Raw genomic sequence first — 144,179 nt, forward strand, 5'->3', positions numbered from 1 at the left:
TTGTAATTTTACACGGTGATGGGACTTATGGACAAAGGAAGAAAATCGAAAATTTGATTCAGGGGGCGTGGTAACCGCCCATTTTTGCATATAGAGCAGTTCTGATAACCGCAAAGTCTTGAAAGATAGAATGGTAGAGCTGATAGCTTATACAAAGGAAAAAAATTTTAATTTGAGATTTTAGACAGGAGGCGTGGTAACTGCCCATTTTCGCTGAATTTTCATCAGATTTTAAACTCTTCAGCAATGCCGTGCAAAAATTAGTGATATCACAACAAAAACATTACTGTTATAAAAAGAGCCAAGTTCTCCTATGTTGCAATTATGGTGACACAAAACCAAGTTCTAAAATTTGGTTTCAAATTTGTATCAATAAAATAAAATTTTGATTGTTTACTTGGCAATTTTTCAAATAACTTTTAAAATCGGTAATTGAAAGAAAAATTGTCAAGGGAACATTAAAAATTGTATTGATACAAATTTGAAACCAAACTTTAGCTCTTGGCTCTTTTTTTTTGTTGTGAGTAAAAAACACGCTATTTACAATTTTTCAGTCAGATTTGATGAAACTGTATGCAAAACGTACCGGCTCAACCGCATAGCGCGAAAGTGGAAAACCGCTGGAAGCTAGATGTGGGCGTGCATTAATATTTCCTATTTTGTATGCTGTATTAATTATTTCTTCTTAATAAAGCACTTTAACTTGTACCAAATGTCTATTGTTAATCACTTTCAAACTTAGTGACCAGCGAATCAGTAAGGCGCTTCTAACAGTACCTCATTTTACAAATTGTGATAAGTAGTTTAGAAGTTTAAGTGGAACATACATGCTCACATGCATTAAAACCGATTTATTACACAACCTTAATTTTGTTGAACCGCTGTAAAATACAAAAAAAAAATTAAAAGATACTGAATAGTGTCATGAATGTAGGTATTCGTGAATTTTAATTTCTTAAATTAATTCTGATAAGGCAACAACAAAAGATGCTAGTGAAATTCACTATATCTCAAACCAGGTAAAAAATTATTTCTATAGTCTTTCAGATAAATTATTTAGAGTGAAGTAACTATGGAAAAGCACCACCGCAACTGACTGGTAGCTCTAGGTGTTCTCCAGTAATAATTCAGCCGCGTTTGCATGCAGATGTCATCTAATTTTATTTAAACTAGAAAAAAAAAGTCAGCCATTTAAAAAAATAGGCAACAAAAAATAACACCTAGCTAGTTAATTAAAAATGTCTACCGAAATGTTAACGGTTGCGGAAAATGGCCTCAGTGAAATGGAAATGCAAAATGTCGAAACCACCGCCGCCGATTTGGGAAATAAAACGTCCAGTGATTCGAAAATCTCGACGCGCAACAGTTCCGAACGTAGTTTACCTTTGCGTAGTTACAGCAAATGGTCCCCTGCCGAACAGGGTGCAACGCTCGTTTGGCGTGACCTGTGCGTTTACACAACCTCGGGTGGTTCGGGTTTAAGCAAAATGAAAAGAATTATCAATAATTCCACTGGAGCTGTTCAACCAGGAAATTTAATGGCTCTCATGGGTTCAAGGTGAGATTCCTCAGAACTGCTGTAATAGATTTTGCAGCTTTGCTGCATTCTAAGCTAACACAAAAAAAGTAAATTTGCGAATATGTGTTTGGTTTTTCTATGTAACCCCTGCTAAGTGAATTTTGTTTGCATAATTCATGTAGGGTTGTATCATATTACTGTACAGTTTACACCCCCGCTCTGTTACAGTAATGAGGACACACATGGTTTAATTTAAGGTGATGTAGATACTTTAATCTTTCGATGCACTCATCGTGTAATAAAAATTCTATTTTTATTTTTTTTTCTTCTACTACCTTGGCCAAGGTAGCAAAGTCAGTAAATAGTGATAAGGAATGTGTTCCATTCAAGTATTTTAGATTAGGATTTTATATCTTCGCTGACAGTGATTTTTTTGTGATTTTAAGATTTTTCTTTTGTTTATTCAACGAGAGAGAGACAATCTCGTGCGTGGCGTGTTTTAGAATTTTGAAGTTGAAATTGAGTTACCAAGATGCTGAAAGTGAATCTTTAGGAAATGATAAAGGCTATTTGTAAGAATATGTTTCATAAATGTATAATATGCTGACATTTGAGATAGTAATGATGATATGACAAAATTTTAATATTTACCCAAGATAAAGTTATTATAAAAAAAAAAAATAATTTATTTTGAACTAAAATCAAAATTTTGTATGTAAAAAGTTTTTTTTTAGCTATTCAGACACCCATACTAAAACATGCTTCAAAGAAGCAACTTCTATGACATTAATAATTTTTGATGAATATGAACTTTTCTTTTACAAAGTTGACATAATTTATTCAAATTTTTTTTTTTCGCTATTGACTATCTGAATGATTTGTATGTTATTGAATTTAAACCCAAAGTCTCGGAACCTTACACATTTAGATAGAAAAATTACAAATTTATTTTTTTTTGGATTTTCGAAAATAATGCAAGGGATACCCCTTGTCTGAAAAAAATCCATTTTCAAAAATTTTCTCCAAATCCACCGAATGAGACATAAAAAGAAAGGGCTCTTCATAGTAGGAGAGCTAGTGGCACATTTGACTAAGGTAGCTCTTGTAAGGCTGAAAATTCGTACAGTGGTAGTTTTTAGCATGCTTAGTTAGAAAATCTTGGTCTGGCAGGCCTCAGCGGTGCACATCATATATATATATGACCTTGAAAATGTAATTTTCAACTTTTTTTGCCCAAAATTTGACTTTGAAATCGATTATTTCAAAAAGTATTCATTAAAATAACTTGATTTATAAACTAATATAAAGTGTAATATTCTGCCTTTTGAAAAATGTATCACTCATAACTGTAGGTGTTGCCGTCGTTTTTAAATAATTTTTTTTTTATTTTGAGTTACTTTTTTAGAAAATTACCCCTCCCTCCTAAACGGGGGGAGATAGACCCCCCCTTCCCATAGTAAAAAATGCTTGTATTTATATCCTCTACAAGAATCCGTTACTAATTTTCTCCGCCTTAGAAAACCATTTTTGGTTAAAAATTTTTTTTTTGTATTTTATATTTTTTGGGGAAATTACGATAACTAAGGCGGAGAAAATTAGTAACGGATTCTTGTAGAGGATATAAATACAAGTTCTCAGTGAAAAAGCCTATGCATATAGGCACAAAAATGCCAATTTTATTTTTTTCGGATTTTCGAAAAAATTGCAAGGGGTACCCCTTGTCTGAACCAAAAGTTTCTTGGTCGTCTTGTTGCAAAATAATTTGCAATCGAAATATTTTTTTCTTACTTTCGAAAGCAGATAACTCGGAGCCAAGATCTTAGAAAAAGTTTTGTATGGCAAGCATAAACTCACAGTGAACAGGACTGTGCATTAGGCACAAAAATTACAAATTTATTTTATTCGGATTTTCGAAAAAAAAAATGGAAGGGGTAGACAAGGGGTACCCCTTGCATTTTTTTCGAAAATAAGAAAAAAAAAATAAAATTGTAATTTTTGTGCCTGAATACATAGGCTTTTTCACTGAGAACTTATACCTGCAATCAAAAATTTTTCTATGACCTTGGCTCCGAGTTTCCGGTCTCCGAAACTAAGAAAAAAATATTTCGAATTTTGAATGCAAATAATTTAACAACCAGACGACCAAGACACTTTTGGGTTTCAGTTATGAATAGAGCTCGAGGAGCCCATTCTTATGATGTCTCTCTCGTTCGGTGGGTTTGGAGAAAACGGACCAAGAAACTTTTGGTTTTCAGTTATGAATAGAGCTCGATGAGCCCTTTCTTTTGATGTATCATTCGGTGGATTTGGAGAAAATTTTTGAAAATGGATTTTTTCTTTTCCTTCCATATTTTTTTGAAATGCCCCACGTGGGGCATGATCCGTATAAGGCATTTCAAGTGCCCCATGTGGGGCATTCCCCATATGGGGCATGACCCACATGGGGCATGACCCGCATGGGGCATGACCCACGTGGGGCATGACCCACATGGGGCATGACCCACATGGGGCATCACCCACATGGGGCATGACCCGCATGGGGCATGACCCACGTGGGGCATGACCCACATGGGGCATGACCCGCATGGGGCATGACCCACGTGGGGCATGACCCACATGGGGCATGACCCACATGGGGCATCACCCACATGGGGCATGACCCACGTGGGGCATGACCCACATGGGGCATGACCCACGTGGGGCATGACCCACATGGGGCATGACCCACATGGGGCATGACCCATATGGGGCATTTAAAATGCCCCATGTGGGTCATGCCAAACGTGGGTCATGCCCCCGTGGGTCATGCCCCATGTGGGTCATGCCTCATGTGGGTCATGCCCCACGTGTGGCATTTGAAATGCCTCTTATGGGTCATGCCCCACGTGGGTCATGCCCCATGTGGGGCATTTAAAATGCCCCATATGGGTCATACCCCATGTGGGGCATTTGAAATGCCCCATGTGGGTCATGCCCCATGTGGGTCATGCCCCACGTGGGTCATGCCCCACGTGGGTCATACCCCATGTGGGTCATGCCCCACGTGGGTCATGCCCCATGTGGGTCATGCCCCACGTGGGTCATGCCCCATGTGGGTCATGCCCCACGTGGGTAATGCCCCATATGGGTCATACCCCATGTGGGGCATTTGAAATGCCCCATGTGGGTCATGCCCCACGTGGGTCATGCCCCATGTGGGTCATGCCCCATGTGGGTCATGCCCCATATAGGTCATGCCCCACGTGGGTCATGCCCCACGTGGGTCATGCCCCATGTGGGTCATGCCCCACGTGGGGCATTTGAAATGCCCCATATGGGTCATGCCCCCGTGGGTCATGCAGCATGTGGGTCATGCCCCCCGTGGGTCATGCCCCATGTGGGTCATGCCCCATATGGGTCATGCCCCATGTGGGTCATGCCCCACGTGGGTCATGCCCCATGTGGGTCATGCCCCACGTGGGTCATGCCCCATGTGGTTCATGCCCCACGTAAGTCATGCCCCATGTGGGTCATGCCCCACGTGGGTCATGCCCCATGTGGGTAATGCCCCATGTGGGTCATGCCCCATGTGGGTCATGCCCCCACGTGGGTCATGCCCCACGTGGGGCATTTGAATTGCCCCATATGTGTCATGCCCCACGTGGGTCATGCCCCATGTGGGTAATGCCCCATGTGGGTCATGCCCCATGTGGGTCATGCCCCCACGTGGGTCATGCCCCACGTGGGTCATGCCCCATGTGGGTCATGCCCCACGTGGGTCATGCCCCATGTGGTTCATGCCCCACGTAAGTCATGCCCCATGTGGGTCATGCCCCACGTGGGTCATGCCCCATGTGGGTCATAACCCATGTGGGTCATGCCCCATGTGGGTCATGCCCCATGTGGGTCATGCCCACGTGGGTCATGCCCCATGTGGGTCATGCCCCATGTGGGTCATGTCCCATGTGGGTCATGCCCACGTGGGTCATGCCACATGTGGGTCATGCCCCATGTGGGTCATGCCCCACGTGGGTCATGCCCCATGTGGGTCATAACCCATGTGGGTCATGCCCCATGTGGGTCATGCCCCATGTGGGTCATGCCCACGTGGGTCATGCCCACGTGGGTCATGCCCACGTGGGTCATGCCCCATGTGGGTCATGACCCACATGGGGCATGATTCACATGGGGCATGACCCACATGGGGCATGACCAACATGGGGCATGACTACGGTGACCATATTTCTGGAAGCGAAACCCGGGACAGATAAAAAATTCGTTGGATCGTTTTGAAAATATTGCCCACATGGGGCATGATTCACATGGGGCATGACCCACATGGGGCATGACCCACATGGGGCATGACCAACATGGGGCATGACCCATATGGGGCATTTCAAATGCCCCACGTGGGGCATGACCCACATGAGGCATGACCCACATGGGGCATGACCCACATGGGGCATGACCCACATGGGGCATGACCCACATGGGGCATGACCAACATGGGGCATGACCCATATGGGGCATTTCAAATGCCCCACGTGGGGCATGACCCACATGAGGCATGACCCACATGGGGCATGACCCACACGGGGCATGACCCATATGGGGCATTTCAAATGCCCCACGTGGGGCATGACCCACATGGGGCATGACCCACATTGGGCATGATTCACATGGGGCATGCCCAACATGGGGCATGACCCATATGGGGCATTTCAAATGCCCCACGTGGAGCATGACCCACATGGGGCATGACCCACATGGGTCATGACCAACATGGGGCATGACCCATATGGGGCATTTCAAATGCCCCACGTGGGGCATGACCCACATGGGGCATGACCCACATTGGGCATGATTCACATGGGGCATGCCCAACATGGGGCATGACCCATATGGGGCATTTCATATGCATTTAAAATGCCCCATATGGGTCATGCCCCATGTGTGTCATGCCCCACGTGGGGCATTTGAAATGCCCCCACGTGGGGCATGACCCATATGGGGCATTTAAAATGCCCCACGTGGGGCATGATCCACATGGGGCATGACCCACGTGGGGCATGACCCATATGGGGCATTTCAAATGACCCACATGGGGCATGACCCACGTGGGGCATGACCCACGTGGGGCATGACCCACGTGGGGCATGACCAACATGGGGCATGACCCACGTGGGGCATGACCCACATGGGGCATGACCCATATGGGGCATTTCAAATGCCCCACGTGCGGCATGACCCACATGGGGCATGACCCACATGGGGCATGACCCACGTGGGGCATGACCCACGTTGGGCATGACCCACATGGGGCATTTCAAATGCCCCACGTTGGGCATGACCCACATGGGGCATGACCCACGTGGGGCATGACCCACATGGAGCATGACCCACATGGGACATGACCCACATGGGGCATGACGCAGGTGGGGCATGAACCACATGGGGCATGAACCACGTGGGGCATGACCCATATGGGGCATTTCAAATGCCCCACGTGGGGCATGACCCACATGGGGCATGACCCCCATGGGGCATGACCCCCATGGGGCATGACCCACGTGGGGCATGACCCACATGGGGCATGATCCACATGGGGCATGACCCACGTGGGGTATGACCCATATGGGGCGTTTCAAATAACCCACATGGGGCATGACCGACATGGGGCATGACAAACGTGGGGCATGACCCACATGGGGCATGACCCACATGGGGCATGACCCACATGGGGCATGACCCACGTGGGGCATGACCCACGTGGGGCATGACCCACATGGGGCATGACCCATATGGGGCATTTCAAATGCCCCACATGGGGCATGACCCACATGGGTCATGCCCCACGTGGGGCATTTGAAATGCCCCATATGGGTCATGCCCCGTGTGGGTCATGCCCCATGTGGGTCATGCCTCATGTGGGTCATGCCCCACGTGGGGCATTTGAAATGCCCCATATGGGTCATGCCCCATGTTGGTCATGCCCCATGTGGGTCATGCCCCATGTGGGTCATGCCCCATGTGGGTCATGCCCCATGTGGGTCATGCCTCATGTGGGTCATGCCCCACGTGGGGCATTTGAAATGCCCCATATGGGTCATGCCCCATGTTGGTCATGCCCCATGTGGGTCATGCCCCATGTGGGTCATGCCCCATGTGGGTCATGCCCCACGTGGGTCATGCCCTATATGGGTCATGCCCCATGTGGGTCATGCCCCACGTGGGTCATGCCCCATGTGGGTCATGCCCCATGTGGGTCATGCCCAATGTGGGTCATGCCCCACGTGGGTCATGCCCCATGTGGGTCATGCCCCATGTGGGTCATTTGAAATGCCCCATGTGGGTCATGCCCCGCGTGCGTCATGCCCCATGTGGGTCATGTCCCATGTGGGTCATGTCCCATGTGGGTCATGCCCCATAAGGGGCATTTGAAATGCCCCAAATGGGTCATGCCCCACGTGGGTCATGCCCCATGTGGGTCATGCCACACGTGGGGCATTTGAAATGCCCCATGTGGGTCATGCCCCATGTGGGTCATGCCCCATGTGGGTCATGCCGCACGTGGGGCATTTGAAATGCCCCATATGGGTCATGCCCCACATGGGTCATGCCTCATGTGGGTCATCCCCACGTGGGTCATGCATGTGAGTCATGCCCCACGTGGGGCATGACCCACATGGGGCATGACCCATATGGGGCATTTCAAATGTCCCACATGGGGCATGACCCACATGGGGCATGACCCACGTGGGGCATGACCAACATGGGGCATGACCCACGTGGGGCATGACTCACATGCATGACCCACGTGGGGATGACCCACATGAGGCATGACCCATGTGGGGCATGACCCATATGGGGCATTTCAAATGCCCCACTTGCGGAATGACCCACATGGGGCATGACCCACATGGGGCATGACCCACATGGGGCATGACCCAAATGGGGCATGACCCACGTGGGGCATGACCCACGTGGGGCATGACCCACATGGGGCATTTCAAATGCCCCACGTGGGGCATGACCCACATGGGGCATGACCCACGTGGGGCATGACCCATTTGGGGCATTTCAAATGCCCCTTATGGGGCATGACCCACATGGGACATGACCCACATGGGACATGACCCACATGGGGCATGACGCACGCGGGGCATGACCCACATGGGGCATTTCAAATGACCCACATGGGGCATGACCCACATGGGGCATGACCCACGTGGGGCATGACCCACATTGGGCATGACCCACATGGGGCATGACCCACGTGGGGCATGACCCACATGGGGCATGACCCATATAGGGCATGACCCACGTGGGGCATGACCCACATGGGGCATGACCCACGTGGGGCATGACCCACATGGGGCATGACCCACATGGGGCATGACCCACATGGGGCATGACCCACATGGGGCATGACCCACATGGGGCATGACCCACATGGGGCATGACCCACATGGGGCATGACCCACATGGGGCATGACCCACATGGGGCATGACCCACATGGGGCATGACCCACATGGGGCATGACCAACATGGGGCATGACCCATATGGGGCATTTCAAATGCCCCACGTGGGGCATGACCCACATGAGGCATGACCCACATGGGGCATGACCCACACGGGGCATGACCCATATGGGGCATTTCAAATGCCCCACGTGGGGCATGACCCACATGGGGCATGACCCACGTGGGGCATGACCAACATGGGGCATGACCCACGTGGGGCATGACCCACATGGGGCATGACCCACATGGGGCATGACCAACATGGGGCATGACCCATATGGGGCATTTCAAATGCCCCACGTGGGGCATGACCCACATGAGGCATGACCCACATGGGGCATGACCCACACGGGGCATGACCCATATGGGGCATTTCAAATGCCCAACATGAGGCATGACCCACATGGGGCATGACCCACGTGGGGCATGACCCACATGGGGCATGACCCACGTGGGGCATGACCCATATGGGGCATTTCAAATGCCCCACGTGGGGCATGACCCACATGGGGCATGACCAACATGGGGCATGACCAGCATGGGGCATGACCCACGTGGGGCATGACCCATATGGGGCATTTCAAATGCCCCACGTGGGGCATGACCCACATGGAGCATGACCCACATGGGGCATGACCCACATGGGGCATGACCCACATGCGGGTTGACCCACATGGGGCATGACCCATATGGGGCATGACCCATGTGGGGCATGACCCACATGGGTCATGCCCAACATGTGGGTCAAGCCCCACGTGGGTCATGCGCCATGTGGGGCATGACCAACATGGGGCATGACCCACGTGGGGCATGACTCACATGCATGACCCACGTGGGGATGACCCACATGAGGCATGACCCATGTGGGGCATGACCCATATGGGGCATTTCAAATGCCCCACGTGCGGCATGACCCATGTTGGTCATGCCCCACGTGGGTCATGCCCCATGTGGGTCATGCCCCACGTGGGTCATGCCCCATGTGGGTCATGCCCCACGTACGGCATTTGAAATGCCCCATGTGGGTCATGCCCCACGTGGGGCATTTGAAATGCCCCATGTGGGTCATGCCCCACGTGGGTCATGCCCCACGTGGGTCATGCCCCATTTGGGTCATTTCAAATGCCCCACGTGGGGCATGACCCACATGGGGCATGACCCCATAAGGGGCATTTCAAATGCCCCTTATGGGGCATGACCTACATGGAGCATGACCCACATGGGACATGACCCACATGGGGCATGACGCACGTGGGGCATGACCCACATGGGGCATTTCAAATGACCCACATGCAGGCGCGGATCCAGAAATTTTGTTTGGGGGGGGTCATAACACTCTTTAATCTCACTGACCGAGATGAAAAAAAAAGACAACCAAATTCAAATTTTTATAAATATGTTTTTAATTTGAACAAAATCATTTACATATAAATCATTTACATATAAATTATTTATGTACATATAAATTATGAAAACTTAACAAAAAAAAAACAAAAAACTTAGTTGAGATTGTGTATTGGGCTGGAATTGTTTACCATTAAAAGGTCACTAGAGTTGGTATTGTTTTTACATTTGAATAAACCTTCACTTTTGGCTTCGAAAGATATTTTCTGGTATTTTAAAAAAAATGTAGGTATTCTATATTTATTTTAAAATATGATAGGTAAAGGTAATTAGAAGACATAACATAGCTTGAAATTTTCTTAAAAAAAAATAAATAAATTAAAGAGAGATAAACTAAACAAATGTGATGTGTTTGTTACGTGATTTTTATGATGATTTTTATCTGCATATGCATATGCATTCAAATAAATCGAAATTAATTTTTTTTTATTTTGTACTCCAAAAAATCGATTGCTAGACACCTCTAGAATATGCACACCAAATATGAACTCTTTATATTAATGGGAAGGTCCTCCGCTTCGCAATTTTCCATTTTTACATCAAGCTTTTACTAAAAAAAATCATTTTTATCATTATCATTAATGACTTTTTAGCAAATTTCTTTCTGAGGCATGACCCAAATGGGGCATGACCCACATGGGGCATGACCCACATGGGGCATGACCCACATGTGGCATGACCCACATGGGGCATGACCCACATGGGGCATGACCCACATGGGGCATGACCAACATGGGGCATGACCCATATGGGGCATTTCAAATGACCCACGTGGGGCATGACCCACATGAGGCATGACCCACATGTGGCATGACCCACATGGGGCATGACCCACATGGGGCATGACCCACGTGGGGCATGACCCACATGGGGCATGACCCACATGGGGCATGACCCACATGGGGCATGACCCACATGTGGCATGACCCACATGGAGCATGACCCACATGGGACATGACCCACATGGGGCATGACCCACATGGAGCATGACCCACATGGGACATGACCCACATGGGGCATGACCCACATGGGGCATGACCCACGTGGGGCATGACCCACATGGGGCATGACCCACGTGGGGCATGACCCACATGGGGCATGACCCACGTGGGGCATGACCCACATGGGGCATGACCCACGTGGGGCATGACCCACATGGGGCATGACCCACGTGGGGCATGACCCACATGGGGCATGACCCACATGGGGCATGACCCACATGGGGCATGACCCACATGGGGCATGACCCACATGGGGCATGACCCACATGTGGCATGACCCACATGGGGCATGACCCACATGGGGCATGACCCACATGGGGCATGACCAACATGGGGCATGACCCATATGGGGCATTTCAAATGACCCACGTGGGGCATGACCCACATGAGGCATGACCCACATGGGGCATGACCCACATGGGGCATGACCCACATGGGGCATGACCCACATGTGGCATGACCCACATGGGGCATGACCCACATGGGGCATGACCAACATGGGGCATGACCCATATGGGGCATTTCAAATGACCCACATGGGGCATGACCCACATGGGGCATGACCCACATGTGGCATGACCCACATGGGGCATGACCAACATGGGGCATGACCCATATGGGGCATTTCAAATGACCCACGTGGGGCATGACCCACATGGGGCATGACCCACATGGGGCATGACCCACATGGGGCATGATCCACATGGGGCATGACCCACATGTGGCATGACCCACATGGGGCATGACCCACATGGGGCATGACCCACATGGGGCATGACCAACATGGGGCATGACCCATATGGGGCATTTCAAATGACCCACGTGGGGCATGACCCACATGAGGCATGACCCACGTGGGGCATGACCCACACATGAGGCATGACCCACATGGGGCATGACCCACGTCTGGCATGACCCATATGGGGCATTTCAAATGCCCCACGTGGGGCATGACCCACATGGGGCATGACCAACATGGGGCATGACCAGCATGGGGCATGACCCACGTGGGGCATGACCCATATGGGGCATTTCAAATGCCCCACGTGGGGCATGACCCACATGGGGCATGACCCACATGGGGCATGACCCACATGGGGCATGACCCACATGGGGCATGACGCACGTGGGGCATGACCCACATGGGGCATTTCAAATGACCCACATGCAGGCGCGGATCCAGAAATTTTGTTTGGGGGGGGTCATAACACTCTTTAATCTCACTGACCGAGATGAAAAAAAAAGACAACCAAATTCAAATTTTTATAAATATGTTTTTAATTTGAACAAAATCATTTACATATAAATCATTTACATATAAATTATTTATGTACATATAAATTATGAAAACTTAACAAAAAAAAAACAAAAAACTTAGTTGAGATTGTGTATTGGGCTGGAATTGTTTACCATTAAAAGGTCACTAGAGTTGGTATTGTTTTTACATTTGAATAAACCTTCACTTTTGGCTTCGAAAGATATTTTCTGGTATTTTAAAAAAAATGTAGGTATTCTATATTTATTTTAAAATATGATAGGTAAAGGTAATTAGAAGACATAACATAGCTTGAAATTTTCTTAAAAAAAAATAAATAAATTAAAGAGAGATAAACTAAACAAATGTGATGTGTTTGTTACGTGATTTTTATGATGATTTTTATCTGCATATGCATATGCATTCAAATAAATCGAAATTAATTTTTTTTTATTTTGTACTCCAAAAAATCGATTGCTAGACACCTCTAGAATATGCACACCAAATATGAACTCTTTATATTAATGGGAAGGTCCTCCGCTTCGCAATTTTCCATTTTTACATCAAGCTTTTACTAAAAAAAATCATTTTTATCATTATCATTAATGACTTTTTAGCAAATTTCTTTCTGAGGCATGACCCAAATGGGGCATGACCCACATGGGGCATGACCCACGTGGGGCATGACCCACATGGGGCATGACCCACATGGGGCATGACCCACGTGGGGCATGACCCACATGGGGCATGACCCACATGGGGCATGACCCACATGTGGCATGACCCACATGGGGCATGACCCACATGGGGCATGACCCACATGGGGCATGACCAACATGGGGCATGACCCATATGGGGCATTTCAAATGACCCACGTGGGGCATGACCCACATGAGGCATGACCCACATGTGGCATGACCCACATGGGGCATGACCCACATGGGGCATGACCCACGTGGGGCATGACCCACATGGGGCATGACCCACATGGGGCATGACCCACATGTGGCATGACCCACATGGAGCATGACCCACATGGGACATGACCCACATGGGGCATGACCCACATGGAGCATGACCCACATGGGACATGACCCACATGGGGCATGACCCACATGGAGCATGACCCACATGGGGCATGACCCACGTGGGGCATGACCCACATGGGGCATGACCCACATGGGGCATGACCCACATGTGGCATGACCCACATGGGGCATGACCCACATGGGGCATGACCCACATGGGGCATGACCAACATGGGGCATGACCCATATGGGGCATTTCAAATGACCCACGTGGGGCATGACCCACATGAGGCATGACCCACATGGGGCATGACCCACATGGGGCATGACCCACATGGGGCATGACCCACATGTGGCATGACCCACATGGGGCATGACCCACATGGGGCATTTCAAATGACCCACATGGGGCATGACCCACATGGGGCATGACCCACATGTGGCATGACCCACATGGGGCATGACCAACATGGGGCATGACCCATATGGGGCATTTCAAATGACCCACGTGGGGCATGACCCACATGGGGCATGACCCACATGGGGCATGACCCACATGGGGCATGATCCACATGGGGCATGACCCACATGTGGCATGACCCACATGGGGCATGACCCACATGGGGCATGACCCACATGGGGCATGACCAACATGGGGCATGACCCATATGGGGCATTTCAAATGACCCACGTGGGGCATGACCCACATGAGGCATGACCCACGTGGGGCATGACCCACACATGAGGCATGACCCACATGGGGCATGACCCACGTCTGGCATGACCCATATGGGGCATTTCAAATGCCCCACGTGGGGCATGACCCACATGGGGCATGACCAACATGGGGCATGACCAGCATGGGGCATGACCCACGTGGGGCATGACCCATATGGGGCATTTCAAATGCCCCACGTGGGGCATGACCCACATGGGGCATGACCCACATGGGGCATGACCCACATGGGGCATGACCCACATGCGGCATGACCCACATGGGGCATGACCCATATGGGGCATGACCCACGTGGGGCATGACCCACATGGGCATGACCCACATGGGGCATGACCCACATGGGGCATGACCCACATGGTGCATGACCCCCATGTGGGTCATGCCCCATATGGGGCATTTCAAATTCCCCACGGGCATGACCCAATCGAAATTTTTTGTTCTTATTTTCGGAAACCGATAACTTGGCGCCAAGATTTTAGAAAAAGTCTTTGATTGCAGACACCAGTTCACAGTGTACAGGTCTATGCCTTTAGGCACAAAAATTACAAACTTATTTTTTTTTTTTTTTTGATTTTCGAAATAAAGGCAAGGGTACCCCTTATCTGAAAAAAATCGATTTTCAAAAATGTTCGTTAAATCTACCGAATGAGACATCAAAAGAAAGGGCTATCAAAGTTCTATTCATCACTAAAAACCAAAAGTTTTTCGGCCGTCTGGTTGCAAAATAATTTGCAATCGAAATATTTTTTTTCTTACTTTCGGAGGCAGATAACTCGGAGCCAAGGTCTTAGAAAAACTTTTTGATGGCAGGCATAAGTTCACAATAAACTGGCTTCTTGTGCATTTAGGCAGAAAAATTACAAACTTATTTTTTTTTTTTTGGATTCTCGAAATATGTAAATGCAAGTCTGAAAAAAATCCATTTTCAAAGATTTTCTCCAAATCCACGGAATGAGTTATCAAAGGGCTCATCAAGCTCTATTCATCACTGAAAATCAAAAGTTTTTTGGTCGTCTGGTTGCAAAATAATTTGCAATCGAAATATTTTTTTTTTTTTTACTTTCGGAGGCAGATAACTCCTGAATTGATATTTAAATTAAAAACATACTTTCAAAAAAATTTAACACACATTCTTATCTTTTTCAGTGGTTCTGGAAAGACAACGCTCATGTCAGCCTTGGCATTTCGACAGACTGGTAAACTAAGTAATTTGTAACTATTATATTCCGTATTCAAAACAATTTTTTCTTAGCCGGAACAATAGTCCAAGGCGATATTCTAATAAACGGTAGAAGAATAGGCCCTTTTATGCATCGACTAAGTGGATATGTCTACCAAGACGACTTATTCATAGGACAGCTCACAGTTTTGGAGCATATAAACTTTATGGTAATGCCCTCTGACATGGCTTCTTATACATTTTTACTCAAAAATTCAAACTCGTCGTCTTTTACAGGCACATCTTCGCCTTGATAGGCGCGTCAGCAAAGCAGAAAGAAGAATTATAATAGCTGAGTTATTAGAAAGAACTGGTTTGATAGGCAAGGCTAACACAAGAATCGGAGGTGGAGATGATGATAAGGTCCTTTCGGGAGGTGAACGCAAGCGACTTGCCTTTGCAGTTGAACTCCTCAACAATCCTCTGATATTATTTTGCGATGAGCCCACAACTGGATTGGATTCGTTTAGTGCACAACAATTGGTCCAAACGCTCTATGATTTAGCCAAAAAAGGAACTACAATCCTATGCACTATTCATCAGCCTTCAAGTCAGCTATTTAACATGTTCAACAATGTTCTTCTCCTGGCTGACGGCCGAGTAGCTTTTACTGGTTCCCCAGAGAATGCTTTGGCATTCTTTGCCGAAAATGGCTATCACTGTCCAGAAGCCTACAATCCAGCTGATTTTCTAATTGGTGTTCTAGCAACTGATCCTGGTTATGAACAAGCTTCCCAAAGATCAGCACAATATCTCTGCGATCTTTTCGCTGTAAGTTCTGCAGCTAAACAAAGAGACATGTTGGTGAACTTGGAGTTCCACATGGCTCAAACTGGTGACTTTCCATTTGATTCCGAATTGGATACATTCTCCCCACCGCTATGGCCGAAGCGATTCTATTGGGTGTGGCGTCGAGCGACAATTGCAGCTTTTAGAGATCCAGCTGTTCAAATGTTGCGATTTGTTCAGAAAATGGCGATTGCTATTATTATTGGAGCATGTTTTGCAGGAACGACCGATAAATCACAGCTTGGAGTTCAAGCTGTTCAAGGAGCATTGTTTGTGATGATTTCTGAAAATACCTACCATCCGATGTATTCGATATTGAATGTTTTCCCTCAAGGATTTCCGCTATTTCTTCGAGAAACTCGTTGTGGAATGTATTCGACAGCGCAGTATTACATTGGGAATATATTGGCTTTGGTAAGTTGTAGTAACTTGATTTTTTCATAACTTAAAGAAATGTTCTAACACTTTTTTCAGCTTCCTGGAATGATTATAGAACCTTTGCTCTTTGTCATAATCTGCTATTGGATAGCAGGATTGAGAGCAACTTTCTATGCCTTTGCCATAACAGCTGTTTGTGTGGTTCTAGTCATGAATGTGGCAACAGCTTGTGGGTGCTTCTTCTCAACAGCTTTCAATTCAGTTCCCTTGGCAATGGCCTATCTTGTTCCGTTGGATTACATCTTCATGATTACATCAGGAATTTTCATAAAAATTAGGTAAGTTTGCTCTTTACATTTATCAACTTTTCTTTCATATGTATATCCTTTTTATAGTACCCTTCCTATGGCATTCTTTTGGACACAATATTTTTCCTGGATGCTGTATGCTAATGAAGCTATGACTATTGTTCAATGGAATGGAGTTCAAAATATTAGTAATATGAGACTTTTTGTTGCTTGAAGCTTATAAAAAATATTTTATTTCAGCTTGTTTTGAGGAGAGTGATGATTTGCCATGTTTCCATTCGGGAAAAGATGTCCTCGACAAATACAGTTTCAATGAGGCGAATTTGTATCGAAATCTCTTTGCAATTCTAGCAATTTATTTTGGATTTCATGCTTTGGGATATTATTGTCTTTGGCGAAGAGCCAAAAAAATATAAATGGAATTTTGTAATATTGACAAAGTGTTACCTAGTTAATTATAAGGCAATGGGGCTCGATTTAGTCAATATAATTTTTTTTATAATAATTGAATTTTGAATTTGTATTATTTTTATGGTGCTTTTTTCCAAAGGAAACTTAAGACAAAATTATGACATCACGTCGTCGTTGTCTCTCTGAATAGAAATTTTTCAAATTACAGGAAATAACTCGAAAACGGATATAACGATTTTGATAAAACTTTCAGACGTAATATTCAATGTAATCGAAATAAAACTGCATTTTTAGTCAAAAAACAAAACAATTTTTTTCATGTAATAAAGAAGTTTATTTACTGCGATTTTGCTTTCAAATAAACTTTACCCCTTAAATAATAATTATTTTAAGGCTAGATTTGAGGCCATTTTTAGGAGTGACTTAGTCCACTTTCATAATTAAGGGCACATTTGCAAGTAAAAATATTGTTGGTTAGAAAAAAAATCTTATTTCAAAAATTAAAAAAAAAATTTAGAGGTATCCAAAATTTTTAAGGTTGATCAACGATGTATAAATTGAAGCCTATCAAACATAGTAATAATAATAATAAAAAGCAATGGGTGGTCAAAAGTGATCTTTTAAATGGTCATCTTTAAAGAAAAGAAAATGGGCGACTGGGTCGCAAAGAGAAAAAAAAAACTATTTTTTTCTAAATAATTTTTTGAAAAAAAAAAACATTTTTAAATAAAATTGGTATGTCACTTTGTAGCAATTCATATAATCAACATCTTGAACCGAAACTTATAAAAAAATCGATATAAGGTTTTGAAAAATTTCTCAAAAAAAAAAACAAACAAAAAAATTTCAAAAATTTATAAAAAAAAAAACAAAATTTTTTTTTCAAAATTTTATTTTGGATTTACTTATATCAAAACTATATGAGTGCTATTAAATAAAAATTAGGGCTCTATGAAAGGTCTACCTTTTTTTTATTAAAGATTTGAAAAAAAAAAAAACTTTTTTTCATTAAAAAATAGAACTTTTCCAAAAATAGCTTGGATTTTTTTATCAAAATCGTAGGAACCGTTTCTGGAAAATTTAAGTTTATCAAAAATTGTTATATATGACAGGTACCGTTATTTTTGGAATAAAATATAATCAATGGGAATTCACTCCTTTTTACTTACATATAAACAAAAATCTTTGCTTTCACTTTTCATCGCTATAAAGAAAAAAAAAAAACAAACTATTTCTATACATTTTTGTTTTGTTAATATAATTTTTATTTTAATCTCTTCATACAAATTTACAATAAATAGCTTAGCATTTACAATTATTAAACAGTTTTTGTTTTTTAGTTTAAATTCTACATTTTTGCAGTAATTCGTTTTCATATTTATTAAAATTTTAAATTTTATTTTATTATTATTTTTTAACAATTTTTAATTCTTTTATTTTTGTTTTTAACTACAATATTTTAACATTATTTGTATAGAATTTTTTAATATGTTTATTTTATTTTTATATGTTTCTTTGGTATAATGTATGACAAATTTAAAACCATTTTGTTATAAAATAAATGGTTTTGTATATATTTTTTGGTTCCATTCTCAAAAAATGTCTCTACATTTTAGCTATAATACTTTTATTTTTAATAACTTTGTTTCATTATCTTACATTTTTTTTTTGCTCTACATTAACATACATAGATCATAAGCTTGACTTTTTTTTCACACACTGAATGAAATAAATAGTATTTTTAAATAGTTTTCTTTTTGTTTTTTTTTCGAAAATTTGTTTTTAAAAAAAAACATGTGAAATTGAATTGATCGCAGCAATCACAGATAAATAACAGATATAATAGCTATTGTGCATTTTTTGAAATTTTATTTGTACACGAAGACGGATGAAAATTAATTTATTTTTATGAATAAATTTTACATGAAGACGGATGAAAATAAGTTATAGCGTATTAATATATAAGCTAGTATCTTAGGTGACTTCTTTTTTTTACTTTTTATTTTGTTGCATTAAAAATAAAAATTTAATTTGAAAAACAAACAAAATTCATAAAATTTAAATAAGTAGGTAAGTAAAATTTAATAAAGTAAATATTACATTCTTTACTAAAATACATGTCACTAAAATAAGCTAAAAATGCAAGATTTTAAATGATATTTTGTTTACTAAATATTTAATTAAATATTGAATAGTTACTATTTGATTTAATAAATCTTTTGTGACACTTCTTTTTTGGACTTTTCTTACTTTTCAGTTGCTGTAGAATATCAATACAAAACTCCAATCACCCGAAGTATTAAACAAAATTTTTTAAATGATTACTATTTTTACACAAATTTTTTTAAAAGATATTTTATTTAAAACCTAATTTTCAAAAACATTTTAAATTAAAAATATAAAATAAAATGTTCATAATTAAATGTCATACTCTACTCATGTGCGTATGTTAACTTTTGATTTAAAAATAAATTGAACACTTAACATCTTTTTCGTTGGGATTGGGATAGAAAGATGGATAAGAGAATGTAGTTTATCTAAATTGATAATGTCACAGTAACTGAATTAGGTAATTAATATAATTGTTTTTTAATTTGAAGTTGGATGGAGCAGCATGAATACAATGCCCTTATTTTGATCTTTCGCATTACTATTTTTTAAATTTTAATACTTTGAACCACCCTTTGTAAGTAAATTTTTATATAGGTAACCGAAGAAAAATATTATTTTGGGGAACATTCTGCGCTCAAAATTGGAAGTAATATTTAAAACTGTAACTACAGATATATCTTCATGCGGAAAGGCTCTCTAAAAAAAAAGGATAATCCCTTATTCAATTTCAATTGATTTTTGGCCAATTTCAAACTAAATAATTTCAAGCAAGATTTTAGTCAATATTCCCATGGGTTAGTAAACCTTAAAAAATAAAAAACAATGTCACATTTAACGGACCTAGCGGACGGAGGGCACTCCAGGGGCCCTATTTTGTAAAACGATAATCGTTGAAACTACTTCGTTTTCGTTGAAATGCGACTACGTATTACGATAATCGTTTTACTTCAACGATACTCGTAAATCTTTACGACTGCCATTTACCTATCGTTTAACTTTTGTTCTCGTTTATCTGTCATAATATTATTTCGTTTGCTGTTAGAATTTATGTGAGCCTAAAAAAAATATTTTTTTCAGTTTAGTTTGGCCAAACGACTTTCTCGTTTTACATAGTCGCTCTTTGTCGTGACTATCGTTTACTTCACTATCGTTGACTTGCCGCTCGTTTCGTATTACTTAATAGACCCCCAGGACTTTTCACAATTTATAAACAACCCCAATACCAAAAATCAACATGTTATTGAGCTTGAGTTAGTACCCATTTAATAACTGTTTTTGAAATTTCCGAGCTAGATTTCGAATAATTTAATTTTTAAACACAAATTTTGAATAAAGAAAAAACGTCAAATAACTCGTTGCAACTGGTTTTTGCCAAAAATTTAAGTATTTCAGTACTACCTTTATTTGCAATTCTTAGACCCGTTTGCTGAATTGAAACCTAAGCATTTAAGTTCTACATAAATCCTTATGTGACATTTTACGCAGAGGAAAAAGTAGGAAATAAGAGTTTATGTTCAACATAAATTATAAAAAAAAAAAACGAAAAAAATGGAATTTTTGAACTTTAACAGCTTATAAATTAACATGTTTTATACATTGTTGAAAAGGTATATTTATCTCCTATCAGAAAAAAAAAATTTGACGAAGCTAGCTAATGCGTGAAGGTCAAACAAACCGTTTTTTGCCTCGAACTCCAGATTTTGGGGTTGTTAGGGACTTTTTAAATACCGTTTCGTAATCAGTGCGACTAGCTCTACTAAACGTGATAGGTCTCCGCCCACGTATATTTTAAAACCTCATTTTTGTAACACCGTGTTATTTAAGTTTCGATTCAGCAAATGGCCTTTATCTAAAAAAATTTGATATCAACCAATTTTCAGTCGATTTTCATAAAAAAAGGTAACTTTTTGAATTAAGAAATAAAAAAAATAACACAACTTAAGGCCTTAACATAGATTTCGGATGTTGGTCAATGGAACAAGAGTTTATTATTAAATTAGATTCGATGTAATTTGATGCAAAAGTGAAAATGATTTGACAATTTTACTGTAAAAATGGCTTAATTTCCAAATAAAAAACTTGACGAAAAATAAAAAGTCGCAAGTGATAAAAAAAGTTCTCTAAAAAATTGTGCTTCAAATATCAAAATTAAGCATTAAAAATTATCAATGCAAAATGTATGCTTTATTTATTTTTTCCTAATGCTCGCCGAATTTCTTACTAATATTAAATATATTTAAAATAGCTAATGAAAGGAAAAAAATTGTACGAAATTCAACGGATATTACGGAAAAAATATTTAATGCACACATTTTGCATTGATTTTTTTAAGCAATTTTTTAAGCAAAAACAAATAAAATATTGTGTCATTTTTTTAGACACTCTTGAGAAATCTACAGAGAAGACAATGCAATTTTAGGAAAGAAAACATAAACTGACATTGTCCTTCATTTATTTTGGCAGAAAATGTCATTTAAAAACTTTTTTAATATACATACATATGAGCTCCATCCAGTGTTTCAAGACAAAGTGTGATTTTCTATTCCATATAATAAAAAATATTTGAACAGTTCTTGGAATTAAAAATTGCTGATGTGCAACCAATTTCGATGAATTGAAAGTATTTTGGTTTAGTTTACTTTTTTACTAAAAAAAAAGGTCATATTAAGAAAATAAATTCAAAACTTACAACAACTTTTCAGATTTTTATTGTTAGAAAAGAAAATAACTAGTCAAGATGGAGGTAGGTACAACTTTACTCTTAAAAATCGGTAATGCAAGTTTAAAAAAGATTTTTTAAAATGTAAAAACTAACTTCAAGTTACCTATAATAAGTTTAGTAAGAAATTTTGTGAGGTGGAACATTTATAAAGTTCACCCTCAGGACCAATACTTATCTAAAGGTTTATTATGTCAAGATCAATTTAATAAAACAAACTATATTTTGTCAGCAAAAAAGGATATAAAAGTCCTTGAAACCAATATGCCCGCATACATACAATATTCTGATAGATCTATCAAATAAATCAAACAAAAATATAACATAAAACATTTACCCCCATTTACCACTCCATCGAGCATCCACTATCCCATTCATTCTCTACCCATCCAATTCTATCCTACTCCATTGTGTTCGTTACATCAAGAAGAACATAATTAGCACTTCCTTTGCTGTTTATCAATGTCAAACTACGACTATTGGGTATGACATATGCCTGCGTCGACAATCCTATCGGGCACATCGACTGTGAATTTTTGATGGGACTCCTTTGTGTATCTAATTTCAATAGTTTCGTCCATTCATGATGGTCATGCGAGTCGTCGTCGTCCTTGTCTTTGTTCACATCGTGGATGTCCTCGTTTTCGAAACTTTTGCTGCTGCTGCTGTTACGATGACGACGTTCCATTGTTGTTGTTGTCACTGTTGATGATGTTATCGATTTGGTTGTGTAACTTGTAAATTGAATTACTCGTTCTGACTTGAAATTCAAAACTGTTTCCTTTTTGACAAGATTCTTAGTGGATTCAGCTTGCCGGAGGCTTATCTGTTGTTTATTGCTCAAATCCGAAAGGCTTATGTTGTTTTTAAGGAGAATCTGGAGATTCTCAATGGAATCCTTGAGAGCTGCCTTCTCGCTCATCATAAGGTCGTATTTCAGTTCGGTGATTTTGGTCTTGGGGACAAATGTTTGTTTATTGGTCAAGGAGTCGGGTGTACAATCACCACCACCACCACTACCAGCCACACATGTCCCACAACTACTAATACCAGTTACATTACCACCACCACCACCCCCACCCGTACAAGGAATTGTCTTCACAATGGACACATGTTGACTGCCGAAGGCTGTCATACTTGAACTGTTCGATTGACTTGGGGTGATTCCGGCACTGTATGTGGTTGTTCCGAAGGACGATGAGATATTATGCTGACGGCACAATGATTTGCGTCTCTGTGATGTGAGATTACTCATGTTGGAATTCATGTCAACTTCATCGGCTGATACGTCCTCCGAGTTACCGCTGTTTTGGTTTGGTAAAATGTTTGCATTTGGTTCGATAGTTGGTTGAGGACTTGCAAGCGTTGGAGGTTGCTTGCCCTTGAGAAAATATGTAACCATTGTTCCTTTTCCTTTGACGTTGACATTGCCACGACAGGTTAAGAGATAGCCTCGATGTTCCAGAATGTTGAATGTTTCTTGGGTAACCTAGTTTGATAAAAGAAAATAATAATAAAATAGTTTGGTTACAATTTTGCAATTTTTCAAATAGAAAAAGTTTCAACGGATATAAAAATAGAACAAATTTGTTAATTTGTGTGGAAAGTAATGGGGCTCCTCTAATCTTTTAGAAATCTTGTAAACAAAGTTAAAAAGGAAACCTACTATTTGTGGTCTTAATCAAAAAGTATTAGGTACCTACGATCTGCGAAGTAAAAACCATGACAGGACGAATCGAATGAGCATCTTCTAGGAATTTTGCTTTGATAGAGTCAGAAGTGGGAATAAAAAGGTCTTCTTACACAAAAGAAATGATATTAAATTTGCCTTGTCAGTTCTAATTACAAACCCACGAAATCACAAAGTAACCATTCAAAGGTACTCAACCTAATAACTTGTATAACCCAAGTGAAGTCGGATTTCATTATTTATCAAAGTGAAATAAGACTAAATGTGTCTGTTTTGTAATTTGAAATCTGAATAGACTGAAGTTTTCTGCAGGGTTGTAAAAATCCATCAGGTAGGTATACCTACACGCAGTGGCGTATTGAGGGGGGGGCTCAGGGGGCTCAAGCCCCCCCCAAGCCTCCAAAATCATGTTACTATTTAGCTGATTTCATCATAATCTACATGATTAACTGAAACTTCTTCGTAAATCGTAGAGAATTAAAAGCAGCTGAAATGATCGAGCCCCCTCCAAATTATAAAATGGTTGTTTGTGTTTGCTTGAGTAAGTGCCTTAGTTCACGTTGAGGTTTAGGATTTTCAGGATTTTAGTCCAATTCAGAATTCTTCAAATAATGCGTTTGTTGTTTTGACGTCGAATAACGTCACCGTTAAATTTAGCAAAGCTTCTTATGCAATCACGTCGTATTTTATTGTCTTGAGTATATTATTTTTTTTCAAAAATAATATTTTTCTCAAAGATATTGGAAATACAAATTTTTTATATCTCAATATCTTAGTGGTCATCATAACTAATGGTTTATTTAAGCAAATTCCAGTTTGTGCTTCTGATTTGTATTAAAAATGGAATATATTATTAAAAAATATATATTTCGGATTAAACATCAAAAGAATATTTCATTGAAAACTAGTTTTTTAGACTTTTTCGTTCTGGATTTCACTTTTTGAGCATTCACTTGCGTTGCCGATAGTGAAATTAGGTGTTCTACATTTTTTCGCTCATTTCGATTTTCTGATCGAATTTGATTCGCTTTGTTTCTGCTCGTGAACTTGGTATCTTTTTCAATGAATCTCCAATTTTTGGACAAAATATTATCAAAACTTATATTTTTTTTCACTTACATATTTCATATGTCTCGCAAAATGTGACTTCTTATTTTTTCTTTTAAATTCTGCTTAATAAAGTTGCCAATAAAATTGCATCCATGTTCAAAGTAGCAGTAATTTAACTTTAGAAACAAAATAAAAATGGATGATCCTTCAGTTTTGACAGTTCGAAGCATTTTGGAAGTTTTCGAAATCGATCGAAGATCAATTTCACGTGAAATTGAAAAGTTCACTTTCGGTCGAATTCCGGAAATATGGGCATTTATACCGAAAAAAGTGATGAGTATAGCTCAAAAACTAGACGTGATAGGAATAAATCTGTAAACAGTTTCGAATTCAGCACCTGAAAAAGTTCGAACAAAAAAGTGTTTTTTTTTTAAAGAAAACACCTTGCTGTTTGTGTTAAATTGCTGTTTGTGTTAAATGTTTGGGATACAAGAACTAGGAAAAATAGCTACTTTGAATGTGAAAGGAAACAGTAGTACGAAGTTGTCGGGAGCAGTAAAATGCTACTATACGACTTTTAGTACCGCAGCACAGCGCTTTTCTCTCGATCAAAGATGAATAAAAAAAGATACAAATTTGTAGTACATTTACCTTATCAAAAATTTTTGTAAAATTTTTCAGCCCCCCCCAAATTTTTTTCTGGATACGCCACTGCCTACACGGTTAAAAATTCTGTCGTATTCTTAAATGCAACCTTTGGAATAAGGACTTTTTCCAAAAAACATTAGTTTTTAATATTGCGATTTTATTACACAGTTTTTTTTAATAATTTGTTTATTAATTTCAAATACAAATTATTAAAATGTAATCAAAAGTGTTGAAATATAAGAAAATTTGAAATTAAAACTAAGTCCTTTGCACCTAAATTATAACTTTATCTGGTAAAGAATTGAAATAAAATACTCGTTATAATAAAAAATCTGAATTTGCACTGTTTTGAAGGCGATTTGTGTTTTTTCGAACTTCGAAGTAAAATGTAGGTATGAATGACTGAAATTTGATCGGCAATAAGATTTCACTTCACATAGTTTGTGAAAAAAAAAAAAAAAAATAAAGGAGATAATAATATCACCATTATTTTTATGATGAGTAATCACTTTAAGAAATTTTTTGTTTTATTTTTTAAGAAGTAAGAATACTTAAAATACTTAAAATATTTAAAAAGAAAAAGAAAAATCTAATCTTATATATAAAAATGAGTTCATTTAGTGTGTGTGGCCGATAAACTCGCGTTTGGCTGGTCCGATTTTGGTAATTTTTTTTTGTTTGAAAGGTATTAATGTGTAGATGGTTTGTATACAAAAAAAATAATACCTTTTCTCACATCTTTACATAGCTGTCAATTTGTACGAGTAAAAAAACACTCTCACTTAAAAAAAAAAAAACTAAGCTTAATTTGTAAACAAATTTATTAGACAGGCTTTCAAAATAATTATTATCGTTTAAGGCCTGATTTTGACAACATTTGCGTATACATGTTAATAGTTCGCAAATATGAATTTAATCAGATTTTGTTGTGTCATGCTGTGGATATGTATTTAGGTATGTATGCAAAAAAAGAACGATTAAATTCTATTTTTTTTGCTCAAAAGAAGTTCAATTCTGAGGAGTACCTACTTTCAACTTCGTGATGCCATTAATGATGGTAATGTTAATGATATTGGTCAGTTCACTATTTTGCTAACTTCATACACTGGTGCACACTGGGGCCTACTGTATGGGTGGCTGATGTGATATTCTTATATATAGTAAATTAAAGTTTGGTTTTGTGTACGTTCGCTAACCGGCCAAACCGGTTGTCTGATTTTCTTTAATTTTTTTTTAATAAAAGAGGAATAAGAGTAGAAAGTTTATTACAAAAAAAATTGATGATTTTTTAGGGTAAATAGGGGTACATTGAAAAAAGAGGCTATTTTCTAAACGGTAAGTTTTAGAGATCTGAGTTTTTTAAATTGATAGATACATTTATTGTTAGTTTGGAAAAGGTAATGAAAAAATTCTAAAAAATTTCAAAATTAAGTTGTTAAGGGTTTTTTGCAGTCAAAACATGTGATATACCTTCGACAAAAGATTAATTACAGATAGGCAAAATTTTGTACAGAAATTCGAATTACACCATTAGAAAGATACTAAAAAAAAAATAGGCGTCTCATACGGATTTTTTTCATAGACCCTGTACTTTTAAATATGAATTTTCGAAAAAAAACAAGGAATTTTTAAAAAACTGCGAAAAATTTTAAATTAATAGGACATATGGGTTTTAGTTATGCGCATGCATGTGCAAATAATTGAATTTTTAAAATGATTTTTGACCGAATAACGGGAAAAACAAGTTTTTTTGTTCCAAAAACAAAAAAATTCTTACTTTTTTTGTAGGCATCGTAGAAATATCATTAAAACGTCATGTGAAAGGTGAAATAATAGGCTTTCACATGATCTAAAATTTATTATAGGTTGTCATCGAAAAAATTGATTTATAGCATGAGAAAATAAAGTATATGTTTTTTTTGTTTTTATTAAGAGACAATTAAATTGATTCTCTCCATTGCATCCATGTTGCTTACAATCAATTTTGAGAAATTCACATAACGCCATGCTTTTCATAGCGTAGGAATAGCTTGCCGAGAGAACCAGTTGAGCGAACCACGCTCTTGCACATTATGGGGTAGCATATTTCCGCTGACTCGCACATGCTTTACGAAAAAATTTAACTATATGTAGGTACCAAAATGAGAGATCAAAATATTTTCTAAAGTAGAGTAAAAATGGGCGTAAGAAAGGGCAGGCTAAATAGCATACACATTATTCAAATTTATAAAGAGCCGTTAAAGTGCGATATTGATAATAGGGTGTATTTGCAAAACGCTGATTTTTTAAAGTGCCGTAACAAGCCGTATTGAAATATTTATGGAAAAAACGTTTGAAAGAGTTAATAACTTTGCATTGTGAAATTTTGTGTGGTGCAGCATTGTAGTGCATGTAGTGAGCATTTTACTTAGGCTACTTTTTGCTAAAAGTTTAAAAGTGAATATTTTTAGACTCATTTTACGAACTTTTAAAGTTTTAATCTCTTTTTTTTTGTTCATTACAAAGTCGAAAATTGGAAATAAATACAAGAAATGGCGGAACGAAGTCCGCCGGGTCAGCTAGTATACATATAAAAATCTCATGTCGCAGTGTTTGTTACCAAACTCCTCCGAAGCGGCTGGACTGATTTTTATGAAATTTTGTACACATATCGGGCAAGTCTAAAAATCGGCCAACATCTATTTTAATACCACTAAATAGTTAGGGTGGTCCAACCAAAAATTTTTTTAATGTATTTTGAGAACGATTTTTATGAAATTTTGTGGGTATATCGGGTAAATATAAGAATCGGCCAACATCTATTTTCATACCATAAATGGTTAGCGTGGTCCACTCCAATTTTTTTTTTACGATTTTTTCAAGTGTTGGATTTATATTGTTTTCAAGGGGTTCAAAAGAGTTAGTTTCCAACTTATATGAATAGCCTGAACTAGTAATATTTTATATTCTAAATACAGAAATTTTAAGCCTACAAACATCAATTTTGATGATGCGATCAAAAGAACTAAAAAAAAACACATTCTTTTATTTATAAAGACCTGGGGTCGAATTACCGCATACGATTACGATCATACGTTAACGTTTTGAATATTGTTGTCTCTTATTTATCAGTACAAAAAGATAGAGACATATAGCGTCAATACGTTAACGTGTGAACGAAATCGTATGCCTTAATTCGGCCTCTGTATTTGATGTTGTGACCCGATTTTTTTTTGTTAGAAAAGATTGACACACTCTAAAATTGGAATTTAATAGCAGAAGAGGCGTAAGAGGCTGTCCGCCAGGTCAGCTAGTATCATTATAATAAACTGAAACTTTAAATTGAGGAATAAGTCCTAGATTTTAAATACAAAAATATTTAAATTTCAGTAAATTTTGTTTTGAATTAAAAAATGTATGCAATTAAAGTATTAAATTTAAATAAAATGTTGGTGTTCCCTCCCATGTCACCCAAATTTTCTTAGAATCTTCACCAATTTTTAACCGTGTATATTTTTTAATATAATAGTCGAATTTCTTAAAATTTATTTTTTGAAATACTTTTTTAATAGGTACAAAATTTGTAGTTGTAATAAATATTTTTTTATGGAAATATTTTTCAGTTGTAATTAAAGCATTTTTTCAATGCTAATTTTTTCATTGTCTATAATTTTTTTTTTAATGCAAGTTTTTTTTATTTGCAATAATTTTTTTTTATTTCAAATGCATTTTTTTTAATTGATATTTTTACATTTTTACAACCCTGCTTGAACCTTGAAGGCATGTTTTGGACTAATAAAGATGGGATTTTATATTCCTAGCACTTGCAATGGGTGATAAGTGATAACCAACAAAAAATAAGTTGCCTTAGTCAATTTTTGTGTAGCCCTGTTGCGAAGCTTGGATCGAAGATGTCTTCTTCCGAATAAAGGCTTAAAAATATTTGGATTGCCAATTACTTTGCAACCAAAAGTGGAAAGAAATTTCGGATTCCATGATCTACCTATTAATAAACTGAAAGAAACCTACGCTTTAACGTTGAATTTGCAGAACATTTTTTAAAATGCAATTTTTTAAACAAGAGGTATAACCCTTGAACGATATTTTTTTTTTAATTTCATTATCTAAACGGATCACTAAAAACTTTTATCTTTAAACAAAAACCTAGATTCAAAGATATTTTCAGTCGAAAAAAGAAAATATTTCGACTGCAAATAACTCTTCAACCATACATCCCATTATTTAAATTTAAATTTCAATTCAATCTTGACAATTTGACAACTTTACCCAAAGTGGGAGATACACCCACATGACAGTATTAATTAAAAAGACAAAACTTGAATCTGTTTATCTGACCCTGACGACCACAATCCCTTACCAATCAAGATGATATCCCACTCGTGTTCCGTTATCAAGCTTATAGATCCCTTACCAATGAGTAAAGATATTCATTAAAACCTTTTGTTTTCTTTCAATTTTGGACACTCTGGGAAATATATATTTTAAACACAACCCCTCAACCTCTATCAAATGGATGCTTTTGTGTAAATAAATACCATCTTTTAGCTAGAAACTATCGGACTGCCCTCCCACTCTGTATTTATCCCTATAACTAAACAACTGATTCAATTTCCTTTAAACCACATCCATTCACTGATTTGCCCAAAACTCATTCAACCAACTAAAACAATAGATATAAATTAACTTATCCATCTGGGCATGTATGCATACACACAGTTTAATCGAATTACCTGAATGTGATCAATTAGACCAGTTGAATCCATGCGGGAGGCGACATTAACAGCATTACCCCAAATATCGTACTGTGGCTTCCTGGCGCCTATTACCCCTGCAACCACTGGACCAATATTGATACCTAAAAACCATTTGATGACAAAAATGATTATTATGCAAAATGTATTAATTAAACTGATTATAATCTTTAAGTAGTGGTTAAAGGTTTTGGTTTTAAGTGTGTGTTGACTGCTGAGTGTTGAAAGTTATTGAATTGAAATAATGTGGGTGTATTGGTGGCGGTTTGATTGTTCAAACTTACCTATCCGCATCCGGAAATTATTAAACGAATGTTTATTTAAATCGTCGATCTTATCAAAGAGCAGCAGGGAGTAATCTGCCATGGCAGTGACATGTACAAAGTTCTCCATGTCGCACGTGTTGGCGGTTAGGCCGGAAGCGGCCATGTATGTGGCTCCTGTGGATTTTATTTTCTCAATGTATCTGAAAGAAAAGAAATAGTGACAGTTTCTGTGGGATTTCCTTCCATTTTAAAAGTCAATTCAAATTCAATTCAAATTCAATTAAAATTCAATTCAAATTCAATTCAAATTCAATTCAAATTCAATTCAAATTCAATTCAAATTCAATTCAAATTCAATTCAAATTCAATTCAAATTCAATTCAAATTCAATTCAAATTCAATTCAAATTCAATTCAAATTCAATTCAAATTCAATTCAAATTCAATTCAAATTCAATTCAAATTCAATTCAAATTCAATTCAAATTCAATTCAAATTCAATTCAAATTCAATTCAAATTCAATTCAAATTCAATTCAAATTCAATTCAAATTCAATTCAAATTCAATTCAAATTCAATTCAAATTCAATTCAAATTCAATTCAAATTCAATTCAAATTCAATTCAAATTCAAAATCCCTTTAAATATCCAATTAAGAACCCTTTATTCTTGTTTTAAGGTACCAAACAATTTTCTTTTACAAATAATTGAACTATTTCTCTTGAATCTTGGAGCATGATTGCAAGGGAACAAGTTACTTTTTTCATAATTGAAACAGGTGTTCTTGAAAATTAAGCTCATTAAAAGCAGTTGACTTCCGTCAAAAGTTTTTCCTTTTCATTTCCAAAGAACTCCCACTTATGGAATCCTCTTAAAAAGTCAAAGCCTTTTTAGTTTCAATTTGATACCTTTGCTTTCAACCGAATAAAACAAAAAAAAAAAAAAAAAAACTTTCAACTTTTCCTTTCATCCTGTCTGCCCTATCAAATTAACAAGAATAACTTACCGAAATCTTTCGTCACTTAGCAACTCATCAAAATCAGCTATAATTTCATTTAACAGTCTTAAGCACTCAACTCCTTCATTATTTGACTCAAGTTCAACATAGAACTCGGAAAAGTTGGGTATTGAAGCAAACAGGATACACACACTATCGCACTGTTCATGATACAGATCCTGTAAGAAAAAAAAGGAAATAATTTAACTTAAAGGAGTCGAGTTTACAAAAAAAATCCTTATATTCATTCAATTGTAATGATCCTTGAATACCACTACAACTGCAGACTGCAAATTATTTTATTATAAACCAAAGCAAAGCAAAGTACTTTTCGTGTTGTATATGTGCCACAACGAGAATACACACAATGGCTCCTTAAGGATATATTCAACTAAAGTACACAACACTCGAATGCACCTTGTTCTGAGTACACATGCAATTTAAATAAATGCATTGCACGTAATGGGATTGCAAGTGTATCATCTCTGGAGAAGGCAAGGAGCATCGCTATACCACGTAGTCAGTGCTATAGCCCCCTTTGTTAAGATACTTACGTCGATATTTTTATCCCTGCTCAAAAAGTGCTCAGCCACATGCACCGGAAGGATATTTTCCAGGAGTTTTCTATTGTACGCCTGTAAGTGCTCCATGTCCTCCTTTTCCTCTGTTAAAAAAAAAAAAAAAAAAAAAAAAAACAGACAAAAGGAGGAGTGAGAAATCATATATAAAAGCTTTTTCTTCTATAAACAGAATCACGTGCCTCAAATATTATTATATTGCATCAACTATAGTATATCGCCAGGTGAACAATATCCTTTTTAACTACAATATAACTTACCAGTGGCTTGCAGCTTCCAGATAAAATCCAACCTGTACGTTGCTTCCGTTTGATGGCTATGGAATATCAAGGCCATAACGAACGTCAATAGAAAAATTAGATCAATTATGTATCGAAATAATGTTTCTTCGTTCCTTGATGATGGGCGTTTCAAGGATGAAAAAGGATACGTTTAGTTATTTTTGCTTCTTGTTTTTTTTTTTAAGAAAAAGTAACTTACTCTAATGAAATGCGAATCCCCCGCTTCGAATAGTAACACATCGAATAGCCGATGTAGAAGAGTCCTGCCGATAGCAGGAGGATGATTTTAAGCAAAAGCCGGAGCACTTGGTAAATGGCACATGTCATCGTTGATAACAGAGTTAGAAGTAGAAAGGTCTGAAAGCCAACCAATTAGTTTGGGGGCAAAAAAGATGATTATAATCAAAGTGAGGCTTCCACTTACATTAATGACTAGGTAGTGATCACAGAGCATGACTTCGTTCTCTCCATCCCCGTTGCCAGCACCAGATGATGTTGCTCCTTCTGATGCTAGTGTTTCTGGTCCAATGAGGGTGGAAGAATTGTGTTCTTCTAAAGAAGACGTGTCACTTAGGTCTTCGAACATCTATAGAAAATGCGTGGGGTGTAATTAAAAAAAAAGAGGAATATGAGTGCTTTCAGAGAAAAAAAAAATAGAGCTCATTTAAGGGTTTTGTTACAAATAATTCTGGAGCCTTGAATACCTACTTATTAAACTTCTTTTGAGATTATTAAGGGAGAACTTTTGAATTTTTAGAAAAAATAAAAATCGAAAAAACCTTGTTTCCTCTTTTTGGATATTTCAATGACATATGGAGGAAATTGTCCAAAATTTCTTTTTTTGCAATTTGTTTTAGGAAAATCCGAAAAAAAAAAATAAATCTGTATAATTTTCAACAAAAGGCATAAAAGTCATATTATCTGTAAACCGAAAGTTGTTTGTACACTTTGGTTCAATCTGCCACCAAACAGTTTTCTGTTATGAATAGAGCTTAAGGACCTTGCTTTTGATGTCTAACTCGATTGATATGGAGGGAATTTTTAAAAATGGATTTTTTGGCAAGGGGTTAACTTTGATTTTTTCAAAAAATCTGAAAAAAATAAATTTGTATTTTTGAAACGAAATACATAAGCCTGTTCACTGTGAACTCATATCTGAAAACCAAAATTGGCTTCGAAACTTTCTTCAAAAGATATCGGCTCTGGTGTACCTATAAGGAAAAGAAAGAGAAAAAAATGTTTGGTTGGAAATATCTCAGTAACCTACCAGACCTCTAAGAAACTTTCAGTTTTCAGTTATGAATAGAACTTAAAAAGACCTATCTTTTGATGTCTCATTCGATGGATTCGGAGGAAATTTTTAAAAATGGATTTTTTTGGCAAGGGGTTAACCTTGATTTTTTCTCAAAAATCTAAAAAAAATAAATTTGTAATTTTTTCACCGGAATGCATAAATCTGTTTACTGTGAGCTCATATCTGTAAACCAAAACTGTTTTATAGAATTTGGTGAAAGATATCGGCTTTGGAGTATAAGGAAAAATAGAAAAAAAATGTTTGGTTGGAAATATCTCAGCAACCAGACCTCCAAGAAACGTTTAGTTTTCAGTTATGAATAGAACTTAAAAAGACCTATCTTTTGATGTCTCACTCGATAGATTCGGAGGAAATTTTAAAAAATGGAGTAGGTATAAGGAAAAATAGAAAACAAATGTTTGGTTGGAAATATCTCAGGAACCAGACCTCCAAGAAACCTTTAGTTTTCAGTTATGAATAGAACTTAAAAAGACCTATCTTTTGATGTCTCACTCGATGGATTCGGAGGAAATTTTTAAAAAATGGATTTTTTGGCAAGGGTTTAACCTTGATTTTTTCTCAAAAATCTGAAAAAAATAAATTTGTAATTTTTTCACCGGAATGCATAAATCTGTTTACTGTGAGCTCATATCTATAAACCAAAACTGTTTTAGAGAATTTGGTGAAAAGATATCGGCTTTGGAGTAAGGAAAACTAAAACAAAAAATGTTTGGTTGGAAATATCTCAGGAACCAGGCCTCCAAGAAACCTTTAGTTTTCAGTTATGAATAGAACTTAAAAAGACCTATCTTTTGATGTCTCACTCGATGGATTCCGAGGAAATTTTTAAAAAATTGATTTTTTTTGACCTTGATTTTTTCTCAAAAATCTGAAAAAAATGAATTTGTAATTTTTTTACCGGAATGCATAAATCTGTTTACTGTGAGCTCATATCTGTAAACCAAAACTGTTTTAGAGAATTTGGTGAAAAGATATCGACTTTGGAGTATAAGAAAAAATAGAAAAAAAATGTTTGGTTGGAAATATCTCAGGAACCAGACCTCCAAGAAACCTTTAGTTTTCAGTTATGAATAGAAATTAAAAAGACCTATCTTTTGATGTCTCACTCGATGGATTCGGAGGAAATTTTAAAAAAATGGATTTTTTTGGCAAGGGTTTAACCTTGATTTTTTCTCAAAAATCTGAAAAAAATAAATTTGTAATTTTTTCACCGGAATGCATAAATCTGTTTACTGTGAGCTCATATCTATAAACCAAAACTGTTTTAGAGAATTTGGTGAAAAGATATCGGCTTTGGAGTATAAGAAAAAATAGAAAAAAAATGTTTGGTTGGAAATATCTCAGCAACCAGACCTCCAAGAAACCTTTAGTTTTCAGTTATGAATAGAAATTAAAAAGACCTATCTTTTGATGTCTCACTCCATGGATTCGGAGGAAATTTTTAAAAAATGTATTTTTTTGGCAAGAGGTTAACCTTGATTTTTTCTCAAAAATCTGAAAAAAATAAATTTGTAATTTTTTACCGGAATGCATAAATCTGTTTACTGTGAACTCATATCTGTAAACCAAAACTGTTTTAGAGAATTTGGTGAAAAGATATCGACTTTGGAGTATAAGAAAAAATAGAAAAAAAATGTTTGGTTGGAAATATCTCAGGAACCAGACCTCCAAGAAACCTTTAGTTTTCAGTTATGAATAGAACTTAAAAAGACCTATCTTTTGATGTCTCACTCGATGGATTCGGAGGAAATTTTTAAAAATCGAATTTTTGTGGCAAGAGGTTAACCTTGATTTTTTCTCAAAAATCTGAAAAAAATAAATTTGTAATTTTTTCACCGGAATGCATAAATCTGTTTACTGTGAGCTCATATCTATAAACCAAAACTGTTTTAGAGAATTTGATGAAAAGATATCGGCTTTGGAGTAATAGTCCAATAAATGAAGCTAAAAAAAAGGGGGTTACCCTACAAAAGGTCCGGTAGTTCTAAATTTTTGATATGTTGTTAGGTATGGTTAGTAGATAGAAAAACCAAATTTCCACAACCACGCCCCCTCCGCCCCCTTCAGCATCACCGAAAAACCATAAAAATCTGGCACTTTTTTCACTTTTATGCCCATAACTTTCTTCTGGTGCATTTTTTTGAAAAAAAGTTGTTGGTAGACTTGTAGAAAACATAATTTCCTACGAAAATGACCTTGGTAGTATTTTTATACAACCAAAAACAACGAAGTTATGAAGCTTCCAAAAACATGTAAAATTTCGGATTTTGCAATATTTTCAGTTTCTTGTCACTTAACAGAGCTATAACTCTTTAACAATTGACTTTTACGCAAAAGTCTTCATAATCAATCTTATAGACAATTTAATTACCTAAAATAAAATGTAACCCACTTTGATTTTGTGAATCAAATAACCGAGTTAGGGCTAAAATAGTAAAAAAGTATTTTTGATAGTTTTCGACACTTTTTGAATTATCCATTAAATGAATAATTTGTATCCCACAAAAGGTCGGGTGGTTCTTATTTTATATTTAATCAAGTTTTAATGGTAGATTGAAAAAAAAATTCATAGCCACGCCCCCTCCGCCCCCTTAACCATACGAAAAAACCAATTCTGCATTTTTTCAGTTTTATGCCCATAGCTTCCTTCTGGTCATTTAAATGTGAAAAATTAATGTGCAAAATTGTAGAACACAAAATTTTCTACAACTTGCACATCCAATATCCACCAAACTAAGAATTTAAAAAAAAGTTACAATTTCCGATTTTCTTTATTTTCAGTTTCTTACCTGTTTACAGCGCTATAACTTCCTAATTTTTAATTTTTAGCCAAAAATCCTTTTGTAGGGAATTCATTTTCATGAAGACAACTTTATACTTTTGATAAGAACCAGGTAATAGTAAGTATTTTATTTTAATAAAAGTCATATTTCTTAATAACCTAGTTTAATATCTCATGCGCTTATAAAGCGGTGGGCTATGAGTGGACGAAGGTAAAAGAATTGGGGTATGAGGGGCAGGGGTAGCAGGTGGGGAAATATAGAAGTAATAGGTGGAGTTGAAGATGGTGAATTATGAGAAAAGTTGGCTTCGTTGAATTTTTCTTCAAATTGATCGATGATATCTGATCTTCTTCGTCGTCATCTTCATAAAAAATTCATGTGGACGATTTTGACAGGATTGTCCACAGCAAAACTTACAGAATGTGGAACATTTAAGTCCCTCTTTCCTGCATCTGCCAGCTCCCATGCATCTAGGCACATAAGTATTTGCATGACACAGCTTTCATCAATTTTTGGGGAGCAGGATCTTGCACAGTTTTAATGGGTTGCAATACGTGGCATCCTCTCGTCCAGCCCCATTCCAGAGGTTTATCTCAATACCCATCCACGCCATGATCTGGTGATAAATCCGGAGGAAATGAAAGTGTGCTGGATCTGTTGTAGGCGGTAGTTTGCACAGATTAAGTTTGTTGAACTGCTCATAAATTTGAAATATCGAAGAAAGCTTAGAGATTGACTACTCTGCCCATAATCTCGTAAAGGCCCTAACTACAAAATTTTCGATTTTGATTTTTTTGCATATTCGGATTTAGGGTATTGTCTCTGATTTATTCTCATTTATTTTTTTAGGTTAGGTCTTCAAATAAGTCAGAAAATTCAAAATATACATTTGATTTTTTTCATTTTTATATGCAAATTGCGATATTAGATTTATTTTCTGATCTCTGGCATTTGGGTCTTTAGCTTCTCTGCAGCTTCAAGTGCAGAGGGGTTTTTGAAACAATTTGCAAAATTTGTTTTTTTTTTCCGAAAACAAAGATGTTTGAGGTGGTGTCACATTCACTTATGGCATGAATGAGTAAGACGTTCTAAATAGAATTGAATGTGAAAAATGAGAATTCATCAGATAAATTGATCCTCCCAGGTTTTTGAAGGTACACGTTCTCGGCCCTAGGTATAGTAAGTCGATGTCTTCCTCAAAAATCTTTGAAGCTCTATGGTACCTGCTTTAGATACTAATTCTGGCCCAACTGGAAGAAAGCATCCGTAGGTTCGAGTTGAATCAGGGGTGGTTGTGGTTGCATGATAGTAGAAACTTCAAGTAGCTGCACCTCGTGGTGACTTGATGAAAAGCCAAGGGATGTAATCATATCAATGAGAAGCTTAGGACCTTCTTATACATATACAGATACACTTATTTCTGTTAGAAGGATCGGGGACGAGCAGCAGCTATATAACAGCATGGGATAAGGACAAACATTTCCTTTTCCTTTTATCCAAAGGGCCACTCTTATTCTTCAGTATTACAGTTTCAAAAAATAGAGGATGGGTAGGGTACTCATCTGTATTGTAAACTTTAGACCGAATGACTTCCAAAACTGTGCCTGCAGCTGATTTGACTACTCTCAACCTTTTAACCTTCTTCATACTTCTAAGGCAAACAGGATTTGACTGTTCTATTACCCATTTTATAATCACCCGTGTTGTGATTTACAACTGAAAATCGATTGTTGATAAATACTGAAATTTGGGATTTTTAAACCAAAATTATAGGAAAACTGGTGAACTGGAATTTTGTAATTAGATTTCTTTATAACGACTAGGACCATTCTTTGCTTTCAAAACTTTTTTTAATTAAGTAATAAGATATTAAAATTAAATTTGTATCAACTATCGATTGATAGTTGTATATTAGGGTGGTCCTTATTTTACTCTTTTTCGAAAATTGAGTGCGACGCCCCTAGATTGGTTCCAAATCAGGAAAAAAAATACCCTATTTTTTTCAAATTTTTATCTCTGACTCTTCCTGGCCCTATTTTGATAAGAAGTTACTATAGCAAGGGATATATTCTGTGTCCAGTGTTGGGTAAATGGCGGATTTTGGATATAAACTTCTTAATTAAATATGGTCAGGAAGGGTTAGGAATAAAAATTTGAAAAAATTAGGGCTTTTTTTTCCTGATTTGGAACCATTCCAGGGGGCGTCCCCAATTTTTTGTTCCTAAGGACCACCCTATTGTATATAGCAATAAAGCTGAACCTCCTTCAATCGTACTTGTCAACTCATCAACTCATATATGAAACTTCATAAAACTGAAAAAATGCAGAATTGGTTTTTGGCGTATGGTTAAGGGGGCGGAGTGGGCGTGGCTATGAATTTTTTTTTCAATCTACCATTAAAACTTGATTAAATATAAAATAAGAACCACTCGACCTTTTGTGGGATACAAATTATTCATTTAATGGATAATTCAAAAAGTGTCGAAAACTATCAAAAATACTTTTTTACTATTTTAGCCCTTACTCGGTTATTTGATTCACAAAATCAAAGTGGGTTACATTTTATTTTAGGTAATTAAATTGTCTATAAGGTTGATTATGAAGACTTTTGCGTAAAAGTCAATTGTTAAAGAGTTATAGCTCTGTTAAGTGACAAGAAACTGAAAATATTGCAAAATCCGAAATTTTACATGTTTTTGGAAGCTTCATAAATTCGTTGTTTTTGGTTGTATAAAAATACTACCAAGGTCATTTTCGTAGGAAATTATGTTTTCTACAAGTCTACCAACAACTTTTTTTCAATAAAATGCACCAGAAGAAAGTTATGGGCATAAAAGTGAAAAAAGTGCCAGATTTTTATGGTTTTTCGGTGATGCTGAAGGGGGCGGAGGGGGCGTGGTTGTGGAAATTTGGTTTTTCTATCTACTAACCATACCTAACAACATATCAAAAATTTAGAACTACCGGACCTTTTGTAGGGTAAAACTCCTTTATTTACTGGACTATAAGGAAAAATAAAACAAAAAATGTTTGGTTGGAAATATCTCAGCAAACAGACCTCCAAGAAACCTTTAGTTTTCAGTTATGAATAGAACTTAAAAAAAACCTATCTTTTGATGTCTCACTCGATGGATTCGGAGGAAATTTACAAAAAAATGGATTTTTTTTGGCAAGGGTTTAACCTTGATTTTTTTTTCAAAAATCTGAAAAAAATAAATTTGTAATTTTTTCACCTTGATTTTTTCTCAAAAATCTGAAAAAAATAAATTTTTAATTTTTTCACCGGAATGCATAAATCTGTTTACTGTGAGCTCATATCTATAAACCAAAACTGTTTTAGAGAATTTGGTGAAAAGATATCGGCTTTGGAGTAAGGAAAACTAAAACAAAAAATGTTTGGTTGGAAATATCTCAGGAACCAGGCCTCCAAGAAACCTTTAGTTTTCAGTTATGAATAGAACTTAAAAAGACCTATCTTTTGATGTCTCACTCGATGGATTCCGAGGAAATTTTTAAAAAATTGATTTTTTTTGACCTTGATTTTTTCTCAAAAATCTGAAAAAAATGAATTTGTAATTTTTTTACCGGAATGCATAAATCTGTTTACTGTGAACTCATATCTGTAAACCAAAACTGTTTTAGAGAATTTGGTGAAAAGATATCGACTTTGGAGTATAAGAAAAAATAGAAAAAAAATGTTTGGTTGGAAATATCTCAGGAACCAGGCCTCCAAGAAACCTTTAGTTTTCAGTTATGAATAGAACTTAAAAAGACCTATCTTTTGATGTCTCACTCGATGGATTCGGAGGAAATTTTTAAAAAATGGATTTTTTTGGCAAATCTGAAAAAAATAAATTTGTAATTTTTTCACCGGAATGCATAAATCTGTTTACTGTGAGCTCATATCTATAAACCAAAACTGTTTTAGAGAATTTGATGAAAAGATATCGGCTTTGGAGTAAGGAAAAATAAAACAAAAAATGTTTGGTTGGAAATATCTCAGCAAACAGACCTCCAAGAAACCTTTAGTTTTCAGTTATGAATAGAACTTAAAAAGACCTATCTTTTGATGTCTCACTCGATGGATTCGGAGGAAATTTTTAAAAATAGAATTTTAAAAAATTGATTTTTTTTGGCAAGGGTTTAACCTTGATTTTTTCTCAAAAATCTGAAAAAAATAAATTTGTAATTTTTTACCGGAATGCATAAATCTGTTTACTGTGAACTCATATCTGTAAACCAAAACTGTTTTAGAGAATTTGGTGAAAAGATATCGACTTTGGAGTATAAGAAAAAATAGAAAAAAAATGTTTGGTTGGAAATATCTCAGGAACCAGGCCTCCAAGAAACCTTTAGTTTTCAGTTATGAATAGAACTTAAAAAGACCTATCTTTTGATGTCTCACTCGATGGATTCGGAGGAAATTTTTAAAAAATGGATTTTTTTGGCAAGGGTACCTTGATTTTTTCTCAAAAATCTGAAAAAAATAAATTTGTAATTTTTTCACCGGAATGCATAAATCTGTTTACTGTGAGCTCATATCTATAAACCAAAACTGTTTTAGAGAATTTGGTGAAAAGATATCGGCTTTGGAGTAAGGAAAAATAAAACAAAAAATGTTTGGTTGGAAATATCTCAGGAACCAGGCCTCCAAGAAACCTTTAGTTTTCAGTTATGAATAGAACTTTAAAAGACCTATCTTTTGATGTCTCACTCGATGGATTCGGAGGAAATTTTTAAAAATCGAATTTTTGTGGCAAGAGGTTAACCTTGATTTTTTCTCAAAAATCTGAAAAAAATAAATTTGTAATTTTTTCACCGGAATGCATAAATCTGTTTACTGTGAGCTCATATCTATAAACCAAAACTGTTTTAGAGAATTTGATGAAAAGATATCGGCTTTGGAGTAAGGAAAAATAAAACAAAAAATGTTTGGTTGGAAATATCTCAGCAAACAGACCTCCAAGAAACCTTTAGTTTTCAGTTATGAATAGAACTTAAAAAGACCTATCTTTTGATGTCTCACTCGATGGATTCGGAGGAAATTTTTAAAAATCGAATTTTTGTGGCAAGAGGTTAACCTTGATTTTTTCTCAAAAATCTGAAAAAAATAAATTTGTAATTTTTTCACCGGAATGCATAAATCTGTTTACTGTGAGCTCATATCTATAAACCAAAACTGTTTTAGAGAATTTGATGAAAAGATATCGGCTTTGGAGTAAGAAAAAATAAAACAAAAAATGTTTGGTTGGAAATATCTCAGCAAACAGACCTCCAAGAAACCTTTAGTTTTCAGTTATGAATAGAACTTAAAAAGACCTATCTTTTGATGTCTCACTCGATGGATTCGGAGGAAATTTTAAAAAAATGGATTTTTTTTGGCAAGGGTTTAACCTTGATTTTTTCTCAAAAATCTGAAAAAAATAAATTTGTAATTTTTTACCGGAATGCATAAATCTGTTTACTGTGAACACATATCTGTAAACCAAAACTGTTTTAGAGAATTTGGTGAAAAGATATCGACTTTGGAGTATAAGAAAAAATAGAAAAAAAATGTTTGGTTGGAAATATCTCAGGAACCAGACCTCCAAGAAACCTTTAGTTTTCAGTTATGAATAGAACTTAAAAAGACCTATCTTTTGATGTTTCACTCGATGGATTCGGAGGAAATTTTTAAAAATCGAATTTTTGTGGCAAGAGGTTAACCTTGATTTTTTCTCAAAAATCTGAAAAAAATAAATTTGTAATTTTTTCACCGGAATGCATAAATCTGTTTACTGTGAGCTCATATCTATAAACCAAAACTGTTTTAGAGAATTTGATGAAAAGATATCGGCTTTGGAGTAAGGAAAAATAGAAAAAAAAATGTTTGGTTGGAAATATCTCAGGAACCAGACCTCCAAGAAACCTTTAGTTTTCAGTTATGAATAGAACTTAAAAAGACCTATCTTTTGATGTCTCACTCGATGGATTCGGAGGAAATTTTAAAAAAATGGATTTTTTTTGGCAAGGGTTTAACCTTGATTTTTTCTCAAAAATCTGAAAAAAATAAATTTGTAATTTTTTACCGGAATGCATAAATCTGTTTACTGTGAACTCATATCTGTAAACCAAAACTGTTTTAGAGAATTTGGTGAAAAGATATCGACTTTGGAGTATAAGAAAAAATAGAAAAAAAATGTTTGGTTGGAAATATCTCAGGAACCAGACCTCCAAGAAACCTTTAGTTTTCAGTTATGAATAGAACTTAAAAAGACCTATCTTTTGATGTTTCACTCGATGGATTCGGAGGAAATTTTTAAAAATCGAATTTTTGTGGCAAGAGGTTAACCTTGATTTTTTCTCAAAAATCTGAAAAAAATAAATTTGTAATTTTTTCACCGGAATGCATAAATCTGTTTACTGTGAGCTCATATCTATAAACCAAAACTGTTTTAGAGAATTTGGTGAAAAGATATCGGCTTTGGAATAGAACTTAAAAGGACCTATCTTTTGATGTCTCACTCGATGGATTCGGAGGAAATTTTTAAAAAATTGATTTTTTTTGGCAAGGTTGATTTTTTCTCAAAAATCTGAAAAAAATAAATTTGTAATTTTTTTACCGGAATGCATAAATCTGTTTACTGTGAGCTCATATCTGTAAACCAAAACTGTTTTAGAGAATTTGGTGAAAAGATATCGGCTTTGGACTATAAGGAAAAATAGAAAAAAAATGTTTGGTTGGAAATATCTGAGCAACCAGACCTCCAAGAAACCTTTAGTTTTCAGTTATGAATAGATCTTAAAAAGACCTATCTTTTGATGTCTCAAGCGATGGATTCGGAGGAATTTAAAAAAAAATGGATTTTTTTGGCAAGGGGTTAACCTTGATTTTTTCTCAAAAATCTGAAAAAAAATAAATTTGTAATTTTTTTACCGGAATGCATAAATCTGTTCACTGTGAGCTCATATCTGTAAACCAAAACTGTTTTAGAGAATTTGGTGAAAAGATATCGGCTGTGGAGTACCTATAAGGAAAAATAGAAAAAAAAAATGTTTGGTTGGAAATATCTCCAAGAAACCTTTAGTTTTCTGTTATGTATAGAGCTTAAAGAGACCTTTCTTTTGATGTCTTACTCAATAGTTTTGGGGGTAATTTTTCAAAAAGCTTTTTTCTCCACATTTTGTTCTGGATTTTTTTTTCGAAAATCTAATAAAAAAATTTGTAACTTTTGTACCAAAACGCATAGACCTCTTTACTGTGAACTCATATCCAAAACTTGTTACTAGACTTTGCTTCCAAGTTTACTGCCTCCGAAACTAAGAAAAAATATTTGGATGCAAATAACTCATCAACCAGACCTCTTAGAAACTTTTGGTTTTCAGTTAAGAATAGAGCTTATTAATTCAATTTTTTTTTTTGAAAAACTGAAAAAAAAGATATATGCATGTAAGTTTGTTGCCATCTATCAGACAAACTTAATCACCATTATGATTACCTACTTTGCCTCTTCAATACTTTGCTAAAACACTTACGATATTCATAATCTAATACTTATTTACTTTTACTTTTCAAATATTGATATTTTGTTATTTTAAATTATTTTTCAATTGCTGTTTAATTATTTAATAAGTTGGGTCACAGATTCCAAAGCCGACATAATTCTTGATTTAGGTAATTTAATAATGTTTAATTTTGTAAATTTGTTTAATTTAATTGTTATTAAATATTTAGTTCCTTTACTTCATCAACTTGTGTCTCAATCCGAATAATTGGACTTAATTTTATATAATCGTCAAAGTTTCAAGCCAAACGGTTGAAACTTACATGTATAACTTTTTCACCAAAAAACATGGGCATGTTAATCGTAATTTCATATCTGTTAACCAAAAGTGTTTTCCATGGAAACATCCTCAAAAATATCCTTAGTCCTTTCGACTAATAATTTCTTTAAATTCAACAAACATTTGGAGCCTTATCTGAGGTGTCCTTCAGATTTGTATTTACGTTTGTGGTTGAGACATTTATTAAACTTTTAAAAGAATGAGGTAACTGATTCTATAATTCAAACTATCTGTATACTTAGCGGACTTTTGTTTTCAACCATAATATACAATCGGTCAAATATAGGTATTATCTTTGCACGAAAAATTCTTTCTTTCGGAAATTTATTTCACTCCATACACTCCTGGAATCTTAACGCGAGATAAGCTAATGTTCAGGTTTTCGACTAAAATGTACTAGTTAAGGTTAGGGGTAGACAAATCAATATTTCTAATAGCTTGTGGAACTATCTAAGATATATTTCGAAGAAAAATTCCCAGAAGTCAAAAAGTTTCTCTAATCTCCTTCCCAAAAGAATCATGTTTAAAGAAGAACTTATTTTGTATTCCTTATTTTAAACTTTAAACAAATTTAAACTTTCAATTTTCTTGCTTATTAAAGTCAGTCAAAAAATTCATCAAAAATTCTTTAAAATTCTAAGAATGAGCAAACTCGTTGCCTTGTCGTATACATATTTTGGATATAATTTCAATGAAAAATAATACCCACTCATCAAATAATAATTAAGATCTCTCTTTTTCTTCAAAATAAGAACTGACATTTCGAAAAAAAAAATTGTCTTGAATAAATTCGCAAAGAAAACTGTTCAATTGAAAACATACAAAATAAGCTTAAACAAAATATTTGTATAGACTCTCAGCAGTCTTCACTGACTTTAAAGCTTTTGTATCACTCATTTCAGAATAAAAATCACACTTTATGAAAAAATATCCATGAAACCTGTCATCATGTTGTCAGTCATCATCAGAAAATAAAACCATCATCTTTCATTTATTAAAAACCTTGAAACGCATTTGAAAAAGGTACCTATATCACCTCAACCTGAAACGTCTTTTACGATCCTATTGTTGTATCTCTGTGTATATAATATGTACAAAGTCTCAAAAAGAAATTCCTCATAACCTTGAAAATAAGCATAACGGATGTCATGGAGGCCAAATTACCAGTCCTTAAAAAATATCCCCCAAGTTGGTGACTTATGTTACCTGCTACTTAGATACAACAAGTTGTTCAACTAAGGAACTTCTTGTTAACGTCCTTTTGTTGTGGTCCAAACATATACACATAAAAGATTCTACCTTTTCTTTTAATTTTTTTTTTTTTGGTATATAAATTGTTTAAAATGTCAAACAAGTTAATCTTTTGGCCCAAATTGGATAGATGAAAAAAAAAAAAAAAACATAAGCTTGGTTACCATATTGACTTTATTTTTTTCAAATGCACAATTCCAAAGGACTTTCTCCTCGTGTATATAGTCATTTAACACGTTTCGCAAGTGTTTATATTATTTTCAAACTTTAATGGAAAAAGTTTCACATTTCTTTTTTTTTTTTTGTCATATAAAAAAGTTGTCACAGAGAGGAAAAAGAATAAAAAAAAAATACAAACAAAAACTTTCCTATACTACACAGAAGCAGATTAGAAGAAGACCGCTGCTAACATTTTCCATTTAAACTATTTTAAAAACATCAACGCATACACTAAGAAGATATTATTCCTATCTTCGTGACCTTTTTTAAAGAATTTAAATTCAATCCTAAGTGGGCTTGAGGTCTTGTTTAATTTTTGACTATTTCTTACTCCGACGTTTCGACTGTGTTTACAGTCTTCTTCAGGGCTAATTATTTAGAAAATTAAAAAATCGTGATAAATGCTAAAAATCTAATTTTCTATACTTACAGAATATTTTGTCTTTTAATCTTAAGAATTCAATCTTAAGAACTTCTAACTTTGGTTGGTTTTTCTTTGCTTTTATTGATTATAGTTTTAAATATTTCAAAAATTCAAAAAATTCGAAGTCTTGAAAAAGACGTTTCAAATTATCGAAATTTCAAAATATAAAAATTTTTAATTGTTTGATAACAAATTCAAAATTTCTTATCAAATCTAGCCTACAGAATCAAGTTAAACATGAATTCAACCTAAAATATTTCTTTGAAGAAACTGACTATAAATGTTACTGAGCCCTTCACAATCTGTTCTTCTATTAACAGTATTGTCTGTGTCTAATATATGTAACATTTCTATTAACATTCTTTTGCTGTAATGTTTTTCTATCTGTAAAATATCTACGTCAATAAAATCTGGTCTATGGCCCTCATCAATACAATGCAAAGCTAAAGCCGTCTTTTGCGAGTGTCCGCCATTTATATCGGATCTATGGCCAGCTATACGATTCTTTAGTTTTTGCATCGATGTTCCTACATCGAATATAATAAGAACATTATTGAATCAATATTTCAATCCATTGATTCAGACAAATTTAGTAACAAATGTTACACCATTTTCGTATAGAAGCATTATATATATTCCCCATCTTGCAAATAGAATTTTAAATGCACCTATTAGAAATAAAGAAAATGTTCGTATTGCTTTTCAGTCGGCAAATATATTAAGAACTACATTGTTTTCAAATTTGAAGGGTAAACTTTCTAAAATTGAGAAGTCAAACATAGTCTATAAAATAAAATGTTTAGGAGATGGGACAAACCATTGTCCTTCAGTTTATGTAGGAACATCGATTCAAAAACTAAAGAATCGTATAGCTGGCCATAGATCCGATATAAATGGCGGACACTCGCAAAAGACGGCTTTAGCTTTGCATTGTATTGATGAGGGCCATAGACCAGATTTTATTGACGTAGATATTTTACAGATAGAAAAACATTACAGCAAAAGAATGTTAATAGAAATGTTACATATATTAGACACAGACAATACTGTTAATAGAAGAACAGATTGTGAAGGGCTCAGTAACATTTATAGTCAGTTTCTTCAAAGAAATATTTTAGGTTGAATTCATGTTTAACTTGATTCTGTAGGCTAGATTTGATAAGAAATTTTGAATTTGTTATCAAACAATTAAAAATTTTTATATTTTGAAATTTCGATAATTTGAAACGTCTTTTTCAAGACTTCGAATTTTTTGAATTTTTGAAATATTTAAAACTATAATCAATAAAAGCAAAGAAAAACCAACCAAAGTTAGAAGTTCTTAAGATTGAATTCTTAAGATTAAAAGACAAAATATTCTGTAAGTATAGAAAATTAGATTTTTAGCATTTATCACGATTTTTTAATTTTCTAAATAATTAGCCCTGAAGAAGACTGTAAACACAGTCGAAACGTCGGAGTAAGAAATAGTCAAAAATTAAACAAGACCTCAAGCCCACTTAGGATTGAATTTAAATACTAAGAAGATATTGCATCACAGAAAGGACTTAGCGGGAAAAAATAAAAAATGAAGAATTCATTTGCTTTGAACTATTAGTCAACAGAGAGACTTTGTGGGGGGTTCATTGGACCCTATCCCTTATGCAATGTTTAAATTTGCATATAATTGTTAAGGAAGACAGAGATAGGGGTGCATTATTCTTGGTATACATTTCTACTGGTACTCAAAGAGAATATAAAATTAAAAGCAAACTTAGTCGGAATACAAAATGGGTAATGTTTCATTATTTATTCTGTTAAAATGAGTTAAATGGTAAAATAAGAAGATAACAAAAGGGTTTCACAAATTAGTTGTATTTAAATGCAATTGATTGGAATAAAGTTGGTTTGTTTAACCTTACCATATCCATTGGGTTTATGCGCCGAATTTTGTAGCGTTGTCAAAATTACTGTAACTACAAAATCTACTAAAAGAAGTAAATCGCATTTGGTAGTCATTCAGTGTAGCATTTTAAGGATACGTGTTTTGAATTTTAAAATCAATTCGAAGGAAAATTGTATTGAGTTTTTTTTTTTGATTCATCAGAATACATATTTCTAAGATAAGAATTCTCATAATAATTTCTATTAAGAAACGTTGCATTGTCATATTTTTCCATGTAGGTATAGTTTTTAGATATAAGTAAAAATAGAAGAGTATATTTTTTATATTTGGCACTCATGTTTTATTGCCAAACATTAAAAATTTTAAAAAATAATTTTTTCAAAATTGATTATTGAATTTTTTTGAAACCAGACCTTGTTTTTTTTTATTCTTGAAACATTTTATATTTATATAATGAAAAACTTATTAAAAAAAAAAAAAACAAATGTTTTAAGAAGTAAAGCTTTAAGGGCAATTATGTTGATTTGATGTTTTTTTTTTTATCAAATGATAGTCAAATTGTCTAAAAATCTTTATTTTCAAGACTTAACTTTTTAAACATTTTTAGAGTTGCTGTTTTTTTTTTTTAATCGATCGTTCGTATTGCAAAAAGTGTCATAACATTTTTTGTTTGATTGTTTTGGAATTTTAGTGTATTTACCAAAAAACCCATTATTTTTGACATTTTGTTTTTAATTTCTGTCTTAAAAATTATAGATCTCACAGAAAAAAAAAAATTTATATTTATTTGTAGAAAATTATAATAATATTGACAGTCAATGAGTTTAACGTTAAAAATGGACAGTTAAGGTTTTTTTTTTATCAAACAATGATATCTTCTGCACTATCATGTAGAAGTTAAAAATTTTCGGAACATTTTTGTCGAGAATTTTGCGATCTCAAAGTTTTATTTACCATCGATAGCTTTCACCATTTGAAAGTTTTTATGTATGTGAAAAATCGATATTTTCGAAATTTGATCTTCAACAACGTGTGGCAAGTTAAAGAAAATTGAATTTAAAATTCCTAACTTGTAATTTTTTCCGTAGTTTGGTCTCTTTTTTTGATTTTATATTACCTAAGACCAAATTTTTTTTATTATATCGTCTGAGCAGGTTTTGGTATATGTATATGGAAAAATATTTCTCGCCAATATCACTGTCATTTACCGAAAAATCGATTTTAAAATTCGTTTTTCTTTGGTTTTTTTCAATGTTTCTAAATATTTTCTAAAACAAAAGTATAGTTTTTCCACATTGAAAAATAGGCTATTAGCTATTTCAAATTAAATTCATCAAAAATCCAAATATTAACTTTTTGCTCAAAAATCATTTAAAATAGATGAAAAACATAAAAAAGGAATTTTTAATCAAGTTTTTTTTATAATCCAACCATTTTTGTTAAAGATAAAAATAAAAAAACCGTATTTTTTGCATTTTTTTCAATAATTTTGAGGTTATATAAAAAAATTATTTGGATAAAACTTGTTGCTTATAATATTTTTTTTCAAAAATGTTTGGCACTGGTCTAAAAGGATTATTGGAATACAAAAAGTTGTGTTTTTTAAGTGATATTAGGACTGTATTTCAGTAAAATGATGAAAGATATTTTGAAACCAGTAAAAAACAGCACTTTTTTGATTAAAAAAACACTTTTTTTTAGTGACTATATCCATAAATAATTCAATTATTCTTGGCTATGGAAATCACATTGAAAGTTAAAAAAACCTTAAACAAATCTTTTTTTAATTAAACAAAAAAATATTCGGGATTCTAAAATTTGTTGAATAAAAACCTCAAAATCTTCCAAATAATCTGATACCACTTTGAATTTCGCTGTGCAAAGAGAAAAGGGCTTTAATTAATTAATGTAATTACATTTTTCATTCACGATTTTGTTGTACTATTTTTGTGTGCAATTTTTGTTTTTCTTCAGCAGCGTAAATGGGTTAAATTTGGAATAAAAAAGAATAGTATTTGAAAGGTGTTTTTCAACAACAAGGCCTACCAAGTTTATCTAGCTTTAATATTTGTTCAGCAACAGTAAAATTAAATTTTATCAATCATGAGTATTTTATTGCGCATACACCCCAGTGACCGTATTAGTTTTAACAAAGAATGAAGTAATAAAAATCATTTTTTTTTTTTACAGAAAACTCATTTAACTTCAATAAATTTTGAAATGAGTGGATACTAAAGAGACATGTAAAAATGAGCACCTTATAACCCATAATTAAAATTGTTAACAGTAAAGCCGGGCCTTTAGATTTGAGGGAAAAACTTAAAGCTGTAACAAATATTCAAATACCTAGACTATTTTTTTCTACTTATCAAGTTTGCTTATATTATGAAAATGAATTTAGCTTAGACTTAATGAATTGTAACAAAAAAAAAAAACGAAAGAAAAATAAAAAAAAAATTAATGCAATCAACTTTCATTTGTTTGTTGACTAAATTTGTCAAAATATTCCAGACATCATTTCTAATTTAATACAAATCAACCAAGATAAAGTAAATGAGCTTTTCATTGTGCCTAATCTCTTTGATAAAATAATCTTTTTACAACTTGACTTCAATTGTAAGTCAAAAAGTATATAAAGTCTTCTCGCAGACTCTAATCCTTAACATTAAATTTGTATCAACAAAAATGACTTTTACTCACAATTGACAGTCCCGTAAGGAATCCAATCAGACTCACAGTGAAAAATCCAAAACACTGTGACAGCACCCGATTGCTATGGATTTTCTCTGAAAACCCTCTCACTGAGTTTAAAGTCTAAATAAAAGAAAGAAAGAAAAAAAAAGGATATTACAAAAATTTAATAAATTTTCTTGAATATTTTTTTTTAATTATATATTTTGTGAGTTTAAAAATCATACTTTCATATTGAGATCATAAGAAGCGACTAAAAGAACTACAAGTAGCAATAGGATAATAGCAGCACCGGTTGATAGATAAGTTAAATAATTTCTGAAAAATAAAAAAAATTATATTACGTCAAATTGTTGCAAGGATTCATTGGGTAATTAATTTACTTACTGCTTAAAAACTACAAGACGCATAGTTGTCGTCCCTATCAGGACAATAAAACTGCAATAGAAATACAAACTAAGCATTCGATCCGGTTCGGAAGAATACTAATCGAGAAGAATAAATATATATGAGACAATTCATAAATTATGTAAATTTTGTTGGGGTAAACATACCTTTCTTTCTAAGGAAGATTTCTTAAAGGATAATAACACTGACTTACAGTGCTCTGATCTCAGATGATCTATGCTGCGAGCATCAATAGCTCGCATAAGGTACTCATTCACCTCGTCCTCAGGGTCCTTCGTCATTTCAGAACCGTCTGTGAAACCAAATCTGTGTATATTCCGGAAAAAAAGGACATCATCATAATCAATATTTATTGCTTGTCTCATTCAAATTAAAATTTCATGCTAAATTGGGTACTTACTTTGAGGCATTTTTCTGTGTGGCATGGCCCATCATCCGCAGTTCTTTCGATATGTTTCCATTAACCTGAAGTTTATTTCGAGATTTCTTATTCTACACAAAAGAAATAAAATAAAATAAAAAAAAGGACGAAAATTTTGTAAATTTTTTTATATGCGTGTGGCATTTTAAGGATATAATATCTCTCTCTTACTGGCCTATAAGTATCTCCAGGTACGATTAAATACGTTTCTATTTCATGGTCCTTTAAGTATGAGTTACGTTCACCTCCTTTTCCTTCTTCGACTTCATAGTCTCCATCTAAGCATTTAAGGGTCTCCTTTGTGATGTGCACTCGACTAAAAAACAAAACAGAGACATAAGAAAAAAAAAAGAAAATAAATAAATACCAAGATATCCCATCTAAATTGAATGTAAACAGATTTCTTGTTTAATATTTTTTTTTCTTATTTTCGTCCTTGTTTTTTTTTTTCTTATTTTTTTCTGATTAATTTTCTCATCTACCACAGACTTGAATGGAAGCTTTGCGTATATAAACGACATCAAGGACCTTTTTTTTCACATCGAGTCATAAATATAAATATTTTATGATTGGAACACAAAACCAGCATTCTTCGCTTGGTACCTTAAAAATATCCTAAATAATTGAAAAGGATATTAATTTGCGTATGCTTTTGTTTTGTTGTTGTTGTTGATTTTTGTTTTGGCTGTTGAGTTAAATGAAAAGCTTTTGATTAACACAGGATCATTTAGCTAATTAGAATGTAATAAAATATTTTATGAGTTGTATGTTCTGCATACAATTTTCGGGACTAAATCCAAAGAAGGTCTTCTAATTGTTAGGATTCCGTCAAGTAGTAGCTATGTGTTGGTTTTAAGGGGAATTTATATTTCAAGGTTTTTTCGTATTTAATAAAATGAATTTTCAAGTTCACAGTGTCAAAAGGAATATATGTACACATTTTAGGGGATGACATAAAAAAGAAAACTCATATGTTTACATTCCAACTGAGTCTGCATTCCTACTTTGATTTTGCTATTTTATGCATATAATTACACATAATGAAAGAGAGAAGTTGGAATTATGTTTGCTTTGAATAATCAAGAGACAAGCAAACAGAGACAGAACAGATTGAAACATCAAAATGATGAAAACAAGTTGAAAATTGTTTTTTTTTTTATGTTCTGCGGTTTTATTAAATGAGGTACGTTCCCGAGCTCTTAAAGTTGTTTTAATTTTTCATTTGGTTTTAATAAATTAAATTAATAGTCTAGCAAGTTTGTCGTTTTTGCAGAGAAATGCCATGCTTACATCTGGTATTTCTGGTGGTCCAAAGTTCTCAAAGTAAAAAAAAAGTGGTCGAAAACGCATTTATTTTTATTAATTTAAAATAACTTAAAATTGTGAGACCCTCCTTTATTACTTGCCTCGCCTTTTTTGTTTTCTTTCTTGAAATGACTTCAATTTTTTCTGTTCGGAAAAACAGCAACAAGTTCGAACTTTTTCTAGAGAGGAATGTGAAATTTGTTTAAGGTTCAAAACGAACGGAACTCGCTATAACAACCAAGAGAGAAAAGTTTGTTTTTTTTTTTATCAATTCTTTTTGTGCTTGTAGTACAAACAAGTTCCAATTTTTGAAATAAGACGAATATTCCTGGAACCTATTTTTGAAATTGTTGCAAACTACTAATCTTATTTCAAAAAAAATATAAAGCAGCGTTAAAGTAAAGGTTAAATACGAATTTTATAAAATTTTTCAAAACAAATTTTGGATTTTTAGAGAGTACCTACTTCAAACTTTATTTTTTAAAAAGTACATTTTTACTTGCTCAATAGGGCAAGTATTGGTTTCGTGTCGAAAAAAAATTTGGGTTTTTAATCAAAACCAACATTACGATGATGGAGAATTCCAAAAAAGTGGGTCTCGCAATTCCGTCCGTGTGTCTGTGCGTCTGTACGTCCATCTGTACACATTTCCACAGCCTAAACGGGTGGACGGATTTTCTTCAAATTTGGTACAGATGGTTTTTATGGAATTCTGAAAGTTGGTTTTTTTTGTTTTTTTTTATCTCGCTCAGAAAGTGTACCTCCCATACAAATTTTTCAATTCAAACCAAATAACTCAAAAACGGCTCTAACGATTTTGATTAAACTTTGCAGACGTAATATTTCAAGCAATTGCAATAAAACTGCATTTTTAGTTTTTCTCAAAAAAGTCAAAATAGTGTACCTCCCATACAAATTTTTCAAAATTTTGCCCTAAATGTCGGCTCTTCCCCAACATCAACAAAATTTCTTTAAATTTATGTAGAGGCAGCTCTTAAAATCTACAAGTAAACTAACATAAAAGAGTGTTTTAAACTGCAAGAGCAAGTACGTGCGACCCCAGTCGTGCATTTTATTTGAATACGGGTTGGTGAAGTTTTCAAAATTTACTTTCAAGTTTCTCGTGATATTTTCTAAAAAATAGGGCACCCACTTATTTTGAAAAATGTTTAAAAAATTTTGGGTAATTTTTTAAAAATTACAAACAAGTTAATTTTTTTTGAAAAAATACCAAAATAAATTAAATAAAAATAAAAAAGTTTTTATAGCTCTTTATATTCAAAATTCTTTTTTGGAAAAAGGAAATAAAAGGGTTTTAACACACATAAGTCCAAAAATGCATGAAGAAGCTGAAAGTACTTCCTTTTAAAAGCATAATATTTTGAGTTTAATGTTATCATTAACCTTATTTCTTGTATAAAACATAATGTAGGTATGTATTGTATATAAAAAATTTCAAAAAATAAAAAAAAAAAATAAAGAAATTCACATAGCTATTAAAACAAAATTTCTAGAAAATCCATTTATCCGTTTTGAAAAAATTGATTTTCCAAAATTGCTATATTTTTTAATTTTTACAATTAGGTTTCTAAAATGTTTTCGTACAAAAATTTTCTTTGAAATCGTATGAATCGTTTACGAAACAGTTCTTTAGTGATTTTCGATAGGCTGTATCTCAGTAAACAATGATCGAATCATGACAAAACAAAAAGCATGATAAAGCTACATTCTACATTCTTTTTGTTTTAGGTTTTTATGACAAAATTAAAAATTTTTTTTTTTGTTTTTACTTTTCTAAACTTTTTGCAAAGTTTCAGACTTATTCATCAAGCAGTTTTTCTGTTGTGAGGGTTTGAACTTTTGAGATGAAATAAAAACACCATATTTCTGCAGCTGTAATTGGCTTACTTCTAATCACTTTTCTTATGAGAAAAATCAAATTCTTTTAAGTTTATTTGAACATTTTATAAGCAAAATTCGTTTAAATTTTATAGAAATCAAAGAAAAACTTAAAGTTTTAAAAAAAAAGTTAAATTTTGGAAAAAAACTTTTCATACCATTTTTGGATATTTTTCCTAATTTCGAAAATTTTTGATTTTTCTTTGGTTTATCTAAGATTCAAAAAATATCTCAAAAGTTCAAACCCTTACTGCTTACTCTTTACCGTAATAGATGTTAGATTATTTATAACATTGCACTAGTTCAAATTTCAATTTGCATTATATTTTTTTTTTTGCCTTTAAATCTTCTTTTAAAGAACAAATTTCAAAAGATTTAACAAAAACTTCAAATTGAAAGTTTGTCGAGTGTTAATATCGCTTTGATTACATTTTTCATATTTGGGTTTTCCCTCGCATTAAGAGGTTATATAAATCGATTCAAAATAAAATACACGATTGAATTGAATTAGATCTAAAAACTCAAATTCATGTAGATTTCTATTTAATTTTAAATGATAAATTGACTTTGTAACTTTTTTATTAAAATCATGTTCAAATAAATTCCACCAATTCACTCATTCGCAATGAATAAATCTTTAAAGTTTTCAATGCGTAAAAAAAACATCAAACACAATTTTATCATGTTAAATAAATAAAAAAATACAAAAAAAAAATAATAAATATTAAAATATTTCATATTCATACAACAACCTGCGATATCATTTGTATGTTGTTCATATATAATAAAATATTGATCCTTTTGTGACTTTTATTGAGTTATCACGCTTCAAAATCAAAAGACTTCACATCGTGTGTCGCGTTTCTGATGTCGACATTTGTATTTTCAGGAAATTAATTCGATGATAAATATTCATCTAAATACCTTTTCACATATTTCCACGTTCATATGATGGTGATGGGTGGGTGTCTGCCAAAGCAAAAGGATGGGTATCTAACCAAAAAATGTCATAAAATCCAATTGACATACCTGGTATATAACTAACTGATTTATCTTTGTTGAGTGTTTCATTCTCTTTCTGTGTGAAGAGCAGCAGCCCCCACCCGCGTATAACAACACATCCAACAACTCCATCATCATCATCAACATCTCGTCATCATCATCTGGCTATGTTCACACAGCCTTTTCTCCCTATTTCACAGGATATTCGTATATGTGTGTGGGCTTGAGAGTGACTTGAAATTGAATGATGATTGAAACGCCAGGTTTTTCACAATGCCATTCTGGCACTTTGAAGCGTATGATGTGCGCGATTCCAGGTGAGCCATCAACCAACAACAACAAAAACAACAACAATAAAACAAAAGTGACTACAGATACAATAACAGCCAGGGATGATGGCAATATAACGGTATACAGAGAAAAAGAAGGATCAATTCAATGAAGTAGATACTCTGTTATATGTGAATATATACGTTATTTATGCGTGTTCCTGTGTTTGTCGTCCTTTTGAATTTTTTTGTACGTCATTGATATTGGGATTATCCTTTTCGCTCCATTAACTTTGGAGTTTTTTTTTTTGTTGCTTCTAAATGACATTCACACTATGAAGGCTTTTGAGAATAATTTTAACACTCACCCAGGGATACCTCCACTCTCCATATAGTTGGCCAATGTCACATCATTTGACCATACATCGAATTGCCATTTAACCAGACCAAGGACTCCACAGTGCACACGTCCGGTGTGAATGCCAACCCGCATGTTCACATTGACAGCCATTACTTCTCTTACCAATCTGTAAAAAAAAAAAAATAGTAAACAAAATTACTCTGAAAAATCGTTTCTCCAGACAAATAAATTGTTTGAATACAGAGTGTTTCATAAATAAATAAATAAATAAAAAAAGCAATGTAAAATATATATTTTTAATTCTTGAAAATGAATTTACAAGCTGAATTAAATTAAATGGTTTGTATAGGAATTTAAATATGTACCTATGAAATGAGAATGGACGGTTCCGCCCCATTGGCATTGGGGTACCGAATAGTGATTTATATCGTTTTTTTGTTATACCTGTTTAAGCTGCGAACTCCGAATAATATGTTTATATTATAATTTATTTTACTATACACAATTTTATATCTTTGAAGTATTGTATGCATTTGTATTAGACTATAAGTAATGAAAATGAATCAAAAAAAATAATTAATCTTAATTAATACTAAATTGAACTAAATAGTCAACACTAAAACTTTGCTGAATGTCTCTCTTATATTTTAACGAAAATTGAACATAAGGATTGTCGAATAAAATAAAAAGAAATGATATCGTTGAACTAGCCACGACAAGACAGACGTGTATTTTTATTAGCAGCAAGTACTTTAAATATATATCAAATATCCTATAAAGTTGGACTTGTCTCTTTAATTTAATTTTAATTTCGCTTGTGAAAATTATCACAAGAAACATTGGTGCCGAAACCCGGGAATATATAGTATTTCCAATATAAATCAATCTAAATTTTATTGTAAATTTATAAAATTAAAGTTTAAAAATTGCAATAAGTGGATTCTGGCAATTAATCAGAATTTGCCCTACAAAAGTTGGAAGGAAAACGATCGTGGTAAACTCTAAAAGTTCTTAATTTCTTTACTCATATTTGCAGTACATAAATTCGAATAAAGAAGAAGAAATATAAGTCTCTGAGTCACCGATCTATATGTATGTACATCAAGCTTTTTGGTCATCGTTTTCTTGGAGCAGTGACATACAAATTTAGCAAGGTTGCAACCGCATGGAGAAAAAGCTATCACTCATACCTAGAAAAGTTATCCAACATTTCATCAAACCAGGCAATTAGATTATAGCTTTGATCAAGTCTGCAGTGTGAAATCGTCACTCAAACGCTGAAAGAACTCTAACCCGGTGTTGCAGTGTGGATTGTATCGAGGATCGTTTGAAACATTGAGTTGATTGAAACCACAAGTAAGCTTGATTCTATATATATGATTTCTTATTAAACTTGTTGAGAAACTTATTCGTTGTTGCTGATACAAAGTTGTTACTGATAGAAATTTGTTGCGAAGTAAATTGTTGGTAAACAAATTTGTAAATACTTGCTGCTAGAAGATCTAGTGTGGTGAATTAAAAATCATTTAAACATTGTTGCTAGAAGAGTTAATAAGTCAACATTTATCAATTATGTTGATAGGAAACGTAAACAAACTAGAAGTATAGTTGTTGCTAGTTATTTACCGAATATTTTCCCTAAAAAGTAAACTTGGCATAGGCTTAATTGGATACAATAAGTTGTCGTTGATAAGAAAATTGATTTCATCTTCAGAGAGGCTAATTTATTTTGCATAGCTTATTTCTTGCATTTGGGTTTTTTTGAATCTACTGTTGGACTTACTGTCAGATTGCTGCTGCTGGTGCAATTATCCATTGCTAATAGATAGTTTATTGTGGTGTTGGGTCTTTTATGAAGTCTTCGGTTGGAGTTGCTGTTGTTGCTGCTGGCGAATTTGGAAATTGTTGTGTGCAGATTTGTTGTTGCTAAAGATTATCCTCGATTTAACGAAAATTGTTGGCATTAGATAGCTACGATGCCTGACGATAAGCAAAGTAAAGATGAGGCATCACAAAGTGAACAGAGCGTAGGGAAGACTTTGGCTGACTTGAAAGGATTACGTGCGTCATCAAAGGGAAATCTGAGTCGAACGAAGAACCTTATAATACAGAAGGGAAGTACGCTTTCAGAACCCGAACTAGAATGTCGTTTAGGGATTCTTGAGTCATATTTTAAACAGATATTGAATGTTCAATCGTCCATTGAAAGATTTAATAACCCTGACGAAGAAAAGACTAATGAGGCTTTTCGTGAAGAGGTAGAAGAAATTTATGTTTGCGCGAAAACAAAAATAATGACATTGTTATCGGACATGAGGGGCAACACAACTGCTGCTGAGCATTTAAATGCAACATATTTTCCAGAGCACCCCCGCCCTCGCTCAAAGTTAGAACCAATAAAACTACCTACGTTTTCCGGTAAATTCTCAGAATATCCTAATTTTATGGGATTATTTACGAATTTAGTTCACAAAGACGAAAGCCTTGACACTTTGCAAAAGTTTAATTACTTGCTCAGATATCTTTCTGGTTCAGCATTGGATGCTGTAAGAGACTTTAATGTCGTTAGCTCAAATTATCAGAAAGCACTAGATAGATTAAAGGCCCGCTTTGATAATAAGACTCTTTTATTTCAAGAGCACATAAATAGTTTGTTAGAATTTCCAAAACTTTCTAAAATATCTGCTTCATCTTTACGTCATTTGGAGGATAGTTTTAATACACATTTCACTGCAATGCTTGCAATAGGAAATTACAAAGACATAGCTTCCTCGATTTTGATCTCGTTAGCTATGGATAGAGTGGATGAAGAAACTCAATCGAAATGGCAGGATGAAATGGACTATAATAAGCTCCCAACGTGGGATGAATTTAATAAAGTTTTAGATCGTCGTTGTAAAAGCTTAGAAGCAAAAGAAGCTAGGATTCCAAAGCCAAGCACTTCTGCTAAGAGTCAGGCGAAATTCGATCATTCAAGTTCGCAAAATAGTGGAAAAAAGCAGTTTAGGAAATTTAAAGCTACAACGTTAGCCGCGGAGCGCATACAATGTGAATATTGTAAGTCCTTGCAACACTTTATTGATTCTTGTCCAGAATTTGATAGCTTGCCAGTGGGAAGGAGGTTCCTGGAAGTTAAAAAGCGTATCCTTTGTATAAATTGTCTGGGAAAGGATCATTCTGTGCGACATTGTACTAAGCCAAAGTGCAGCATTTGCTCGTTACCTCATAATAAGCTACTCCACAGATTTTCGGTCAATAATGCGAACGATAGCTCAGGCCAGGGCCAGTCTAGCTCGGCTTCATTAGTTGGCAGGTCATCTAATCAAACTATTCTAGCCACAGCTGTTGTCTTAATTAAAGATAGTTATGGTAATTTTCAACCTGCGCGTGTTTTGTTAGACTCGGCCTCGCAATTAAATTTCATAACTGAAAGTATGGTGCAAAGACTTAGACTATCAAAATCCAAGTCAGATATACAAATAAGTGGAATAGGGAACGGGGTCACAAATGTCCGATACACCACAAAATCGGTTTGTAGATCCAGGATTTCTGAGTTTGAGACTGAATTAGAGCTTCTTGTAATCAAAAACATTACTAATCATCAGCCTAGCAAATCATTTGAGGTAGAAAGTTGGAAAATACCAAAAAATATTGTACTAGCAGATCCAAACTTCAACGAAACTGCTAAAGTTGATATGCTGATAGGCGCAGACCATTTCTTTGACCTTTTATCGATTGGTCAGATCAAATTGGAAGAGAAGCTTACTCTTCAAAAGACCCTTTTTGGATGGGTCGTTTCGGGATCATATGATTCATCAGATGCATCAGCCAGGACAGTTTGCCTTGTAGGAGGGGAGCAGTTGTCGAAAGACGAATATCTCCACGAACGTGTTGAAAAGTTGTTTGAAATAGAAAACTATCCCATAACTTCTAAACTGCTTAACCCTGAAGAAGAAAAATGTGAAGAACATTTCAAAAATACAGTAGAGAAAAATGGGGAAGGCAGATATGTTGTGAGTTTTCCGTTTAAAGAAGATCCATCGGCATTAGGAGAATCCTTTGAAATAGCAAAAAAGAGATTTATGTCGTTGGAAAGGAGGCTTATGAAGAATATCGTTGTAAAAGAACAATACGTAGATTTTTTGAAAGAGTATGAGGATCTAGGACATATGTCGGAAGTTAGTGATGCTGAGACTAAAAATATGAAGTACTTTTGCCCCCATCAGTACGTGCTCAGACCGGAATCAACAACTACAAAACTTAGAGTAGTTTTTGATTGTAGTGCTAAAACTTCATCCGGTAAATCCTTAAACGATATTTTAATGAAAGGTCCGATAATGCAAGATGATCTTTACTCAATTATATTACGTTTTCGCTGTTACAAATACGCACTTACAGCTGACATCTCCAAAATGTACCGCCAAATAGTAGTGAATCCAAATGATCGTAAATACCAATGTATTCTTTGGAGATCTAATCAAACGGATCCGTTAAAGGTGTACCAGTTAAATACAGTGACCTATGGAACAACTTCGGCGCCTTATTTAGCTATCCGCTGTTTAAAGACATTGTCAGAAGAAGGTGCAAGTATGTTTCCATTAGGTTCAAAAGTTCTGAATGAGGATTTTTATATGGACGACCTAATCAGTGGGGGAGATTCGCCAGAAGAAATTTTTGGTATATATGAAGAAGTTAGAACCCTTTTACTTAGTGCAGGCTTTGAGCTTCGTAAGTGGTGGTCGAATGAAAAAACTTTGTTGGATGTCGTACCAGAAGTAGAACGAGAGAAACCACTTAGAATAAATGATGCAGACATTATTAAAACTTTAGGAATCAAATGGAATCCATCTTCAGACGAGCTCCAGTATGTGATTCCAGAAATTAAGTTAAACCAGAAAATAACAAAGCGCATTATTCTATCTGAATTGTCTACTCTATTTGACCCATTGGGGTTAGTTAACCCAGTTGTTGTGAAAGGTAAAATTCTGTTGCAAAGCTTGTGGGTAAAAAAGACTGATTGGGATGAATCAGTTCAAGCACGAATTTTTACTGAATGGGAAGCTTTTCGAAATCACTTGAAAGAGTTGGAATTGGTCAAAGTTCCGAGATATGTGTTAAGCTTGAGGTCAAGAAACACACAAATTCATGGATTCTCGGATGCATCTTTACGTGCATATGGCTGTTGTGTTTATTTAAGGTCTGTTGACGAAAATGGGGTAGTTTCTTGCAACTTGATAACGGCAAAATCCAGAGTAGCGCCTATAAAAACTCAAAGTTTGCCAAGATTAGAATTATGTGCAGCGGAATTGCTTGCTTCTATTATTTTAAAGATTCTTCCAAATTTCTCGCATATAGTTGACGATATTTACTTATGGACCGATTCCGAAATAGTGCTTTGTTGGTTGTCAGCACATCCTTCGAGTTGGGAAGTATTTATTGCGAATAGAGTATCAAAAATACAAACAAATTTGCCCCAAGCTACTTGGAAGCATGTAAACACAAAACAAAATCCTGCAGACATTGTATCTCGGGGTGCCTATGCAAGTGAGTTGAGGGACAGCATGTGGTTTTCGGGTCCAAAATTCCTTAAATTGTCACAAGATATGTGGCCTAAACAAAAAGATTTGTCAATGATAAGAAAAGATACTCCTGGAATGCGAAAATGTAATGTAGTTCTTTTGGCGAAAATTATAGATGATCACTTTGAGAATATGTACTTGCGTTTTAAAAGCATTGACAAAACATGTCAAATATTTGCGCTTATACTTCGCTGGATCATCGTAGTTCGCAAAAAGATGATAATTAAGAAAGAAGAGAAAGAACAAAAAGAAGAAAAAACAGTTTTTGAAGAATATGAACTTCGTTATAATTCACCTATCAGAGCTGATGAGATTGACAATGCGTTGCTCAGAATTCTTTGGAATATTCAACAAAAGAACTTCCATGAGGAAATTTATAAATTAAAAAAAGAAGACATAATTAGCCCTACGAGTCCCGTCAAAAATCTCAATCCTTTCCTCGACGGTGACTCATTTAAACTCCTTAGAGTGGGTGGGCGTCTGCAGAATGCGGACATACCTTATTCTGTAAAATACCCCATCCTTCTTCCTAAATCTAATCCTTTTGTCAAAAACCTTTTAACTTTTTTACATAATAAAAATTACCATGCAGGTCCCCAAGCTCTAGTTGGAATAGTGCGGCAGAGGTTCTGGGTGCTAGATGTACGCACACTTGCAAAGAAAGTCGTTAGTAGCTGTTGGACTTGTTTCAAATATAGACCAAAGATGTTGGGTCAAATTATGGGCAATCTGCCTACCGACAGAGTGCAGCCTGCAAGAGCATTTTTAAAGAGTGGTGTAGACTTTTGCGGTCCGTTCCAAACGACTTACAAGCTGCGAGGGCAAAGAACTTCAAAATCTTATGTAGCCGTCTTCGTCTGTTTCGTTGTGAAGGCGGTCCATCTGGAGGTTGTCTCAGATTTAACTACTGAAGGGTTTATTGCAGCACTTAAACGATTTGTAGCAAGGCGAGGTTTATGCAAGGATCTGTATTGCGATAATGGAACGAATTTTGTTGGGGCCCGTAACCAGTTAGAAGAGTTCAGGCGAAGTTTTCTTGACCAGAAAACGGAACAAAGAATAAGTCAATGGTGTGCCGCAGAGCGAATTCAGTTCCATCATATACCTCCAAAGACTCCACATTTTGGTGGGCTATGGGAGGCCGCCGTAAAGTCAGCCAAAAAACATCTCGTTCGCACCGTCGGGGAAACTTCCCTTACCTTTGAAGAACTGTCAACTGTTGTGGCTGATATAGAAGCTATATTTAATTCCCGTCCAATGTATGCGATGTCCAATGACCCGAGTGATGAAGAAGTCCTTACTCCTGGTCATTTTTTAATTGGTGGTCCATTAAATGCAATAGTCGAACCAGTGGTCACTGACTACAAGATGTCTGCGTTGAAGAGATGGCGACAGCTGACGTTGATAAAGCAGCATTTTTGGAATCGATGGTCGAAGGAATATCTGGTAGACTTACAAAGACGAGTAAAATGGTCTGTTTCATCTCAAAATGCCAAAATTAATAGCCTAGTTCTCGTTGGGGATGACAATGCACCTCCACAAAACTGGCTAATGGGACGAATAACAAATTTGATTCAATCTTCAGATGGGAAGGTTCGTGTTGTTGATATCAATACCAAAAAGGGCGTGATTCGAAGGTCAATTCATCGGATAGCACCGCTTCCACTAGATGATTGAAGATACCCTTTGGATACTTCAAGGCGGGCAGGATGTTTAAGCTGCGAACTCCGAATAATATGTTTATATTATAATTTATTTTACTATACACAATTTTATATCTTTGAAGTATTGTATGCATTTGTATTAGACTATAAGTAATGAAAATGAATCAAAAAAAATAATTAATCTTAATTAATACTAAATTGAACTAAATAGTCAACACTAAAACTTTGCTGAATGTCTCTCTTATATTTTAACGAAAATTGAACATAAGGATTGTCGAATAAAATAAAAAGAAATGATATCGTTGAACTAGCCACGACAAGACAGACGTGTATTTTTATTAGCAGCAAGTACTTTAAATATATATCAAATATCCTATAAAGTTGGACTTGTCTCTTTAATTTAATTTTAATTTCGCTTGTGAAAATTATCACAAGAAACAATACCTATGGACATTTTTGTGTGGCCCTTATTTTGAAAATTGTTGAATTTTAATGCATAGGTACGTTTACCGTATATAGGTCCAAAAGCTTCCAAATAAATTTGAAAAAATCCTATAAGGTTTTAAGTGTCAATATGAATTTTCAGTTTTGAAGTGTTTTGCTCAAAAATTCGATAAAAGTGTAAAAATTGACAGAAATATTTAAAAACTTGTAAATAGATATTTACCAGTTTTTAAATGTTTGATGTTTCTATAAATTTTTACTAAAATTTAGACTGTAAAGAGTACCTACTACACGGGGTCATGACCCCCCCCCCCCCCGCAAGAACTCAAAGCTTAAACAAGAAATTGTTGTGTGCTACTAAATTCATTTGGGTACGATGATTTTCAAAATGTCGATGTTTTAGAACAAGAACGAAAATGAAAAGTGAAAAAATATTTTGGTATTCAACCGAATATTTTTGCTATATCTGGGGATGTGGTCATATTTTTAGCGAACGCTATGCTGGATTAGGATTATTTTGATTCGTTCGATAATATAAGGCATTGATAGGCTACAAATTAAGCTGTGTTGTAGAGCTTTGTATGGATTTACAATCCAAATAATTTTTTTAATTTTGACTAAACCGAAAATAAATAAGAATATAGGCAACCTCTTCTTAAGGCAAATTAAATATTTAAGCAAGCTTAGGTCACTTAAAATAACCTTCGAAATCAATTTAAGAAAATCTAATAAATATAACTGAATATGTTTTATATTTTAAACCGCTGATAAATACCTGAAAGCTGATTAAATGAGAGCCGAATATTATAAAATATTATAAAAGCATTTCTTTAATTAGTATTGGCGTTTGAAATTTAGAAAAAATATCAAAACTAGCATAATTTTGTTTAATAATTTCTGTTACGCCAAAAATATTTTTTTGTCCTTACTATTTTGACAGAGGTATTTGAATCCTGTATCGCCTTAAAAAAAAAAAAATTTGCGTACAATTATAAAACAAAATTTAAAAAAAAAATTGTATTTTCAAATGCAATATTTTTTTGCAAAACCTTGCGATTCGTTTGCCAGAGGTTAGGAAGGCAATTAATTCGAAAGTCATCAGTGTTAATAAACTAAAAAGATTTTATTTTAACTTGTAAAATAATTCTGCACTACCGGGACACAATGCAGAGTTGTTTAAAGGCAAATTATTCAATCGAAGTACTTGTACATTATACTGTATTTTAAGAACAGGATGGTCTGAATTGGTGAAGATTTAAGGCTAAACATATAAAAGCAAACGAATCACATAATGTTTTTGTTTGGTTATTCTTAGAACTCTACGGAACTGTTCGATTCGAAATGCAAAACGAAAAAAATTTAATATTTTTAATTTAAATAGCACATTTTCAAGTTTATGCCTACTACTTTTGTAAAAAAAAGTTTGAATTTGCGATGCGGCGGTACTTAATGTTAATATTAAGGGCTGAAACTTTAACAGTATTTTTATCGTCATTTCCAGCAATATTTTCGGTAATGCTTTTAACAAAAAAAAAAAAAATGTTTTTGAATCAGTCTAGTGTACGAACACTCTTTTTTTTGTATTTAAACATAAACTAACCAAAAGATTGAAGATAGTATCTTTCAAAAACGATACTAGTGTTATTGATCAAAATTTTTGTGAGTAATTCTGAAAATAAGATACAATTAAAAACAAAAAAAATTATGCTGTTATTAACGGTATCTGCTATAGAACTGTGTTTTTTATATCTTATTTGAATTTCTGACAAACCACTTAGGAGATTTCAACGAATTTTAGATCTGTTTCGAGCGAAAACCCCAAAAGCCAACACTTTCTTCAAACTTGGTAGTTAAGTATTTTTTGGTGATTACCAAGAGAGATTTTTTTTAAGGAGCAAAACAAAACTGCTCTTATGATTCTGATTTAAAAAAAAGTGTCAAAAAAGGTCATAATATTTTTCAATTAAAAAAAATATTTTTTTTTACCGTTCTAAACGGCCTTGCCATAGAACCGTTTTCTTGATGTGTATCTTTCTTCTAAGTGACACAGACGTATTAGTATTAGTAACTTTTATATTAACCTAAAGAAAAATTTAATAAAATGATTTTTTGGATAAAAAAAAATATTAAAATCAATTTTCCTGGAAACGAACTTATGAGTTTCGAAACTATGTTCTTAGTAAATAGGATATTCATTTTTTTTTTTTAATTTTTATGTTAAAAAAAATATTAAAAAAAACGGCTCTAACGACTTTCAATTTTTCTTTTCTAAAAATTCTTTGTTTTATAAGAAATTAAAAAGCATACTTCGTTTACCATAAACCATTTAAAGTGATGTTTTTGTATCTTTAAACCAAGCTTTATACTGATTTAAAATTTTTATATTTTTAAATTAAAAAAAATCATTTTTGAATTTTTAAAAGCTTTAATATTCCTAGCAACTTTTAACATAAAAGCAAGTAGGTACATACATGCGACCCAGCTGTACATTTTATTATAAAATAAATAAAAAGAAATAAATAAATAAATATTTTCAATGATTTGTTCTTAAAATTCCTTTTGATAAAAGAAACAAAATGTGGGAAATAAGGATGATAAATTGCAACTATGCTGCGATAATCTTTAAAGTTTTATTTTAGGTCAGTCCATTTTTTAAGTTGAAAATTCAATTTTTTACGTGTTTTTAGTAGTTAGTAGATACACCATCTGCGTAAACTAACAAAAATCGATTGTTTTAATATTTTTTAAAATTTCCGCTGGAAATTAGATGTTATTAAAAAAATTCTACTACAAAAAAAAAAATGAAAAAAAATGTTTGTTTTTCTTTTATTTAATGAAACACCCTGTCTTTCAATTTATCACGTACGCAATGGCATCAATCATGTCCAATCCCATTTCGACAGCACAATGTGCGTGGTCGGGCCTTGGTTCGGGTAAGCCTGAAACACAATAATAGCAATCGCCTAGAAGTTTTATCCGCAAGCAATGATGCTCCGCTGCCAATCGATCAAATCTGTGTAGTACAAGGACAAACAAAGGATACTCGTATAATACGATGAATTGCATGGTTAATTAAAGCTTGCTTTTGTGTGTGCGTTCTATCAAATTCTGTTTTTGTCAACAAGCAATATGATGAATGAAACTAAGTTTTTACCTGGCAAATAACTCATTTAGAAGGCGCACCAGCTCCTCTGCTGTACATTGGTCTGAGAGGCTTGTGAAACCACAGATATCTGCAAATAAAATGCTGTGAAATAAAAGGAAAAAGAAAGGAAAACACAAATCAAAAGAAAAACGAGATTAGTTTAAGTCATCAACAGAGGCAACAATATTTTTGTTTGACAAAGCGTTCGTTCCACAAATAACAAAAAAAAAATGAATAAGAGAATTTTCTCTGTTTGCTGTAATTATATTTTTACCAATTTGATTTGATTTGGAATTACTTTTTGTGCGCCTCTAACCTAAATCCGTTTGTATTATTATTGACGTCAATAGAATGATTTATTCTTGTACAAAATGCTGGAAATGACATCAAGAAGATGTCATAATACGATAATATGTTTCAACTCGTCTTACTTCCGACAAAGTCCTTCCCCCATTCCACCCTTTGCTACCTGTATTGTAAAAGGTGTGGGTGGTAGAGGGTGATAGTCATTATAGAAAAGAGCTCTCAAGGATATTGTATGTTGTATGGTACTGTGTGAAATATTCGTAAAAGGTGGTTATGTGAAATATTTAGATATTACGTTCCAAATTCTATATTTCAAAACAAAAGTTGTTGACTCTTTTTAGAATCTTATCCTTTGGGCTCACTCTAAAAAAACGTTTTTATGGGCACATTTTGGAACGTAATTTTATGCTTTATTTCACGAGATGTGAGTACAACCCAACAACAAAACAACTTTGAAGTTTTATTTTTACATTCCACGAATTTTTTTTTTGTGGAAGCTACATAATTCCGCAAAATTGATCAGAAAACACTAAATTTCGCTACTAACAGTTTGTGGAATGCAAATGTACCAATCCAATGTAAACCTTTTATGAAATGAAAAATGAATACGTTCCACAAAAAATACATTTTTTTTGCACAGTACTGTCACCGTACATAAACATACAATGTGAAAAAGACATGTGAATTTATTTTTGAATGGCAAATAAAGCCTTATGTGTGTCCTTACCTTACATTCTCGTGTCGTTGTATATAGATTTTGTGAAATTGTGTGTCCCGAGGCTGGCCTGCTATATCGTCTTTCATTTCCATTGCTACATGACGTGGCAACACCGATAGAAGAAGACGTTCCTTAAAGCCGGAAATACAAAAAAAAAAAAAAAATAAACAAAAAGAAGATAAAAAGAGTCTCGAGTTTATTTGGATCATCATTAAATTTTCAACAGATATGTTCTTTTTTTTGTATTTTGTGTTTGGGTTTCCAGGCATTTGATGTATTTTTTTTTTCTAATATTTTGAAATTTAAAATTGATAGCACAAAATTCTCATTTTTTATTCAAAGAAAAAAAAATTGATTTGCAAGGTCAAATCAGAATTTATAGAAACCGTGATAGATCAGGCTTTAAACTGGATTTTTAAAATTAAGGAAACGATTTAGGGCATTTTTTTATGTGCTGAAATTGGTTTAAAATTATAGAATATTATTTATAACCCCACTATTGTTAAAAAGCATTAAAAATAATGTAAGAAAAAATAAAATGCACGACTGGGTCGCACGTACTTGCTCTTGTAGTTCAAAGCATCTTTATCTTAAATATTTATTGGAAATTTAAGATTTTGTGAAAAAAAAAAAAAATAAAAACAAAAAAATAATCGAAAGTTAAAAAAATTCAATTTTTTAAAAATTTTTTGAAAAACTTTTTTTTTTAATTTTTTTTTACATTTTACACTTCAATACCTATGATGTCTGTAAATTTTGAAAAAATTGACTTATGCTTTGATGAAATATATGAACTTAAAAAACATGTCAATTTTTGAAAAACGGCAACGCCATATTTCCGCTCTTGGCATTTTTTGAGAAAAACTAAAAACGCAGTTATGTTGGAATCAATAAGAGTACTGTGCACACCAAATTTAAATGAAATCGTTAGAGCCGTTTTCGAGAAATTTGAAATACCTCGAAAACGTTATATGGGAGATATGCGTTAAATTGGAGATATTAAAAAAATAAAAAAAATGGACCTAGGGAATTACGTAAAAATCATCTGTACCAAGTTTCAAGCAAATCCATCCACCCGTTTAGGCCCTAGCTCGATGTACAGATGGACGCACAGACGCACAGACGCACAGACGCACACACGCACAGACCGACGGACGGCATGACGAAAACCACTTTTTTGATCTTCTCCATAATCGTAATGTTGGTTTTGATTAAAACCTCGATTTTTTTTTTCTACACGAAACCAATACTTGCCCTATAGAGCAAGTAAAAAATATATACATAGAATAATTATATTTATAAAATTAAAATATGTAAAAAATAAGACAACAAAACGAACTTACTCTTAGAGTTCAAGATGCTTCAATTTTTGTAACTGTCGATTATCACTACAAACAAACAAAATCAATTATAACTTTTTTTTTTTGAAATAATGACATAATTTTCAGTCTTTTCTTTAAATCAATAAAGGTTTATTAGAGACTTTCACCACACTTCTGTAACGGCAGAAATTCATTCAAAGATATAATTGATTTTGTTTGTTTGTTTTTTTTTTTTTTATTATTTATAGTGACGTTGCTAAAATTTTCGACTTTGGAACTTAAAACTACGTTTATGTTTGAATTATATCTTTTGCAAAGATATACATATAAATCTCACTGTATATTTTACTCCAAGTTCACCATCTTTCGTCAGCGGTAGAAATCTTATAGTATTGGCCAATTAGTTTTTCTACAGAAAATATGTTACGCATACACCATAGTGACCCACCAAATGCTTTATTTTTCATTTAGGCTAGGCGCACACATGCGATTTTAGTCGCACGATTATTCAGTCGCAAAAATGGATCACAAGGATCTTAATGCCGGTAAACACACATGCTTCTAAAAAATAGCCGCGATTTAAAAATTGAAAATTGTCCCATTTTTTTGGCGACGCGATTGTCGCAAATTAAAATGGAACAAATGGACCAGTATAGTTGTGCACACACTTGCGACTAAACCGAAAACGACTAAAAAGTAGCAGTCGCAAAGAGGCCAAATCATGCGCACACATGCGATTTTCAACCACTCGATTTTTTAGACGCAAAGAATGAAACACATTATTTTAAATGAGAGCGCACAGACTTGCGATTTTAAAATCGCAAAGTTTAAAAAAATGGATCCGGTTCTATTTTTCGCGATTTTTTTTTTGCTGTACATAAGGATATATTATACAGAATATAATGCACCTGCCCGCACGTGCGACACTTGGAACAATTATTTTAAGTACAATAATGGATATTACTAGAAAGTGTTGTATAGTGGCTCTTTTTTTATAAACGATAGGAAATTTAAAAGGACAATTCCATAAAATTCATAAAAATTTAAGAGAAGGCCCTCAGAAATTTACCTAGTACTATAGAATGAGTATATAATGCTTTGGTGAAATAATGGTACTCGTGGGGTACGAACGGATTTCGTGATTGTTTTCTTTGCGGTCATTTGACCATTAGATTTGAACATTGAGTATCTCCTGGCTCTTTTGAACTTGAGATGATGCATTTTTTTTTATCGAAAAACGGTAAACTTTTTTTTGACCAAACATAATGTTTTTTCTTGCAAGAAAAAATAGTCGCGCGATTTTTTAGTCGCAAGTGTGTGCACGGTAATTTTATGTTGCGACTGCGATTTTTTAGTAGCAACGACTGAAAATCGCATGTGTGCGCCTAGCCTTAAGAAAATTGAGGTTGTAGCAAGTGTTCAATTTTAATTATTTTCCACTAGGAATACTTTTTTTTTTTCCATATTGATCAATTTTTAGATATCCCTATTTCAAGGAATAGTGTATAACTCATAAAACTTTGGTGTAGGTAATTACTGAAAAAATTTTCATCCAAAATCTAAATGCCAGATCTAATTTTATACAAAAGCAAACATATTTATTTAATATTAATAGTTGGTTCTCTAAAACTACAGACTTTCTATCGACCGATAGGTCGGTTGGACTGCAAGTATGTGCATAGTCTGGTAGGAAATCGATAGGAAATTTTTCTTTTGAAAAAATTGGATTTTAATGACACTACAAAATTTCTAAATCTTGTTTTTTGTTATAATGAGTTAATAATGTTGTTTTCAACCGTTGCTTGTGAAATAAAAAAAAATCAACGTGGATGTTATTTTAACCAAATTATTATCGAAGAGAAAAAAATTTTTTTTTATTTTATTGAAATTCCCTCTACAGAGAAAGTTTGTAAAAAGTGGTCTATAAAAGAATGTAAAATTGAATTTTTTCGCATGAAAAAATTTAGGTTTATTTTAAATTTACTCTTGGAATTCAACAAAAATTCAGTTAATTAATTTTGATATAAATATAATATTACTATACCAAAAAAACACACTTTACAAACTTTCTGTGCACTTAAACTTATTTTATTTTTTCAAAAACCCAAAAATTTTTTTTAACTAATTAAAAATATTTTTTTTCCATCGACAATTTGTTTCAAATCATGCGATTTTTCTTAAATTCCACTATTAAAAGTAGAAGAAAGAATTTTGTTTGCGTCACCTAGGTGGCGTAATGAAACATGATTTAAAAATTTTCTTTTTGGGAACAGAAAAAGGATATTTTTGATCAACTCTTAGTTAACAAATTGTCTGACGTTTATGAACATTCAGTGACTACTAAAAATTGTACTTAAGCATGTCTGCAAAAGTTTTCCTGAATTGGTGTGTTCATTAATGCAACAAAGCAAAAAGACGATTGTATAACGCAGATCTCCGACTTATATGAAAACACTCTTTTTTATTTGGGCGTTCTACTTGTTTGCCTCCCTTCAATAATAATGTACATTGCTTTTCAGATCCCAAGTCTCACAAAATAGGTACAATCAATTAATTGATTAATTTGTATCTGCAGCGAAACTGGATTGTAGAGCTGTAGCAAATCGTATGTATTCGTTACTAAAATGCGGGTATTCACTTCAGTAACGAGTAACGAAACGTTACTTTCTAAACAGTATCGTTACTCGTATGTTTCGTTACTGGGTACTGAAGTAACGAAACGTACGAAACGTACGAGATACGAAACATACGAGTAACGACGCGATTCCAGTTTCAATACTAAATCCGATGTAAGAGATACGAAATGAAGTGATACACTCAATTTGTCGCATTTCGCATCTCGTGTCGGTATCGTGACCATAGTCAGAATGCTAACTGCAGATAATTATCTGGAGCTTACTTTTGTCTCGATTTAAACAGTAGTGCCAAGGTTCAATCATCATTGTGTTGTCGATAATTTATACAGAAATATCAAAAGAGACGTTTTTGTATTTTCTCTATTTGGCCGAAATATGTATATCCACGACGCAACCAATCTGTTTATTGCCTTGGTGTTAATGGTATTGATATTTAGCTTAAGAATGTACAAACGTTTTTTGGTTTTTCAAAAAATTAGTTTATTTTCGGTGCAAAATTTTCAACACAAAAAAAAGCGGAGAAAACGAGGTTTGAAAATCACTCTCAATAGAAAAAATAAATGAAAAATTGTTCGACATGGTTGTATTGAAGTGTTAATATTTCGAGATCTGCGCGTTGCACTTTAGAAATAAAGGTCTCTAAAGAATTGTGATAAGATTACTGAAAGAATATAAACAAAAAATTATCAAAGTTTTGTCTAAAAATTTGGAAAAAAATCAAAAAAGTTTCCACGTTTTATTAAAAAAAAAACGAAAAAAATTCAATATAGCTACCTTTAAACTCTTATTACATGAGAATGCCGCAACTAATTTTAATGTTTATGACCTTAAAATGTAGCTTAGATTATAGAAATTGTTTTTGTTTTTTTTTTCAAAAAAAAAAAAATTTTACTCCCTTATACCAATGTACGAAACATACTTAAAATACCAAACATACGAAACGTACCAAATACATGAAATATACGAAATGTACGAAACACACGAAGCATGCGAAAGTAACGAAAGTAACGAAACATGCGAAACACACGAAACATACGAAATATGCGAAAAATGCGAAACATACGAAAGTAACGAGTAACGATATTATTGATGCGGGTACTAGTATCAAAAGTAACGTATACATGCGGGTACTCATTTTGTCGTTACTTTTACAGCCCTACTGGATTGTCAGCAAAAAAACACTGAGGGAAAAAACTTAAAATCAACGAAAACCACGTTGATTCAACTATTTTTCGGAATGATTTTGCGTTGAAGATGAAAATTTTAAAATCAAAGTAGAACATCGTTAGTTTAAAGTGGTTTACCGTTATAAAACATCTTTTAATCAAAGTTGTTTCAACTTTAAAAAAAAAACATCAACTTATTAAAAAAAAAGAAAAAAATGGGCAGCCGCTGGGAATCGAACCTACAACTCTTGGGTTACTAGGCGAATGCTTTAGAAACGTGCTATCTCGCTGTTGAAAATTAGAGTGATAAAATGCAACAAAAGCTGAAGTCCGACAAAAATAAAAAAATTCCTACGGTGTTTCAATTTTATTTTGAAGAAGTTTCATGTTAATTTTTCAACATTAAATCAACGTTGAACATTTTACATTTTACGTTGCGTTTTTTCCCTCAGTGTAGTCAAATCGTCAATCAAAATATTGACAACACTATTATAAAATGAAACTTTACCAGGAAGATGATCGCAAACATCACCAATAAAAAAGGCAAACAGTAAAGGGCTGAGAATACAACCTTGAGGCACATCGGATTTTGTTTCGAAACTACTGGATAAATCATAACCATCCCATACCCATATTCTAGCATTTGATGAAAAAATAAGATTTTCTACATTACATTAATAAGAAGTTTTAAAATAAACCTATACAGGAGAGCTTTATTTTTTCTCATAAAAAGCAGTAAGGGCTTGAAAGGAGATACCCCCATGAACATTTTTGAAGTTTTGAGTTATTAAATGGGATGAACAAATTCGTGTAGAGCTGAAGAAAGAGTCATGTCTCAACAAACAACCTGATTTGAATGTCAACTGTGTAACCAAAAGCTAAAAACCACTTTATTTAATGCAAAAGATGGACAAATACCCTCCGATTTTGAATTCTGAAGAAAATTAAAAATAAATTACTTTCTCTGAAGGTGTAAACAGTTCTTCCCCTAACACCTACATTTTTAACTTCTTAAACTCAACATCCTGGGATATTAAAATTTTCACGAAAATGAAAACTTCTTCCCTCAACCATGATGACAAAACTTCAGAAGTGGGATGCATAATTAACCTCTAAGCAAATAATATTCTTGAGAATTCTATTTCAAACCAAACAGAAAACAAAAAACAAAAAACAACAAATAAAATACCACGAGTCTTGTATCTTTCTGTAGTTTTCTTCGTTCATCATCAAAATGAACGAACGAAGGTAATAAAACACAAACAACAAACTAAAGATAAACAACGAGGCAAAGGAATAACAAACAAGAAAAGAGGAAGGAAAGGGAAAGAAAAAGTAAATGTACCTACACAACAAATGCAAATTTATATAAAAATTTCATCCTTCTTACCTGTTGTTGATTTTCCCTTTGTGTCCTTAGACGCGCCTCAATGCATTGACGTGTCTCAATGAAAGCCTTCCTTTGTGCTTTCTCCTTGGGCCAATGGGTAAAGACTCCCGCCAAATTGGTGCACAGTAACGCTAATATCGAACACAAAAGCTGCCAATAAATAAAAGTATGAAAGGAAAATTTTCTTTATTAAAAAAGCAAAAAAGGAATGGAGAAAAGAAGGTTATAGATGTTTGAACTTTAGCTTGTTAAACAAATTTAATCCTTGCCCTTCTTTTGCTGCTACACTAACTGCTTTCACTCTTCAAATACCTACAAAAAAACTCACCTCTTGCCATTGAAACCTTTCGCTATTGTGAAACGATGAATAAATATGCGCCAGTGAAAGTAGCACCCCGCCAATAAACGCTTCCCTTAGCCGCACAGGAAGCATTGTATAGGTCATGTAGACGAAGATCAAACAACAAGCGCTACCGTTAAAGGACCTCCTGCAAACAACACACACTATTGCGTTATTATAAATGCACACAAAAATATACCTCATGTTCGACGACACTATGCGGGGATGAAGTGGGTACTAGTTGGGGGCGAGATATTTACCTTGGCACTGTTGCATAACCCACAGCTACTTCGATGGCAAGGAAAGTGGCCACAATTACATAGGATACAAGGACGAGGAAGATCTCGTTCATAGCCGGCTTCGAAAGGAAACATAGAAGACCTGTTGCAGTAGTAGGGGGGTGGTTTTGATGGTTAGTAGTTGGTTGTTGATGACGATGATGATGTTCGATGGTTTGGGGGATCAAATTTGATTTATGGATTGGAAAAGAAAATATACAACAAAAATGAATACTCGAGGACTTTATCGTGCTCTTCGAAACAGAGTGAAAAGGACCCACAAAACCCAAACCAAAACTCGATTTAGTAAATTGATTTGGAAATAGAGCCATTCCGACAAAGTTCATACAAAAGAGACCGGGCATGTTCTTGAATATACTTACAAATATAGATAACTCCACAGATGGCCAAAACCACTAGAAGGGCAATAACTTGATCCGTTAATGGAATTGTTGACATTATAGTGGAGAGTTGTTCCATTGGGCTATCATCGATATTGTTGTTGTTGTTATTATTGGATAACAACAACGATGAGTGGTTGTTTGTAGTCACTTTATCGTCTACTGCCAAATTTAATTCGATTTCTTTGTTCAAGTACATGAGGCGAAAGTCATTGCCATTGTATCTTTGGTGACCGTTGGCCACTTCTATCCAAGAACTTATCTGTCTTTTGAATCTGAAAAGATATGAAAAAAAGTAAGAGGACTTCACATATACTAGAACATATAAATATAAAGCTACTCAATTGGTTTTGATACATAATATCTCTTCATGATGCTCTTAGTCAATATCGAAGTGCCATTTTTTTGGGATAATAAATTGATTTTCTCAAGAGGAAAGAGAACACCAATACAACAACAACAACAAAAAGGAAAAAGGAAACACGTTATGGTTCATTCAATTAGGGGATTTTGTTACTTTCGAAGGACCACTTGAGAAGGATAGACTTTTTTGTTTTGCTTATGTTGTGAGTTTTTTTTTTTTTTTTCTTTTCATCTTGTTTGGGTAGGTAATATTTCATATAAGAAGATAAATCTTAATTGGAGGAGGTTGGTTATGCTTGAAATATGACATGAAACAAGAGTTTGAGATTTAGGGGAGGGACTAATTAATATTTATTCAACGTATTCAACGTTCTAGGCAAATTGCACTTTACTTTTGTGTGCTAAGTTTTAAAATTTTTTTGTTTGTTTGAAATTTCTTCACTCTGAAATTTTATTTTGAAATCCTTATATAGATTTTTGTTCGTGTGCTTCTTTCAAAACAAGGTGATGGGACTGAGACATTGCTAAAATCATTAAACTCGGAAAAACTACATACTGAAAATATTTTACATTGAAAGCATTCAAAATATACAGTAAAAGGGTGATGAACACGACCTTTAAAAACTATAATTTAAGAATCTTATAATATCGCTTATCTCTGTCGACGCTAGCAGATGGCATAATGTCCTCAATATCACCGTATGAATTTTTAATTGTGGACACTTTCTCAAAAAAATAACTTGGTCTTGTATACCTTAAGGTGGTTCTTATATTGCTTTTTGCCAAAATTCCACGGTTAGATATCCATCAATTAGGTAGTTCTAAATAGCGAAAAAAAAATTTTGCGAATTTTTATTTCACCCGCCTAGTCTCCCGGTACAATTCGGAAAACCCCAAATAAAATTAGAAAATTATATAAAAAATCAAAGGAAATAGCGTTTTACACGAACATTTCACGTTGATGGAAGTCAAATAAAAATCTAAAAAAATTAGGGAAAATTTTTCTCAATATTTCCAACCTGATGGCGGCTATCCAATTGCATGTCCCAAATAAGGATCACCCTAGTATACATATCAGTTTTTTCTGCTCTTTTTTTAAATAAAAATACCCAGCATATAAGTAACAATGTTAAAAGCAATATACACACTACAGTATTTTATCGGGATCGGGTCAAAATTCTGGCTTCAAAATTCTGCTTTTCAAAATTCTGCTTTTTCAGCGAAAATTCTGTTTTTCAAAATTCTGCTTTTTTTCTATTCTGTTTTTCAAAATTCTGCTTTTTAAAATTCTGCTTTTCAAAATTCTGCCAGCATTATATTTGAACAAAAAAATTCTGCTAATTCTGTTTTTTTTGTATGGCATATGCTCTGGCTAAAGAAAAATACACCTCATTAATGTAATTAAACATTGGTACTTTCCTAAATTTTTTTATTTAAGTGTCGCAAATATTTTTTGAAATGCATATACTGACTTTCTTTGAAATAAAATATGTATACTAATTGGAACCGATGTTGTATATTCCTTTTCTTATTCAAATTTTTGAATATTCATCTTTATTTGATAAATTAATAAATTTTTAGTTATTTTCGGAAATGTTTAATATTAAAAACCTTTTCTTAATATTTTCAAATGTATTCATTTATAAAACAAAAATTAATTCGCATTTAAAAAATGACAAATTATGTAGGTAAGATATCAAATAAGCAGATAATTTTTTCAAAAAGATGATTTTACAGAATTCTGCAAAAAATTAAAAAAGGGTTTGGAAAATGTTAAAAAGCGCGCGCTTTTTAACATTTTCCAAACCGTTTTTTAATTTTTTGCAGAATTTTGAAAAGCAGAATTATGAAAAGCAGAATTTTGAAAAACAGAATTTTGAAAAACAGAATTTTAAAAAGCAGAATTTTGAAAGCAGAATTTTGTAAAGCAGAATTTTGAAAGCAGAATTTTGACAAAAGAATTTTGACCCCAATCCTATTTTATCTTTATTTTAAGGCAACGGCCTTGTCTGTCTCTCTGGTATAGCATCGGTTTCCGATAAATCACAGAAATTACGTTGTCATGTGTTCTTTTTTGTTATTTTTTGATCAATTATTTAAACTTTGTTTTTCTGTGTCGATAAATATTTCTTTTTTTTTTAAATATAAAAAAAAATTATCTTATGAAAAGGTTCAAACGATTTTCAATCTTTTTTTCTAAAAATTCTTTGCTATATAGACCACGGTCGATAGTTTTTGAAACCAAAAAAAATCATAGTAGAATGAAACCCATTGGAAAAGGAGGTGAATGATAAAAATTAAAGGAAAAATAAATTACGGGCGAGCCGAGTTCGGGAAGAGGGTGGATTGAATTTTAAATGGTAAAAAATGGTATATCTCGATTTCCGGCGAATTTTTGGAATTTTGTTGAGATATTTAACAAAACATATTTTTGAATTAAAATTTTCAAAAAAAATTTCCGAATTAATTTATAAACCTACACAAATTGCAAGAAATTAAATGAACCTTTTTAAAAAAAATATATTTTTTGAAATCAAGTTTTGAATTTTGTATCAATCTGTATTAGGGTGGAGTGAAAAAAAAAGTTGTCTTATTTTTTGTTCTACATAGCCAGGATGGGTGCCATTTGGAACTTAAATAACGGCAAAAAAAGTTTCAGATCGATCAAAGAAGTTTTAGAGGGTTCACAAGTCACTTGAAAAAAATGAAATCACCAAAGAGGTTAATTTATGGAGTTTTTTGATTTTTTATTGTTTTACTCAGTTTTTTTGATTCGATTTTATGGACTTAAGGCCCTTACTGCAAGAATCCATGCTCGGCGAGCACAGCCAACCCCCATGATCCAGCCACTTAAAAACAAAAAATAAAGAAATTTCTTAGACAAAATAGTTTTGGTTTTTTGTTAATTTCTCGAAAATGACAAGATGTTTTTGGATGCGGTTTTCTGTTTTTCTTTAAAAACAAATAAGAGCATCGAGTTTTAAAAACTTAAGTAGTACTTAATTACATAAATTTTTGAAAAAAAAATTAGTTTGAAATTTTTTTTTTTTTTAAATTTTGATTTCAAAAATTAATTTTTCAAAAACTGTGCCAGAAAATGGCAATTTTTGTAAAAGACGAGGTTTTTGGCTTTACAAAAAGGTATAGCACGTCATTGTAAGTATAACCGTTGATTTTTAATATTTTTTTTTTTAAATTGCCCCTCCCCGCTAAACGAAGGGGAATAGACCCTCCTCCCATACGATTTTTTTCTTGTCTCGACCGAACCTGCACGCTCTAACTTTTTATCATATTGCTCCCTCTCTTTTGGAAATTGCTCCGTCCCTGGTATGTAGAAGAAGAAAAAAAAAAAAAAGTGCAGTTTCACTCCACCCTAATCTGTATTAATATTTTTGGATACTAAAATCTTTTTGTATAAAATGTTAACTGTCAAAACCAGTTAAATCATTTATATTACGAAAAAATCAGAAGTCAAGAAAACTAATCTATGGCAGTTACAGTTAATAGCTGTTCAAAAAGTATTTTTTTTTTCAGTAGTGAGGTATTTATATCGTTTAAGCCATTGAAAAAACATCTTTTCCATTTTGATACAGTTTTAAGTAAAAAAAAAAACAATATTATATCTACTTACAAAAGTGGAATTGTTCAAAAACAATGTTTACCTCAAACAAAATTTTCATCCCAAAATCATTCAAATAGTTTGAAAGCAATTTCGGCATGAATACATCTGCATTATCGGAAAAGCCAACATTTTTGTTTTTAAATGCAACTAAAGAATGAAGAATTCAATTCGTCAAAATTAAAAAAAAAAAATATACCTATTTGCGATTATATTCTCTATTTAGTAAGAATAATTAATAAGAAAAAGTTTTAAAAGTGCTTGAACATTTCTAGCAAGAAATCTTTTAATCTGTCATTTTTATGAAAAGGTTGCTTATTAAACTTTAAATTTTTCGATCTCAATCTTGTAACCGACTTTTGAGATAAATAATAAATATAACTGCATTTTGTGTAGAATTTTTTCAAGAAAAAATTAATTTTTCTGACTTTGTATCTATGTGAAGGGTGCCGGTTATAAAAAATCCTTATCCTAGGATTCTTGGAAATTTTGTTTTACAAAATGAAATTCTGCGTTTCAGGCAATCATAAAAAAATCGAGGAATTTTGTTTTTATTTTAATACAATCAATCTTTCGTGGAAAACCCCAGTTCTGAAAAAAAAAAAATAAAATACAAAGGATTCACTGGTTTAGTTATCCTTGGAACTCTTTTGCAGAATCAGTACAGTTTAAAGTAAATAATTAACTTAATTACTATGAAAAGTTCAATTTGTTTAAACATTTTGTGGCTGTTTTTTTTTTATAAAACAATCAGAATATTCTTTGAAAATTAAAAAAAACTTTCTGTATTTATTTTTAATTAAATTAAAAAAAACTTTCTGTATTTATTTTTAATTAAATTAAAAAGTAGGATTTCTTTTCACATTCTCAATCTGAATAACAATTTTATATGCACAAAGGATATTTAAAAAAAAATATCCCATTTTATCCCTTTAGTACTTATTTTTTACGCTTATTTGACCACCTTGATTCCCATCTCAAAAAGTCTCAAAATTTAACCCAAAAAAATATCATATAAGAATATAGACAAAATTAAAATATTTTTTTTTTCTTCCAAACCAATAAAATAAAAGAAATAAAACTTTAGTGAAAATAGAAAAATTCAAGGACCTTCTTTTAAGAATAAAAAAAGAAAGAGTGTGTAAAGCACCCACTAAAATAAAAAATAAAAGAAAACAAACAAAAAGAAGAAAAACTTCATATTTGTTTTCGAAAGACTGGATTTTCCTATCTATTACCATCCTAAGCTCTTAAAAGAAGAAAAACCCTGAATACATTATCCCCCTTTGAAATTCGATCTAATATTTTTATGCCATTGGCAAGGCGAACCATTATGATATTTTCCTTTCTAAATGTTTACTTTTTCGTTCGATTCCTTTTCTTTTCTACTTTTTTTTTTTAATCATACTCGTACAATCATATAAACTTTCGATATTTGTGTTATACAAATAAATGTAAAAAAACCTTTGTGTGTTTATTGTGAATTTTGTGAAAATATTATCAATTTGGAAAAAGAGTTTTTTTTTTGGGATTTCTTTTTTTCAAAAAAACCCTTCAAGATATAAAAGAAAAAAATCATTTGTTGAATTTTTCTTTTGTGATGTTTCCAGCTAATGTTATTTTTAAAAGATAAACAGACAAAGGAAATAAACCTTTCAACAAAATGCATAAGAGGGAATAAAATACTTGCAAGCTTGTTACAATTGCGGGCCAAAGAAAAAATACAACCCTTGAGGTATTTATGCGCAAAAAATTAATGGAATTGAAATAATTTTTCAAATAAAGTCTCCAAATTCATTCCACAAGTGGGCCGTATTACCCTCCTTATGGATAAAAGCTTATTAAAAATACAAAATCCCAGACTCTTCCAGCAATTGAATGTCATTTCTTACCCCAACGCCCCCTATCAACCACAAAGATATCAAAACTATTAAATTACTTATCATAATATCCAATATCCATAATATCCTTACCTTGAAGTAGTTTTATATCGATACTTCCGGAATTTCCGTTTTTCTCGAAAGTGTGAAATACCACCACCATTGTCCGTAACCGTTTCTGGCAAGGACCTTCGCATCAATCCAGACGAAGATGATATTAAGTTGGCTCCTTCCTGATGTCTCCATGATTCTATGCTAATTGGAAAATTTGTTGAAGACCTTTCAGTACCGCCATAAGTTCCATTCACATTGGCCCCAAAGGATGCCGAGGACGACGAAGAGCCGTTGAATGTGAAATTAGATTCACTGTCCATCGAATTGAATGAGGAAAAAGTTTGTGCAAAGTTCTTGTAATGGATATTCAAAGTTGCCAGAACTATGTGAACTGCAATGAGGGTAAGGATCAGCATTAGTAGGAGGCCGAGAGTGTGTGTCGTGTTGCTTTGATTCATTCGCAGGAAATAACGTTGGTAGAGCATTTCCACCTGGATGTGCAAAAAAAAAGGAAAAATTGTTATAACTTTTTTTTTTTGTTTCATCGGTCTTCTGATTATAAGTTAAATTAAAATTATGAGTTTCCTGTGGGGCTTTGGGTTTTTTTTTCCTTTTTTTTTTGTTTCTCTTGCACCCCTGGGAGCAAGTCAATTTTAATTCAATTACCTGTAAGTTTTTGAATTGGTGAGTACTGCACATCCTTATTACAAGTTTATTTAGCCGAAACCAAAAAGATATTGTAGGACTTCCGGCAGTTGTGTTGGCTTCAAGGTTTTTCGTGTCCATATCGGATCCTGAATGAAAAATTTATTAATAAAAATGTAGATGGTGAAATTATTAAGGAAGCATTTTATTTTTAAGTTTTGTATTGTTTATAAATATTTTATAGATACTTTTGATATATTTGGGTTATTTTTAGAAATTCAATCTCAGGAAATTGGGCGAATTTATAAAGGCCTTGAAAAAGGGTTAATGGTTTTGGCAAAATATTATCGTTTTGGTTCTAAAAACTCTTGAGAAAAATGTGCTGAATAAAGCAGGTGTAACTTTTTTTTTTAATTAAATAATCCAACTCATAAGGATGTGGATCTTTGGACAGACCAAGGAAAAGTCATTCATAAAATAGATTTAAAAACAAGGCAACACAAATTAAAAATTATTATTTTAAGCTATTTTTAAATCTCTTTGCACGTGCTACGTTTTAACTTCTAAAATTGAAAAATGGTGTGAAGTTTATAGATATCTACCCAGTTCTATGTTTATTGCTTGAGGTTAGACTAAAAACAACAAAAAACAAAAAAGAAATAGGAAGTATTTTATTTTTAATCCTGCAGACAAACATTTGCCACCATCTGCCAGAGGTGGTTGTGTGGTCTATTAGGTTTTTATTTTTTTTTTTTTTTTATTTTTTTGCCTAAAGGTAAAACAAAATGAGGGAATCATCTGGGATTTTAAACCTTTTTTTTACTTGTTGGAAAATTTAATTTTATTGGCAGGATTAAAGAATTTATATTCTGTTTTTTTTTTTTGTCTCTTTTGTTTTTTTGTTTGTGGACAATAAGTGTGATAAGCTTTTAAAATGTGGTAAAGTTATTGCTGTTGGCAAACCTTTTCACATGACTTTTCTTTTTAATACTCATATCATTTATGTAACAAGTTATAAAAGACCTTTTCAGTGTAAGGAGAAATATGATTTATGTGAAAGGATTTTCTATTTTAACCAGGTGGTGTGCTTTTAGTTATTATATAAGTTGGCTGGAGAGATCTTCTAAGGCAGTTTAATTTGAAATTAAAAACACAACATCTGGGTAGGCATGTATGTATGAAGGATGCAAGGAGGCTTTATTTATTTTTTTTTATTAACAAAAAAATGTCCAAATAAAATTATACAAAGGAAGGAAGGATTTTATATAATTGAAGTCTAAATCTATGATTCCCTTCTATTTACCGATTTTGAAATGAAATTTTGAAAATATTTAATAAGGATTAATTAAACCAAAATCCAATTTTAGCCGATTCAGTCTTAATCAAAAACAACTTTCTGATATCATCAAAAATGAAAAGTTATTTCCAAAACTAAAGGTTTTTTCTCTAAACAATTTTTGGCTTCTAAAGTTATGGAAAACTGTGGGGATGAGTTCACTTGAAAAAACCCAGAAGTTGACATTTATAATCCAAATTAAAGAAACTTCCACACTTTTGAAATTTGTTTAGATAGTCTAAAAATAAAGCTTATACAATTTAGAAACTATGGGCCATGTTTCAGAGTTGGATACCCATTTTTTAAGAAAATATACCTATTTATTTTAGTAGGTACGCGAACTTCATGCAAAAAACTGATTTTTTGTAGAAAAAAAAACCGGAAATAAGCAATTCATTTCAGCAAACAAGTTTCATAAATCATTGTTTTGTAGGACCTAACGATATTTCAATTCTTTTCTGAAGACTTTAAGGGTGTTTTTTTTTGTTCTTTTATATCTCGCTTAGAAAGTGTACCTCCCATAAAAATTGTTCATGTTATAGAAAATTACTCGAAAACGGCTCTAACGATTTTGATTAAACTTTACAGACGTAATATTCAAAGCAATTGCAACAAAACTGCATTTTTAGTTTTTCTCAAAAAAGTCAAATAACAAAAAAATTTTATTTTTCATTAACAACATTTTGCCCTAAGTGTCGGTTCTTCCCCAACATCAAGCACACAAAATAAAGAAGAACTTTTTAAATAATTGTTGTTACTAGGTCTTAAACGGAAATAAACTAAAACTACAAAAATAAATTTTTAATTCGTTCCCATTTTTGACTAAGAGCCAATTTTTCAATCTTCTAATAAACAGTCAGTTAACTGTTCGACTAATAAAGTTATTAGGCTCATAAACAGTCAGATAAAAACATTGAATTTTTCAATCAAGAATAATTTATTCTACAGAATAACAAAAAAAAAATTGTCAAATTCAAAAATATTTAAAATTAAACGTCATTTTTAATTTTTTATTCATGATTGTTTTTGTTTTCTTGTGTTCCACTGTATTTTTTTTTAAATTCTTTCAAAACAGCTTTGACAACTGACACAATATTTTTGTTGAGATTATTCCTTAGAATAATTTTTATTCAACTCTGAAAGAAGCAGATAGTTTTATTCTTAGGAATAAGCTATATATCTGCTTGTTGAAAAATTGATTTTTTTCTCTATCCTTAGGAATAAGTACTAACTGACTGTTTAACTGACTATTGAATAACTGGCCCTAAAGCTAAACATTTTTGTTCATTATTGTTTTCTTCATATATACAGTAAAATAAGGAGAGAAAAAATTAATCTCGGAATGAATGTTAGTAGAAATTTTTTTTGCTCAATAGCTTCCTTTTGCCATTCTATAACATATCTCAAAAGTCTAGAAAAATCTCATGTCCGCTTGTCGCGATTTCAAGGTCAAATCGCGAAATGGAGATTTTCAAAATTAGCAAAAATAGGCTATGGTATTATATACAGATATGATACATGATTTCAAGGCATTTTTTAATGCTGATTCCAAAAAATCTAAAATCAAGACAATCTGACGTCTCTGAAAAAAGTTATACCTGTTTTTCATCTGTCAACCCATATTATTATAACAGTTGCTAACTTACTACCGAAAAACCCTTAATAGTTATGGTAGATGAACCAAATTTTGCATGAAGATTTTAGAATCCATATCATTATTAAAAATCAAAACAATCCATTACAAAAAATATATACACCTACGAAATAATGGTATTTTTTGATGGAGGGGCAAATTTTAGGATATGCACTAAAGAAGATTCTTGTTCATCTTAGGAATAAGTGCTAATAGGCTAATTTTTTCATTTAAATCTTTGTTTGAATATTCTTTAACTACCCTCAAAAATCTAAAAAAATCTCATGTCCGCAAGTCCTAATTTTCTTGGTTTGAAGATAAGGTGTAGATTTGAAAAAATTGAAAAACTACTCTTCAGATATTTGTGTCAGATCAAAATGAATAAGGTACATTACTTTTCAGGGATGGTCATATTGATTTGTTTGTGGGTTTTGTTGGAATCAGCGTTAAAAAAATACCTTGAAATGATATGGGTTATGTTGGTATACATATAAGAATCTAAAATTTTCTTATTATTTTTTTTAAATCTGCACCTAACTTAGTTTAACCTGGAAAATAAGAACTTGAGGTCATGAGATTTTCGATAGTAAGTTAGCAACTGTTATAATAATATGGGTTGACAGATGAAAAACAGGTATAACTTTTTTCAGAGACGTCAGATTGCCTTGATTTTAAATTTTTTGGAATCAGCATAAAAAAATACCTTGAAATCATGTATCATATGTGTATATAATACCATAGCCTATTTTTGCTAATTTTGAAAATCTCCATTTCGCGATTTGACCTTGAAATCGCGACAAGCGGACATGAGATTTTTCTAGACTTTTGAGTTATGTTATAGAATGGCAAAAGGAAGATATTGAGCAAAAAAAATTTCTACTAACATTCATTCCGAGGTTAAATCCTTATTTGACTGGATTAATAAGAATAAATTTATAAAACACTACGTTTAAAACACATTTATCGAAGAAAATCGGTCCCAAAGTCAAAAATTAAAATAAACATAATTCCATTTAAAAATAATATCTGAGAAATTAAAAAAGATATTAACATTTTTTAAATGCAGGCACAAAGAATAGCATTTCTTCTAAAAATCCAGACATTAATGAAGTTCTTATCATAAGTATTAACGGAGTTATTAACATTAACATGAGTAAAGGCATACCAAAGTAAGGGTTTCCTAAATAACCGCCAAAGGGTATCAACTTTGCAGATAGAGAGTAACTGTTAAACAATTTTTTTTCTTAGAATATACCCAAGAATCATCCCTCAAAATCTTCTTATCTCATTTCGGAACACCCTGTATAGACGCAGCTCTTAAAAGCAACAATTAAATTACCATGAAAGTTCTTTGAACTGCAAGAGCAAGTACGTGCGACCCAGTCGTGCATTTTATTTCTTATTACAAAAGCACGATCTTATTTTTATCAAGAAGATTCAATTAATGTTCAATATTGTACCGAAATTTCAACCTGAAATTGTATCTTTTTTCTTTGGTCTGGAAGAGCTGTTTTGATTTTTGTCAATTTTTGAAAAGCCGTAAAGATATTTTTGTTAGATTTTATATCGACCAATTTTCAAAAAATGCAGGTTTTATCAACAAAGTGAAAAAAAAAAATGAGTTTTCTAATATCGGACTTCTGTATAAACAAAAATGTTTGAAGCATCACAAATTTTTCAAATAACATAATATTTTAGATGTTTAAAATATAAATCATTTTGTTAGGTCAGAGAGAATGCCACTTCCATAGTCGAGCATTTTCATCCTCTAAAAAACCAGTAAAAAAAAAGAACAAACTACCTCATGATTTAATGTATTTGAATATTTTGTGGAGCAACGAAAAACAAAACAAAAAAAAACTAACCAAAGTTATGCAGTCAAAATATTCAGCTTGACATTCATAATGTCCTTGTGGAAATGTGTTCAAATCCTTGGCAACATTTTGATACTCCTTTTTTTTTTGTTTTGTTTCGTTCAAAAAAAAAAACAAAAAAATATTTAAATATTTAAATCCACATACCCTGGTGCTGTTGCAGTAGCTGTGCGGCCTCGTCTCGTTGGCAAAGCATCGGACTCGTACACGTTGAACCTGAGTTGGTCGAATCCAAGGACTCATCAATATTGCATCTCGTCACACCTACCTAGGAACGGGGTTGACACACAAGAGCAAAAGTATAACACAAAATGCATTTTATGATTATAATAACAAATGAGTTTCCTGTATTTGCGCTGTGGAACAACCACTTACACTCTGTGCCATTGCAAATGGTACACTTTTGTTTTATTGTGGCTTTTAGTTTTTTTTTCGTTCTAAAATTCCCTTGAGGCAAACTTAGTTGAAAAGTTGGTGATGGAAAAAGTACTTACCGCTATAAGACTGCTACTAACAGACGATTTGCCTCCCTTTGAGGGGTTAAAATGTTCGATAACTTCCCAATTGGATTTCTTGGGGGTGGTGGGCTGAGTTGTTGGCAATTGAATTTGCGGTTGAGTGATGGTGGGTACTTGTAGCTCGAGTGCTGGTTGAACAGAACGAGGCTGTTTGAGTGAGGAAGATCGACCGGAAAACTTTCCAGATGTTTGTTTCTTCTCCTGGTATATTAGAAATGCGAAGACGACGACCGATGCAATGGACGAAGTAGGTGGTTAGATTCAAATGAAAGAAAAAAATAAAAGACATGGGTTCAAGGTGGGTAGTAGCATCAAACTATGTGTAGGTACTCTACTATGACTGTGGCAATATGGTAATGGGTCGTTTGGTTATGGAAACTTTTATTTTTTTTTTTATTTTTTTTATGTAAAAGAGCAATTTTCAAGAATTGAATGTGTATTTGGATAAAGTGTACTTATGCAATGGTTACTTACATCTTTTTGTGAGTGGCGAGTGCCTCTCAGAGACAGTCTTTTGCTCCATTCCTTTTTCTGACTTTCCGAGCTGAAGGATCGAAACATGACCGAAGGGTTGTTGTGTGAATTCATGGCTGAAATGAAAATTGAAATAAATAAATTATTTAAATAGAGTTCGCTTGCGATTGAAATGTTTCAGTTGCTTGCATAATGACAGTTTTTGATAAAGAAAATATCTTTACATTTTTGAAATTATTTTTCTTTGCATAGGTACTTTTTATATCGAAATGCTTTTTTGTTATTGGATGGTTACTTTATACTTTTACTTCCATTCGAAAGTAATTCCGATTTATTGATAAAGTATTACAATTTATCTAGAATCTGATAAAATAGTACAAATATTAAAGGATCAAAAGAGTCTATAAACATTTTTAGTTGGAAGGATGTTTTTTTTTTCAAGGCAAAGAGGGAGTGAGGTACCTAAAGGTCAACAAAACAGTGAAAAAAAATTGTGTAATGTATAATCATAAGACCCATGTCTTTAAGGTATTTTTTGATGGTGGATCTAAGAAAAAAAAAGTTATTGACTATTTTTTCGCAAAGTTATTTGAGCAGGGCCACTGATAAACAACTATCAACCATCCTTGTGTGCATGTCAGCTTAGTCCACATTAAAAATATTTAAGGAAAAATGGTGTTTTTTTTTTTTTTGGAGAAATAAAGAAAATTCGCTAAAAGTCCAAAAAATCAATGGTATGGTTAGTACCCTCATAGACTTCAATAAAAATACTGCATTTGTTATGGAAACTACAATTTCAATAACTCTTTACATTTTTGCTTTTAGGTTACAAGCCGATTTTTTTCAAGTGAAGAGAAAATGTGGGCTTATTGAAAGTTTTTGCCCTAATTGAAATAAGCAGATTTTGATTAGATTTGCTCTCAAAATCATTTTATGCATTGCATTCAAATGAGTCTTATAATGCTCTAACATATCTATAAACTACCTATGATGAACTGCAGAAAAAACGACCATTCATATTGAGAATATCAAAGTAAGTACCAACTCAAGGTACCATTTTTTGCTTAATGCGGTAATGAAAACAATGTATATTTTTTATTCAATCCCTAACTTTATAACCTAAATCGTTTCAAGATATGCATTCAAATTTGTATACAAATTCCATCCGAAATCCATATTTAATATACCTAGCTTGGTATAGGTACCTAATGTAAACAAAGCAATCTCAGCAACATGTCTCAGGAGAGGCTGTGATGACCTACGACCCGAACAAATTTTATACTTTTTGGACACGGAAAGTCACTTATTAGTTGCCTATCTTCAGGATGTCTACTTTTAGCCTTTAAAACCGTTTGTTTGTTTGAATTTTTAGAATGGCCAGTCGCCAAAAACAAATTATACCTATAGTTGGTAAAAAATTATATCTACCAAACGCTATCTGTTTAGGTAAAGCGAAAGCAGTGTATCATATCCTATCTACGAGTAGGTACTTTAGAGTGTTCCAAAAGTAGTTAAGAAGAGTGCAGATGGTGAAAATATGTTCCTTAGAAAAAGTGATTCAAGTGCGTTTGAAAAGTAAAATAATGTAAAGTACAATATCGAAACGAGTCGATGCTAACCCAATTTGGATTACTTTCCTAGCCATTTATTTTCAAAAAAATATCAATTAGGTAAAAGCTTTTGACAGCTATTTTTTTAAATAAAAATCTTTTCACTAACCGGACATTAAGTTTAAAACAATGTACATATACCTAAAGATAACACAAGAACCAAAATATACTTTTCTATAGGTTTTTGATGTGCTAAATTCGAATTTGCAGTCAGAAAATTTGTATTGGCCTTCGTTTACCAAAAATTACAGCAAGAAAATACCGAAAAACGTCATTTTGGCTGTTTTAGAATTTCTATTTGTGTGTGGGATAATTCATTATAAACAAATTTGTAACGGCTATTATAAGAACAAATATTCTTCTTTCAAAAACTGTTTAAATTTTCCCGGTATCTCTTTTGTTGCTCTAAATATCTTAAGTTCCATTTAATAAGCCAAAGAAAAACTAAACAGAATTTTTGCCACAACAACTAAAATATATTTTTCTAAAGGTTTTTGGGTAGCTGAACTCGAATCTGTAATCAGAAAAATTCTTTTTGCATTTTATAATGGTAATATTTCAAGAACGAAGGCAAATCAAATTTTCCGGACCTCAGATTCGAGTTCAGCACATCAAAAACCTCTAGAAAAGTATATCTTATTTCTTGTGGCAAAAAAAAAGTTCAATTTTGTTGGCCAGTGTAATGTATCATGTGTTTCATCAATTTAAGTATTTTATCCACCTTTGCAGATGGAAGCCAAAATGCCCCAGTACCTCAAAATTACTTATATTTCGTCTTATGTAGGGAAATACTTTAATAGTAAAATTCATATCATACAAAGAGTAGGCTAATTGCTTTTGCTTAGCGAGTTAATTTTATGTTATTATAATTTTGTTACAATATATTTTATTGTTATATATATTTAATTATAATTTTTTTACAATTTTTTTGTGAATTTAAATGAAGAAATGTTATTTGTATCACCCTTCACAATAACAGTTGTCATTTTCCTCTTGTAAGCAATTTTTCAAATAAAAATTCTTAAAGTCAAACATTCAGAACTCTTATCTTTAAAACCAAATAGAATACTCTTTTCAACTCTCCCTATCCTAAATGCAAAGTTTTAACTTATCAAATGGGTTATAAAAATAAATTTTTCTTCTTTGCTTTTGTGTGCATGTTTTTCAACAAACAAATTCTACATGAATAGACGTGTTCATTAAAATTTATTCAGGGGAGAGTGGGACAAAAAGGGGCACATAAGGTTTTCTACTTTAACCGTTGAATTTTGTATGATTTTTCGGTAACTTTTTTGATTACAAAATAGGCAATTTTTCAAATTAAATTCGTCAAAAATCCAAAAATTAACTTTTTGCTCAAAAAACATTTTCGGTAACTTTTTTGATTAAAAAATAGGCAATTTTTCAAATTAAATTCGTCAAAAATCCAAAAATTAACTTTTTGCTCAAAAAACTAAATAATTATCGCTGAATAGTTGCAATAACCATTTCTTTTCATTTAAAGTCCTCACACTTTATATTATGTGGCTATAAAATTTTTACCAATTTTTGTTCAACAAATTTTGATAAATTGGCAAACGCCTTGTGACCATTTCGGCTCTATCTTCCCCTATGTATCTCTATATCTACTAGATAAAAATAATAATTAAATTAAAAGTCTCCATTCAAGGTTTCTTTTGTTTTAACTTACAAAAATATTTATAAAACCCATTGAAATTTCAAAGCATTGTTTTGTTGGAAATATAATTAACGAAGATAAAAGAGAGAAAGAGCTACCCAATTCTTGATTCACTTATTTATATGTATACATATATTACATATCCTACATTCTCCTATAGAAAAAGTTTTGCATAACATAGATAACAAAAATAGGAATTTTGAGAGGAATTAGATTATGACGAAACAATTTTTGTGTATTTTCGTAGGACTTGCTGCATTATTAAAGGGATCAAAACACTACTGCAAAACGTAATCTCTAAAGTAAATTTTCTAATTATTTAAAATTTGCTTGTACATGCATTATTATGTGAGGTTAGGTTATGGTTTCAAGGGTATACACATTACATATAGTCATAGGATTAAATCAATATCTGCCTAGATCAATATCTAATTTTCAATTTTGTAAATGGGTTCACCAAAATCGTTAAGGCTTATCTCCTTCATAAAAACAAAACATTTTCGACAAAGACAGACATTTGAAAAAGTGATGCCACTTTATGGATAGAAAAGAAAAAAGATTTGTACAATATTTATAGGTACCACTAATATGTACACGAACAGGAGTTATTTTTAGCTATGAGTTATTTTGAAAAGAAAAAAAAAATAAATACAAAAATTAAAAAAATAAATCAAAGCAGCAGGAGCTCCTTAAAATCAAAAAATCTCGAAAACTAAGAATCACGAAAATCTAAAAAAAATTACCTTTAATTTGACATCAATATTGTCTTTTAGCTCTATGAGATTTTGGATTTTTGGAATTATGGGCTTTCAGTATTTTGTATTTTCTGGATTTCAGTTTTTTTGGATTTTTGAAATTTTGGGTTTTCGGGATTTCGATTTTTGGACCCCAAACCGAAATATGCTTTTCTAAAAAAACGGACTTGTGCCTTGAGCGCGCAACTCTTCAGCATTGTTTTTCGAGGTTTTGCCTGTTCGAAACTTTGTTTTTCGAGTTTTCGTCTTTCGAGTAAATTTTCAGTTGTTGACTATCAGTGTTCAGTTCATGTCAAAAATTAAAGATAAATCGGTGTTCATCATGCTTTGGAGTCTGATGCTTTTGAAAATTTAGAATAAGTTTTGCTATGTAAAGGAGATTGTGAAAAGTTACTTAGAGGATAAACTTGGGACAAAAGGCTTTTAGAATAACGCTGGGGTATACAATTGAGGCTTTTTAAATAAAGGTTCTACACTGAGGGAAAAAACGCAACGTATAATGTAAAATGTTCAACGTTGATTTAATGTTGAAAAAAATTAACATGAAACTTCTTCAAAATAAAATTGAAACAACGAAAGAAATTTTTTATTTTTATCGGACTTCAGCTTTTCTTACATTTTATCACTTTAATTTTTTAACAGCGACATAGCACGTTGCTAAAGCATTCGCCTAGAAATCACTAATCAACATCACTTGAACTTATATTGAATTATATTCAATCACTATACTTAAAATAAAAATAATTTTAATAATTTTTTATTATTTTGTTATTTTTTCTTCGTTGTTGTCAAAAACCAAAATTTCAAAAAAAAATCAATGTCCGGTTTTCGAAAATTTGATTTTTCAAAAAAAAAAAAATTAAAATTTTTGTTTTAATCCAAAAGTTAATTTTTTTCAAAATTCTATTTTAGGCTTATATTAAAATTATTTAAATTTTTTTTTTTTGAAAAAAGTTTCGTTGAAATCGAATTAGCAGTTTCGAAGAAAATCGGGTAAAAAAAAAAACGGTTTTATGGCAGATACCGTTAATAATGATTTTCAAAAAAAGTTTTTGTCATTAAAAAATAAACCTTGTCTTAAAACTTACTTATTGTTCCTCAACTTTTTTTCAACTGTTCATCAAAAAGTGGGAACCCTTATTCAAATGGAGCGCACATATTAGAAATATCTTTCAAGTTTCAATCAGTTTGAAGTGCATATTTGTTTCACATTCGAAAGAGGATACATGTTCAGTGAATTAGAGATTTCTCTGCACTTAGAAAATAATTCCACTTTATCCGTTATGAACCTCTCTTCGGTATACATAATTACTAAGTGAGTGCATTAAAATATTATGTACTCCATTTGTGTATTATAAAATGGTAGATATTTTACAAAATCCCTAATTTGAAGAGATATCAACTCTAATGACATCAATTTCATCAATAATTTAATGATTTTGATTTATTATTCTTATTTCTAATAAAAAAAAGAAAGTTAAATCTCATCCTCCTTTTTGAAGGTACCTCTACCCAATTTAATCCTCAAAGCTTTGAAATTTAAATTGATAAAAAAAGATAAAAAGCCACCTTAAGCCACCTCATTAATAATTCCATAAAATCGAACAAGATTTTTCAAATAAATTGATGGAGCTTGTATTGATAAAGAAAGACGGACGGGGGGAATTATATGGTGACAAGGTAGCAACACAAGGAGCAACTTTGTTAGCACTCTTGCAAACGACAAACGAGCGAGCGAAAAATCCTCTTTGAAAGGATTTTCCTCCTCGTTTTGCATCTAGCTACTTCACAACTTGCAAAAACACTTTGGAAATAATAGCGTGGAATTGTCAGTTTGGGTCTTCTTCGGATGTTTGTTCTTTTTTTTTATTTTTAACTTTTTTTCTTCTTTGTGAAACTTCACCTTTTTGCTCAAACAAAATTCAAATTGTTTATTCATGAACATAACACTTTTCGAACACTTTTGTATTCAAGTTTGTTTCCTTTTTGCTTATTACAAAAAGCAAAAGGTTTTTTTAGACCAAAAGTGAGTAAGGGAAATGTCCCATAATATTGGAGTAGAAGATTATGTTCGATATTGTGGTTCTACTATCTGTATACTATTTCGTCAAGAATAACAAAACAAAAGAGTTAAACACACAAGGGACAAGCTGTATTGCTGATTGAAATGTTGACATGGGATTGCACTTAAACTATCCGAAAAAGGAACTATCATCGAAATTATTCAACCGATGATTTTTAGGTTTTAAGGAAGTTAATGGCTTATCTGCATATTTTGTTTAAGTTTTGAATGAAAGGCCTAGCTTTAAGAATTCGTCAATTTTGACAGTAGATATAAGAACTGTTTGTGCTCAACAAATGTGTGTACATATTTGTTCTTTAAATTTAAAAAAAAAAGTGGTTGTCAATAAAGTTGGTTTACGGATGATAATTTTACATGATAAAGTCATAAGAAAACAGGTTGTGCGTTTTTTTCATTTTTCATGAAAAAAGAGAAAAAAAAATCAAACTTTTTTTCTTCGAACACCATTAAATCCATTTTTTTAAAATCAAAATCCATAAAAATTGTATATCATCTGAAAGCTTATTATTTCACCTTTTATATGATGCTTCAATCATATTTCCACAATGCCTACAAAAAAAGTTAGAATTTTTTAAAGCCAACCATGTCGAAATTTCAAACTGAAATTACGGTGCTTCCCGCACAGATCGTACCTTTCCTTCTTCTATGTTTTATTTATTAATGAAAAACACTTAAAAACTTGTTTTATATTGTATATACTATGTATCATATTATCATACTAAATTATAATCAAAATTAGTTTAATCTAACTGCTCAAAAAATGTTCTTTTTAAGTTAAATATGTTATTAAATTATCGTTATTGTTAAAGAAGAAGATAAATAAATTGAAATTGAAATATTGAAATTGAATTTTTAACTGCTTTAGATCAAAAGAATGAACGTGTTGAAAAGTAGAACTTTATTTTACAGTTATCTCAAAATTGTAAATACGAAATTGATTAAAATTTTGCATAAATATAGTCCTGCCTATTATCTATTTACAATATATTTCATTCATTCAATTATCTGTTGAGGAAAAAAACATAAAAATAAAAAAAACGGCTAAAAACTGAAAAATATCAATTTTCACATGCATGTGCATGACTTTAAGTAATATATCCTAAAAGTTTGAGATTTTTTAACGCTCCAAAAAATTGCTAATAATAAAAAGACACCCAAAAATACCCTTAAAAAAGTACGTGTTTTCGAAAATTCATATTTCGAAGTGCAGAGACTTAAAAAAATCCGTAATTTTTTTTTTCATTATCTTTTGAATGGCATATTTAAAATTGTCAAAAAAATGTCCTCTACCTTTAATCACTAATTTGTCAAAGGTCTACCATATTTTTTAGTCTTAAAAAACCATTTATAACTTAGTTTTGAAATTTTCTAGAATTTTTTCAATACCTTTGTTAGCCCAGCAAAAAAATGTATTTATCGATAAAAAAAAATCAACGTCGTCTTAAAAAAATAGCCACTTTTTTGCTATTTTGTTTAACCACTATTTACCCTATTTAATGATATAATTTTAAAAAATTTTTTATTTGTATTTACTTTTAAGTTATTAGATTACCCTTAAAATAAGCTATAGAAGATTTTTGTTCCTCAGGAAAAAATGGTGTCACTTTTTCGTGGATGCTGCCATGGTTCATTGATTTATGATACGTTATCAAGTCAAAAAATCAATCTGTTATTTTTAATCCTATTTCTAACTTTTTTTTGAAAAATATCTCTACCTATTTCCTTTGAAACTATGAGTGATATTTAAAATGTGGGTGTAACAGTATTTTAAACACTGCATTTTGTATACAATTGAAATTACAATTTTTCCTTTTTACAAAAAAAAAAAAAAAATAAATAAAACAAATTTAATAAACAACCTTTGGTACAATTTCTATCTCTATTTTTATCTTTGATTTTATTCTAGAAGACAGCATCCAAACAAGTTCAATTCTCAACACCCAATTAATTATTCTCCTCAGAATTAAATTTATTTTACCTCTATACGTACCTGTTGCCTACATAATATATGATGATCTGATTAAGAAACATTATTTAAGCAAATATCTATGCTACGCTACTTGTTGCGGGTAGCTAGCTATATGAATTTATTGCAAGACAGATAAATTCGATTAAACAAAATGCTAAAGCTTAAGTACATACAAGCCATATCGGCTTGACTTTTGGATATTTGCGTTGGTTAATTTCAAAATGAGCACATTGTTTGCTTGTAATTAATTCTTTTGGTGTAAATATACATATTGTGTATACAAACAAAACGACGATGTATATCTATGAGGATGATACATTCGTTGAGAAAAAGTTAAATTGTTTACAAGGGTAGTAAACGATAAGTATAATATTACACATAGATACCAAAATAAATATACAAAAAAAGGAAGTATTTTATTGAAAAGAACAGTAAACAATGCAATGCAATTTTGTAAAAAAATAAATATTTACAATTTGATTTTAAAAATTCAAATTGAACAGTATGGTGAGTATTTTTCACAGTGTAAATAACATAACATTATGACGGTTGCAAATTTCAATTTCTTTTCTAGAGGATAAGCAGTAGAAATTCTTTTAACTTTTACTAATGGGTCTAAGGGGTCAGTTTGACGCGCAGACATTCTAAGGTCTATTCAATCAAAAATCCAATCGAAACTTCAGACTTCTACCATAGAAATGGAGATTTTGAAAATTGAACAAAATTTAGATGAAAAAAAAATTATTTCTTCAAATTAAATATCGATTGGATCGCCAGAATCAGGAGGCCGGAAGTTTTGTGGAAGAGCTTAAAAGAAGACAAGGGTGAAATCTAGTAACAGTAGCCCTCTTATCGAAAAAAAAAAAAAAATAGTCTAAAGTTGAAGGTAGAGAGTTACAAATAATACAACTTTTATTAGAATCATTTTCTTAGATTTTTGAAGCAAAAACATTAATAAAAAAAAAAATAAGTTATTTGCATTGTAGATAATGCTTTCAAAAATATTCAATTAAAAATTTGGAAGCAATCGGACGGATAGTTTCCGAGATCTCGATGGTACCAGGTCAAAAAAATTAGTTTCGAGATATAATTGCAAAATACAGCAGTGGTTCAATATTCCTGTCGAAAAAATTCCAGAAAAAGAATTACCATTAACCATAATGTTTTTGCAACATACATAGTGTTTCAGGAGGAATGTGCCAAAAAAGCTAGAGCGTGTAGGTTGGGTTGAGACAAGAAAAAAATCGTATGGGAGGAGGGTCTATTCACCCTCGTTTAGCGGAGAGGGGCAATTAAAAAAAATTTACTTAATTTGGAAAAAAAAATTTAAAAAAATCAACGGTTATACCTACAATAACGTGCTATGTATACCTTTTTGTAAAGCCAAAAACCTCGTCTTTTACACCGAAAAAAAAAAAACTGATAATAACAGCTATCAAATTAACATTTTTCAGTGACAAAAGTCGTCAAACAATTAAAATATCAATTTTGATATTTTATCATATCATTTTGACATTTTTTAATTTCAGGTGGAATAGTGACAATTTCACTTTGACAATGAAAATGTCAGTGTTGACTAGATTTTACGTTTTAGTTTATTATAATGAATAGTATTTCTTTCCTTTTCATTTTTATTATTTTTATTATTTTAAGAATTTTCTTTCTTTTTTCAAAACATTACTGAAAGGGAATATTCTTTACAAAATAATGGTGATATTATTTTTTCTATTATAGAGGTGATATAATTAATTGTTTTGTTATTTTCTCCCAAACTATGTGAAGTAAAATCTTAGTGCCGATCAAATTTTCTCAGTAAATCATACATTTTACTTCGAAAAAACACAAAGCGCCTTTAAATTAGTACACATTAAGAATTTTGTATTTAATATTTTTCAATAATTTGAAATGAGAAATTGATATGAAAAAATGATAATAAAATATCAAAAAAATTTCCAAAATGTGACATTTAAATATCATCCTGATAATAAAAATGTTGTTTTAACATTTTAAATATATCATAAAACACATTTTATAGAGCATTTTTGGCTGATATTTAAAAAATGTTAATTTGATATTTAAAAAATGTTAAATTGATATTGGTTTTTATTTGCAGTGTATATATATAATAAAGCCAATTTATGGTACAGTTTTTTACAAATTAATTTTCAAACTCAAAATTTTGAAAAAAAAAAAATTCAAACTAATTTTTTTCAAAATTGTATGTAATAAGGTACTAATTTAGTTTTTAAAATTCGATGCTCTTATTTGTTTTTAAACAAAAACAGGTCCAGAAATATCTTCTCATTTTCGAGAAATTAACAAAAAAAAAACATAATAATAAACCTCTTTATTTTTTGTTTTACGTGGCTGGACTTGTTGATAAATTAATTTGTGAAACGTCTATTATTTTTTAAACCTTCAGACTTAAATGAGGATACAACACAGTGACACAGTATTGGATTAACTCTGAATTTGTAAACTTCTTTGACAACACCTAAAAAACTTAAAACATGAAAATTATTATAATTGTATGGAATTATTAAATATTGAAAAGAAGTACTTTATTAGCTAGTATATTTTAAATAACTCATAAATTAGCAGGATTGGATCCAATTTAGCTTTAAACATTATTTTAAAATTTTATTTGAAATTATTTTTTTTTAAAGCAGATAAGATAAGACCCCTTCACATAAAATAAATATTTATTGAACTTGTTATAATATCGTTTATTTTTTAAAAAGTTAAATTATATATTTTATTTACATTTCTTATAAAATGTCTAAAAACATCAAATTAGAATAATTGTTCTTTGAATCTCGTAAGATATTTTATCATTAAAGTTGCATTTACCATAAGAAAATGTACGCGCGATGCAAGTTTCCCTTATTTTTTAACAACCCAAAAAATATTTTTTTCTAGATTTCAGCTTTAAAATGTTTCTTACTCAAACATCAAGGCACCTTACTATTTAAATTTAATTTTTTTGTAACTCCCAATCCCTTGATGATGTTTTTTATAAAAAAAACATGTTTGCCTCTTATTTTCCTAACACCGATGTTGTTTTAAAATTTCATGCAGGGAGCACATCCTTCCTGAACAAACCTTTTGATAAAAATGATAAAATTCATGTTTACACTTTATTATATGCAAATTTCAGAATAATGTTTAGATCTATGTTCTTGCTCTTCAAAAGGTTGCTTTTCAAAATTTTATTTATACAATTTTCAATTCATGCGAGTCCATATAAACGGTTCATCTGCCTAAGATTTTTTTTTGTATTATTTGAGAAGCTCTCTTTATATCCCGACATCATAACGAAAAAAAAAAAATGTTTTCATCACCTTTTTAAATTTCCTTCGCAAAATTAAATCCTAATTCAATACACAGCCATTTCAAAAAGAAAAAAATGAAAAAAAAAAAAAGTTTATAGAACTTAATCTTCAATTGAAAAAAAAGGACAAAAAATGTAAGAAAAAAACCACAAGGACATCGATTTTTCTTTTGTCGGTTGTGACAAACTACATTCAGAGCAAATATGCCGGCGTTATTCTTGACCTTGCTTAGACTCTGAATGGTTCAATAAAATACATAAGGCTTTTGATATTACATTCAAGGTGCACAACGTAGTGTGTATTCTTATAGAAACCCACATCATTCTTGTAAATATAGAAAACTTTTAAGCGAAATTGATTTTTGAGATACATAAAATGAAAATGGATTTTCTCAAATTGCTTTATTTTTATACTACAAATGATAAGAAAAAAAAAAAATAAGTAGCACGTGCAAAAAATGGTACTTATAGAACTTTTAAATACATAAGCAGAGAAGGATTTATTTATTATTCAATTCAATGGTTCGCACCAGACTTTTGGAAAATGTATTATGAAAAAGGCTTCCTCGTTGATTTGAAAAGTGACAAACGACCTACCTATTAGGTATTTGATATTTACATAAATGATTTGTTCTTTTATAGACGAGACACGTTCGTGTGAAGAGAATGGGAATGATATGTATACAGTATACATATAAAAGAAATAATTTATTTTTCTTTTGATTCTTACCGCTTACGTTTTTATGCAATTTAGAACAATAAAGTTACCTAACAGCTTTGAAAGCTGAGTACATTCAGCTTAACTGAATTTAATGATTTTATCTATCATCGTCTATCATCGCTAAACAAAACCGATCACGCCAATTCATCATATTGGTGTGATTGCTACAAAAAGGTTTAAAGCTATGTAGGTTGTCGAGTTATGATTTGAATCGTTTTTTTATCCAAGCATATTTAGTGTTCGGGGTGACATATCTTGTTTAATTACCTAATGAAAAATCTGAACAGCAAAATCGGCTCTTGAGTCTTGAGTCCTTAACACCTGAACATTAAAAAAGCTCTTCTGAATCACCTCGGAGAAGTTCAAGTCCAAATTTAGACAAAAGTTAATTCTTACTGAAAGAAAAAATTCAAATTTTTTTTTTTTTTAAATACTCCAAATTTAAAATTTTTTTGTATAGGTAGTCTGATTGCTGGTAAAGAAACAAAGACACCTACTTTTTTATTTTTATTTGGACAACTTAAAAAAACATGAAAATGGCCCTTTTTTAGAGGTAGGCAATTTTTAATTTTTTTTTTTTTTTTACTTTTCGAATTGTAAAAACAAGGTTACACAATCTTAAATTGAAGCTATTGCACCCAAGTGAAAAAATACATCTTTTTACTCAACTCTTCAAGTACAATTTTTTAATGTTTTTCTCCATACTTATCATGTGGATTCGGAATGATTCAGAAAAGGTAAATAAATTTATAAATTTTCATAAAAAAAAATAACGTACATAAGAGGAGAAGCTCCAAAAGACGTTTTCTATGGAATTCATGCCCAGGGTATTGCCAAACCGGTACAATACGTAATTTTTTTCATCAGGAATAAAGGGCATATTCTTTACTTTGCGGCAAGGATACCATCTTGCATAAATATAGAGGCCTCGAGTCTCGAGCCTCAAGGAATCAAAACGTTCCCTAGCTCCTTTTTGGTTTAATTCTGCATTATGGTGTTTTACACAATAAAAAAGGAACATAATTCTTTCCCTGAGATACATGAATTAATATAATGTTTCGTAAATAAATCTTACCTAAACACATTTCAATGGTTTGGACTGAAGCTTGGGGTAGAATCAGACTGACGCGACGACAGACACACAGATAGACAGACAGAACAGTCTCCATCATAGCAATTTCAAGTCTCAATATTATCTTAAATTCGATTTATCGCTAATAAAAATGAATATTTTGGTATCAGATATTTAAACCAAACAAACATGAAGCTTTTCAAATACATTTTGTTTTATCTCAATTCCGGTATCCGGTTATTTTTTTTTTTACTGTATTCTTTAACATATTCTTTCAAAATCATTGAAAAATCCACTCACTTGTTTTGTTTTTTAATTTGTTGAGCAAAAGTTTAAACTACACAAACATATCTTTGAAATCAGATGATCACGACTTAAGTAACCAGTTTTTTGGAAAAACAAAAATTTTTGGCAGCCCATTGTTCTAAAAATTCTATAGGTAAGAGTAAATTTTTCAAAAATTCATCGATTACTCAAATTTGAATCATATTTTCTAGAAAACTATACAATTTCTGAACCTACATTGTTTTTAAAACAAATTACTATTTTTTTCGGGTAGGTATATTGGGGAAATAACAAATCTGCGTGAAAGGGTTAAAGGGAAAGTTATGAATGAAATGTTTTAGTTCAAAAGCTGATTTCTTTCGAGAATAATATTAAAATAGTAATCTTCTGAGTTCATTTAAAAAAGTATTAATTTTATAAAAAAACAATGGAAGAACAAAGTATTAGCTGTGGATATTCTTCAATGGTGGTGTGGTTTGGGAAGCACATAAAATCTTGAATTGTATTCCCGCAACATCAGCAGCACCAGAACGAGCATTTTCACAGGCTGGAAACATAATATTTTTCATATACAAGTGTCAAAATTGTTAACTTAATTTAATTTATTCAATTTTTTGTATCTAACATTAAGTTTTATTTAATTTTTCTTGTTTTTGCTGTATTTTATTTAATTTTATTCTAATATGTTTTTCTTCATTTCATTATCTTGTCAAATTAATTAATTTAAATAAAACATTTTGTTCACGATCATTTTACTCCATTTTGATCGTTTGAACTCGTTTGAAATGTAGGATTACTTACGAGTCATCATACTCGTAAACAGGAAAGCTTGAACACATTTGAGTTGTGGTGATTCTGTTTGTTCGAGATCGTTTCTTTCGAGTAAGTACTCGATGTTCGTAAGCAATACTCGACTCGTTTGGTTCTCTGGTACCTACATACATATTTATTTTCTGACATTATTGTCATAACATGTCTTTATTTTATTGTGACGAGCCCATGAAGGCAACCCAAGAATATTCCCTTCTATTGCAAACTAGATTACGAGCATTACATGCTTCGTTTCTTTTTTACTCTGTCAAAAAAAATAAATTAAAGATGCAATCCTCTTTTTTAAACAAGACTTAAGACAGTGAAACAGTGTCCTTTTAAGTATAGATAATCCTTTTAAGTATATAAGACTTGGGCTTCATATATTCTGTTAGAAAAACTGGATTAAGATTCGATTAGTGGTTCAACATAAAGACGATTGCACCGGCTAACATTAATCGTCCAACTTATCCTGTTAAGCTCAAATAGGCAGATTAAAATTCGAATGCATAAAGATGACAAACAAGAACTTTTAAAAACCACACAGTAAAATAGTTCACATGTTAAGATTCTGACTTGAGTGGTGGAACAACAACTACTGTTTTAGTAATATGTTAAAATAAGATTATTGCGGAATTTTTCAGTTAATAGACAAAACGGTTAGTAAAAAGACATAAACATATAACCAAATTATGAGTTCTACTACCAATTTAAATGCACATAGTTTATAATTGGGGAGTTAATTTTCATGAACTCTATGCGTAAAGTAGATTTATCATTTGTGACCAGAAATTGGCTCAAATAATTGCAAAAAAAAATTTTTACAATTTTTTGAATTAGACATTTCTCAATCTAAAAATCTGCTTCAAACTGTCAGTCTATAACCTTATAATACAAAACTAAAATGCATAAATAAAATAGCATCACAAAAAAGTCATTCTAATAACCTACTTAAATTCGATTTTCTTTCTTTTTCCAAACAAAGTACAAAATGCATTTTGAGATTCTTTGCTCTTTTTTTCACTGTCATTTGGATAACTTATTTTTATCAAAGAATTTCAAGAATTCAATTCGCGAAAGTAATTTAAATTTTATTGATTTTTATGACTGCAGATGGAGAAAAGGGAATACTTCAAAATGTTATTTGAATTTTCTTTTCCCAATTGAAGTGACTCTGACTCCGCAACGATGAAGGTATTTGTTGTGGCATTACTTCCTGTGCGGAATTCGATGGGTTCATGTTGTCTTTATTTTTTTTTTTTGTTTTTTTGTTTTACATTTTCTTAAAAGGTTGTAAGGTTGATATACCTACTTATAAAATCTTGTCGTCATGATTTTCAAGGTTAGAATTTCAATCAAAGAAAATCTAAAATAAAATCAGATACAGATTGAACAACATACAGGATTTAATTTTTTTTTTAAATTTGTATTTATATTATTGTTTTGACATTATTCCAGTCATTGAATAATTGCAATTGGTTTGCAAACCAAAAATTCGCCAAAAAATCGAAACAAAAATAAATTTAAAAGCTAAATTTATTTCAGTTTGAAATAATTTTGATCTTGTTTAATTGTCAATATTGCCCATGAAACTGAAAATAATGGAAAACAAAAAATATTTAAGTTAATCTTTGATTGATTTTGAAATATGGAATTTAAGCTTTACGTTAGCAAGAAAAAATGCATTATTTTGTATCAACATGTCAAAGAATTGAGAGTATAATTTTATTTGATTTTGTAAGGAATGGTTTGAGAGCTTTTGGAAAATTAATTTTTTTCTTAGAAATTTTGAGCGTTAAAACTGAAAACCTACGCCACATACTTTTGTGAAGATTTTTTTCAAGAACATAGCCAAAACCTGTCTAACATTTACATTTAATGTTTCTCGTAGTCCAACGTTGGATAAAATATTTTGATTTTCCAACTTTAGTTTTTAAATTAAAATTTATTTGGATTTTTTTATCTTCTCATTTTATATGTGCTGCAAATTGTGGGCTCACTAACATAAATCTGTATAGAGTCAAAATATTTCCATTGCAACATTTTATTTATTTAGGAGTTAAACAATGCTATCGAGCGATGCAATATTCCAATTAAGAAATGTTACTCATACACCACAGTGATACTTTTAATCGTCTCTAATGTTAAGTACACATAGCTATTATGAATTTAATCTATATATTTCGTCGCCCGAGAGTTGTTTTGTCGTAAACGCCAAAATTCACTTTTTTAAACTGGATATGTAGTAATAGGTTTTAGAACGTTCTCTTTTCATTTCTGTTATCAGATTTGTCCTATCGTTTACCGTTACTGAGATAATTAGTGTGCATTTTGTAGTATATCCACAAAATAAGCATCGGATTAGCGTTGGTTTGTCGTAAGCGCCAACTTTTGGCGTTTACGACAAAAAATCTATGTATTTTTCAGCTTTTTTTTCTTCAGTATTGGTTTGTCGTACGTCGTACAAAACAGATAGGGTAGAAAATTTCGAACTTGTTTTGTCTTACATGTATGTAGGTATATAACCCAAATAGAATATAAACAAATATAATAAACCTACTAGAAAAGTATTTATTGAAAATAAGGACTTCATGTGCTATAAGGACAATGAATTTAAAAACTAAGGGCTGCATTAAGCTTTGCACTACTTGAGGTTTTTGCACTATTCCTAGAGGTGCAAGGAAGAAAAATGTGCATCTGAGAGACATCTCAAATGTTGTATTTAATTTTGTCATGGTTCTTGTCGTTTGTTTCTGCCGCTAGATACTTGACCTCATCCTCGGTCACAAGTACCGCTTATAAATATGTACACTTGTTGATCTTCTATCGAACACAAGATCAAGAAGCCGACCGTGTCGGTCGCGGGCGCCGCTTCGTTCAAGCGCGTTGTCTTCAACGAAGTAAAGTGAAAAAAAGGTTGCTGTTTTATTGCTGTAACTTATTGATCTTGTATCGAACACACAAGTTCAACAAGTCAACACACAAGACAACGCGCGTTGTCGTGAACGAAGCGAAAAAGGGTTGCTGTGAGTTTTGTTATTGCACCCGCTCGCAAAAAACACCTGCTGGTCGAAAATTATTTTTTTAAGGCGCCATTGTTCTTCGCTAAATTTGCGTTATTGTTTTGCAAATTGATGATACTGATGATACTTACATCAATATTTAAAACATATAAAAAGTCTACCATAGCAACTCCTGTAAATTTGTTCAGCCAATGTCTTCAAATTACTAAAAAATCTAACTCGATAACTAAGGATAAGATTATTGATATTAAAAGCCTTTTTATATTTATGGCTAAATCAGACCAAGAATATTATGAAGCGTCAAATCAAAAAATTAGAATAAATTCTTTAGTTTGATATTTATTTAATTTACTTTTATTTATCACCATATATTAATTTAACCAAACTTGGTTTGTTTTTATTTTATTTCTTTCATATTTCATAGCCATAGGATGACTTTTATTTTTTGTTAATACATTTTTTAAATTTTTTTTATGTTTATGGTCATATTTTTTGGTTTTTCTTTATTTTAGATATATTTATTTTAATAATTGAGCCTCTAAGCCAAACCAATACTACTTCTATGTAATAAGAAACTATTTTTTAAATATTTAATTAATAAATAAAAACGAACTGTGAAAATTTTTTTATTTATTTTTTAGTATTGGAATGTTGTACGTGCGCCTACTTTGTCGTACGTGTACGGGATGGAAAAAAAAGTTGATTTTGGTGGCGTTTACGACAAACTGATTTTGGATAAAAACCTTGATAATTTGAAAACTAAAATAGATGTGAACATTTTGACAAGATAAATATAAAGAAGATATCGCACAAAATATTCTATTAAAAATTGAAAAAAATCTATCGGCCAGTTTTTTTTTTATAAAAGCTCAAACCTTAAAATGCGATTTCCCAAAATTCCAAAGTTGGCGTATACGACAAAACAATTCTCAGGCGACGATTTGTCTTTTTTTTTTAGAGCTCCAAATAAAGATATCAATATTCTATTTCAGTATTGTTTCTTTTCGATGCACGTGTAATAGGTACGCAAACTGTTCAAGCGATTTTTTATCATTTTTTTTTTTTTCAAATGCATTTTCATTTTTTTTTGTTAATCTCAATTTTGTATACACATTTCCATTTTTTTGAAACTCTTCCGAACCTTTTTAAAGTGGGTGTTTTTAATAACAATAAGAACTTTTCCATTGAGGACTGGTTATGCAAAAAAAAAGAATAAGAAATGAAAAGGTATCTACATATTAAAAAAAAACGATAATGAAAAAAAGTTCTCAAAACACCGATCTAAGTTGGATCACTTTTAAAACTACTTGCATCTCTTTTAAGAACACCGATTTGTTTTCTTATCACTAAACGTTATTTTATGTTAGTTTCGCCACAAAATTGTTTGCTAACAAAAATGTTACACATACGTCACAGTGACCAATTTTGTTAAGTTCTCATAAAACACTTGATTTTTTCACAATTTTCTCACGAATTTCTAAACTAAATTTATATTTGTTTAAATTATTTTTTATTGGTATCTAAGTTGTAAATGATTATTTATTTTTTATATATTTTTTTTGGATACACTCATTCTTTTTTTTTAAATAAGCACTTTTCAATAAATAATAATAAGTCAATTTTCACATCACGTTTCACATATTTGTGGCAACAAGGAATAACAACATAAGCCAACTTATTTCGAAATTGAGTTTTTTACAAAATCTGATGCACAACAAGCAATTCATTCTACCATATGAGTCCCATCATATTGTGTTCTAAGTTAACTTTTTAACGAAAGTGCGTACTTGTATAGGAATTGTTCTATATCCAATTTTTTGAAGTAAGTTTGTATGATTATTTCAAAAAGGAAAGAACAAACTTTATAAAAAAAAAATTACTTGAATTACCGACGAGCAAAAAAATATCGGTCTCAATTAATTTGAAACTCAAAAATCGTCCCCTGTAAAATTTTCTTATTGTGACATAGAATATCCGCCGACGATATGTAGTATGTATAGGATTATTATTACACGCAAAAGAATTTTTATTAAAAAAAAATACACAACTTGATCGCATACTTTCTCTTGTAGTTCAAATTATTTTTTTATATTTTAGATAACTATTGGAAATTAAAGCTTTTGTTTAATTTATCAGAAGTAAAATTTTAAAAAATGAGACTAAAAAAATAACGTTTTTTTTATTTTTCTAAAACCTTGTTTTAAAATTGTGTAGATTTTATATTTAAAAGTTATAAGAATTAGTTCAAAGAAATATACGAGATTTATTAACAGCATAGCCAAATTTCCGCTGTCCAAATCTTTTGAGAAAAATTAAAATCTACTTGATTATGTTAGAATAACTTAAACCATTAAGTACGTCGAATTAAATAAAAATCATTAAACCTGTTTTCAAGAAAAATTGCAATACCTCGAAAACGTTAAATGGGAAAAATCGTTAAAAAAAAAACACAGGACTTAAAAGTCACACAAAAATTATCTGTTTCTACTTCGGAAAACTACTTGTGCTTATTTTTTTCGAAAATAAAAAATCGAAAAATTGACATTCGTAGAAAAAAAAAATCAGTCTAGTATTTTGACAAAAGAAACAACGTAAAAACATTTATTTCTAGAAATTTACTGAAGTTATTTTCAGAACAGGTGAAAAATTTGCTTTCCTTACAAGACATTTGTGGGCTTTAAAGAATTTGAAATAATTTGAAATTAAAGGAAAGTAGCTATTTTGTAATGTTTGTATACCTTAAATTAAGGCACGTGTGTAGGTATGTAAAAAAAAAGTTATTGTAAAAAAAAAAATGCGAAATTAGTTCATTCAATATTTTTTGTTTTTAATATTCGTCAAATTACTAACAATTTTGACTATTAGGCCTTTAATTGGCTTCAATATTATAGTTGAAAGAACTTATGTATGTTAGATGAAATATTTAAAATTATTAGAAATTCCACGAATATTAAAAAAAACCACATGTAAGGAACACATTGGTCATAGTTTTTTTTTTTAACATTTTTTTTTTAAAGCAAACTTTTTGTACATATGTATGTAGGTACCTATTTGCAAAAAAAAATGTTTTTAATTTAAAATGCATTTTTTTTATCAATATTTTCACAGCCTTGCATTGGATACAAATGTTGATAAAACAAAAGTTAACGGAAAACACTTTATTTTTAAATGTTTGATATTGGAAAATCTCAAAAACTTGTAGCCCTAAAACAATTTTAAGTTCTGATTCGGATCCAGCACTCGCAAATCTTTTAGAAAAATATATTTTGGTTCAACATTTTTTTTTTTTTTTTTTCATCAGACCAGTGCAATTATATGTTATGTAATATTTGTATATTTACCTCTGTAAACTTATTAAAAATTAAAAAGGTTGAATTCACAATGCATGACATATTTTTTTTCAGTAATTTTTCAAAAGAAAGTAGGTAACTGTTCATGAAATGAAAAAATCCAGAATTTTGATGAAAACCTAGAATCATTCAGTTCTGCATAATTAATATACAAAAACCACATAGCTAGTCGCAAATCACAAACAAGTTCTCTAAACGATGCACTTAAATAAAAAAAAAATCAAGTTTCTAAAACAAAAACATAAAAAAATTTGTGCCCTACCAAATTAAATTCTCTCTTCAACAATTAAAATAATCAAAAACAAAAACATCATGTTCTTCCCACTAAAGCAGCATCTTCTAAATTTTAAAGTGTTTTTATAAAACACTCCTTCAATAATAAAATTTCCCTTTAACCATTTCTGTCCATGACAGTTTTCAAAGAAAAAAATAATCCATTAAAAAAAACTTATTCCGTATTACGTTACAATTTTCATTTCTTTAAGCAAACTTGAAGAAAATTCAAGTACAGAAAAAAACACCCAACGACAACAATAATTATAATTTCACTTGATAATAAGATTCTAATTATTTTACCTGTCACTTTTCTAGACACACACACACATTTTTTTTTTCTCCAACAACAAAAATTAGTAATTTTAAAATCATCAAGAAACATTATCCGCACCGCCAACAACAATTGCAGCAGCAGTACCTACCTACTCTCTGATTAAATTTAATTTTATTTTAACTTTACCATCCGGCGAAATACTATATAGGTAACAATTTCCCCGTAAAAAATAAAAACAATTCAAACATCTTTCTCTTCAAAGTCGAAAATAATATTAATTCCACGGACGCACAAGGAACTTTTAGCAATGCGCGCATTATAATTCAATTTTTTCATTCTAAAAACATTTTAATTACTTGATAAACTAATCCCCTCCAGCTAGCTTTTTACTGCATAATATTTAGATTTTTGATGAAAATTTTCATCTTCAAAATTTATATTGAGCAAAAATTAGAACAAAAACAAAAAAATTAGATTTTTTTCATTTTTCCTTTTATATCACATTTTTGATTTTCCAACTTGGCCCCTCCCTTGTCTTTCCACAACCGCACACAACTACTGTCCATTAAATATAATTTAAATTTCATAAATAACAAAAAAACAACAGAAAAAAAAATGATTTAAATCAAATTGTATCTATGAGATATTTCATCTTTTTTTTGTCGAAAACAAATTAAAAATACCAATCGATAGGGGGATATCAGAAAACTACCCGCAGGGAATTATTTTTTTATAAAATTACCATAATTCATGGGATCTCCATAAAAAAAAAAGAGAGATAAACAACTTGAGTCAAAAATCTAAAATAACATCCATGTAGATATAATGTATCTCAAAGATACCCAATTCATCCGATTTTTTTTTTGTGTTCTGTTCCCTCAGAAAAAATATTCAATATTCATACAAGTAGCCCGTAAAATAAACCAATCACGCACCAGAAATTACCCATTCACCCACCCCCCATTTGCACCCACCTTCATGTGAACATATCCTGTGATGGAAAAGATTGCCAATTGGCTGCAGGAGGGGCTGCTGCTCTGTTGTTTTTTTTCCTTATTTTTGATTACAACTTTAGATTGAGGTAATCCTCGTTCGATATTTGGTGCGCTTAGCGCTGAAGGAGGTATCCGAAACCAATTACTCAAAAGATAAAAATGAAGATCGACAGAAAAAAACACTTGTGACACACGGGACGTGATGAGCTTCAAATTCAATTTTCTTGTATTATCCTTTTATTTATTTTTTTTTTACCTATTCTTTCTTTCGATGTTGTTGTTTCATTTTTACTAATGCCAATTTTATTTATTCAAGGATCTCTTTTCCTTAAGTAAAGCCTGTCGAAATGAGGAATAATCTTCATTAAAAAAAAAATAAACCCCCGAACCGTTTTTGTATCTTAAAGATACACACTACTTGTATTTTTTTTTTTTTTTTGTATTTGCTTCTATATGCATTGCAAATTTCACTTTAATTAGTTTGGCCTAAAAATAAAACTCTTTCACTCTTCTTGTTTCACTTTTATATCTATACTATCGCATGGACTTTAGCATTTCCGAATGCAATAAATCGCATCACATGCAGTGCACTATAAAGATACAAAGGATACAAAAGGATACAATGCACCATCACACAGTACAATCAACTTTTAACAATGAACCCGGTTTGAAAGATTTCAATTCAAAGGTGAAAACCTATGATGTAGGATAGGAACACCGAGGCTTGGTTGGTTATTGGTTTTGTTGTTGTTGTTTTTTTTTTTTTTTTTCTAGTAGAAAGTAGAGGGGGTTATTGTAGATATTCACTTGTATCAAGCACACTTCATATTATACAGAGATATCTATTATATAGATATATTTCATTTTGATGGTGCACTTTATAGAGAGATCCTTTTAGAGAGGATACATTTTTCCAATCCGATTTTTTTTGGAGCACGACCGAAGTCGACAAAGGAAAACGCGAGACTAACATTTTGAATGTGAATTCAGGAAAATCTATCTGAAAATTTTGAAATATAAAGCTTTTTTGTGAAAGATAGATTTTTTTTTTTTTTTGTTGGAAAAAGCTTTTGGAAAAGTTGAGAGAAAGCAAATACAATTGTTGTTGGGGGAAGAAGGATGTTTTGTTTTGATAATAAATCTGTGGAATACAACAAAATGACCACCTGTTTGATAACGTTTTTCCCAAATCAGAGAGAAAGAGAGTATAAAATGAGAGAATGAGAGATTAACTTAACGATAAAAAACACTTGTGGATTTCGTTAAGTTTTTTTTTTTTTTTTTTTATTCAAATGATGGTTTGTAGCAGATGGATAGTACAATTTATGCTGAATGTATTTATTCAACAAGTTAATTTGAATTTTTATACAGTTTTAGAGTAGCTTTTAGTTTATTAAGATGGTTTGTTATGATGTGAAAATGGCAATTGTCGAGTGTGTTTCTTTGTTTCTCTTATTATTCTTTTAATTATAATTTTGTTTAAGGAAATTTGTACTTGAATATGAAATGTTTGAAAAATTAATGTAAATGTTATAATCCTAGCACTTAAATTATGAGAAAACGAAACTAAAAAAATTATGATTTTTTTAAATAAGTTATAAAACATTTAACATAAATTTTTCAATTTGGAACGGCATATTATTGACCTCGACAAAAACGGTATTGCTTTATTATTATTAGTTTTTATATTTAAACAATATAAAAACTAAATTTTGAACAATAATAAAATTACCATTTTTTTGCAATGTTTGTTTTATTAGAGGTACCGGTTATATAACCGGTTTTTCTCGTATGCCGTTTGACAGAATTGAACCAATATTTTTGGTCGAAAACTTTCAAGGAAACCTTATATAAAGATTTGCAAACATTTGCAAAAATAATAACTTTGTTTTTAAAAAACGTTTCAAAACGGATCAGTAGTTTTTTATACCAATTTTTTTTAATTTTATTTTTTTTTTTTTTGAAAATTTGATACACCCTGCATAAAAATTGAAATAAAAAAACTATTTAAAAAACTAAAAAATCACCGTTTTCTTGTTTCATACATTTTAGGGCATGGTTTTCGAGTAATCAGATTAGTTTTTGAACTTCTTTTTTGAATATAATTTATTTTGGGTTTATGATTTATTAATAATAATGTAGCTGTACATTAAAAATAAAATGCACAACTGGGTCGCACGTACTTCCTCTTATGGTTCAAAGTATCGATATCTTAAATATCTATCGGAAATTTATGATTTTGTTAAGATTCGAGAAAAAAAAAATAAAACAAAAATCTAAAGAAAAAAAATTAAATTTTATAGGTAGTTTTTTATTTTCAAAAACTTACAAAATTTTTTTTACACTTCAAAATGATAAGAAATACCTGTCTCTTTGAATTAAATTGGCTTATGCTTTAATGAAATATACGAACCTTAAAAATATGTCAATTTTTTGCAAAAAACGGCAACGCCATATTTCCGTTCTCCGCATTTTTTTAGAAAAACTAAAAACGCAGTTTTGTATTACGTACACCAAATTTAATCAAAATCGTTAGAGCCGATTTCGAGAAAATTGCAATACTTCGAAAACGTTATATGGGAGATATGCGTTAAAAACCATCTGAACCAAGTTTCAAGCAAATCCATCCATCAGCTTAGGCTCTAGCTCGATGTACAGATGGACTCACAGACCGACGGACGGCAATTATTTAGCTGTTATTTAGCAGAAGGGCAAGACGCTTCCTACGATACATATTATGTAAAATTGCGAAATTTTTTTTAGGATATATGATGGCACAAATGAACATACACAAGTGCTGCTTGTATACAAAATACAAAAAATACGAAAAATTTCAAATTTGAAAAATGAAACAAAGCCAGAATTTCGGCTGTGAAAAACTAACCGGATTTTTTAATGTTAATGTTCAAAGTTAATATTTTATTCAGATACCTTTGTTTTCAAAAAATGCTCGGCACCAACGAGGCTTGGACTCGGCCAAATTAAATAAAATAGAACTAGGAATATGTTCCTAGTCATTTTTCAAAACTACAAGTACGTTAGTTGCTGAGGTGTGCTTTTTCTTCCCTACCTGTCACTTAAAGATACTGTTACTGTATTTGATGTCGAATGCAGATTAAGCTAATCACAAATCGTTTAAGAAGTCGCAAAAGGATCTTTTATCAAAAAATTCTCTATTCGCCTATCAGTTTTTAGTTATATTTTGTGGTGCCGTGAAATAACGCCGAGCGAAATAACGCCGAATTCCAAAATTCGGCGTTATTTCACTTTACAAAAGCGAAATAACGCCGAATTTCAACATTCGGCCTTATTGCGCTTTGTCAAAGTGAAATAACGCCGAGTCCCAAGTGAGAAATAAGGCCGAATGCTAGAAAAGTGAGCGTATATTAAAATGCTAACCTTTTTTATTTTCAAAGGCATATAAGACCCTAATTTATTAAGGCAGAATGGCCCCAATACCAATTTGGGACTTATGTCCATCCAAGCGAGGTATAGGTTCCAAAAAAGTTTTTTGTCTTATGTGCCTCTTATTTATTCATTAACAGATTAGTCTCAAGAAGGTACAAAAACATGTCGCAGGGACAAAAGGCCCAGGGATATAGCACCCACTTTTTATTTATGGGAGTTATGTTCCACTTGAGTGGGTTGACATTTAACTTAAGAATTATATCCCACTTGAGGGGGACATAAGCTCCATATATTTTTCATTTAAGTGGGACATAAGCCCCACGCTTTTCGAAATATAAAACAATAATGAACAGTTATAACTTTGGTATATTTTATTCGCGTTTTGTTCCAGAGTCTTTAAATGCAAAAGAAACTTTGAATAAGATAATGATAAGAAACAAATAGATCCCACCTGTTTTAATTGGTGAAAAGCAAAGCGGACACAAATTTCTTACATGAGAATCTATTTAATTTTTGGAACCCAAACGCGAAGCGGAAAAAAATTTTGCTCACGGGAGAATCAATTTTGAGGTGTGAAAATAAAAATTCGCGCGAAAAGCTAACAACTTTGTATGTCACTGCAAACAAAAATCTTACAGAAATGACGCTTAAACGAGTTACCTCAACACCGAGAATCGAAATCCTGACTTTCCTTCATTTTTCAATTTTTAAAATTTTTAAATGCATTAAACAACATTAACGATCTAGAAAAAATATTAAAACGATATTTTGTTCCAGTTTTGTGTTATAAAATTTCAATTTTTTTTTTTTAAATTCCCACGCCTCTTTCCCCCCCAGATACCGCACGCGCTGGGGTCCATTTTCACCGAGTACGAAGTCATTTGCGGATGATTATCGTATCGGCACTTTTTAGTGTTTTTTGAAGGTAAAAACAAATTAAAAAGAACTAAATAAGTAAAGAGAATGGTGATACGAATATCAAAGGAAGGTCAAAGATTGGGACTGCTTAGTACAAGCATTTATTATATCTGTGCAAAATAAAAAAAATTTAAAATGAACAAAAAAATAAATTTAATATTTCATGTTTAATTTTCAGAAAGTGTCAAAATTTTAAAACAAAAATGTTTTAATAGTCAAGAGTGTTGATAAAAAAATAATTCAATATACATATGTACATACAATTAGGTATAAAGACATTAAATGAGAAAAGAATCAGTAAACATTGAACATAAATACAAAAAAAAAGTTTATGAGCGTGGTACACTGGTTTTTAGTATTTTTTTCAGACTAGTTTTATTAATATTAAAATCCAACAGATTAGTATTCAAATTTACAAGCTTACACATGCGAGTTAAGGGCACATGCATACCATAATTAGTACGGTGTTGGGGTAATTTTATTAAATCTAAGCTACGAAAGTTATAAGCACCTCTCCGGTAGTTAAAATTAATAGAATTAAGCAGATCCGGGCCATCAATTACACCCGTTATAAGTTGATGAATAAATACAAGGTCGTTATTTACTCTCCTTTGAGACAAGGTTTGGATCTGCAGTAGGTTGATTCGATGCTCATAGGAAGGAAAGTTAAAAGGGTCCGTCCATGGTAAGCCTTTTAAGGCAAAACGAATAAAATTACGTTGGACTGATTCTATTCTTTCTATATGGATGCTGTAAAAAGGTGTCCAAACTTGAGATGCGTATTCTAAGTGGGGGCGAACTAAGCAGTTGTAAAGAGCTAATGTAACGTAAGGGTCCCTAAACTCTTTCGACCAACGCTTGACAAAACCTAACATAGAATTGGCCTTGTTTACAATCAGGTTTATGTGCTCTGAGAAATCGAGGTTGGAGTTAAAGTTAACACCAAGGTCTTTAAAGCTATGCACACGGAGTAAAGTGTGATGCGATATCTTATAATCATACAGACTAGGAGTTTTTTTCTTTGAAAAGGTCATCGTCTGACATTTAGTCGGGTTGAGATTTAAACCGTTCCTTGTACACCAAATAGCAAATCTATCAAGATCATCTTGCAAGGATATGCGGTCATTCACAAAGCTAATGCTTTTGTAAATTTTCATATCATCTGCGAAAATAAGAATTTCACTCTTACGTAAACATAACGGTACGTCATTAATAGCTAAAATAAAAAGAAGAGGTCCCAGGTGACTACCTTGCGGGACGCCCGATTTGGCAATGAACGATTTTGAGAAGGTCCCTCTGAATTTCACCTGATATGATCTATTTTTAAGGTAAGAAGAAATCCAAGTGATAAAACTTATAGGAAAACCAAACATTTTTAATTTAAACTTTATGATGTCATGAGAAAGTTGATCAAAAGCCTTAGAATAGTCTGTATAAATGCAGTCGAGTTCCTGTCCACTTTCTAAAGCGAAGGAGCAATTTTGCAAAAATGAAAGTAGATTCGTAACCGTTGATCTTTTTTGCATGAAACCATGTTGTTGATTACAAATAATATTTTTACAGTAGAACGTTAAACTATCACAAATAACTTGCTCAAAAAGCTTTGGAATACATGAAAGTTTAGATATTGGCCTATAGTTAGTTATGTGGGCTTTATCTCCCTTTTTAAAAACAGGAGTAATATATGCGCTTTTCCATATGTTTGGAAATATACCCGATTTAAGAGATAATACGAAAATGTGTTGAAGAGGGAGATCTAAAACGGATCTACAGTTTTTCAAAACTATCGGAGGAATTCCATCAGGTCCCAGAGAGTAATCATCATGAAGAAGTGAAAGACAGTGTGAGATCTTATAGAGCTCAACTGGAATACTGTTAAATGTAACTTGGGGGTAATCACGTAAATAATGGAAGTAATCTATATCTATATCGATGGGGGTATCAATAAAAGATTGACTAAAGTTATTTGCAAACGCGTCAGAGATCTCAATAGTACTTTTTAAGATATTATTGTTATAATTAGAGTTGAAAGTCAGACTTTTTTTTTGAATTGACGAATTTCCAAAAACTTTTAGGGTCTTGTTTGATAGAAATCTCCATCGACTCAAGATATTCTGCATAAATACTATTAGAGAGAGTCTTAAACTCATCAAAAAGAGAGATGTATAAATCATGATTTTCCGGGGACATATTTTTCGAATAATTTTTCCATGCTTTATTTCTTTTGTTTCGGAGAGTTTTAAGTTCTTTGGTATACCATGGATGGCATATGCTTGTGTATTTGGATCTTTTCAAGGGAACTATCTCCGCTATACAACTATTTAAAACGTTATAAAAATATGACACCGCGTTTTCAACGTCACACGAAACTGGAATATTTACAATACCAGATGCACTAAGTTTATCAGATAACTGATGAAAATTAGCTCTCCTAAAGTCAAATTCATATGAATTGTCTTGAGAATTACTATTTACAAGTAAATGACCTCCTAAGTCAAGAAATATGTCAAGTGGGGGATGGTAAGGGTCTATGTTAGATATAGCAGAGGAAGATTCTACCACTACTGTATTAACTGCGTCAGATGAGAAGACTAAATCGAGTAATCGATTTTTAAAATTTTGAATACAGCTGACTTGCTGTAAGTCTGTAGAGATAATATTATCCAAATTCTGGAGCTCCAGTTGAGATGAAGTTAAAGAAGCTTCGAAGTAGGACTCGTCTTCTGATGGCACCCAGTCAATGTTAGGAAGGTTAAAATCGCCTATCAGAATTATTGTACTATTGAGATCTGCAATGCCAATAACAAAATCAAGTGCTAAGGAAAGCTTCAATTGATGAAAATCACAAAAAAATCCGGAATGTTTTTAGCAGCACTGTACATAACGATCAAACAAATAACTTTCCTTTTGGCGTTTCTGAAGTCAGGCAAAAAACTATTCGATTTTCCAGAATTTTGTGCAAAAAAACTATTTTATTCTCACAAACTATCAAATTTCAATTGTTGTTATAATTGTAATCAAGAAAACAGTTTAAATATATTTTAAATTCCATTAAATAAAACTGTGAGTTCAAATCTCTACGCAATTAAATGAAATAAAGTGTTTCTAATTTCCACAATTGAGTATTTGTTTACTGTCCTGTGTATAAACATTATAAAAAAATTAGATTCTGTATTTAATTAAAATCATTTATTTACCAATTCACATACATTTCCACTTACCTACCTAATAGTCTTCTCTTCCAAACAAATACTAAGGGTTGATTGTTTAATTGTTAAATTAACCATTAGAAACATAGAAACGGTCATCAACGGGCGGTGTTATCTATAGCAAAATGTATATATCCCAAAGGAACAAAGGAAAGTTCTTTTGAAACAAAAACAACGAGAGAAAGATACACATTGGAAACCTATGTAAACAAACAAAACTTTGCACTGTTAATTACTATTCATTTGTTGTTCTTTTATCTCGTCGGGAAAATTATAGAGGGTCGAGAAGGTGTGTAGAATGAAAAACATTTAGCACGCAATGGCACTCTATTGGTTTGTTATATCCAAAGGATTCTCTTTCTATAATACTCCTCTTTATTTTTACTGTGTGTGAGCTTTTGATCTCTGTTGGATCAACAAAATGTAATTTATGGGTTCATTATTTACACTTTTGTTTTTTTTTACCTTTATTTTATTTCACACGAGTATTTTGGTTTCAAAAGACTAGGAAAATTAACATTTAAAGTGTTCAACCCTTATGTTGTTTTTCAAGTGAATTAATTTATATTATTTTATCCAGGATTAATTCTATTGCAATGTTTTGTGTGATTCAAAACAAGATTTGTATGGTACTGATGTTAGTCAACAAAAGTTGTACATTTCAGATTAAAAGCATACTCTGGTTACCTACTGGAGTGAGTGGAGTATTAAGGCCATGTCAAAAGAATTGTTATTAAGGGGTTTGGGGGTAGTCAGAAATAAGAAGATAAAAAAAAAACAGTATTTTAAATAATTTTTTGGTCAGTATAAGTTAGAATTGTTTTTATTAAACTTAAAACCAAAATATAACATTATAACTACATTATTAAGTTATATTTTGGTTTAATTTCACCAAATTTGTTCATGTACCAATTATTACCACAGGTTTATTAAAGCAAGCATGTTTTATTAAAATAACATATCAAAAGTAGCACGAGTAAATTAATAATGAAATTGTAGGTACAGGTTTTCGTCCTTGATGTTTGTGGGTGTGACTACACACTATTGTGTAGTATCCAATGCCGTCTTTACCATAAGGGCACACGGGGCCCGTGCCCGGGGCCCCCATTCTCAGGGGGCCCCGAAGGAACGAATATTATATTCTCAAAACATTTTTGTCGGTCAGACCATCTACCAAAAAATTTTAGTTTTTTATGGCAACCAAACAATCAAATACATTTTTTTCTACACCTATACGGAAAATATATGTTTTCAATAAGAAAACAAAATATGTGGTGTTGTATGCGGAAAAAAATTTAAATCCAAACCACCAAACCCAAATTTAATTTTCAAAAAAAAAAAAAATAAGACAATAATATTTTCAAAAAACAAGAAAAATACCTTTTTTTCCACTGTAGGTAAGATTATTTATTATTTATTAATAAAAACAACGAATTCTCTTCCATTATCTTTTTCCTTAAATAATAATTTCGTTTGAAGTTTGCAAAACTGTCAAATTTGTAGAATCAATTCGTCGGCAAAAAACATCAATACTTTTTCCGTTGGAAAACGTTTGAGAAAAAACTATTGCCGGCTCGTCGACGGTACATCAATGTTTTGATTCAATGGAAAACGCCATGGTACAATGGTTTTAATTTGAATTGCGAATTGCTCTCGTATTTAAAGATTGACACATAAAATTCATTAAATTACTTTTAAAAAAATTGTTTTTCAAAAAAAAAAAATTTATTTTTTTGTTTAATCCAAAATAATTTTTTTTTAAGTTTTCTTAGTTTTAATATCAGTATAAACCTTTTTATGTAAAAATTTTCATTAAAATCGGTTGTGTCATTTTCATTAAGAAATCGGTTCTATGGCAAGTAGGTACCGTTAATAACGGTCCAAAAAATATTTTTCTTCTTTCAAAAGTGCGGCATTATTTGCAGCAAAACATATTTTTTTCCAAAGCAAAATCGTTATCCGTTTTTGAGAAAATTGCAATATCTCGAAAACTTTATATTGGAGATATCCGTTGAAAAAGAGACATTAAAATAAAAAGGCAAAAAATAAAAAAAAAACGGCTGTTGAAAATTACGTAGAAATCGTCTGTACCGAGTTTTTAGCAAATCTATCAATCCGTTTGAGCTCTTTTTTCCAATTCTTCAAACTGAAACTTATGACGGATACAGGGTACAATTATTGGCAGTGGCAACGATTGATGTCTCAATGCACGTATTATTGGCACCCCCTTTACTTTATATGAAACGATATATTGGCACCCCTTTTTAACCATAACCATTGCCTTTAAGCCAACCATCGTACTTATTTTACTTTCCAAAAGGGCCCCAAAATTCTTGTGTGCCCAAGGGCCCCAGGATAGTTAAAGACGGCCCTGGTAGTATCAGTTCTCAAATTATCTGTCACAAATCTAGAAATCGCAGCTTTGTTTATTTATTCTGAGGTGCTTATACTATCCGAAGACCGCAGTAAACGTTGAACAGATAAACGAACAAAGGTATTAAACAAAAGAAAATTGAATCAACAACAAATATAAATGAAAAGACGTTTTATTGTATTTTCAAATATATATACAAACAATTTTATTGATAAAATAATTGAGAATTTTAAATTACGTTAAATGAAATTAGTTGGCAACCATAAACGTCGTTGAACTATTTTTTGTAAAATATCCAGGCGCTTTGAAGAAAACGTCGTAAATAATAAAAAAATAATAATTAAACGATTTAAGGTTGGCTTATAATTAAAGCCCCTCTCCCTCTGGTGTTATACTTTTTTGAGAACGTTAGCGCTAGGCAACCTTTGCTCAATGAAATATCAAACAAGAGTGATTTGTTTTGAATCAAGCTCTGCCTTTTATATGATTTTAAATCAATGAAATCTATATGATTTCATATATAAAGTATTTTAAAGTGATTAAACATGAAGTATTAATTTAGAATATTGTACATTGAAATGAGAATTATATGAATTAACAGTAAATGGATGTCTTATAAAATAAAATAAACCCCACAAAACATGCATGTCCTGACTACTTGGTCCTAGAAAAATGGCTTATACCTTTTTGGAAACGGTGTTTAATGTAGACAAGACCCTCATCGTACATTTCTATATCTAAAAAATGGCCTTATAAATCAACATATAGCTATTTTAAATGAGAAAAAACTTTAGCTCTCTTGTGGCGCCCGCCGCGCCATCTAGCGTCAAAATAAAAATCTGAAAAATTAGGGAATTTTTTTATTTTTTTCTGAAAATAATTCGATTTTTTAAGCCACTTCAAAGTGTAAATTTTCTTGGTAAAAAAAGATTTTAACATGCTCTATAGGGCAAGTATTGGTTTCGTGTAGAAAACAAAATTTTTTAGGAATCACAATACTTTGTATCAACTATATGTAACTGCAGTCGATTCTTAATCCCGCTAAAGCTAATGGTCATTAGAGTCGAAGCGAAAAACTTGCCAATATCCTTTTTAAGTAATTTTTAGGAGAGGAATTCGTAGTTAAAAGTTTAAAATAGCTCTGCTTACCGTAAACGAATTTAAAAATGGCCGAATATATAATATGTCTATTTTAAATTGGTACAAAGAGTGATACGTTGGTTGATATAAATTGCGAGCGTTAGCGAGCAAGTAAATTTTTTTGAAGAAACAAATTTTAACCATTCTTAGGCTTTATTATACAAACAATTATTTCGTACAATTTTATATATAAAACATTGAAAAATGGACTTTTTTTCGCACTGAAATTTTGTAGCAGAATACCTACTTAAAAACAAAAATTTTAAATAATCCAAGTTGTTTGGCATGAGCTAATTATACTTCACTTTGAAATTCAACAATAAACGGAAATTGTATAATTTTATAATTTAAAACAAAAAAATATCGAAATGTTGTACATAGGTACTACACTCTCTAAATAAATGGATACATTAAATTTCGCTTATATACTGAACTTTAAAATATATTTAACGGTAATATTTCAAAAACGAGATAGGATCGAATATGTCTGTCTTTGGATTCGAGTTCGGCACACCGAAACCCTTTTAAAAAGTATAGTTTAGTCTCGGACCCAAAAACCTTGCATAAATACTTGTGGTATTTAAAGGGTTCTTAAAAGAGCATTTTAAGGTGTTAACATGGTGCTTAAGGAAATGGTCAAGGAGGCAAAAACTAGTTTTTTGAAAAATCCATTACCAAACGTTGTAATGAACCAAAAAATTTTTGATTTCCCTTATAAAAACTTCATCGACAGCTGCTTCTTTAACTATACAAAATTGGTAGAGACTTTAAGGGAGATTTTCAGATAGGTAATCAAATCACTAAAATACAAACACAAACCATTTAGTGCTGCCCATATTAGACTTGTATATTTGTTTATAGTATATCTTTTGATTTTCTGAAAAAAAATTTCGGGGGGGGGGTTAAACCCCATAACCCCCCCCCCCCCCCCCCTAAATACGTGCATTTAATTTTGTTATCATTCAAAAATTTAATGTTTTCTGAATCAAAAATTAATTAGAAAATTAAAATGGGTACCTAAATGTCTTAAGATTTATTTATATTTTATAATTTTTTCGTTTGGAAGAAATAAATAACATCAATATTTGACATTAGAAATTTCACAAAAACAAAAAAAAAAAACAAAAATAGAATGAAGTGGAAGCGACTTGACCTCATCCATTCAATTTCAGAATGAGTGAATTCTTGAGTGAAACCAATCGAAAACGACATAGCTAAATGTCCTTTTACTCTAATAAAAGTTTTCTCAAAATATGATCTTTAAAATATCGAATTTTATTAATATGTTAATAAACTTTTTGGTATCCTTAACCTTAAAAGTACCTATGTATACATTTTACTTTGATATATGAAAAACACTTTAAGTTATGGCTTTTAAAAAATATACATCCTTTTTAAATAAAGTAAATTAACTCAAAATTAAACCTTTATGTCAGTGATGAATATTCATTTTCATTTACCTTAGGCTTCAGTGCAAATATATAAAGGACATGAACCTTTCCTTTTTTTATATAATATGTATATTCTCAGGCCTACTTCCATAAGTATAATATTTTAAGATGAAATTAATTTAAGAATATTTTGTTGCTGTGTAATGAGAATTTATTACCAATTCAGTGTAAGAATATTTTACACATTACAAAAAAAAAAAAACTAAGAAGTTCTTGGCAAAATGCCAAAAATACGTCAAGTTAAGATAAAATGTAGGTAAATGAAAATTTATATTTCAGGTCTTTTTATTTCACGCAAAGAAAATAAAGTCCCTTTTTAATAATTTGACTGAAGGTTTCAAACAAAATTCCAGTTATCTAAAAGTAGCGGTTTCTAAGGATTAAATTCTAAAAATCATCCTTATTAAATATTTGGTATATGTAATTCATTCGAAGAAATATGCCTTATTTAAAAATCATACCACAAACAATATCTATCCGCACTTTTTATAAGTATATATACCAGCAACCCATCGCGTCGGATTAAATCTATTACGAAATTGAATTGTATCTCAAGCAATTTAAATTTTCTGCTTAATAAGTTGAGTGGAGAAAAATACAAAAATACAAAAAATAAAAGACAAAATGAGCAAGAAAAAAAAAAGGATAATCGGTTTAAATGAAGAAATGGCACAAAGAAAATGAAAGCTATAAGCAAGTGGACTGGAATCAATTGGATTATTTTCAAGAAATACACCCAAAAGAGAGCTGTATAAGAAAAGATAGAGTTGGGAAAATACTTAATCCAATTTTGATACAAGCTAAGTCACATTGTCAATTAACTTATTCCAGATTAAGGATAAGAACAAAAATGCAATGTATTTTTAGTTTGTCCTTATATAATTACATCAGAATCAGGAAGCATTTTGAGTTATTGGACCTTGAAAAGCTTAAACGTGCTGTACAATTTTAATGGACTGGTATTAGAAAGAAACATTAAATAAGATTATGTATTTAATTTTGGGGGTATCAGTTTGGAAACCCGAAGAGACCGGAAATACGCTCTAGGACCCTACTTCAAAATGAAGGGAATTTATTTGACGTTCAAAATTGATATGAAGAAATGATAAATTTTTTTCTTTAAATGAGAAAGTAAATCGACAGTGTAAAATTTTTTCCTTTCCATAAAATTCTATAATTGAAGTGAGTAACCTTTTTGTTTGTGATTGTTTGAAATTTGAAATAAATTTTTAAAATAATTTATCTCTTCATTCAAAAATGAATATTTAATTGTTGAAAACAGATTGTTTTTTTTTTTTTCTCATTTAAATTCCCTATTAATTCTCAAATAAAGGCAAGAGTGTTTTCTTCCTTCTATAAGGATTGTCTTGTCTAAGCAAAAAAAAAAAAGGGTTCAAAACCACCAGTCCACAACCAGACATGAAGTTATTTTTGAAGTTCATTAATTTGTGTGGGATTACCCTAAATCTGTTGTTCTACACAACAAAAATTCCATTCAATTTATGTTACAAGTTTTTGAGTTAAACCATAATCACTTTATATAGACTTACAAGTTACAATCTTACATGTGGTTTTACTTTGTTCTTGGTGTTTTTTGTTAGAGACAAAATGTTTCCCATCAATCAATAAAACAAGAGAAAAAAAAAATTTTTTTGTAGACAGTCCATGATACCTTTTGGAGTTTTCTTTTTTTTTTTTTTGTTTTTGTTGAAATTTTCTTCATTGGTGGTAGACAGACATAATTAATTTGCTTTGGTAAAACAATTTATTTTAGTCAAAATTTATACTGACATAATATTTTGTTGTAATTTTTTTTAAAAAGCTAATTTTAAGCAGACATCTGATGAGAAATTATTAAGAACCTAATTAATTCTTAGAGAATGAAAAATATTATAATGCGAGAATTTTATCGATTGTGTTTTAAGGAAGATTTAAATAGGTATGGCAATAATAATTTGTATTTGAAAAGAAAAAAAAAAAATTCATATGGTTCGGTACTGGCTTGTTATTTAACAAACTTTTCTTGTAATTTAGTTTTCAAAAAAGTAAAAAGTTGAACTTTTATACTTTTTTAAAAAACTTTTTTTTTTTTTTTTTTTTTGTCCGTGGGTAGGTGTTGAAATCTTCAAAAGATTCTATGAGGACCGGAAAACGCGTGCTCATAGATATGTGGGACTCTTAACCACTAAAACCACCTCCTCCTCCCGATTGCAACTAAGTTCAGATGGAACTTATCTAGCAATTTATCTTTCTCGAAGTTAAGTTACGTGTTGTAGGTAACTTTCCGATGAAAGTTCCTACTGATGATATTTAAAAATAAATAAATAACTTTTGTTTTAAATTAAATCATTAAGTAATGGTTTAAATTTTTGTTATCAAAAAAATATTTTAAAGGAAGTTAAATAAATAAAATCTCTAAAACATTTAAATTTATATTAATCAATGCCGATATTTCGAAATAAAGGAATTAAATTGAAAAATTTCACTGTACCAAATCGGAAGGTTTAGTCCTTCGCAAACGTCGTACTAAGTTTGTCTCGTCGAGAATTTCTAGTATTGTTCTATTAGTATGTTCGACTAACCGTTTTCGATGTTTTTGGGCAAACGTTTTTATTTCTTCGCGAACCGTGGGGATTCCAAGATCCCTGTGTAGATCTTCGTTTCTTATATACCACGGCGCATTTACAAATGATCTTAATAATTTATTTTCAAAAGTTTGTAATCTATTTAAATTTGTATCGCGTGTACAACCCCAGAGTTGAATACCGTATGTCCAGACAGGCTTTAGTACCTGCTTGTAAACTAATAATTTGTTTTCGATACTTAGTCTAGAATGTTGTCCTAGCAACCAGTACATTTCTCTCAATTTCATATTTAATTGATCACATTTATTTTTAACATGCGCTTTCCATTTTAATTTCGCGTCGAGAGTCATCCCGAGATATTTTGCCTCATTTGCAAATGGGACTTGAGTAGTATTAATAAAAACAGGTAGTCTATTTATTTTCTTATATGTAAAGTCCACGTGGACTGACTTAAATTCATTAAGCGCTATTCGCCACGTTTTTGTCCATTCATTGACATTGTTAAGGGCATTTTGCAATTTAATTGTCGACTCGTTGATTGTTTTGCCTACTGCAAGTATTGCGGTATCATCAGCAAAAGTAGCTACAATTGTGTTTTCTGTTTGAGGTATATCGCGTGTGAATAGAAGGTACAAAATAGGACCTAAAACACTACCTTGTGGTACCCCAGCCACTATTTCCCTAAAGTCTGAGTAATCATTTCCGTGTCTGACGCGGAAAATTCTGTTCTCTAGATATTCTCTAAGAATGGTAAAGAGTCCTTCAGGTAGGACTTGTCTTAACTTGAATTTGAGGCCCTCGTGCCATACTTTGTCAAAAGCTTGAGATACATCTAAAAAGACCGCTGTACAAATTTTCTTTTCTTCGAGAGCTCTCTCAATCACATCGGTGATTCTATGCACTTGATCTATCGTCGAGTGCTTGTTTCTAAAACCGAACTGGTGTTCAGGTATAAGACCTTTTTCTTCTATTATTGGCTGAAGTCGCTGCAAAAATATTCTCTCGAAAACCTTCGATACTACAGGAAGCAGTGAAATGGGTCTGTATGATTTCTTTTCGTGTGATGGTTTGCCAGGTTTCAAGACCATTATTACTTCTGCGACTTTCCATTGATTTGGAATGTATTCTAACCTTAAAGTGGCATTCATTATATAGAGGAGATTTATTAAACCTTTCCGTGGGAGCATTTTAAGAATTTCCGCTGTAATTAAGTCGTATCCGGGTGCTTTTTTTGGCTTTAGCTTCTTAATTTCTTTGTTTAATTCGGCGAGTGTAACATTTCTTGTGATAAAGCTTTCACTTGACGTTAAATTCATATTTATACTATCATTCAATGCTTGCCCATTGAATGGTTTGAATGTGTCCTCTAGGTAATCAGCGAAAACGTTTGCTTTCTCTTTGTCGCTTCTTGCCCATGCATTTTGGTCTTTCATAATCGGAGGTGCTGGAAGCTTAGGTTTTTTCGTGGCTTTTATAGCTTTCCATAGAGAGTAGTTAGATTCTTTACCTGCCGTCAAATTTTCAAGGTAATTTTTAGCTTCGCGGTTCTTGAAATCTGATATCATTTTTTTAAGCAAATTACTTAAGCGATTTGAATTATATTTGTGTTGAGGAGCACGAGTTTGTTGCCATTTTTTACGCGCTTTTCGCTTTTCTTTAAGTACGTCTTTTATCTCTTGGGGATATTTAGCATCTTTGTACCCTGAAATTTCTCTTTGGCAAGGGGTATTGTTCCATGCGGCTTTTTGAACAACATGCACAAAATTATCTACCGCTTTCTCAAGCTCAAGAGGTGTCTGTAGTGGTACCCTTAATTCAACATTATCCTCAATATCATTCTTAAAGCCTTCCCAGTTAGTTTTACCGTTTGTTAGTCTAGGTGGCATTTCAACTTTAACAAGACTTTCGCTGATTGTGAGTATAACGGGAGAGTGGTCTGAAAAAAGATCAAAGCATTCCGTTATTTTAATTCGATTTGACGGTATTCCCCTGACTATAAAGTAATCAATCAGGTCAGGTATTTTGGAGGTATCTGCCGGCCAATAAGTTGGTTTCCCAGTAGAATGAAAGTCACAATTGTTCTCCATACCGGCTTCGTATAACGCTCGGCCTTTTTGAGATATACATCTAGAACCCCAAAACGAATGCTTTGCATTTAAGTCGCCGCCGATAATTAAAGTTGGTCTAAGTAATTTTAGCAAGTTTGAAAATTCATTTTTATCAATTTTGTACCGCGGAGGGCAGTATATAGATGAGATATTAAGTACATCATGCTTAGTTTCAACTTGCACACTTATAAGTTGCATCGATTCAAGCTCAAGCTTAAGACCTGTCGAGTGTTTAACACAATCTTTTATGTATAATGATGCTCCGCCTCTTGCTTTGTTCGACGGATGAATTGCGTGGTAGTCTAGAAAACCATTTATATTGAAATTTGATTCTTTTTTAACATGGGTTTCTGATATCAGACAAATGTCAATATCTTTTTCCCGCATAACCATTTCTAATTCTCCAAGTCTTTGCCATAATCCGTTGGCGTTCCATGTTATAATTTTAAGCTTTTCCATCATTTATATTTTGAATAGTGTTGGATAAAATAAAATCTTCGAGTTTAGAAAGCCTTTCAGACATAAATTTGTTAAGTTTTAACTGATCCTCAAATTTTGACAAAATTATAGCCAAGCATTGAGAGAATGCGACAGGTTCGGAATTATTTTTGATTACGGGTGAAGCCGCCATTTCAGCGTATGAGTTTCCATTACGTTTCTTTGGAGACGTGTTTGATGTTGTTGGCGTTTGATTTTCTTTACCAGTGGCGGGTTTTGTTGTATTTACCCTTTTAGGGGTCTTAGAAGTTTCGTTCTTTGTGGGTTTTCTTTGAGCATGAATTTTTTCTCGGCGTTTTTGTAGCTCTTTAGCTACTTCACAGCCTCTATAACTTGCCGGGTGACTTCCGTTGCAATTTATGCACTTCGCTGGACTCTTGCTATTTCCGGTGCAATCTGCGGTTAAGTGTTTTCCCGCGCATTTCACACACCTAGGTTCTTTTTTACAATAAGTTTGTGTGTGGTTGAACCCTTGACAGCGTCTACACTGAGGAACTTGTTTTGTACGTTTTTTTAGAGGTTCGATCTTAACTACGAGGCTAAGTATTCTTTTGATTTTGTAGATTTCCTCTAGTTTTTCTGTTTTATCGAACGTGAGTATAAATAGTGGAAGACCACGTTGTACCACGACTGTTTCTTTATCTTTTTGTTGTCTTTCTTTCTTTACTATGTTTTCCGCATCTAAGATCTTGTAATTCTTTTCTTTAAGATCATTAATGATGTCGGTTTTTTGACATGAAGAGTGTAAGCCCCTCACCACGACGCGTAGGGGTCTTTCCGACTTGTTTTCATATGTGTACCACTCTACTTTTTCTTCATTCAGTCTTCGCGAAAGGAGACGATAGTTATCGGAGTCTTTTACACAAACTTTCCACTTGTTGTTATTAAGCGAGATAACTTTCAAATTCGTTGGCGGTAACGCCTTTAAAATGGTTTGTAATTTATTGAACTCCGCAACTCCGACAACATTAATCGGTGGCGGTGGCCTTATTTTAACCGGTTTTTCTTTGATATTCGTATCTTTTGGTGCATTTACTTCTTTTATTTCTTCTGTCTCGGAAGAAGAAGCACCCTCTGGTGAGGAGAAAACTTTACGTTTTTTGGTACGTCTTTTTGAATTTTTGGAGGATCTTTCCGTTTCACGTTCTAGCTCTTCTTCGTCTGTTTTATATTCGGGAATTACCACTTGCTGTGGAGTTGTTTTTGTTTCTTTAAGTGTTTGAGCTATTTTTAACATATCATTTTCCTTGCGGAGAAGATCGATTTCTTGATGGGCTTTCTTTAAGGCCTCATTTTCAATTCTTAGAAAATTGATTTCTTCTTTCAACTCTTGATAGAGTTTCAATGTTTCGTCGAGTCTTTGACGAAGATCGTTATTGTCTTTTTCAAGATTATCTTTTTTCTCTGAGTCTTCTTTTGCACGCTCTGGCAGTTTAGGCAGACTCTTTTGCCCGGTTGCACTCGATGTTGGTGGTGGTGATCGCGTTATCATGGGTTTTCTTGAAAACGGATTTATCAAGTGCTCGAATTGGAATAATTGGCTCTCCCCAGAATCCTTAGAGCCGACCTCCGAAGAGGGTGGATTTTCCAGAAAATCTGAATTGCCACCTGGGGTACTATATCTTTCTGTTTTATTCATTCCATATTTTTGTATACGTCATTCTCAGTATACGGAGGGTGGATTTTAGTCGCCTCTTACGACAGGCATGCCTACCTCGGGTATATTCTTTCTTTTCCCCTACCCGAAGGGGTAAGATCTTAAAATAATGTACCAGTGTGTCAAACCATATACGAACTTTTTTTGATAAAATAAAAGCTGAAAATTGAGTTTTATTAAAACTTCTAACTGTTACTTAATTTGTTACGACTTTCCTCATAAAAACTATTTTGATAAATTAATTTCTCCCAGCTGTTAATCAAAGTTTAAGGGCAATATTTAAAAAAAAAAAAAAAACAAGAGCCATTTATGAACAGAGGAAGCAAAATAATAGTTCAAAGTAGGAGTTTTTAGAAATTTGCATTTATTCGAAAACTGTAAAAATTTTGGATGAACAAATTACCAAAAACACCCTTAAATTGTTTTTTTTTTTTTTTATATTTCATTTAGAATATTACTTTTGTAACCTTTGCGTCTATAAAAACATTTGTTTTTTTCTAAAAAAAAGGCAGTATTTAAAAAAATTCAAAAGATGCATTGGTATAAGAAATTAAATGCACGACTGGGTCACGCGAACTTGCTCTTAGAGTTCAAGTTGCTTAAATTTTTAAGACTTTTTATATAGAAACTAGCTGACCCAGCGGACTTCGTTCCGCATTTTTCTTGTATTTATTTTCAATTTTTGGCTTTGTAATGTGTTAACCTTTTCCAATAGAAAAAAATCGGGCCACAACTTGATATATGGAACACAAACATAAAATTGTATAAAGTATTAAAAAAAGCAAACCATTTGTCTGATAGCTATCGCTACTAAAATTTGATAATCCAGTCAAATAAGGGTTTCACCTCGGAATGAATGCTAATAGAATTTTTTTTGCTCAATACCTTCGTTTTGGCTTTCTATAACATACCTCAAAAGTCTAGAAAGTCGCGATTTTCAAGCTAAAATCGCGAAATGGAGATTTTCAAAATTAGAATTTCAAGAATTACATAACTTCGAGGCATTTTTTAATGCTGATTACAAATTTTTTTTTTTTTTGATTTTTGACATAAGTTATAGAATATCCAAACAAAGATAAAAACAAAAAAAGAAGAAGATAAATAAATTGAAAAAAAAAAAAAATTAGCCTATCAGCACTAATTATAAGATTGTACCAGGATGTTTTTTAGTGTATATCCCAAAATTGTCCCTTTTCTCAAAAAATACCAATTTTTCATAGGTATGAATGTTTTTTTCATTGTATTGTTTTGATTCTTAATGATAATGAATATGAAAACCTTCATGAAAAATTTTGTCCCTCTACCATAACTTTTAAGGGTTTTTCGGTAGTAAGTTTGCAACTATTATAATAATATGGGTTCACAATTAAAAAACAGGTATAACTTTTTTTAGAGACGTCAGATTGTCTTGATCTTGTCTAGATTTTTTGGCATCAGCATTAAAAAATACCTCGAAGTATTGTATCATATGTGAATATAATACCATTGTCTTTTATTGCTTATTTTGAAAATCTCCATTTCACGCTTTGACCTTGAAAATCGCGACTTGCGGACATGGGATTTTTCTATACTTTTGAAGTATGTTATATAATGCCAAACCGAAGGTATTGAACAAAAAAAAATTTCTATTAGCATTCATTCCGAGGTTTACTCCTTTTTTTCACCTTATTTGACTATGTATCATGATATTTTTTGGCTATTTAAGAAATTCAAAAAGTAGCAATCTTTTTTTGTAAATTGTAAAGAAACCGACTTAAAATGAAAAGATTCCGTCTTAATTCTATACATACGTCTAAATATTAAAATATTTTCTTAAGAAGATTAAATCATTTTAAATTAATGCGGAAATTGTATTAATAAATTGGTAGCTGAAACAACTTAAACAAATTTTAAGTTTCAGTTTATCATACCAATTTTCAACTGTGAGATATAGCTTAGTGGTAAACAATTTTAATTGAGGAAATAACATTTTAAAGAGTTAAATCGTGTTTGTTTTTATTAGCCTTGAATATGAGCTCTTTGAACCCCAAATATTGCATTTGGTCATAACTTGACAGCAGCGCCACGTACCAGGTCCAACAGGGGCGTACACACCATTGGGGCAAGTGGGGTGGTGCCCCGGGGCCCCCAACACGCCAGGGCCCCGTAAGGAGACAATTTAGAGAAGGCAACTGGTTATAAAAGTATCGAAGCAAAAAGATAAGATACTTGACATGAATCACTTCGGACACAAGAGAGACACATTATATTTTTCAGTGAATTGGTAGCCAGTTACATAATATTTCATCTAAAAAAAAAGTATTACCTTAGGGGTCCCAAAAAAAAGTTGCTTTTTTGAAAGAAAAATTACATATTATCTTGGGGCCCCAAAAAATATTACTTACATAATTTTAGCTCCCAACAAATGATAGGTACATCAGGGGCCCCAAAAAAAATAAGTGGGCGTATACGTCCTTTTTTATTTGTTCTTATTTTCTATATCAAAGGGGCCCCAAAAATGTAGTCTTGCCCCGGGGCCCGACAACTCAACGTACGCCCCTCGGTCCAACTATAAAACAAAGCCTGTCTCGAATGAACCTTATCAAACGCAAAAAAATTCATAAAAGACTATACAGCCGTTCGGACTCCAAATATGGAATTTAACTATAACTTGACAACAGCGTCAAGTCTTTCTATATATAATTTGACAACAGCACCACCTACCGAATACAGTTATAATTTACAAAACATGGATGGAACTTATCACACAAACGAACTTTCACAAAAATCTGTCAAGTCTTTCGGACTCCAAATATGAAATTTGTCTATAACTACTTCGGCAAAAGCGCCACCTACCGGGTCCAATTTATGAAACAAAACATGTTTCGATTAAATTATATCAGACACAAAAAGTTTCACAAAAATCAAAATATGCAATTTTCCTAAAACTTGACAACAGTGCCAACTACTGGGTCCAATCATGAAACAAAGCTTGTCTCGAATGAACCTTGTCATAACACAAAATTTCACAAAAATCTGTCCAGTCATTCGACCCCAAATATGGAATGTGCCTATAACTTGACAGCAGCGTTTCGGATGGACCTTTTCACATATATTTCACACAAAATTTCAGAAAAATCTGTCTTGTCGTTTAGGAGTAGGGTCACAAACAAACGCACAGGAGAAATATTATAATATGTAGATACAAACCATAACTCTGATTGATGTGCCAATGCTTTACTTATTTGTCCTCAATGAAAATCAGAGATATACATTTTATTTGTGCAGTCCATATGTGGATTTAATATCACAAGACGAATAATTATTTGTTTCACTCAAAATCAGACTTTTTTAATTATTTTGAAAGCTTTACAAATTAAGCTTAGTTAAAATTTTTAAAAAGCGAGAGTGGTTTTTTACTCGTACATATTGACAGCTATGTAAAGATGCGAGAAAAGGTATTATTTTTTTTGATACAAACCATCTACATATTAATACCTTTCAAACAAAAAAAAAATTACCAAAATCGGACCAGCCAAACGCGAGTTTATCGGCCACACACACTAAACGAACTCATTTTTATATATAAGATTTGGAAAATTTAGGTACCTATATTATAAAAAAAAAAAATAAAAAAAAAAACATAAAATCCGTTTTTTAAAAGAATAAAATAAAATCTAAAATCAAATTGTCTTCCAAAACAAGTATGCAGTTTTATTTAATATATTAAGGTGCATTTTTATAAAAAAATTTTAAAATCGTTAGACCCGTTTTTTAAAAAACTAATTTTATATTAATAAATTTTTTGGAAAAAAAGTTTTAAAATAAAGTTGGTATGCCATTTTGTAGAAATCACTAATCAATATCTAAAAACAAAATTTAAAAAAAAAACTCAATATTCCGTTTTCGAAAATTTGATTTAAAAAAAAAATTTAAATCCAAAAGTTATTTTAATCAAAATTTTATTTTTGACTCATATTAAAATTATATAAATGCTTTTTACAAAAAGTTTCGTTGAAATCGAATAAGTAGTTTGGGACTAAATCGGATTTAAAAAAAAAAAATGGTTCTATGGCAGGTACCGTTAATAATGATTTTCAAAATTAAATTTTTTATTGAAAGATAGACCTTCTCTTACATTTGAATTTTTTTAACAAAATCGTTGGAGCCGTTTTTGAGATATTCCAATTTTACTAAAATCGGTATATAACAAGTACCGTTATTTTTGGTAAAAAAAAATTAATTCCAAAAACCCCTCTGGAGAGTCGACATATTACCAGCAAAAAAAAAAATACTTTAAACAAATACAGATTTTCAAGAGTGCGTAAAACGTTCAGATTCAAACTTTCATATTTTTTGTTTTGATAAGACATAATAAATTATACAACACTCATAATGATTTCATCATAAGTTCTTTTTTATATGTATTTACCTCATAGCTGTTTTCAACATTAAAAACTCTCAACATAAACAATAATTTATTATGAACAACACATTTAATTAAAATTCGATTCAAATTAATGAGAAACACCAAATTGAAAATTGAAATTATTACCTCAGAACTCAATATGCCTGAAATATAATTTACAAATTTAATAACTTACCCCCAAACAAAATTTACAAAAAAGAATTTAGTGTTGTTCATGACACGAAACATGTGGAGCTTTTCAAAAATCTAAGCGTAGGTATGTTTTTGTATCTTGTACAAAAACAAAAAAAAAACACAATATTTTACATATTAAATTTATTTATAGTTTTTCTAATGAGTCAGTTAAAAGAGGATTTCCTAGTTGCCAATTAACATAGCAGAATAATATGAGGTGTGGTGGGGTACTACAAGAATAATTTTTATTTTTTATTTTATTTCGTTTACCATTAGTCATAAAAAATAGTTCTCAAATCCTCAAAAAAATAAAAGATTTAAAAATAGGAAAGATAAAAAAGGACTCACAATCAAATTTAAAAATTCCCACATGATTCGATTTATCAAGGGAAAACAAAATATCCCAAAACAAACTACTTTGTTTTCTGAAATTACAAACCGTCTAAATATATATTATATTGACCTTTTTGAAATAATTTTATGACTTCAGAATTTAAAAGATGTATTCCTTACGGATTTCATAAATTTTTTTTTGTTACGTATACGCCACAGTATTCACAAAAGTGAATGAATTTCTATAGGGCTTTGATCCTAAAATTCTTTTATCCAATCTAAGTTTGAAAATATTTTAATATGAAAATAAATAAATATTTCAAAATATTGAATAAAATGAAACACATTTTTCTCGAACAAATCTCTCTAAATATCAATCTTTTGCTTCAAAAGATATTTATTTCATATTTCAAAAGCTAATAATATTGACTGACATACCTCCCCGGAGGTTATAAGGTGAATACTCATAAAATCAATTCCTGATTTTTTCTTTACTCTCTGGCCAGTGGATTCCAGATTGCATGTTCTTGTTTAATATCAAATATCAATGAATAAAAAATGTTTCAATAAATAAAATATAATCATAAATTGAATACTGATTGAATACTCCAGGTGGTATAGTTAATATTATTTTTTTTTATTTGTAAACAGAAAAAAACCCTAAAAACCAACAAACTTTACCTGAGTCAAAAACAAACAAAAAAAAACACCCAAAAATATATTAAATAAAGTTAATTCTTCAAGAATTTATTATCATCATAATCTAATGTTAGCTGTTTGTTCATTCACCAAGAACACCCTCATTAAAGTGACTCCTATTAACTTACCCCCAAAAACAACCCCCTCATTTATAGATATAAAATAGAGATATGTATATCTACATTATAACCTTTTCCAAAAACAAGACAGACTTGCTGATAGCATTATGTTGTGATTCATAATTTATTAACGATAAATCGATTAACTTGACGATAATGAGCACTGAAAGCGACAACGCTTCGAGTGGATTCCAATGCCTATCCTCGCATATCAAGGATCAATTAGTTACAATATTATAATGTTGTTTCCCATAGGAACATGCAATGGATTATAAAAATAACGTTAGCTCATTAATAAATGGTATATACATAAGATTTATTAGATGTTTGTGTTTTGTGTGCCACACACACACACATGTTTGATCCCAAAAAAAAAGAAAAATCTTCTCTTGAGGAAAAAGGTCACAAAGCATTTTCATTGTAATTTCTGAATATGTTACGTAATATTGTTAAGGAAGGTGTTTTTGAGATTAAATTCATGGGAGCTCAAAATGGTGTTTAAAGATACTGATAAAATCTTAATACACTATGTAAATATTATGTAGCTTATTGGGAAATTAATAAGGCAATGCCAGGCAGAAAGGAGTCTTATGAATTTGACATGGGACTAATTTGCTTGGAATGAGGACAATTTATAAATGTAAGTCAAACAATTTTAACTCTGTGAACTAAACTTATTATTTACTTTAACTTAAACAATCTCTATCAAAGTTGTTTAAATATTTAAACATTTTTAATCATAGAAATAAAAATTGTGTTGTTTTTTTTGTTGATGAGATTTAAAGTAAATTATTGATTTGAGCTTATAGCTTCGAAGTTCAAGTGGCGACCATCGAATTTCTCAGCTCACACGGTTAAAATTGTGTTCAATAAATTGGCAATCCTATTTTAAAAAATAGGTCATATCTTTGTAGTTTGGTCAAATAAGTAAATGTCAATTATACAAAATATAATCCTTAGCAAAATAAAATGCACGACTGGGGTCGCACGTACTTGCTCTTGCAGTTCAAAGCACTTTTATGTTAGTCTACTTGTAGATTTTAAAAGCTGGCTCTAAATTTAAAAAAAAAATTGATATTGAGGAAGAGCCGACATTTAGGGCATGAAAAAATTTTTTTTTTGTTATTTGACTTTTTTGAGAAAAAAAAAAATTGCAGTTTCATTGCCACTGCTTTAAATATTACGTATACAAAGTTTAATCAAAATCGTTAGAGCCGTTTTCGAGAAATTCGCAATATCGTATTTTTTTGTATGGGAGGTATACGTTCTAAACGAGATATAAAAAAACAAAAAAAAACCAACTTTCAGAATTCTATAAAAATCATCTGTACCAAATTTGAAGAAAATCCGTCCACCCGTTTAGGCTGTGGAAATGTGTACAGATGGACGCACAACCGCACAGACGCACAGACGTACAGACGCACGGACGGAATTGCGAGACCCACTTTTTTGAAATTCTCCATCATCGTAATGTTGGTTTTGATTAAAACCTCAAATTTTTTTTTCGACACGAAACCAATACTTGCCCTATAGAGCAAGTAAAAATTAAAAAATAACACAGCCACACAAAAAAAATAGAAGTTCTGACCTGGGGTTGCGACTAGATTTTTCATATAGTTTTTAGGTCACTGAAACCGAATGCGAAGTCCGTTTTGCCCCATCACGTCAGGTTTTTGAGATAACCTCAAAAAATGTCACGAAAACAAAATATTTTTTTCTCTGATCTGGGATGTGCGAATATGTTAATCATATAGTTTTTGGATCGCCGAATCCAGATTCGAAGTCAATTTTGCCCTATCAATTCAGGTTTCTGAGATATCCTCAAAAAAATGGCAAAACCAAAAAACAAAACTTCTTATCTGGGGTTGCGACTAGGTTTTGCATATAGTTTTTGGGTTGATAAAACCGAATCCGAAGTCTATTTTGCCGTATCACGTCAGATTTTTGAGATATCCTCAAAAAATATCAGATAAGAAAATTGTTTTTTGAGTTTAGACATTTTTTGAGGATATTTCAAAAATCTGAGGTGATACGGCAAAATAAATTTAAGATTCGATTTAGGCAACCCAAAAACTATATGAAAAACCTAGTCGCAACTCCAGATAAGAACTTTTGTTTTTTTGGTTTTGATTTTTTTTTTTGAAGATATCTCAGAAACCTGACGTGATAGGGTGAAATTGACTTCAAATCTGGATTCAGCGATCCAAAAACTATATGATTAACATATTCGCACATCCAGATCAGAGAAAAAAAATTTTGTTTTCGTGACATTTTTTGAGGTTATCTCGAAAACCTGACGTGATGGGGCAAAACGGACTTTGGATTGGATTTCAGCGACCCAAAAACTATATGAAAAATCTAGTTGCAACCCCAGGTCAGAACTTTTATATTTTTTTTGTGTGGCTGTGTAATTTAAGGAACGTAAGACTAAAAATTTGGTAACTATCTTCAAAAAAAATACAATTAATTTTTGATGTGATAACGTCTTATAAATCGACGAACCATGGTAGCATCCACGAAAAAGTGACGCCATTTTCTCCCGTTCCACTTGAAATTTTAGCAGTGCGGCAAAAATTTCAATTAAAAATTAAAAATAAACTATTACAGATACAAACATTTTCTAGAGCTTATTTGAAGGATAATAACCTAAAGTTTAATCCAAATGAAGGTTTTTTAATAATTCCATCATTTAATAGGGTAAATAGGGGTAAAGCAAAATTTCAAAAAAAGTGGATATTTTCTAAATGCAACGTTGTAGAAACATGATTTTTTTTAATCGATAGATAAATTTATTCTAAGGCTCAAAATAGTATAGAAAAAATTCTTAAAAATTTCAGAACTAAGTTATAAATGTTTTTTTTAAACTAAAACATGAGGTAGACCTTTGACAAAGTAGTGATTATAGGTAGGGGACATTTTTTTTTTTGACAATTTGAAAAATGCCATTCGAAATATAATACAGATTTTTTTTTAAGTCTCTGCGTTTCGAAATATGAATTTTTGAAAAATACCTACTTTTTTTAGGGAATTTTTGGGTGAGTTTTCTTTTTTTTTTTTAAATTTTTCTAAGCGTTCAAAAAATCTCAAACTTATAAACCATGTAGTCTATAACCCTTCGCATGCATCCGCAAATTGGTATTTTAAAATGATTTTTGACCGAATAATGGGAAAAACAAGTTTTTTGTCCCAAGTTTGTTTACCCTTTTTAACCGTTTTTTATTTATATCTTTTTTTTTCAACATATAAATGAATGAAATTTATACTGTATATAGATAATAGACAGGACTATATTTGTGCTAAATTTGAATCAATTTTGTAGTCACAATTTTGAGATAACGGTAAAATAAAGTTCTATTTTTCAACACTTTCTTTCTTTTGACCTAGAGCAGATACAAATTTAATTTAACTTCATTGAGCATGCTGATAATATTACCTTTCATTTGATATATCACACATAACGGTACATTTACTACAATCTACTCAATAATAAATTAAATTTACTGCAAGCTACGTAATAAAAAATTAAAAAACTTCAATAATACCTCAAGTGGAGATCAGTTTGAAATTTCGACATGGTTGGCTTTATAAAATTCTAACTTTTTTTTGTAGTCATCATAGAAATATGATTAAAAAGTCATATGAAAGGTGAAATAACAAGCTTTCTTATTATATAAACTTTAACAAAGATTGTTAAAGAAACAAATTTATTGGCGTGAGATGAGAAAAAAATTGATATTTTTGCTTTTTTTATAAAATCTGATTGGTTTCGAAAAATTCCAGCTCTTTTAGTAGATGCCACACAGAAATGATCTATATAAAAAATGAGCTGAAATAATAGGCTTTCAGATGGTATAAAATTTATTATAGGTTGTCATATAAAAAAATTGATTTTTGGGTGATGGAAGTGATTTTTTTGTTAACAAAAGCACACAGCCTGTTTTCTTATGACGTTATCAGGCAAAATTATCGTTCGTAAGCCGGCTTTATTGACAACCACTTTTTTTTTTTTTTGGTCAACTTCATGAACGCGTAACATTGCAGCCAAATTTGGAAATTTATAACATGGTTAACAACATTTTCAAACGCGTCATTTATATGATTAATTTCAGAGATGAAGTTAAATTTCAAAATTTTATGCTTTTAAAAAAGTTTGTAAGCCTCCTTCTAACCATTAATTTTCCTCATAACCCATTTTCTTTTCTAAAAAAATACTGGCAAAGATTCACTTTCTATATAAAAAAAAAACTTATATCAAGTAGTGGTTGGTTGCTAAAGAAGTTATATTGTTACCAAAGATACCAAGTGATTTAAAAAATTTTAAAAAAATACTTAGTTCCGAACAAAGATTTTGAATTATTTCAAACGTAAGCTTAGAATTTTCAGTTTAAATAAAATTTTAAATTTATTTAATTAAACAAACTTTTTCAATTTCGTAAGATTGTTAATATTTTTTTCTATAAAAATTTTAAAACCATCTTAAAATAATGGCATTTCGGGCAATGCAAGCAATTCGTTTCGTTATAAATCGCAAACAAAATATTTTACGAACAAAATTAATTCGACGTTATATTTCTTCAGATGACCAACATAAATTTGCGGTATGCATAAACATTTTTCATTTCATATTGCATAATTTTATACCCTTCCTTTAACTAAATAGAAAGGTTTAGTGATTGGACTTTATGAAAAGGAAGATGATAGACCTATTAAATTGACAGAAAGTGGTGAAAATTTTGACAAAAAAGTTGAAGGCCAATTGATGCAGCTGATAAAAGAGTTAGATGGTATACTTTGGGTTATTAAACAACTTTCCTATCAATTTGTTTTTTGTTGCAAGTTCTGACCTTAAAGGAACCCTTGGATCTGGAACTGTTTTTAGTAACGTTGATTCCGAATACAGGTCCGTTGCAGTAGTTGGTTTAGGACGTGAAGGGGCTGGCTTTAATGAACTTGAAATGCTTGATGAAGGAATGGTAGAAATCTTTCTTTTCGTTTGGCTTCAAAATTTAATCATATCTTTTTTTGTTAGGAAAACGTTCGAACAGCTGCTGGAGTTGGTGCTAGAAAACTTCAAATGCAAGGCTGCATTGAAGTTTACGTAGATTCCATGGACTATCCCGAACAAGCGGCTGAAGGCAGTGCTCTTGCTGTATATAGATATCAGGACAATAAGAAGAAGAACGAAAAAACAAATGTTCCCAAATTAGAACTCTACGATTCGTCAGAAACTGATGCATGGACTCGGGGTATTTTCAAAGCTGATGCTCAGAACTTGGCAAGACGTTTAACTGATGCTCCAAGTAATCAAATGACACCAACAATGTTTGCACAGGTAAGTAAATTTTTGAAGTTTCGTTCTTGCTATTATTTAGAGATATTTAAGGCTACTGTCGATGCACTATGTCCATGCGGTATGACTGTTGAAATTCGTGCAATGGATTGGATACAACAAAATCACCTGAATTCGTTCTTGTACATTGCAAAGGGTTCATGTGAACCACCCGTTTTACTTGAGATCAATTATTGTGGTACATCTCCGGAAGATAAGCCAATTTTGTTACTTGGCAAAGGAATAACATTTAACAGGTAGGTAAAGTAATTTAGCTGACAGACTGACGAAAGTCGTATTTGACCAAAAAAAAAAGATTTTAAATTTTGTCAGAAAATTATTGACAATTCGAAACCTAGCTAAATCTTTTATTCACTTTTATTTCCCAAAGTGGTGGCATATCTTTGAGGCAACGTGATGGAATGGATCAATATCGAGGTTCAATGGCTGGAGCTGCTGTTGTGGTCGCTGCTATTCGAGCAGCAGCTACACTTTCACTTCCCATCAATATTGCAGCTGTTATACCTTTGTGTGAAAACATGCCGTCGGGAATGTCCTGCAAGCCTGGCGATGTAATTACCTGCCTAAATGGTAAAATGTTGGCAATAGAGGTAAGGTTTGGTGAAGTTTTGATCAAAATTTGTCAATCCAACAATCAAACAAAATTATAGCAAACAAACAAAGCTGGGGTAGTTGTTATGGCTGATCCTTTGCTATATGCCCAAAAAGCCTATAAGCCTCGTTTGGTAGTTGATGTTGCCACACTGGGTAATGGGGTTAAGAAAGGAATTGGCAGTGGAGCTGCAGCAGTTTTTTCCAATTCACACTACCTTTGGAAGCAGTTGCAAAAAGCTGGTTCGATTACTGGCGATAGGGTTTGGAGAATGCCCTTATGGAAGTATTACCAAAAACAAGTGAAAAGTAATAAAACTTTCTTTCTTAAGAGTGTTCGAACTCTTCTAAATATTGTTTTCATTCTTTCAGATAGTATAAGCTATGATATAAGTAATACTGGTACGGGATTAGCTTCTTCTTGCCAAGCTGCTGCTGTCTTAAATGTAAAGAAACTTTGTTTTTTGTTTTCCTAGAACTTAATTTATTTTTCGGTTTTTTTTCAAGGAATTTGTACCTACTACTGATTGGGCACATTTAGATATAAGAGGTGTTGGTATGCTTACCAAAGAAGGCAATATACCATATCTTTTGCGCAATCGTATGACAGGACGTCCAACAAGGACATTAATACAATTCCTTTATCAAATGGCATGTCCAGATCAATCTCATAAATCTTGTAAATGAAGAAAATTGGTTACTTTTTGTCTAAACAAATTTTACTTTGAATTTTGATTTTTAGTTTATATTTTTTTGAATGACTGTTATAATAAAAAAGAAATTGTACTAGAATGTTACAAGAAGCGATTTACTTTTTTTATTTTAGATAATTCTTGAATGTACAAACTTGGACCTGGTATTAACAAATTTACCTTTATTAAAAAAAAAAAACAACTTCTTAAACAAATTTTTTTGTTTTTGCTTTAACTTGTGGGCTCTAATTTTATTCAAGTTTGGACCCCGTATAATAAATTTTAATCAAGTTGAAGGCGTTTTGAATCCCAATTACATCAAAAGCCCATGGATCGGACTGTTTTAATATTAAACGGTTCTCAATTTTGCAAATTTTCGGACCCCATTATATGCATTTTATTGAAGGTAAGGACAATTGAAAGCAAAAGTAACAAGCTTTTAATCAAGGGCTTTGGTTTTGGGTCCCAATTCGAACTTTTATGCGAAAGAGTTAGTCTGGTTTATATTGTACTGAGTTTTTGAATTTTTCAAAACAAAAAACAATGCAATTTTTGTTAAATAAAGATTTTTTGTTGTCAAAGTGTGATTTTTATACAATATTTTTTGGATGTGGGTCAGAATTGTATCCAATGCAAAAGAGTTGTACTATTTTAATTTAGCTGGGAATGAAATTTTGCAAGTTTGGACTTCATACGACTCATATTCGCAAAGCCACTTGAAGCAAAAAATGATAATTTTTTATAACAAGGGCTTTGGGTCTCAATTTAATTTAATTTCAAAGGTGGGACTGTTTTGATCTTACAGTTCTGAATTTTTGAAATTTTGACCCCATAAAAAGCATTTTAACGAAAGATAAAAGATATTAATTTTTTTAAGCAATGGTTTTGAGTTTGGGTCCCAATTTTATCCAACGCCAAAGGGTCCGTCTTTTTTTATTTTATAGGATTTTTAATTCTGTACGGCTTTATGAAACAAAAACGGATATTTTTTTAATAACAATTTTTTGATCCAACTTTTACAGGTCCGAGATTTTGGATTTTTCAAATTGGGAACCCAAACAATGCATATTTAAGAAGAATCAGAAAAATGCGAAAAAATTGAGAAGAATAAATGCATTTTTTTATGTTTTAGATGTGCAGTTTAGATTTTACAAGATTTTTCCATAATTTACCTAAAAAGTATCTGCATTTCAACATCAAAAATTAAATTAAATTTTCACTAAGTAAGTCAAAAACTCAAGAACACGTCTTTATTAGGTAGGTACTTACTTTTCAAACTTCTAACGAACACTTTCAAATACAAATTATATCTGTATGTGTCATTCTTCGCTCAGTCACAAAAATAACAACAACTACTCAGTTGTGGATCCTTCGATCCTCTTTTTCAACAAAAATAACTTCCATGCATATTTTAACACCCCTGTGCTAGCTACTCTCTTTTTTTTTTATTTGTTTTTATTCAACAGTTAAAAGTTTAAAAATCCTTAAACCGAAAGCAAAAGTTTTTGCAACTGAAATCAAATTGTATAAAAGGTATAGCTAGAGCTAGCTAACTTATACACGCGAAGTAAAAAGTTTAGTTGAGAAAACAAGAAATAAGCTACACGGCATAATAATTTGTGTTTGAATGAGAAACAAGAATTTATGCTTGGAATTTATTAGTCTCACTTTTCAATGTAAATTGAAATTGTAGATTTATTTCTGAAAAATGATGATGAAAGTTTTCTCTCTACTTTTTTTTTTTTGTT

General features: G+C 32.2%; 3 protein-coding genes across 3 annotated transcripts; 2 read left to right on the top strand and 1 right to left on the bottom strand.

The window, feature by feature from the left end:
• Nucleotides 1-1,117: 1,117 nt before the first annotated feature.
• On the top strand, nt 1,118-17,649 carry LOC129910950 (protein scarlet). The gene is made up of 7 exons (XM_055988556.1): nt 1,118-1,558; nt 15,594-15,643; nt 15,700-15,836; nt 15,904-16,869; nt 16,930-17,171; nt 17,229-17,329; nt 17,382-17,649. Exons 1-7 carry the CDS (start codon nt 1,239-1,241, stop codon nt 17,555-17,557), a joined length of 1,992 nt encoding a protein of 663 aa, XP_055844531.1. The 5' UTR covers nt 1,118-1,238; the 3' UTR covers nt 17,558-17,649.
• A 4,582-nt stretch (nt 17,650-22,231) lies between these two features.
• On the bottom strand, nt 22,232-111,157 carry LOC129910948 (adenylate cyclase type 6). Its single transcript, XM_055988554.1, has 28 exons — nt 110,697-111,157; nt 88,486-88,601; nt 87,988-88,212; nt 87,641-87,761; nt 82,672-82,799; nt 82,045-82,496; nt 76,072-76,364; nt 75,671-75,791; nt 75,399-75,558; nt 75,071-75,220; nt 68,566-68,687; nt 67,542-67,634; nt 67,254-67,400; nt 56,708-56,866; nt 52,036-52,180; nt 51,844-51,935; nt 51,590-51,749; nt 51,423-51,520; nt 51,263-51,353; nt 51,045-51,158; nt 33,068-33,229; nt 32,843-33,000; nt 32,623-32,756; nt 32,339-32,448; nt 31,794-31,963; nt 30,807-30,988; nt 30,502-30,626; nt 22,232-23,872 (listed from the first exon to the last, which is right to left on the bottom strand). The coding sequence occupies exons 2-28, from the start codon at nt 88,597-88,599 to the stop codon at nt 22,784-22,786; spliced, it is 5,115 nt and encodes a 1,704-aa protein (XP_055844529.1). The 5' UTR covers nt 88,600-88,601; nt 110,697-111,157; the 3' UTR covers nt 22,232-22,783.
• A 29,037-nt stretch (nt 111,158-140,194) lies between these two features.
• LOC129910951 (cytosol aminopeptidase-like) lies at nt 140,195-142,546 on the top strand. The gene is made up of 9 exons (XM_055988557.1): nt 140,195-140,396; nt 140,459-140,574; nt 140,636-140,771; nt 140,828-141,130; nt 141,182-141,384; nt 141,519-141,738; nt 141,799-142,048; nt 142,112-142,185; nt 142,247-142,546. The coding sequence occupies exons 1-9, from the start codon at nt 140,283-140,285 to the stop codon at nt 142,424-142,426; spliced, it is 1,596 nt and encodes a 531-aa protein (XP_055844532.1). The 5' UTR covers nt 140,195-140,282; the 3' UTR covers nt 142,427-142,546.
• The last annotated feature ends 1,633 nt before the right edge of the window (nt 142,547-144,179 follow it).

The sequence above is a fragment of the Episyrphus balteatus genome, chromosome 2 (genome assembly GCF_945859705.1).
Source record: "Episyrphus balteatus chromosome 2, idEpiBalt1.1, whole genome shotgun sequence".
In the NCBI taxonomy this organism is placed as follows: domain Eukaryota; kingdom Metazoa; phylum Arthropoda; class Insecta; order Diptera; family Syrphidae; genus Episyrphus; species Episyrphus balteatus.

Excerpts from the sequence above, each read along its gene's own strand:
- LOC129910948 (XM_055988554.1), bottom strand. The coding sequence starts at position 88,599 with ATGAATTCACACAACAACCCTTCGGTCATGTTTCGATCCTTCAGCTCG. Across the intron at positions 68,688-75,070 it reads AAAGGGAAAATCAACAACAG|GAACGTCTTCTTCTATCGGT; the intron begins GTAAGAAGGATG and ends TCCGGCTTTAAG. Across the intron at positions 51,521-51,589 it reads AATCTTCCTTAGAAAGAAAG|TATTCTTCCGAACCGGATCG; the intron begins GTATGTTTACCC and ends CTTCTCGATTAG.
- LOC129910951 (XM_055988557.1), top strand. The coding sequence starts at position 140,283 with ATGGCATTTCGGGCAATGCAAGCAATTCGTTTCGTTATAAATCGCAAA. Across the intron at positions 140,397-140,458 it reads ATGACCAACATAAATTTGCG|AAAGGTTTAGTGATTGGACT; the intron begins GTATGCATAAAC and ends TTAACTAAATAG. Across the intron at positions 141,131-141,181 it reads CACCAACAATGTTTGCACAG|GCTACTGTCGATGCACTATG; the intron begins GTAAGTAAATTT and ends GAGATATTTAAG.
- LOC129910950 (XM_055988556.1), top strand. The coding sequence starts at position 1,239 with ATGTCTACCGAAATGTTAACGGTTGCGGAAAATGGCCTCAGTGAAATG. Across the intron at positions 15,644-15,699 it reads CTTGGCATTTCGACAGACTG|CCGGAACAATAGTCCAAGGC; the intron begins GTAAACTAAGTA and ends ATTTTTTCTTAG. Across the intron at positions 16,870-16,929 it reads TTGGGAATATATTGGCTTTG|CTTCCTGGAATGATTATAGA; the intron begins GTAAGTTGTAGT and ends CACTTTTTTCAG.